This window comes from Cavia porcellus, unplaced genomic scaffold (genome assembly GCF_034190915.1).
Source record: "Cavia porcellus strain 051 isolate PalLab524CR breed Dunkin Hartley unplaced genomic scaffold, mCavPor4.1 scaffold_5, whole genome shotgun sequence".
NCBI classification, from domain to species: domain Eukaryota; kingdom Metazoa; phylum Chordata; class Mammalia; order Rodentia; family Caviidae; genus Cavia; species Cavia porcellus.
The window spans coordinates 15,413,784-15,538,161 of NW_026947488.1; the positions used below are offsets into that span (position 1 = coordinate 15,413,784).

The 124,378-nt window shown below is 48.5% G+C and overlaps 4 protein-coding genes and 1 long non-coding RNA gene across 12 annotated transcripts; 2 read left to right on the forward strand and 3 right to left on the reverse strand.

The window, feature by feature from the left end:
• Positions 1-10,730: 10,730 nt before the first annotated feature.
• On the reverse strand, positions 10,731-20,688 carry Cd40 (CD40 molecule). Its single transcript, XM_013150372.3, has 9 exons — positions 20,584-20,688; positions 17,417-17,495; positions 16,972-17,097; positions 16,589-16,735; positions 16,161-16,254; positions 13,685-13,746; positions 12,185-12,286; positions 12,041-12,069; positions 10,731-11,533 (listed from the first exon to the last, which is right to left on the reverse strand). Exons 1-9 carry the CDS (start codon positions 20,632-20,634, stop codon positions 11,366-11,368), a joined length of 858 nt encoding a protein of 285 aa, XP_013005826.2. The 5' UTR covers positions 20,635-20,688; the 3' UTR covers positions 10,731-11,365.
• Positions 20,689-36,952: 16,264 nt separating this feature from the next.
• On the forward strand, positions 36,953-70,748 carry Ncoa5 (nuclear receptor coactivator 5). Of its 4 annotated transcripts, none has more exons than XM_003467702.5 (8): positions 36,953-37,129; positions 49,673-49,742; positions 59,282-59,608; positions 60,775-60,905; positions 62,737-62,863; positions 66,561-66,760; positions 68,058-68,378; positions 68,861-70,748. In XM_003467702.5, exons 2-8 carry the CDS (start codon positions 49,702-49,704, stop codon positions 69,448-69,450), a joined length of 1,737 nt encoding a protein of 578 aa, XP_003467750.1. In that variant the 5' UTR covers positions 36,953-37,129; positions 49,673-49,701; the 3' UTR covers positions 69,451-70,748. The 4 variants fall into 4 exon arrangements, with proteins under 4 accessions (XP_003467750.1, XP_023420007.1, XP_063104326.1 ...); XM_023564239.2 differs by having other exon boundaries at positions 68,058-68,401; positions 68,861-69,100; XM_063248256.1 differs by lacking the exon at positions 49,673-49,742 and having other exon boundaries at positions 36,963-37,129.
• Positions 70,749-71,633: 885 nt separating this feature from the next.
• Slc12a5 (solute carrier family 12 member 5) lies at positions 71,634-107,681 on the reverse strand. Of its 3 annotated transcripts, none has more exons than XM_003467701.5 (26): positions 107,518-107,681; positions 94,930-95,024; positions 94,477-94,608; positions 94,006-94,152; positions 93,173-93,227; positions 92,563-92,693; positions 90,289-90,530; positions 89,371-89,582; positions 87,652-87,822; positions 87,261-87,359; positions 87,059-87,116; positions 85,198-85,372; positions 84,458-84,576; positions 83,983-84,081; positions 82,964-83,083; positions 82,516-82,620; positions 81,210-81,378; positions 79,304-79,499; positions 78,262-78,431; positions 77,726-77,857; positions 76,684-76,791; positions 75,450-75,572; positions 75,161-75,357; positions 74,826-74,840; positions 74,423-74,556; positions 71,634-74,237 (listed from the first exon to the last, which is right to left on the reverse strand). In XM_003467701.5, the coding sequence occupies exons 1-26, from the start codon at positions 107,636-107,638 to the stop codon at positions 74,146-74,148; spliced, it is 3,417 nt and encodes a 1,138-aa protein (XP_003467749.2). In that variant the 5' UTR covers positions 107,639-107,681; the 3' UTR covers positions 71,634-74,145. The 3 variants fall into 3 exon arrangements, with proteins under 3 accessions (XP_003467749.2, XP_063104325.1, XP_063104324.1); XM_063248255.1 differs by lacking the exon at positions 107,518-107,681 and adding an exon at positions 100,327-100,525; XM_063248254.1 differs by lacking the exon at positions 74,826-74,840.
• LOC111756178 (uncharacterized) lies at positions 100,670-110,773 on the forward strand. 3 transcript variants are annotated; one of them, XR_010047360.1, is made up of 5 exons: positions 100,670-101,339; positions 101,870-106,163; positions 106,980-108,198; positions 108,344-108,557; positions 110,478-110,773. It is a non-coding gene; the product is annotated as an uncharacterized LOC111756178 (long non-coding RNA). The 3 variants fall into 3 exon arrangements; XR_010047361.1 differs by lacking the exon at positions 108,344-108,557 and having other exon boundaries at positions 101,870-102,346; positions 106,074-106,163; XR_010047359.1 differs by lacking the exon at positions 108,344-108,557.
• Mmp9 (matrix metallopeptidase 9) lies at positions 110,223-117,787 on the reverse strand. Its single transcript, XM_003467793.4, has 13 exons — positions 117,621-117,787; positions 116,935-117,167; positions 116,475-116,623; positions 116,137-116,265; positions 115,860-116,033; positions 115,464-115,637; positions 114,973-115,149; positions 114,699-114,854; positions 113,614-113,917; positions 113,353-113,492; positions 112,901-113,051; positions 112,707-112,810; positions 110,223-110,523 (listed from the first exon to the last, which is right to left on the reverse strand). The coding sequence occupies exons 1-13, from the start codon at positions 117,759-117,761 to the stop codon at positions 110,408-110,410; spliced, it is 2,148 nt and encodes a 715-aa protein (XP_003467841.2). The 5' UTR covers positions 117,762-117,787; the 3' UTR covers positions 110,223-110,407.
• Positions 117,788-124,378: the final 6,591 nt, after the last annotated feature.

Consider the following 124,378-nt stretch of genomic DNA (forward strand, 5'->3'; position numbering starts at 1 on the left):
ACCCCAATAAAATCTGATTAAACAATAAAAGTATTTAATTAATTAATTAATTAATTAAGGGCACAGACCATAGCCTGGACAAGGGAAGACTGGGCAGAAAAGAAGCTGGAGGAATGGCCCGGGGGGAAGTGTGGGGGCTGGATGTCTTCCGGAGGTCACCTGAACCCCGTTCAACCCCGCCTGGCTCAGCCGCACAGCCAGACAGCTGCTTCTCCCTTGAGTGTGGCTCACCTGCACCACACCTGCCACACCTGTCCCCTGACTCCCTGGCCCTCCACTTTCCTGTCCTCTCAAAACCTGGCACTGGGTTTAGGGAATCTAGGCACCAGACATGGTTCTTAGGATTTCACATGTATTCCCCACACGATCTTTACCCTCCTCCATTTCAAAAATCCAAGCACAGAGAGGTCTAACAGGGTGCTAACAGGGGCGCTGGGTTTCAAACTTGGAGGCTCAGACTGAAATTCATACTACGAAGACAAAGCCTGGAACCCAGCCTTCCATCTAGTAAGGAATCCCTGCCGCCCCCCCCCCAGCTACTCTGTGTACCTCCAGTGGGGGGCATTTCCCCCTGCCAGGTCAATCTGTGGGACAGGGGGACTTGTAAATCCTTTTCTTCTGTACCAGCAACCCATCTTCTTGAAACCTCTGCCCACTGGCAATGCTGCAGAGGTCTGGGGGTGGCAAGGCAGTGTGACACTCAGGTGAGGCTGCCGAAGTCCAGCAGAGGGCCTGGGGGCAAAGACTGGTGTCAGAACAGTTGCTTAATATGTGCAAAGCCCCAAGCTCAATCCCCAGCACCAGAAAAACATTAAATAAAGGCAAGCAGATCTGGACTCTACCTAGCTCAATGCCTTTAAGCTGGGCTCTGAGCAGTGACTCCCTCATTTGTCAGCCTGGCCAGCGACAGAACCAGGCTCTGTGTTGAAGGATTATGTGGCAGGAGCTCAGCACACCACCCTGCCCGCAGCCTGGATGAGCATCAGGGGAGCAGCCACTTAGGATGGGACGATGCCTGCTCCACATGCTCTGTCACCTTCTGCAGGACCCCTGACTTTCATGCCCTAGCTTCTGGCTGCTCCTATCTGTCCCCGTCTCCTTCTCAGGCTTCCCCATCTGCCCCCAACCATCCCTGTCTACTGCCCACCCTCCCACGGCTCAGGTAAGCCCCTTGCACCTGCGCCCTCCTAATCACGGTGCCAGGGCCCCCCGTTGCCTGCCCACCGCCCCCTGCAGGGCCCCATGAGGCTCCTCACTAATTCCTCTTCCTCAATCAGCACTCTTGTGGCCTCTCAGCTGATTGCCCCTTTGTTCCCCGCCAGGCTGCTGCCTCCAGAAGATGTTCAGTCCCACCCAGCCCTGGGCCTAGTTTGACCCAACTGCCCCTGGGTGCCCGAAGCCCCCCTGCCTGACCCACCCAGTTCTGTCCATTAGGCCGTGTCTGGACCTGCAGGCTTCTACGTGGGCTGGGTGTGAACAGGGCATGCACTCACAGAACCATCTGGGGCATGTGAGTGTGCACAAACATGAATTCAAGTAACACACTCGTGCTAATGCCAACAACACACTCGACATTGAAGAAATAACACACACAAACACGAACTAAAGCAGGCCTACACACACTGTCCTGATGGACATCCACGCTGACCAGGAAAAACAGAACCCTCTGGAGCCCACACCCCACAAATACACACACACACACACACACACACACACACACACACACACGCACACTTGAACATATTCCAGCAGGTGCTCTGCCCCCAGCCTGTGGGAGGTTTTCCGCACACCCTCGCAGCCCCTCCTTAACTCGTTGCATGGGCTGCTCAGTGCCCAAGGCCCTAGGCCTGCGCCAGCACAGATAACAAGGCAAATCTCATTTCCAGAGCAGCTTGTGTCTGGCTCCCGCCCCGCCCCACCCACTGCAAGCCCGAGGCTGAACTCACACTCGGGCCTCCCGCCCAGCCTGCAACACCAGTAGTCTGGCCATCTGGCCCTTATCAATCCCCAAAGCCACTGTGCCCCTTCCTGGGGGAAGGGTCCTGGGCCAGGGCAAGATGGGGAGGGTCATTCTTACCCGTACTTTGATTGCCCAACGGACCTTATGGTTTCCCTGTGGCCAAGGCTGGCTGTGCTTTGGAAGCCCGGTGGGCGTGTCCTGGCCAGCTGGTTGTGTCCCTGTCCAGCTCAGAGCTGGAGTGGAGGAGCCCCTGGCATTCAGCAGAGTTGGGCGGGGAAGCAGGGTGCTTTATACTTGGTTTATGGAGTGCACATTGCCCTAGCCAAACAGGGGCCAAGGGGTAAGAGGGGGCCCAGGACTTCTGGGGTGGGGCGCATAGTTCCCTAACCCTTACCCTGCCCAGTGTGAACACTCAGCTGCTAAACGCCAGTCTAGCTGTAGCTTCCACTCCTAGTGACTTCCCACCTGGTTGGAAACCTGGCGCTGCCCCCTCACTCTGAGTAGCTGGAACCAGGCCCTTTCCCTTCAGCCCCCCAAATTAAAGAGTTATTGCCTGGCACAGTGGGGTGCCTCCCTTCAGGACCCCACTCCTTCTCGGCCCTTTGATTGGCTCTGATCTTGCTCACAGGTAGGTAGCTACAGGGCATCTGGCTGCAACCTCTCCCACCTCCGTCCCTCCCCTCATCTCCCCTCCCCTCCCCTAAGCCACCCCTCCAGCGCTGATGCTGGGGTCTGGAGGTCTGGGTGACTCAGGACCTACCAGCAGCTGGAGGGGCTCACCCCACCCTGTAGACAAGAGTCCTGTTGGTCAGGGGGCTTCAAGGAAATGTGGATGCAGAGCCAGAGCTCTGCCCCACCCTTGGGCCCAGACTCAGAGGGATCGAAGGCAACAGAGTCCCAAGAGGGGAGTGGGCAGCAGCCCTCCCACCTGAACTCACCCCCTGTTCCGCTCACACCCCGCTCCCCACCCCCTCCAGCATCCACACGGATTTATTTAGAAATAATTCCATTTCATCTCTGGCTCCAGAAAGATGGATTGGCAGGCAAGATGACTGGGAAATCACTGTTGGGCTCATAAATTTGCTGCCCCTCTGTGAAGCTCCCATGGAATCCTAGAACTTGGGGGACAGGGGAGCAGAGGGGGGATGGGAATGACAGGGTGCCCACCACTTCCTGCCACCTTGACCGGGGATGGAGGGCAGTTCAAAAGCCTGGAAAAGGGGAGCTTCTCTGCCAGAGAACTAGAAAGGTTCTGTGTCCCCCTGCTTTGTTATCAGTGAGGCTATTTGTCACCATCCTGGCAGGAGGACCAGCCTTCCTGCCCCTCCTCGGCCCCCACCCAAGCTGAGTGGGCACAGAGCTGGCTGGGGGCTGAGGGAGCAGGAAGCAGAGGTGGCCCCTCCTGCCTTGTCTGGCTGGTCAGCAGGAGGCATTGTGCTGGGCCTGAGTAGGTAACTTGTCAACAGCTAGCTCCTTACAGGAGGGTGAACACACACACACACACACACACACACACACACACATATCTAACAAGCATGCACGCACACAGAATAATAGCACACCCCCATTAACACATGCTAGGGAAGAGATCACAAACACAACAGCAGAATCAACGCCGCATAGGAGAAAGGAACATGGGACTGGGAATCAAGGAGAGCCAGAAATTGGATACTAGCTCTGCTGTGTGGCCTTGGGCCACTTATGCAATCTCTCTGAGCTGTCTTGTTTCACCGCAAGGATTAACAGTTCCCTCTGCTGCTAGGATCAAGTGAGATAACACAAGAGAAGCTCCTAACCTATGAATGGCACCTAGAACCATAATAACTATACCCATGAGACCAACCATGCCCACCACCCCACCTAATCTCTCCTCTCCACAGCCTGATTCATCCTTTGCCCCTAATTAATCTCTCTCTACTGACCTGCAGATGCTGCTCAGAATGGCGCAGCTTTGAGACCCCCCGCAGGCCCTCTACCCACCTCCCTGGACATCCAAGCCTCGGTACCCCAGCCTCCTCCTCAGGCGACTGCTCTGCAGTCACAGGGAGGCCAGCCCTGGAGGTCACTTGGGAGGAACTGAGTGAGAAGAGGAATGGACCCCACAAACGACAGGGACTAAAGTCAGAGCAGAGGCTCCAGTAGGATAATAAAGTCTTAAACCAACAGCTTACTGTTGGTTGAATGTTAGAATCATGGAGCAGGCTCTGACGGTCCTGCTGCCTAAGCGACAACCATCGCACATGCCCCGCAGAAACGGCATTTCATTGTTCTGGGGTGAAGCCTGGGCACACCTAGGGACTCCAGCTCTGCTGGCTCGGGCTCCCCATTTGGGAATGAATGGATTGCTTCCTCTCTCTGAGCCCCAGGTTTCCCCTAGGAGGTAATGGGGATCCAAAGGACGGTGGGCATCCAGGCTTTGGCACAGGGTCTGTCCCTTAGTAGTGCTTGGGACCGGAGGGGCTCTGTGCTCGGCTCAGCCGGGCCCCACAGTGGCTCTCGGTGGGATGCGCTGGCTTGCTGCCTCCCTCCCTCCCGTCCCCTAGCTCATTCCCTCTCTGCTCTGCAAGGGTCCTCCAGCCCCTGTCCATAATAAACACTAGCCGCAGCCTGCCTGAGGCCCAGGCCAGTATTTCACTCCCCCCAACCCCATATTAACCCTCTCCTGGATTCTCCAGCTCCAATCACACATTTCTCCTCCAGACCCCCACTTCCTGGATGAGGAAGGGGCAGAGAGGCGTCTGTGACCCTGGTTTCCTCCCATCCCTCCTGTCCTAATTAGTATTCCAAGCAGAGCCTTCTCTGCGGGCCCCGGGATTTGTTTGCCAGCCGGCCAGTTCCTGGTCTCCCCAGTTCAGAGTGAGTAATTCTGTCCCTCCCAGGCCCTTTTAAGGACTGAATAATTAGTTACATTCAATTAGGCTTCTCACTGCTGCTGCGACTCCTGCTTGCCTCACTTGGGGGCAGGGCCTCACTAACGAGACCACACATGTCTGATACAGGGGAGCTGGTGTTAAACACCTCAGGACCCCCCTCCACAGGTGCCGAGAGCTGGGCTGGAATGGCCGGCCCCGGAGATGTCCTTCCAGCCGGGAAGAGCCATGGGAGGGAGCAAAGGGAAACTGGGTAGGGACGCTGGAGATGGAGGCAGGAGAAGACGGGAGGGCAAGAGAGAAAGACAGACAACAGACGATGGGAGGGGAGAGACGCAGGGATGGAAGGATGGAGGGATGGAGGGATGGAGGGATGGAGGGATGGAGAGATGGAGGGATAGAGGGATGGAGGGATAGAGGGATGGAGGGATGGAGGGATGGAGGGATGGAGGGATGGAGAGATGGAGGGATAGAGGGATGGAGGGATAGAGGGATGGAGGGATGGAGGGATGGAAGGATGGAGGGATGGAGAGATGGAGGGATGGAGGGATAGAGGGATGGAGGGATAGAGGGATGGAGGGATAGAGGGATGGAGGGATGGAAGGATGGAGGGATGGAGGGATGGAGGGATGGAGGGATGGAGGGATGGAGAGATGGAGGGATGGAGGGATAGATGGATGGAGGGATGGAGGGATGGAGAGATGGAGGGATGGAAAGATGGGGGATGGAGGGATGGAGGGATGGAGGGATGGAGGGATGGAGAGATGGAGGGATGGAGAGATGGAGAGATGGAGGGATGGGTGATTGAGGGATGGAGAGATGGAGGGATGGAAGGATGGAGAGATGGAGGGATGGAGGAATGGAAGGATGGAGAGATGGAGGGATGGAGGGATGGAGGGATGGAGGGATGGAGAGATGGAGGGATGGAGAGATGGAGAGATGGAGGGATGGGTGATTGAGGGATGGAGAGATGGAGGGATGGAAGGATGGAGAGATGGAGGGATGGAGGAATGGAAGGATGGAGAGATGGAGGGATGGAGAGATGGAGGGATGGAGGGATGGGTGATTGAGGGATGGAAGGATGGAGGAATGGAAGGATGGAGAGATGGAGGGATGAAGGGATAGAGAGATGGGGGATGGAGGAATGGAGAGATGGAGGGATGGAGGGATGGAGGGATGGAGGGATGGAGGGATGGAGGGATGGAGGGATAGAGGGATGGAGGGATGGAGGGATGGAGGGATGGAAGGATGGAGGGATGGAGGGATGGAGGGATAGAGGGATGGAGGGATGGAGAGATGGAGGGATGGGTGATTGAGGGATGGAGGGATGGAGGGATGGAGGGATAGAGGGATGGAGGGATGGAGAGATGGAGGGATGGAGGGGTGGAGCGATGGAGGGATGGAGGGATGGAGGGATGGAGGGATGGAGGGATGGAGGGATAGAGGGATGGAGGGATGGAGGGATGGAGGGATGGAAGGATGGAGGGATGGAGGGATGGAGGGATGGAGGGATGGAGGGATAGAGGGATGGAGGGATGGAGAGATGGAGGGATGGGTGATTGAGGGATGGAGGGATGGAGGGATGGAGGGATAGAGGGATGGAGGGATGGAGAGATGGAGGGATGGAGGGGTGGAGCGATGGAGGGATGGAGGGATGGAGGGATGGAGGGATAGAGGGATGGAGGGATGGAGAGATGGAGGGATGGAGGGGTGGAGCGATGGAGGGATGGAGGGATGGAGAGATGGGGGTTGAGGGATGGAGGAAGAGCAAGCAGAGGACATCCCAGTGGGAGACTCAAGAGGAAAAGAGAGAACCCGCTAGGAAGGTCTAGCAGTCTGGGAGTCCTTACATCAATCACGCTCCTGCCCTACAGTGGAATCTATGTAGCGATTAAGAAACATGTTGTCGATCTATATTTATTGGCATGGAGAGATGTCAGCTGTATAACGCTAAGCAAAGGAGGCTGCTTACAAAACAGTACATATAATGACATCCCAAATTTTAGAAATATTTTTGGCACAAAAGCAAGTCCAGAAGCATGGTCCCTTGTGATTGGCAGGGATGACGCAAGGCTTACAGGTGGTCTCATTCTCCCACCCGTTTATTGCTGGGAGGGAGGGGGGATGGTGTACAAGTATAATTAGCCAAAATAATAACACGCGTTCCAAAGAGAATAGGGGTGAGGCGGAAGAGCTGAAGAGGAGAGAGGTGGGTAAAGAGAAGGCTGCAGGCAGGAGGAAGGGGGCAGGGGCCAGGCAGCCGCTGCAGAGTTGGGGGGAGGAGACTGCAGGCCAGTCGCGGGCGGCAAGGCCCAGCAGGGCGTGCCAGTGGGCAGAGAGAAAGACAGAGCCCCAGAGACAGGGAGGGGCAGAGGAACATGGTCTTCCTCCAGTCCTCACTCAGAGAGCAAAAGCTGCTCCTGTCCTCGCTGGCCCCTCTGGAAGTGCCACTCATCCCAGGAGGGCCCCCTCCACTTGAGCACCCCCACCCCCAGATTCACAGAGTGATTACATGGGATCCTCTCTCCTCCTCTCCCCCCACCCACCTGACTCTGTCTCTGTCTCTTTGTACAAATGAAAACTGCACACACGCCCCCAACCCCTTCAGGTAGGTTTGTAATTTTCTATACCAGAATTACTCTAGGGAACAGAGATCCTTGGCAGCAGAATCTTTAATAATTGCTGCTACTCAAGGAATGGACTGCAGAGCTTACAGGCCTGGGGAAGGCAGCACTTGTGCCCACAGCTGGGCCAGGGGCTTCGGGCAGTGGTCACAGTGTGAGGGCCATGCCTGCATCCATCTTGGCCCATCCCAAGGCAAATTCCTCAGCCCCAAGCTCTGATGCCTTGGGGAGCCCTGGTCACACTGCAGAAGGTACAGCCTAAGCTCCCCAAGGACTCTCTCTATCCCACCCTAATGGGTCCCCCAAAAAGGAGACCAGCCTGCTTAGGACATTCTGTGTAATCTGATGCAGATCTTCCCAGGGCCTCAGTTTCTCCATGCATTAAATCAAAGAATCAGACACAATGAAATTCCCAGTGTTTTAATCCCAACCTTCTGCAACATGCTTTCTTGGGCACTGAGTTTTTTAAATTGTGGAACTGGTTGCATTTAAGTATTTGGAGCTTTGCCATAAAAATCCGGGTCCCCAGCCACATATAGACCTCATTCCTTCCAGGGAGCCACCGGAAGGAGCCAGTAGACACCGACCCTCCTCTCCAGCCACAGAGTCAGTGCAAGTCTTGGCGCCCGCCTACTGTAGAGGTCAGCTACCCTGCTCTGGGGCCCTCTCCCCTGCAAGCTCATGCTGTCTTGATGATCTGTTAACATGTGGTTGTGTCCCTACTCATGGATCAGGCAAAAGCTTCAGGCCTCTAGGGGAAGCTAGTTAGACCCAAATCTCAGCTCTGACTCTTGAAACTTTAGCCAGTCATTTGACCTCTGAACCCCACCTGTAAAATGGGTATTCCAAGAGACCACCATCTGCGGGGTTGTCATATGGATCAGGGGGATGCATGCAGAGTTCTTAGCATCGTGCCTAACACGGAATGAGCACCCTATTTGGGTGCACTAGTGCTGGGACTGAGGCACACAATAGGGGCACAGTCCATGTTTTTTAAAAGAGCAGTTCGCAGGGAGGCTAACAAATGGGAATGGGTAGGGTCACAGAAGAGAGGCCACAGGAAGCTGGCGCAAAGGGAAAAAGGCCTCTGCTCTGCAGTATGGGTCGGTGCAGCCAGCATCAGCAAAGCCGACCTCGCAGTGCTCCAGTCTCCATCTGGGTCTTTGGACGTTACATTAGCGCCCCCTCCTGGTTGATACATGCCTCACAGCCACCCCCTCCATGGTCCCAGGTGGACACTACACCTCGAAGAGGCTGGTCCTCCGCACTATTTTCAGAACGGACAGGACGCTTAGAACTTGCCCTTCATCACACATCTGGAGACAAAAACTCAAACCAGAGAATAAGTTTCCCCAGGCTACAGAAAAGGTTCTTGAGAAAACCACATTAGAACGAGACCTTGCTAGAGTACCGTGTGGTTCTGATACTCACCCCACTCTGTCCGCTATCACAGACACTAAGATATTCACTGAGTCTCAGAGGAAACATTTTCCAGGACCAGGAATGAAAACAGGCTGGCGGGCTGAGCCCAGGAGTCAGTGGAAAAGTGACATTCGACAGGGTCAGAAACCAGTGCAGAATTCCACAGTGCACATGTGGGGTCAGTCCCTATGGGAGCCCAGGAGAATTGTAGAACATACCCCACATGTGTCCCTCCCAAAGGGAAGGATGCTTGGGACCTGGTTGGCTGGACAGATGTTTTCCAGGACAGTAACTGTCCCAGTGACAGCTTTGCCCAGCCTACATCTGCACCACACATGACTTCAAGACCAGGGAAGCCTGAGCAAGCAATCCCAGGGTCCAGGAGAGAAGCCAGCAGCTTACACAGCAAAGTGAATATCAAGGGCAAAGGTTCTCAAAGTGACTCCTGGACTAGAGGCATCAGTACCACCTAAGGAGTTGTTAGAAATGCACATTTCTGACCTCCATCGCAGACCTATTGAGTCAGAAAGATGTGCAGCAAGGAATCCCTCCCATAATGAGCCTCACAGGTGGTTCTGGTGCTGGTTGTGTGCTAAGATCTCTGACCTAGGACAGAACACAAGAGGCAGCAATAGCATCGGCTACATGCACTGCCAGCATTCACCATGAACTAGGGGAAAGAGGTGGCAGTGACTCACCCAAGAGCACACGGGTAGTAGACGGCAGACATGGGCTTTGTGTCTTCCCGTCACACCACCACGCAGAATGAGCAGCACGGGCGCCACGCAGGGGTTGAGGATTAGGGCCCAGTGCCCCCTTCCGGCCTCCGCCACTTTGCTCTGCTTTCTAAACCAAGGACCTCCACCTGGTGCCACCAAATGGCTCCAGGAAGTCTGCCAAGCCAGGTGCCTCTCTCTTGGCTCCCAGCTGCCCTCAGCGCCTCGGTCAGGACGAGCACTCTTCACCCCCACCCTCCAGCCAGCAGGACACACGGGGTGACCCAGAGCGGTTTCTTGCTGAGGAAGGAGGCAGTCCCTGGATTAAAACTGCACAGTCTCTGTGCCAGAGCTCTGCACTGCTCTTCCTTCTCCTTGTCCTCCAGTCTTCCTCCCGCCCCTCTGCTCCTATTCCATCTGCTGCTCCTCTTGGCTAGGCTCCCCCTCAGTTGGCACAGCAGGAAAAAAGAACCGGACGGTTTATTTTTATCCTGAGATACTGGGGGGGGGGGGGGCAGAGGCACCATCTGACCAAGAAGCAGCAGCTCCCAGAGCACTGAGGTCAGAAGGCAGTGAGAGACCCAGGACCTCCCTGGAAGGAGTGACAGACGTAGGCTCCAGAAAACAGACCTCGGAGAAGCCAGGATCAAGACGGGGAAGCTCCGAGCGTGACACCTTTGCACACTGCTGTGTGCCGACAGGCAAGCCACTTCAGCAATCTGGGCCTCCGTTTCCACCTGTGACCGAGGGAGGGATGCAGACCCTGCCTGCTCTAGAAGGCTGTTTTGTGAACGCGAATCAAACGGGAGATGCCTTGCACACTTGCTGTGAGCACACCGTGGAAACTAGCCGGAGGGGCAGCAGCCTGGGGACATGCTTATCATCCTCAGAAACTGCCCTAATTCCGGGAGCCTGACAGCAAATTAAACAGCCTGTGACATCCAGCATGTCCACCCCCGTTTTTCTTTTTGCATGTTTGATGATTTTAAAAAATTACATAAGTATTCATTTTGCTTTGGGAAAAAAACGAAGCACTGTGGAAAAGCTAAATGTCCCCCATCCAGACATTCCCACCCTTCGAGTTGGGGTTTTCTGTTTATCCTTCTAGAATCCTTGTTTTACCTACAAACACAACATGTTATTTTTATACATATACTCACAATTCCTCTATTTTTATATATCAATATGTACACAATATCGTATACACTATTGTTTTTATATATAGTGTATGCGGCATATTGCTTCGGAGTTTCCATATCTGTCACCCAGTCTTTTTTCTCCTGTGGCAGTGTTTCTGAGATCCTGTTGTATAAATGTATTACAATACTATCCAGCAAGTCCCCTGCAAATGGACTGCCAGGTGGTCACCAGTTTTTCACAATGACAAACAACACTGCAGTGGGCATCGGCGTCTGTGACTGGGCTGATGGAAATCACACGGTCCAGGCCCAGTCACCAAACTGCTCAGTCGGGTTGGCAGGGTGGGTGGGCGTTCCTGTATTTCCCCAACGCCAGAGTTCTTCCTCCATCTTTAAAAGCAAGCAGGGAAGTTGGCTGGGCTCCGGAACTGGCACGTGAGGTTCTCGGAGCTGAACTGTGTCCCGCGTCTCATGCTGAGCCTAGGGCTGCCCTCAGACTCCAGTGGTGCGGGCAGAGGGCCTGTGCCTGGTCAGAGCGAGCCTCTCCTCTTCACGCTCCCACCACCGCAGAAGCTCCAGGCTCTGCAGCCTGGTACTCTGTGCCCAGGCTGCCATGTCCTCGGTAGGCACCGTCTCACAGTCTCTCTTGCACTGAGATGCGACTCTCCTTGCCATCCTCCTGGGTAACTGGCTGGCATCCGTGCAAAGTCTCCTGCACTGGAGCAGCAGTGTTGTGGCCAAGAAAATCGTCCCCGTCGGGCCATTCCACAGGCAATTGCCTCTCAGGCTTATAACTGACGGCCTGGGAAGCCAAGGTATGAACTTACCCCAGGAACAGGGGCAGCTGAGCCCAGGAGAGGCCAGTCCCTGGGAAGCAGGGCTCCTTCCAAGCCCCTTCACCCCTGCCAGTGAGCCAGTGCGGATTCCTTGGGTGCGGCCTGCCCCCTGCTGGCCACACTGAGGGTGACAAGAATCCACTGGCTTCCAGAGTGACAGCCAGTGGATCCAAGACACTGTCTCTTTGACCCCCACCCACTGGACCCTTCCAAGGCCCAAAGGAGTGGATCCCCTCAAGTTGAATACTAGGGAAGGAGTAAATAACCACCATGATTTGCCAATCATGCCGGGGCTGCCCTGGGAGAAGTGAGCTCAAGGCTGAGGCGTAGGGTGGGCGGAGGTGAGAGGAGCCTGTGTTGCTGCCAGTCTGTCCTGACTGCAGACAGACTGAATCAGCTTTCCTGCCCCACAGACAACAATGAGTCAATCTTTCCAGCTTTCCAGAACTGTCCCAGTCCCAGGGGTGACCTACCTTAACCTCCGGCTTCCTGAACACCTTTCCTAAAGGAAGGAAGTTGCAGAGGCCAGATCAGGACCAGAAATGTTCTCCTGTACTTTTTCCTCCCTCCCCCCTTCCCGCCACCCTTTCCCCCTCTTTCCCTTTTTCTCTCCCCACCTGGGAACCCAGTGAAGTACACAGAAGACATCAAGAAGATGAAAATTAGGATCCCGATAATGATGGGGATCACCAGAAGGACTCGACTCCGATTCTGGAAACCTGGAGAAATTGAGACTTTAGCACGCACCTGCCCCATACAGTTCCTCCCACCTCCCAGCCCATGCCCAAAGCTGCTGCCCTTGAAAATCCTCCAGTCCCTGAGCTTGTCTACATCAGAGGTTTCAAATGAGTGGTTCTTAGGAAAATCTATCTGACAGACGTCCCTAGTGTGACCAGCACATTGTTTTTAATGCTTTGAGATATCTGCCAACATTTTAAAATTGGGAGGCTCCATATTTAAAATCTGAGCATTCAGTCTCACAAACTGGGAGGGTCAGGCCCTTGGGGGCAGGATCAGCTAGAACTGGACAGGGGTGGCTGGCTGGCCTGCCTGCTTCTCTAACATTCCTAATTGGCCAGATACTGAGGTCCAGTTACATTTGTCCGCACAGTGGCTTTTGCTACAGAAGAGTCATAAAGGAAAGTTCTCCTGTGCCCAAGTTTCTCTTCTAAGTGAGCAAATAAAAGAAAGATCAAGGGGCAGGTGGTCTCTAGCATGAGGTAAGGGATACAAACATATTGGACAAAATTGAAGAGGACACCAAAAAAAAAAAATCACAATCAAGCACTTCTTTAATGGCACATTTTGAAAATCAGCCAGCAGACACCAAGGAGTAAATGCTGGCCTAATGCCAGCCACCTATTCTTAAAATAAAGTTTTATTGGAACCAGGGCCAAAATTACAGTAGAGTGAGGCAGGGTCGTGCAAATACAAGGTTAGAACCTGTCTGGATTTAAAATTTTGCTATTCTATTCATCATGAGGTGTTTTTTGTTTCAAACTTTGATTTTTAAATATTGCATCAAAATGTTGTCCATCCTGATTACTGCATCTTAGGTCACCCTCTTAAATACTGGCCCAAGTGCCTCCCTTATCTCTTTCTAATCCAGCCCTGCCAAGAGGAAAGTCAGTTTTGAGAAAAAGCCAGGAGAACGTACTTTTCTTACCTCTGACCCTTTTTACTCATTAGTATGACCCACCTGGTCCCTGTAGCTGTCTGAGTTTATGGCCTGTGCTGTCGGCCAACCTCCTCATTCTAGCTGCTAAACCGAGGCCAACAGGGGACAGTGTTACAGCACACCAGTACTGAAATGTGCAGAGGCAGAACAGCTTTTATGGCCTGCCTCGGACGCCCCAGAAGCCATGTCTGGTGTCTACACTATCTTACTAGGGAAGTTGCTATTGTCGTTCCATTTTACAGATAAAGAAACTGATGCTCAGAAAGGGGAAGTAACTTGTCTAAGCTCCCAAGGTAAGTGGTAAAGCTGGATGCCGGGCTGCCTCCTCTCACTTCACCTCCCTCCCTCTCCCCTAACTCGGTGTCCCCTCTGTGCCTCAGTCTCTCCTTCTAGTTCCACTTTCCTAGACTGCTACCAGGGCTCGTGCTTCCACACTCACCACAGACAGCATCAGTTCTGTTAGTTCCTGCCCGTAGCTCCACCAGGTATTCGTTCTCACAGCTACGCACAGACACATGTGCACACACACACACAAAGACAGAAATAACGTTAGGTCTTCCCAACCATAAGGTTCCCAGCCCCAGGGGAGGCAGCCCACGCTCAGCAAGTCCGGGGTCACTGAGCCTGCGTTACGAGCAGCAGTCTATGCTGGCTTTTCTAGGGATGGCACCAACTCTGCTCTAATGGAACTCAAGTGCAGAGAAAACACGGCAGCATCTCTTGAAAGACTAATAAAGACAGGAGTTGATGATGAGGGCCAAGCTTTGTGACACACGCCAAAGTGAAACAAGCTGGATCATTGAACAGAACTGTTTGCAGTATCATTGTTGGAATGTCCACTCTATAAGCTTTAATTTTGTGACTTGAACAATTATTTCTAAGATGGCAATATGTAATCCATTAACTAGTGATTAAAAAAAAAAGAAAAGAAACAAGCAATGTCCAGAGTCAGACTGCACCATGGCTGGAATGCAGACCTGAGGGGTTCAGTTTAAGGCAGGGCTCCTCAGCACCGGTGACCTCTTGGCTGGATAATTTTGTGTTGTGGGCAGGGGGTGGGGAGTTTTCCTGAGCCTAGTGAGACGTTTAACAGCATCCCTGGCCTGTCCCCTTTAGGTGGCAGGAGCACCTCCCTCCCAAGTGGCGACCTGGAAGGGGTCCAGTCACGGCCAGTGTCCCACAGGGAGCAAAACTGCCCCCTGTTGAAAAGCTCTGATCGAAGGGTCATCAGTAAAGACTTCCCTGTGGAAGGAAGATATGAGAAAACCCTGAAGGGTACAAAACAGAGCAGCAGTGCATTCCAGTTACACGAACAGTGTGGTGGGAGGGAAATCAGCTGGCAAGCAGGACGATGTTAGGGGAATGTGGACAGCCAGATCGCCAGTAACCAGACATGAAGCTTTCAAGCAGATGCAGCTGGTGAGTCTCATCAGCATCCAATCAGATGACCTAACTAGGGGGAGGGTCAGCTGGCCAGTGAGTTCCAGAAGAGGGCAGCCAGGAGGCACGGAGGAGACTCTGCAGGAGACAAGGGACACTTGGTCCCAGGTGGCCTCCAGAAGAGCAGATACGAGTGAACAGAGAAGGACATTACAAAGGAAAACCCATCAAAAGTGGGAGAAAGGGAAAAGCCTCAGGAAAAGTACATAGTGTAGCCTTACATGAGAAAAACATCCAGGAGTTTACAAACACTGTTAAATGTCTTTTTCTCAAGCCTCACGAGAGGACAGCATCCTCATTTTCCAGATAAGGTCACCACGGTTCAGAGGCGAAAGCCACACATCTGCTGAGCTGCAGGCTAACTGGAGGGCAGTGAGCTGCTCTGATTATAGCCGAGGAGCCTCTAACCGTTGCCAATATTTGCTAGCAAAGACTGGGCACCTACTCCACAGCAGACTCTGTTCTAGGCCCCAGGGACAGCAAGATGGAAAGAAAAAAGGCCACCTGGGAAAGGCAGACAATAAACAAAGCACATGTGATGTGCTCCTACTGGTGTGGAACAAAGGAGGGAGACCATGAACGTGCGTGCGGGTGTGTGTGCGTGCTCAGATCTGTTCCTGCAGAGACTCTGCAGGACACACAAAACAGGGGCATCCCAGGAGGAGAACTTGGAGGCTGAGCAGCATGAATGGGAGGGACCCTTTTGTATTTTCCATCTAGTATGCCCATTTTACCCATTTTTTAAAATTCAATATAAAAAGTTAATGGGGCATATACCTAAGGATTCTTCCAGGCAGAAGAGTTTGAGGTAACAAGGAACAGTGTGCTCAGGAGATCACAAACAGTATGTCAGCAGTACTCAAGAGAAGAGGTCAGGACATACAGTTAGAGGCACGCTGCTGCCCAAGGAGTCTGGGATCCCTCCCCCTCAGCTAACACAGAGCCATGAAGCACTTTAAACCAGAGCATCGCAGGCCAAAAGGAACTATGGAAAGCTCACTTTGGGAAGAGCGGGGAGGACCAGCTGAAGGGGAGACACGAGATGTGGGGTATAGCTACATCACAGTGATGAAACCAAACTAAGAGACGAGACGGACTCACAAAACTCTCAGGCCAGATGGCCAGGACATGGCAGCTCGTGAGTGAATGTCCAGGGTCGTGATGCAACTTTCACCCAAGGAAAAGGCAAGGGCCGGAGAAGGGGCCCAAGAGGGTGTGGCAGAGGAACAGAACGAGGGGCAGAAGGGGAGTCCCAATATGCCCAAGATGAAGAGTTTTGAGAAAATTAGGAGATCAACAGTACCCATCACACTAAGAGACAGCAGGCAAGTGCCCACTAGGTTGGCTGCAAGATCACGCAATAGACGTTTCACAGGTGCACGAGTGTGTGGCCCTGGGGGAGCAGGGACTGAAAGATGGGTGGCTGGAAAGATCGAGGCAGGGTTCATGCCACTCTAGGGGGTGAGCGTTTATACCTTGTCCAAGGGTGACACTTTTCAAAAGCAGATGACACATTGGAGAAGAAGCCATTCGGGCAAGGTTCACAGATGGTATCAGAAGTAGCCGTACCTGGGAGTGAGTAGGGAGGGCACAATGACCATCGGATGGACCCCTGGCCCAGCTCTCAAGGGAGTGGACAGACACTCCTGTCCTGGTAGAGGGCTGCTCCTGGAGGCTGAGGCCCCGTGAGGCTTCTCCCGTGGCCCTTCCAAGGCACACACCCACAGCAGGAGGAAGACTAGAAGGCGCCCCATTTCCTGCTCACTCTAGCACTCAAGCTGACTAGATCAGAGTCTCCACGCCCACCACCTCCAGGGCTGAACGCCCCCTACCCAGCCCCTCACCTGTGACAGGCAGCTCTTCTCTCCTGCCTGCCCAGCTGATTCCCACACATGCCACTTACCCAGCTGCTTGACCCCAAACCCAGGGCCGCAGGAGGTGTGCAGATCACAGTGCTCGCAGGTGTCACTAGCGCAGTGTCGGCCTTCCTCACAGACACAAGTGGTGTCTGTTTCTGCGGTGCCCTCCTTCTGGACCCAGAGCCCTAGATCTGAGCAGAGATGAGCAGAGAGGACAGGAGAACTTGTTGGGCCATGCTGGGCACCCCACTCCTCACACTGCCCGCTGTTTTTCTTAGACCCTCTTCCAATTAAGTATGCAATCAACTGATTTAACAAGCAGTACAACCCAAATCCCAGCCAATCAGGACAGACCCTGGCTACTAAAATTAAATTGGTAGCCCTGCTAAGTATATCAAACAACTCCCTTTCCCAGCAGCCCACCCACTGGGGTCGCAGTGTCTGTGGACATAACAGCGTCTCTCTCTGTTCCAGGTGTCTAGGAATTCGCCTTTTTGACAGCTACGACATTCCGTGTTCTTGAACTCTGTGCATTCATCCACCAGCTTCTTTCCTGGAAAACAGGAAATGAGGTAGCTCTGGCCAAACCAATGCGTCAGACCCTAATCACAACATGATCTGGCTGGGCTTTAAGGGGAGGGGGTGTTCAAAAATGAAAGTGTCAGACCCTTCAGAGTCAGGGAGGGGAGAAGGGAGAGATAAGAACCCCATCTAGAATAGACAGAGGTCTGCCTGGCAGAGAAGGAACACAGAACTTTCTGAAAACAAAGCAGAGAGCAATGGGCCATGTCAGACTTGACTTTACAGTTAATACATGGGGTCTGGGTCTTGCAGCAAACCAAGAGGCGTCCCTGACAGGGGTAGCATCTCACCTGGTGGGCACAAATCACAGCACACATCGTTTAGCAGGAACTGATTTTCTGTGCATGCAAAAGATGCTTCCGGGTGGACCTATAAACAGAATTGCATAACTGGAAGGGATCTTGAAGACTACTGTCGCCTCCTTGGCAAGAAGGTTGAAAGGCAGCCAGGACACAAGCTGCAACTGACGTGGAAGGCAGAAAAAATGAGGCCCGCAGAGTAATGGGTGTGTTTGTTTAAAAAACAAAAACAAAAAGAAATGTTGTCTGATCTGATTATAACAGCACCCAGAGAATCATCCTGATATTTCACAAAAGGACAGCACTGGAAACCCATAATATTCGCTGAACTGAACAAATCTGTTTGATTCCTGCATCTTCACTCTTGCCAGTGACCCATCAAGGCATGAGGATTCCAGGCTCCCTGGAGCCCAGAGGCTGAGGCTGGCTGGCTTTGGCTGGTGCAGGCCTGGGTAAGGCTGTAATGAGCACATGGCTGCTTCCTCCTATTCTTCTGTTCCTCTTCCGTCCCTGCTCCCAGCCCCATCATGGTTTCTCCCTTGAACTCTGCATTACCTGTTCACCAAAGCCCCTCCTCATAAAATGCTAGCACTGTAGAGCTGGAAGGATAAAATCCGACTGTTTCATCTTACAGAGATGGACACTGACCACCAAAGAGGCTGAGCCGCTGGCCCAAGACCCTGAGAAACTAAATGAGAACTCAGGTTTCAACACACCTCTCTCCACTGACATGTGTTTTCTCACTCCGTCTCTTTGATGTTCAGATACCACCCATGCTATTACTTGTTCTGTGCTACTTAAATAATTTTCTCTTAAATGTAAACCTTATATCATTGCCGTGAGAACAGAACTAGTATCACTTCTCATAAGTAAAAGGAAACCCTAAAAATAAATTCAACAGAAGCAAAACAATGCTATTAAACCTCAGCTAGTTCTTTGCTTGCTAAATAAAGGCCCTTCACCCCAGACCCACTCTTGATTTAGTTTAAAAGGAGGATTAGCAAGCCTGTGAGAGGAATTACCTATATTCCAGCTCCAGAGACTTTCTCGAAAACATGAGGACCGTAAAAAAGAACCAGAAAATGAGTCCATCTTTAATTTTATATCCATGTGCTCCCTAAAATTATCCCACATCTTGAGAACAGCCAGCAAACAAGGGCACAGGTTTGAGAATGAGATAGTGTTAGGATCTACACTTTGTAATATATACAAGTTAGTCTGCTTTTCGAGCCTTTGCTTCTCTGTCTTTAAAATAGGAGTACTAACACCTGCCCTGCAGGTTGGGTTGTGAGAAGAAACACATGTGTATAGCCTAGCGTAATATCCAGACCAGCGATAAACTCCCTTTAGAGCTTCCAATGATGCAAACAGCCTGCTGAGGTACACGTGCCATAGGTTCCCCACCACTAGGCTCTAGGCCATGGTGAGTACTCATTAAGTGGCAGCTTTAATTATCACACATAAATGAGTATCTGGTTAAATGCCCAGCACACTGGCTAACTGGCTGGCTGTCCAGGATCCAGCTAATTCTCAGTTTTCATTCAACCTGGTATCCAAGAAGACTACTTACAGAAATACATCTTACCCAGAATGGGGAAGGAAATAGAAAAGGCCACCCCCCACGGCATATTACGAGGAACCACCCTGTGAACCTCCACACTCCCAGAGCAATGTGACGACTCCCTCATGCCATCTGCACCAATATGGGAAAAGCAGCCCTTGGTCTGAAAAATGTCAGCCTCAGTCTCCAGTCCCCATAGCTCCTGCACTTCTGCCAAAAAGATTTCAGGACCAGGACTTGGAGACTCACTATGTGAACAGCTTAGAAATCAACAGGTGCAGGCTCACATCCAGGTTCTCCCATTAGCTGGTCATGAAACCCTGTGCTTGCTGTACAAGCATAGGGGAGACTGTATGAGGTGTTGGTAGTGTTTTCAGAGCTGGAGGGATGCACGGGAAGATCTCAGTAAATAGCCCAGCCTCTACCTGGAGCCCAAACTGGAGTAATGAGACCATAAGGGCTACTCTTAAGAGGCCCAGGTGACCTTCCCCATCTTCTCCAGCTCTTCCTCCACTCCCTGAACAAGTCCTTCCTCCTGCCTGCCTTCTCCCTAGTAGCCATTCCCTAGAGTGAAAATGAAAGTTTGGAACCAAAGCCGCTTCTCCACTCACTCTCTTCCCTTGTGATGGATGCCCTCTACACACACACACACACACACACACACACACACACACACACGCTCCCCATCAGTCATTCCTGTCCTGGGTTCCTGCCAGACTCCCCAGTCCCTGTCCCCCTGTCCGGAGGGGGAGGCCCAGGGGCTGGGATGAGACGGCCAGGTACTTGGGGAGTTCCCAGCCTCCAGAATGAGGAACTACAGAAAAAATTTAAACCAAAAGTGAGTCAAGTGTGGGCTTCTGAGAAACCCAGTGATATGCTTGGTTGGATTTCAGCCCTTCTGGTACCTGGAGAAACCCCTGCTGGGTTTCATGAACTGTTCATCGCCCATAGGGGTCCCCTATGTCATCTTCAAGAGAGGGAGACATAACCTTGGGACCTCCTGCTAAACTGGCTCCCCAGGATTGGACTGAGGGTGGGAGGTGTGAGGTGAATCTCACCTCCCCAGCAAAAAATACATGGGCCTCTGCCCCAATCCCTTGTTCTCACAAGATGCTCCGGAAGAAAGCAGCCCCAGCTGGCAAGGAGAGGCTAAGCATGGAGGCTGACCTCCTTCCACAAGGGAAAGGCACAGGAAAAACGCAAAAAACAGGCTAGACCTACCGTCCCGTGGCCCCTTGGCCCACCTCCTCCCCGCCCTCTGAAACCCCTTCCGGTCTCCGTGACCCGCCGCAATCAAACCCAGACGCCACCCTTCTGCTCGGGCAGAGGCGCACGTTCCGCACCTTCCAGGCACAGTGTGCGTTAGTGCCTCCCCTAAGGTTTCTGTGGACTGCCCGGGGCCCCAGCAGTCTGGCAGAACAGGCAGCCCACCTTACATTTAGCCAGGATCTGGGGTGCCTAGCCTCGCTTCCACACACTCTCCTGTCCCCCCAGAAACAGCTAGGAAAGTCTCTTTCGTAAGTCTTCCTTCTCCTGCATTCCCATTTCCTCAGTCTGGAATCCCAAACCCCGTCGAGTCGAGACAGAAACTACTCACGGCTGTCAGCAAGCAGCCCCAGAGGACGCACAGCAGAGCCAAGCGAACCATGGCCGGGTGAAACCCGAGTGGCCTGAGCAAGGGGCGCGCGGGCGGGGCCTCTAGTAACTCCTCTGACCCGCCCAGAAAAGGGGCGGAGTCTTTGGGGACCAATCGCATCGGCCTGTGAGTTGGGGGCGGCACCCGTAACTGGACACAGCCCAGGGATTTCCCCAGGACATTCCCAGAGTTCTGATCCTTACCCCTCCCCAGTTTAGGGACGCGCTGCGCTCCGCAGGGTTAGCCAGAAGCAGCTTGGTGCCAGAAAGGGCCCTAATGTCTCTAAGCCAACCTGCTTCCAAGGGGATGGAGGTAGGAGAGAAGGATCCCCAGGGGTGCTAGGGGTTCCACAGGGACCCACCCCACCTTAGGGCTCGCTCCCACCCCTTAGCTGCCTCTGGGAACTCCAGCAGAACCGAAAGCGTCTCCACTGGGAATAGAGACCTCCTGAGGAAGTCCCCCCAACCACTACCACCCGAGAAAACGGGAAGGCAGCAACTGGAGCGTGGGGAGGCATTTCAAGGAAACGAGCGTCCCAATTTAGTTTCACTCTCTTTCAAAGGAAATTCCCTCTTGTGAGTGCAGTTTCTCAGCCTCCCCATCCACGCATCCTTGAGTCCCCTTCGAGTTCTATTCCATCCCAGCTCCCATCCAGCTCTTGCAGACAGGCATTTATTGGGTGGGACAGTCTTTCCCTTTTTTATGGGATCACAGAACCCATAAAAATGTTAGCTTCGAGGTCCTTCTTTGAGCCTGCCTCTCCTGTATTCTTCCCCCTTCTCCCAGCCACTCCTGAAGCAACGTTAGCCATGTGCTCTGCAGCGTGGATCACCTAGATTCTGGTCCAGAGTCTGCCACTGGTGACACTGAGTTCCCTTGAACCTCCTTTTTCTTCCAGGAAAACTGAAGCCCTTGAACTAGACAGTGCTTGAGGTGATGACCCTCGAAGCTCTGAACTTGGAGGCCAGGCCATGACGCTAGGCTGTAAAGTTCAGGGACGATGACTAGGAGGAGCTCGCTAGCCGCATCTTTTTGCTGCAAAGGATGCATTTGCAGGTCTCACGGATTCTACCACTGACATCCATTCCTTGTCTTCTATCACCTCTGCTACTGTCCTGATTCAGACGCTCATCATTGGCTCTTGTCTGGACCATGCCAGTAGCTTCGCTCACTCACTAAGTACCTGTTGAGCACCTGTAGCATGCCGAGTCTCTCTCCCTCTGTCTCTATCTCTCTCTATGCGCGCGCGCGCGCGCACACACACACACACACACACACACACACACACGTGTGGTGATTCCTTTGGTAAGCTCCAAATCTGATCTGATGGAGCCGTTTCCCGTTTAAACACCTCTTTGGGCCTCCTATATCCTCAGGATGATCCAAACTCCTTATGCTGGGGAACAAGCTGTTTCCCACCCAGCCCTGACCTCCCCAGCCTGGTTCACTTCTTGCTATGCCCTCCCATGCATCCTGGCTCCAACTATGTTCACATTCTTTCCAGTTCTCAAGCCCATAATTGATTTTCCTTACTGGTTTTCTCATTCTGAGTTGCCATTTCCTTCCTTTCCTTGTGCTTCCTGAAGACAATTTAGGTTTTTCCTCCTCTTAAGCCTTTCCCCCATCTCCCCAAGACAAAGGCAGTGCTCCACCCTGCCTCTCCTCCCCGCCCATATTTCTGCAGCATTTAGCATAAGAGGTCATCACTTCTGTCTACCTTGTCCCATTTCACTGTGAGCTCCTTAAGGGCAGGGCTGGGTCTATCCCAGTCCTGGGTACATAAAAGGACACCAATACACCATTTTTCAAGGAATAAATATACGAGCAATTGGGTTCAGTAACTTGTGATCCCAAGCACCGCCTTGATCACAAAGGTGGGCACAAGCTGGCAGCCTCAACACAGACTTCAAGCTTCAATGCCCCTATGGATAAAAGGCATGGTGGTCAGATACAAATAGGCCAGAAACACTCAAATCAGGATCCAAGAGTCTTCATTAAAGCCACCCAATCGTACCCAGGATGAAAAGGAGATTAAAGCATCATTTTTCTTTTTAACCCTCTTTGAAAATACAAGCACAGTTTTAATTCCTTTGGGAGGGGGGCGTTACTATAATATTTCCAGCCATTACTTATTCCTTATTTGCTTGATTCCAAAATTGGGTCTTTCACAAAACTGCCTGGGGAAGCAAGTACACAGAATTAAAACATTAATTATATTATATAAAACATATCATAGCAGCAATTAAAGCAGCTTAAATTAATGTGTAAAAGAACAAATAGTAGCCTTCGGGTTGCCCCATGGGGTGCAGACCAGACAAGATAAAGGGAAGATCTTTCAGCGCATGCACACCCCAAAGAGACATGTGGCAAGGCCCAGAGAAAGCGGAGAGCCTTACTGGGCTGAGAAGAGCGTGCTGGAGGAAGCGGCCGAGGAGATGATTTAAGGGGAGGCAGCAATACTCAGAGTCCCATCAAAGAGGGAAATGAGAAAGAGTTTAACAACAGAAATAGGGAAATCTATTGGAATCTAAGGAAATGGCTTTGGAGAAGGGTCACAGGACCAGGTGAATGAATGAAGCATACTCGGCAATCGAGTCCTTAGAGCACTGCCAGAATCTGGTGACCACAGCGACCTAGCTAATATGTGAACCTGGTTATGTTCTCCCAGTTGTGAACTGATCCCCAAGAACCCTCATTTCTTAAGGTCACAGGGCTGCAAGTCCTTGGATCCGCTGGCCTGCATCTCTAACTAGCCTTCCAGCCTTCCACCTAATGCTCCTGCCCTGCTCCATTCCCAGATGCTCTGTGCTTTCACCTCTGCCTGAAAAACTATTCTCCCTCTCTCCCTTTGTCTCTTCCTTCAAAGCTAGACTTGGACCCCTCCCCAAGAAGTTCCCCCAACAGCCAACCCAAGACGCGTACATCTACCTCCTCAGCTCTCTGGGAACCTAACAACTGCCTACCTGAAGGAGACTACAGCCCAACTGTAAGGCTGCACTGTACTTCAGTTATTCTGTTTATTTGTGGAACCAGTGTACAATGGTGAGTCGACTCTGTGGGACATAATAATAAAGTTTTTCCCCCTAATCTCTGCCTTCAGCCATGCTGTGTTAAATTTCCCTTTTCAATCCCTAATGACACCATGGGCAGACTGCATTACTTTCTGATCACATTCTGTTGTTAAGTGTCCAGCCATCAAAGCTTTGTTCTCGCCCAAGGGTTGACTTGAATCAGGACCCTGTCACTAAAGGTAAAAATCAGAGGAAAGGAGATGGCCTGGTTGAGAGATGTAGTCTAGCACCCTCCTTTTTGCTGAAATGGAGAGGAAGTAGTAGAAAGAGCAAATATCCCTTCAAATATGTTTGTCCCTGCAAAAGCCCCGTCTCTGTTGGTCAATTCTTGCCTGGAGTGGCAAGCGTCCATTTATGGTTTCTCATGGAGCACGTGGGTAAATTTCACGGGAACTACCCCACTGCACTGTTCCCTGCCAGCAGACATCCAGCTCAGGCATTGGCTCTCCTACCTTGCTGCCTTTTGCCAGGGTCCTGCCCAGCAATCAGCCTGCTTGTGTGGGACATCAGCAAGGTGCTCCAGTCTGGCTGATCACTGCAGTGTGCACCTGACCCACAGGAATGCATGCATCCTTGGCCAGCTACTCTACAGTGCCCTCTCTTTCCATCCCTATTCGTCCCTGCTCAGATAAGCACAGCCCACTGCCAAGTAGACCCCCATCTGGGAACACCATCCCTGTCTTCTAGTGACTCTCAAATTCCCTGAAGATTCCCAAACACACAATTGCCTCCCACTGCATGCACTGTCCTCAATAAAACCAAAGACCTCCCCAGGATTGTTATATGGGCAAGGAAGAGGAAATTGGGATTTTGGTTAGTAGATAAAAGAGAAGTTCTGATTCCTTTAATAAGTCTTGGAGGGAAACTATCTGTCTTCCTTGAATACAGGGTGCCTAGGGCTTTTTGCAATTGGCCGTGGACCACATTGCCAATTTTTAAGTAACAGAGATCAACAACCTTTGGACTGGGCCTTGCATCTAATTTGATTCCTAGAGGGGAGGGCAGTGTCACAGACACGTTTATAAACTGATGCCTAACAGATACTGATCAGGAGTTTGCTAAATGAATTCAGGGATGTAAAGTACTAAAAACTGAAAGGATCCATCAGGATTCACCCACCCCTTCCCCTATTGTCCTGAGCAGCTGCCCATCTCCACCAGATGACCACACTCTCTAGCTGGGATTCCTGGGTTTAAAGGTAAAAAAAAAAAAAAATCTTTCTCTTTAGCTCAGCAGATTTCGGTTGGAATTTATCATAAGGAACTAAGAAACTTAGAAAAGAATCCCAGCCAAAGCTTCAAAAAACCCAAGTGCTAACAAAACCTATAGTGGGGGGGGGGGGCTGGCAGGAGAGAGATCAGACTGTATTCAAAGTATAGAATTTCTTTTATGATCTGGTTATAGCTACTTGACTTGGCTAATTCTGATTCTCAGATAAAGAGGCCTTGGGTCTGGTCTTCAGCCTTCTTTTGTGCTAGCCAGCCTCCAAGACAGCCCCTGATGAGCACAGACTGCTGCTGTTCACATATCTGTGCCTTGTCCTCCCTCATCGTATCTGGATCAATCTGTGTGGCCAACAAAAACCAGGAAGAGTGACAGTAGGTTACGTCTGAGTTCAGGTTATAGAAGCCCTGAGGCTTCCACATCTTTCTCTGGCCTGTTAGGCCTTCTGGAGCAGTCAGCTTCTTGCCATGTTTTGGGGACACTTAGGTAGCTTATGCAGAATCCTGTGTGCAAAGAACCAAAGAGTCCAGCCATGGGCCACACAGGAGACCTTAGAAATGGATCCTTCAGCCCAAGGCAAGCTTCATTTCCCATCACCCCAACTGGCACTTGGATTATAAATGCTTTGGGGTTTTCAAAATACTTCCACAAAAACTTGGGAAACTCATACTAAATATTATTCTTCATTTTAATATTTGACAATTTGACAAGTAAATGATATCTTTTTGTTGCTTTAATTTACATGTCTTCATTTATTAGAGAAGTTGAACATCTGATCAAATGTTTATCAATCACTTGGGTTTCCTCTTCTACGAACTGTTCATATCCTTTGCCCAACTGTCTATTGAATTATCTTTTTCATTCAATCACGTATCCATTCAACTAACAGCTATTGAGCATCTACTATATGTGACATGGTGGAGTTATAGCATTGAACTAAGCAAATTCCCAGCACTAATGAAGAATACTTTTCCTCTGTCATCCATGTTGCAAACTGGCTCCAGGGTCTAATTGTTCCTTTAGGCTCTGCTATAGACATGTTGTGGCGGACTGTAATCACTATGGTTGCAGCTTTTACAAGGTAAAAATACTTGGCAGTAGTACTACACACTTGCATACCACTAATTACTTAGTACAAGTCACCAAATTGTTAAATCAGAAAGAGCACTTTGCTAAGCCTCTGTATAGCACCTTGCTGGTACCACACCCTCCCTCCCTCCGAGTTCACTGTTCCATTCCATACTTCAAGTACTTGTGACTTATTACCCCGAGCTTCTTATGACCACATCTATAGCATGTTTAGCCCTTGATGTGGGCAGGCCAGAAGTGCCAGAGGTAATGCCCCTGAGAGCAGCCTTCTACCAGTGACAGAGGAGGAGTGATAGGAAATACCCCAACTTTCTACCCCCATTAGATGAGATAGTGTGCCTCCTACGCTGGTCTCCACTTAGGATCAAGTCCCAGGTGCTCACAGCATGACATGTTCTTTACCCTGTAAGATCTTCCTCGGGCTTCCACCAGTGTTTCCTGGGTTTGCCACGCACAAAAATTACTTGTACTTGTCTCTGTTTCTGTTTCTGTTTCTGTTGTGTCTGGGAGGATTCGGCCAAGATGCATTGATTTGCAAATGAGGAACTAAGCAGTAGGAGGCAGTGTAGCTTGGTAGACTGGGAGCATGAACTCTGACACCAGAGATCTGGGTGCAAAACCTGCCACACTTCTGATGGTATATTCTTTAATACATTCTTAACTTGGGCTTTCTCCCCTACAATAAGGCCAAGAGCTCACATGGTTATTAGGAAGACTGAACTAATTATGTAATTTTTTCACCATAATGTGTAGTAAACCTGATATTATTAATATTAGAAAAATTGAGAAATAGAAACTACCAGTAGCTCAGGCAAGATTACGTGGGTACCCAGGGCTCATGTCCCTTTTCAGAAGTCTCAACTCTTCTGTATCCCCATGGCTAGGAACAATGATGGGTTCCTGGGTTTTTACTACTCCTAGACTATTGGTGGACTGGGGTACTTTATCAGTGCTACCTAATAAAACATTCTATATTTGCAACACCCAGTGTGGTAGCCACAAGCTACATATGTGACTGGTGAACACGTGGAATGTGCCATGCAGCCAAGAAAGTAGCCTTGTAATTATACTATATTTAAGAAATGTAAATAGTCATATATTGCTTGTGACCACCGTATTAGGCAGCTCAGATCCAGAGGAAGGGGGTTGGGCAATGGTAGAAAGAACCTGAGTTTTTTCTTCCCTCATGGTCTCTCTTATCTCCTGTTTCCTCTCTCAACCAGAGCTATTCATCTCTCATCACGGCTCTCTGCCTTTCCCTCCTTTGTATGTGCTAAGTTCCCTGGAAGGAAGCAGCAGGGACTGTGACAACCGGTGTATTTTCATATACCCGGCAAGGAGAGACGAGCTCCTTTGTGATCCTAGAGCTGAAAGACAAGACGAATACCTGCTATAAATACAGCTGAATAAAGATCTTTTTCCAGATGGCTTCCATTGTTCCCTCTTCCCTGATAGTATTCACACTGAGATAATTCCCAGCTTCTCCGCTCCTCCATTGGTATAAAACATAGCATTACCTCATTTTCATCTCATTAGATTCACAGGTCACAAGACTACTTTCATCCTTACCAAGTTCATCATTAATGGTTTCAAAAGAATAGCTCTTTCTGTTTCAGCATGAGCCCAACACAGAACTTCCTACTTGTCAATTCTTTGATCTCCTGCTTCCTCCTCTTGACTCTGTAGTCTAGACAGTGGGGGCTAATGGAGCTTTTCAAATGCTAGGGTGCATTTCACTCTGTGGAGACACTCCCCACACAGTTCTGTAACTCCACAGAACAAGCACTAGAAGTAGTGATTTCTTTCCAAACCATCTAATCCTGACGGATGGTGGGAAGTTTCACCGAGTCACGTGGATACCCAGTCATTGGCTCCCCAGGTTACATTTTAGTGGTATTTTAATTAACTCTGCAGGGTCCAGTAGAATACATGGGCTTTTGCATCTCACAGGCGTGGGTTTAAATCTGATCAAATCGCTTAACAATAAATAGGAAGAGGGAAACAGCCTTATCTGTTTAGGTCTCGATTTCCTCATCTGTAGAATGGAGGTAAAAGATATTTACCTTGCAGGTTTAAGAAAGGACTCAGAGGATTCATACGGGAAGCAGGATATTGAAGACATTAAGAACAGAAACTATACTACAAGTCTAGTGTGCTATGACCTTGGATAATTTACCTACTTGACTGAGCCTTAATTTTCTCATTATAAAATGAGAAAAATAACACCTACTGTTTAGGTGTTATTATTCAGTAGGATTAGCCAAGGATAGGTATAGATAAATATATAGATATGTAAAGACATTGATAGATATCAAAGTGTGATGAAAACATACAGTAAATACTTAACATTTAAAAAAAAATGATCTCAACCAGGCATGGTGGCACATTCCTATAATTCCAGCACTCAGGAGGTTGAGGTAGGAAGATTCCTCCAGGTTTGAGGCCAGACTGGGTTATGCAATGAATTCAAGGCCAGCCTGAACTATGTAGTGAGATCCTATCTCCAAAAACCAAAAAAAATCAATGATACACTGCCATTAATTCCCCTCAAAGTACTTCAAACAAACTTATCCTACCATTCTTGCTACTTTCTACAGCAATTCTGCATGTCCTCTTTTATAAGTGTCTTTTTGCACTGTCATGCTGCAATTCAAAAGATTCTGCCAAATAAAAATATGAAAGTGTATCCTCACCCACCTTATTCCTTGCACTCAGCATGGTGGGACTCCAGCTCTTTCCCGAAGTCAAAATGACCATGAAAGGTAAATGCTTCAAACTGATTAATTTTAACATTCACCATATTTATTGGATCACATCATGTGTGAGTGTGTGTGTGTGTGTGAATTCTTTCTCTCCAGTCATTGACAATTTTCTTTACAACAGAGTTCTTAAGTGTTTCATGTATTGTGGACTTCTCTCTAGCTGTCTGGAGAATTCTATGGCTCCTTTTCAAGAAAATACATATGAGTGCATAAAACATGATAGAGTCACAAAGAAAACCAATTATACTGAAGTATAGTCATCAAAATATTAAGACAACTGTGTGATATAGCACTACATAAGCGTCTTTACTAATGGATTAAATAAGAGGAAACAATGGCAAATCTAAAACCTCTATAGTCTCAAAGTGATGATGGCTGCAAACAGGAATTCAAGGCATCCGCAGTATCTGCACTGTGATATGAAATAGAAATATCTGTGATTTCTGTTAGTGGCACAGGTCCTGCCAGTCTTGCCATCTATATTGCCTTATATGTCTTAGCACCTATGTTCACAGCCAAAAGAAATACTTAATTTCAGTTCATTAAAATAAGGAAGAGGAGCTGGGCGTGGTGGCACACACCTGTAATCCCAGCTCTCTGGAAGCTGAGGCAGAAGGATCATCACAAGTTTGAGGCCAGCCTGGGTTACATGGCAAGTTCAAGGCCAGCCTGCACTATGTCTTGGGGGCAAGAACATAGTGGCCTAAAAGCAAGCTGGGTGGCAAAAAGGAGCAGACCTCACAAGGCCTGGAAATTGGCTTTATCTTTATCTTGAGGACAATGGGGGAGTGACAATCAGATTTGTTTTTCAAAAATATCACTTCAGCTGTAGAAGGAAAAGAATTGGAGGGAAGAAAACATGGAAGAAAGGAATCCAGCGCAGAGGGGATTGGACAGTCCAAGCTAGAATGACCATGGCTTGGACTAGGTAGTGGCCATGGGTACCCAGAAAAGTGCAGAGACTTGAGAAAGACTCGGAAGAAGGGATTTGGCACAGTGGAAGGGGGCAGGGGGATGACTCTACTATGGCAGATTATGCTTCCCAAGGATGGCCACAACCATGCCTATCATCCCCACACACTCTCTAGAGCACAGCCTTGACATTTCTTCCACTCAGAGACAAGGGTTCATGTGCTCTTCCCTTCAGTCTGACCAGGTGTATGTGATTCCTGGGGCTGTGTCCCAGAAAGCAATGCAAATCCAAGCTTATTCTTTTAGCTACTGTCTCAGATTACAGAGCCCTGAGATCCATGTAAGCATCACAATGCCTGAGCTACCATGAGGCCCACGCTAGCCTTGCAGAGAGACTGAAACTATGTGAGGAGACATGTCCAGCCAGCCTCCAGCCTCCCCAGGCCCCCACTGTCCCAGAGGCAATCAGTGCCTCACTAGCTCCAACCTAATGCTGCCCAGACAAGCCCTTCCAGACATGCTGGTTTCCAGAAACAAAAAGGAAGGAGAGAGAGAGAGAGAGAGAGAGAGAGAGAGAGAGAGAGAGAGAGAACAGAACAGAACAGAACAGAACAGAAGAAAAAGAAAAAGGAAATTAAAAAAAAGAATGGTTACATTATGCCAGTAAGCCTTGAATGTAGAACATCCATCCTGGCCTTCAGTCTCTACTGACTGCCCATTTGCCAGCTGTAACCTTCATAAGGGAGATTTAACATTCTCAGTTTGGGTTGTTTATGAAGGACCCTGGAAGTTGGTGACACATAGCAAATAGCTCTTCAGTATGTTATCTCTGCAATTTTAATTACCCAGCCCAGTGGTTTGCAAAGCTGAGAGGGCTTTCGGGGGAAAAAAAAAAAAAAAATACAGATCCTCAGATTGTACCCTGGACTCATAAAATCAGAATCTTCCAGTACTGGTAGACCACTGACCTGTCTTCTCTCTCATATTATCCTTTACCTTTTTATGTGATTATTATATTTATATTCTATTTATATTCCCCAACCCATGGAGACAGATTAGAGAATAGATCTTTTGAGAATTTCCAATTTCATTAATCAGACTGACTTGGTCATCTAAATAGTAAAAACAGTCATTAAGGATCATTCTCTTCAAATGTTCTCACAAGTATATTTCTCCTGGCTAGAAACAGAATAACAAAATATGATATTCCACCAATCATAACAATAATCAAAACAATATGACTCTCCTGAGACAGAGATGAGTAGCCCTGAATTTGATCCCCTCACAGAAAAAAACTGTCGGATGTGGTGGCTCACACCTGTAATCCCAGCACTTTGCAGGCTGAGGCAAGAGGATTGCTGTGAATTCAAATCCAGCCTGAATTGCACAGTGAAACCCTGTCCCAAAAGACCAAAAAAAAAAAAAAAAAAAAGGTTATATGATAAAGAAGAGATGCAAAATGGTTTGATGGTTTGGAGGGGTTATATAGTGTTGAGGTAGCTTAGGGAGAGAAGGGATCTAATTATACCTGCCTTGACATCATGTGTCAAAATCAATTTTAATTAGAGATTTAATTATTAAAAAGGGAAACTGTAAGTCATGCTGAAACTAGAAAATTAAAAACCATATTTATTAAGTTTCTGCAAAAAAGAAAGTACAAAGTTATTTTTAAAAGTGTCAGAAAGGCTATGATCCTTCTGAGGGGCCTAAGGAAATGTTTTCTTGCATTTTCTAGCTTTTTATTTTTCTTGTCTTTTTGAGGCAGGTTTCACTATGCAGTTCAGACTGGACTTGAACTCACTTTGTAGCTCAGGCTGGCCGCAAACTCACAGTGATCCTCTTGCCTCAGCCTCCTGAATGCTGGGATTACAGACATGCACCATCACAACTGGCCTGCATTTTATTTCTAGAACCCTAATGGTGAACCTTTTAGAGCTTTTAACATCCTGCTGTGGCACGGGCCATAGGTTCACCACCAGTGCTTTAGAAACTGCCTGCTTTCCTCAGTCTTCATCTTCAAAGCCAACCTCAATCTCTCCATCTCATCCTCTCCCTCCCCCGCCTTCCTCCACCCTCCCCCTCCCCCTCCTACTCCCTTCTCTCTCTCCTTCCCTCTCCTTTCACCCTCCCTCGCTCCCTTCCTCCAGCTCTCCACCTTTCCCTCCTCTGCTCCTGATCACATCTTCCTAGCTCCCTGTTATCTAAGGATATTTCCTAGATATGGGATATTTCCTAGGGATAGATCAATGATCCCATGCAAGATCAATGATATCTGCGAAGTCCTTGTTCCCATGTATGGTGAAGTATTCACAAGGTCCAGAGATGAGGACATGGACATCTTTGCGTGGTCATTATTCTCCCTACTACAACTGTACAGAGCTATACTGACATGGGTGAGTGTGGCCAAAGGCTGAGCTCCTAAGCAGCTGACCCTGCTGAAAGGGGTCCCTAATGCCTAGAAGGGAATTTAGGGTTGCTATTCAGCAGGTCCTCAAGCCACTCCTTTCAACGTACAATGCAGCTTGCCAAGTGAGAACAGTCCAGTGCTGACCCACTTTGTTTATATAACCCTGTTTCAAAGACCTATTAGCTCAACAAGAACTTCATATCATCACGTGAAAGTCCCTGCCATCATGATTCCAACATCCTTGTGAGACCAAGACCAAATGATCAACTTTCAGTGACATTTATTCCACCTGTAAACAGAGGAGCCCAGAAAGAACCACGGGGCTCTGCTTTCCTGGAATGATTAAAGAAAAATAACCCAAGCAAATCTACAGAAAGTCACCAACCATGATGTCGTTAAATGAACCTAGAGAAGATGAGATCTATAAGTTAATGAACCCACATGATGAGCCAGGTGATTCTAAGCTATTTCATCTGAAATACATGCTACCACATTTTATGTACCTGATTTCATACTAAACTTACAAGATGGGTACCAGTCTTACTCCTGTCTTTACTAATGAAGATGTTGAACAAGCCCAAGTTTGCTCAGCTATAAAGCGGTGGAGCAGAGAGCTAAATTGAAAACATTCTGATTCCTCAGCTAGTTTTCTGAGCCACCAAAGCTTTGTAAATGGTTAATTCCTAAACTTGAACCTAGAAATTTGGAGCCACGGAGATTCATTTGCTTGACTCACTAGTAAAATTCCCTGGGATAGTACAGGCAGGTCCCAGAGTGTTGTACAACCAGTAAGTTTAAGCATCCATCCTTCTGCCTTCTCTAGGCCTCTGTCTTCATGTCTTTCAGACAGCCCTTGTGGTCAAGCATTCCCACCAACACCAGCCAGAAGAAATAGGAAATGTCTTGATTCCTGTTAGGTCATGAGAATTGGATACAAGAAATATGAATCTCTTGCATTTATGCATATAACACTGCAGAGAGTCCTAGTCAAAAGGATTTTCAGGAAATAAAAAATACTAGCTGCAAATCAAAACCACAGTGAGATATCATCTCATCCAGGACACACCGGCTATTATCAAAAAGACAAAAAATAAATATTGGTGAGAATGCAGAGAAAAGGGAATTCTCAAATACTGTTGATGGGACTATAAATTAGTACAGCCAGGGGGTTTAGCTCAGCAGCATAAGCACCTGCCTTGCAAGCAGGCGGTCGTGAGTTTGATCCCTAATACCGATAAAAATGAAAAAGACAAAAAAAATTAGTACAGCCATTACAGAAAACAATATAGAGGTTCCTCAAAAACTAGAACTACCAGAAATCCCTCTACTGGCTGGGTGTACGTTCAAGAGCGCCGATATCAAAGCTCTGTCTAATAGCAATCAGGTAGCTTCCCCCATAGAAGACTCGTTTTTATTCACTGGTCAAAGTCTGGGGCCTACTAGTGAAGAATTAAAGGCTACATCAATCAGGACCTCCTAACTTGGAAGAAATTTTTTTTTGTCTTTTTCCTTTTTATCGGTACCAGGGATCGAACTCACGACCGCACACTTGCAAGGCAGGTGCTTATGCCGCTGAGCTAAACCCCCAGCCCCAAGAAAATTTTCTCCCACGTTTTTTATACATTTTTTTTGAGACAGGATCTCCCTTTGTAGTGAAAGCTGGCTTTAAACTCTCTATGTAGCCCAGGCTGGCTTTGAACTCTCTATGTAGCCCAGGCTGGCCTCAAACTTACAGTGATCCTCCTGCTTCAGCCTCCCGAGAGCTGGGCTTGTAGGCATGCACCACCAGGCCCAGCTCCAGATTTTTTACTAGTGTGTCTTGATTACACAGATTAATGGTTTCATTTCAGTGGGCTTGTATATTTCTATAACATTTTAATCATCCCCTTCATCATCCTCACTCTATATACTGAGTTCCGTGTTTTGTGGGGTACCAATGTGTAAAGTGTATTTTAATCATATCCATGCCCTATTACCTGCTCTTGCTTCTCATCCTCCTTCCCCTTTTGCCCTTCCTCTTGTCTAATAGTAGTCTTCATCTACTTTGTTATCTTTTTCAATATTAAGGAGAACATGTAATACTTATTTTTCTGAGTCTGGTTTATTTTGCTTGACATGAGAATATCCAGATCCATCCATTTTCCTTCAGATGACAAAATTTCAATCTTTTGGTGGCAGAGTAATACTCCATTATGTACACATTTTTTAAATCCATACCTCCTAGGTGCTAACGGACACCTACCGATATCTTGGCGCTTATATATTGTGCTAGAATAAATATGGGTATTCAAGCAACCCTACAGAATGCAGAGTTTAATTCTTCCAGATATATATTAAGGTATCCTGGGTCACTGGTAGTTCTATTTTTAGTTTTTTATTTTTTAAAGAAATTCTGTATTGATTTCCATGGTAACTATACTGATTTACATTCCCACCAGCAATGTAAAAGGATCCTTTTTTCCCTACATGTTTCACCAGCACTTATTACTTTCTGTTTTCTTGATAACAGCCATTCTGATAAGTAAGATGGAATTTCAATGTAGTCTTGAGTTGCATTTCCCTAATGGCTAAAGATGTTGAACATTTCTTCACACATTGTTGATCATCTGTACTTCTTTTTTAGAAATGTCTTTTGCCATTTTTATTGGTTGGGTAATTAATTTTTTGGTGTTGAGTTCTTTACATAATCTAGATCTTAATCCTCTGTTGAAAGAGTAACTGGCAAACATTTTCTCAGATTTTGTAGGCTGTCTCTTAATTCTGTTGATTGTTTTCCTTACTATGCAGAAACCTTAGTTTGATATAATTCCATTTGATTCTTGCTATTATCCCCAGTGCTAGTGAAGTTGGAAGGGAATTTCTTATCCCAGACAACAGATCCATCACCCATGGAGAAAAGAGCATTTTTTTAAAAAGAGCATTTTTGAGTGCAAGGCTGAAAGGTTTTGCTTGGAGATAGCACATATCCTCTCTAGGACTGCAATCAATTGACTAAACTGACCTCAGCTGCCACGTATGTAAAATGGGCACATAGTGCTGTATTTTAGGGCTGTTGTGAGAACTGAATGAGATTTGTAAAGGACTTAGCCCATGCTAGGCATAAAATAGATGACCCCTATTATGTAAGGCAAACATCTACATGGGAAGACAAAGTTTTGAGTACTTGCCTTTATGTAATACTCTCCTTATAGAATTAACTCCTCTATCAAAAAGTACTGATACATTGTATCATTATAATTTATCACTTCTCTTTACTAATTGGTTGTGCCTGCCCTGAGAACAAAGATCTTGCCTAACATTCTCCACCCCCCATAAAACCAACCACATAGGAAACTTCTTAAGTGTATGATAAATGGTTCAATGGATACATCCTTTGGTTTAACTTTCCTCAAGCGGAGGACTATTTTCTTGGAGACAGGGTCTCACTATAATTTAGGCTGGCCTTGAACTCACCATGTAGCCCACGCTGGCCTCACACTTGGGCTGACCCTCCTGTCTCAGGCTCCGAGTGCTGGGTTTAGAGGCCGGGGCCACCACGCTCAGCAAGTGTAGGATTAAGAAGCTTCCACATACCTTTAAACTATCAATTTTTTGCCTTTAACGTGACTATCTTAATAACCTCATTAGCACCATTTTTAAATTTTTCTATTTTTAGGGCCTATATTAGAAAGACTAAAAAAAATCTGTGGGATATCTATTATTCTGCAGACCTTTGTACCTTATCTCTAATTTCATACAATCTTACATAGCAGAAATTTTAATAACCATTCTGTCTGTGAATCAGCTAAGGTTCCAGTTACACTCTCTGAGAATCCTTATTTCTTTCCATTACAGCATTTATCTCAGTTTATAATTACAGATTGAAGTGTGATTTTTCACCTGAATTCTGTCTTTCTGCTACCTTATAATCTCCAAGTAGAGATGATTCATTCTCTCAGGACACTGGTAGCAAGTCAGTATGTAACAAGTGTTAGGGATACAAAGTAGGTGTACAATAAACACTTCCGTGAGTAAAGTGAGGAATGAACATAGCCGCAGAACTCAAAGAAACCGGGCTTTTCACGGCGTTTAAATTCCACAACTGCCATTTTTACTTAGCATGAACTGCACACATGGAGCAAAATTAGACCTCATGGAGTTTCATGGGCAATAAAAAAGCATACTTGATTCATATTACTGTGCCTGGATTAATAGGGCATTTACAATTGCGTGAACAAATCCCATTCCCTGTGACAAATACTGTCTGTAGATTAAACGGGGGAAAAATGTAACATTTTACAGGCTTCACGGTCTACAGTTACATTCTTGGAAATATGTTGTTGACATTGAATGAATATTCCAACAAGAAATAGTTCAAGAAGGACTTGTGATTGTAACTTCAGAAGTCTTTTTGCCTTCTGGCAGTGAACTGAATAGAGTACACAACCTATTTAAATGTAAATTTAAATAAATCATTTTCTCCACCTCTCTTATCTCTTTGTTCCTTGCGATGCAGAGGGTGCTGGCTTGTAAATACTGTTCTCCGACACATACATCTGTAGGTGCCTGGGAGTATTTTTGGGTTTTGTTTTTAGCTTTACACAATACTAAATTGAAATATTTGAGGACTTAAATGTTCTATTTCCACAGCTAAAGAGAGGATGCTGTTTGGAAACAAAATTTAAAAGGCTTGACTGAAGTCCTTGACTGAAGAAACAGGCAAGAGACCCATCCTGCACTGGGGACGCCGTTACTAGGCAACCCCTAGCGGTCTAAACCGCCGCCTAAGAGCCGCTTGGCCCCCTCGCCTCGTTGCCAAGGAGATGGACGCCAGAACTCAGCTCTACCGTAAACCTGCGCGCTCTTGCGACAGCGCCGCGCCTGGCGCTGCGTGCGCGCCCTCTACCCCTATCTCCACTTTCCGCCCCAGCCGCCATTGCCTCGTGCCCGCGCCGGTCGGTTGGTGGCGCCTTTGTCCTACGGCGGGCGGGTGGGCTGAGGCGGAGGCGGCAGCGACAGGCCCGAGGCGGAGGAGCGGCCAGGAACCCGCCGCGCTGGTAGCGGTGAGTGCCCAGAAGCGGTGGCTATCCACCGAGGCGTAGGGCTGACGGGCAGGCGTTTGAGGGGCGGCTGAGGCGGAGGGCCCACTCGACGCGCGGCCGCGGCCTCTCCGCGGGTGCGCGCGGGGCTGCGCATGCCCGGTGCGGGGCGCGGTCGCCCCTGGCTCTAGTCAGGCCCAGACTCGGCCCGGCGGGCGGCCGTTGGTAGGTAGGGGTCGGCAGCTCCCTCCGTCTGTGCAAACCGTCGAGCAGAGCTCCCGAGGCGTCTCTAGGTTAGAGCCGCGCACCCCGCGCCCCTTTCTCGAATCGGTGAAGTCGTTCACCTGCGGGTCCTCAGCGAGTCGGTGGCTAGCGGGACTGGGGTCGAACCCGGGTTGAGGCGGTCGGTCTCGCGGGCGTTCCTCCCCGGCTTGCTTGTACGGAGCGCTGTCCCCAGTCGCCGCTGCCTCGCAGCCCCTGACTGCGTCCTCGATGTGTACCCCTCCCCCGGTCGTGTGACATCCCGCCCCTGTAACTGACGCGGACCCCAGACCCAGAGAACGCGGGGAGAACCCGGGTGCGAGGTCGCCCGGAGAGGAGTGAGCCGGCCGGCGCTCGAACCAGCGGGCTCTCCGGGGTGCTGACGCGGGGCTCTCCGCCCCCCGGTAACGGGCGGGCCAGGGGCTTTCCTTGGGGCGGCGTTTGCTCGGTTTCAGTCTCTGGCGTTGCCTCTCCGTGTCCGTGGACCGTGTGTACCGTGTGCCAGGTTTCTATCCTTTATTTTCCCTCTCCTCAAAGACGTTTGTTTACAGCGGAAACCACAGTCACAGTCCTTACCATGGAAAGCTAATTACTCTTCTGATGCTCATAAAAAAATAAATACTTATCTATTAAAATAAACAGTGCGTCCTTGTTCCTCCTGAAGTTATTCTGCGTTCCACACTTTGGGAAACGCTGCCCGAGGAGTGTGGGGTCAAGTGTCCCTCTGGGTGTCACTCTCTGTACACAGTTTTTCTGCGGCATGGTAGATCCCATAAAATGCCCCGGGATCTTCAGGGATGAAAATTAATATGTGAGTTTTCTCGTTGTCAACTGTTCTCATTATTGATTTACAAGCTTTAGTCCTGGGAAACTGCAAAACTATCTACCCAAATGCGTTCGGTGTGCCCTGTTGGTTTGCTTATATTTCTGTAATGTGTTAACCAATTGCCAGTTCATTAAAAGATGTTTCTGGAAGCGCTGCTGAAGCCCTTTTTGGATTTTGACAACTGTTAATATTTTTTGGTATAAATCAGTCAGTGTGAAAACTACCTTTATGTCGACCTTTTGGAACCCAGTAAAGCCCAAACTTCGCCTGGTGGGAATTGACCATCATTTGGCTGTTAGCAATCGTCGATTTTCCCTTCATTCTAGTTTCTCTGCCCCTTCCTTCTCTGCCATCCTCCAGATAGTCTTTGAAACCTCTGACACATTCTCTTCATCTAAAACGTCGATTTTCCTTCTAGAGTGTGGTAGAGAAATCATATGGCAAGACTCAATGGAAAGAATTTTTCAAGGTTCATGATGCCCTTTGTTGCATGCCTGTGTGCACCACATGATTAAAGCAGACTCATTTATAATTTAATATTCTGTTCACAAGTTCTGTGAAGTGTGAGTAGATGTATTTATAATAATAATTTATGTTCTATCTTGTAGTATAACGGTATAGAACATAATATTTTCTTCAGATTTCTAAGCCTGTGTAGAGAAGGTAGGAAAAATTTGATTTCACTCAGGAGTCAGTTTCATAATTTCATCAAATGGAGCCTTATCTAATAATGCTCAAAGTTAAAAATAAAACCTTTTGGGAAGGTTTTAGATATCTCATGAGACTTTGATGGTTTGAAACTTCATTTTCAAATAACGGTTGCAGGCATTCCATGTCTGTGCCTGTAGATGGCAGTGCCTTTGTAAGCTTGTTGCTACTATGAGAGTTACTGGAGTTTAGTTGAATTTTTTAGAAATGGAAACCCTTAAGGTGGGGAGAATGGCCAGGCATGGCAATACACACCTATAATCCCAGCTACTCAGGATGCTAAAGCAGAAAGATCATAAATTTAGGGCTAGCCTAAACAATTTAACAAGACCCTGTCTCAAAACAACACCCCCCCCAAAGGAAAACTTTTAGAGGAAATACATTTAACCTGTTACTCCCCGTTTACATTATTCTCCTTTTGGAATCCTGATAGGAACAATGTAGTGTACTCCTAAACTCAGTATTACTTTTAGTAGTAATGTACACCTAGACTTGTCTATGATAAATACCAATTCATTTGCTCCTACCAGTCATCTTGTAGGATAGATAAACTAGTATTACTTGTTTTCTGCACATAAGGAACAACAGCTCAGAGGTTAGATTTCTTGCCCAATAACATGTATTTAGTATAACCCATTCAAGCTATTGTTAGAGATAAAAAGATTTTGTGATCAAGCAAAATTGGGAAATGAAGTACAGTGATGTTACTCTGCAGCTTCTGAGAGGCTTTCATGTGCTAAACATGTGCGGTGTAGACACCCAAGAGAGGACCAGTTCATTATGCTTTCTCACACTATCCTCCCATGAATGTCTTGAGACATGTCTTGAGAATGTCTTGAGTGTGGCCCCAAACTGATTATTCTTTCTCCTGCAGTTTTCCTTTTTTATCATGGGCTTTATTAGCAGAATTAACTGCTAATAAAGGAGTTAAAAGGCCAGTGCTCAACAGAAAATAATCCTCATTAATGAGAGGCATTGAGTAGAGGAACTAGGTAAAACTACTGTCGGAAGCAGCAAAACATTTCAGAATATACTGATAGCTAAATGTGTAATACCAGCATGCCTGCTGCTTTTGAAATGGTGGCTTTATTACCACTAGATATAAATATTTATAAGGATGGTCATTTTCATTCTTTATCCTATCACTAAAAAATAAGAGCTATTAGGCCAACTCTACCAATTTTATTTTATGAAAATAAATTTCCCTCATAAGAATCATAACTTTTTTAGACCACAGGCCTGGTCTGTTTTCCATTTATTTCATATTCAGAACACTGCTGACTGCTGGGTATGGTGGCACCTGCCTGTAATCTCAGCACCCAGGAAGGTGAGACAAGAGGATCCCTTCCTAGGCCAGGCTGTGCTACATAGTTGAGTTCAAGGCCAGCCTGAACATAATGAGACCCTGACTCAAAACAAAGAAAACAAAAACACTGTAGATTTATGTAAACACTAGATGCCTTTAGGCAAGAATTGTGCAGTTTAAGTTATATTAGAGAACTGAGGTCTTCAGTTTTAGTTTCGGTGATTTGGCTCTGGAATGATTGAACTAATGAAGATTAGATTAGTCCTGCAGATAGTGGGCAAAATACTGAGAATTTCGAACTATAAGTAGTTTGATTTTGAGTACACCTAATTATCCAATTGGAAAGGAAAGTAATATCTTTAGGGTAAAGTGATGTTTGTTTTTAATTTTTCTTTAAAAATTTTTTATAACCAAAAGGAAAAATTAGTAAAACAAGATTCTAATAAACCTTAAAACTAGCTATAAATGTTCACCTTACCTTTTGCAGCCTTTGGGAAATTAATCATTAAGACTACATTCATCAAAATGTGATCCCTGCATTGGACATAGAGCTCAATCATAGAACACTTGCCCAACGTGTGTAAAGCCCTGGATTCAATCTCATGACTGAAGAAAAGAAAGAAATAAAAATTCTAATCCTAAAAAAACTGAATCAGAATCACCAGAACAAGTTGAAGGTACAGAGTCTTGGATGCAGTTCCTTACCTCTCCCAACTGGCTAGTCACTGGAGGTGAGGTCCAGGGAATCTGCCTTTCAAAAGCCAAGGTTGAAGAGCAGCTGATACAGTACATTTTTGGAAAATGTGTTTACTCTGGAAATAGAGGTTAAAGCAGATTCTAGAACTAATCTAGTCATGTCCCAGATTAATTGTCACTGACAGCTGTGCTTTATTGTTGGATCTGTTTTAAGCAAGGCCTTAACTGTAAAGTGTTTTGGCTTCTTTGTTTAAACTAGATCACTTTTTGGCCTTTTAGCTAAGATCAAGTGCATAGTTTGAAGTAGAGATAATAGAAATACTTAGTATTGTAATTCCAAATATTGAGTACAGTTATCCAAGTATCGTAATCCTTTTTTCAGTTTTCCTCACAATCCAAAAAGTTGTATTTGTAATCCCATTGAGGTGTTATTGGAATCCCAGCAAGTTAATTCCAGTCTACCACCTCCAGTACAACCCAAGGCAAGAGTAAAGACACCAAGACATATTCCAAGTTAAGAGCAGCCAAGAGGTCCTAAGTCCAGTCCCTGAGATGGGGGATGTGCGGGCAAAGGCCCTGATCCTAGGCCTCTCCCAGAATATATTATCTTGTGAAGAGGTGAGGTGGCTCAAGGATGAGTGACAGTGAGGGTGGAGGGAATTGCCTGCGTAACTTAAGCTGGCTGGTCAGATAGAAAAGCATCTCTGCACAGTGCAGAGCTAAGGATATGCAGAAGGATCACTTTGCATAATTCAATTAAGGTAGCAACTGAATTGTTTTAGGAGGCTGCTGTTTCTTATATGTAAACTTTTGTGCCCTGGGGAGTCATAGCCTCTCTACCTTGAGACTCATAACCCAACTGACATTCCTGGAGCTGATGGCTCTACTATTCCTTCCATTCACATCATTAGAATGCTTTTACCTCTAAAGAGCAAAGAAAACATATCTACCAAGGTGCCATGATCTGCTTATTAACTTTAGATTTGTTCCACTTTGCTTTTAGTGTATAAATATAAAATTACGTGTGGTCCTTTTTCTCTTTTGGCAAAGATTTGCTTTTAGATAGGAAAACAAAGAAGTATTGCTTCAAAGAAGGAGCAATACTTTTACCCTTAGCAAGACATTGCTAACTTTGGCAGTTTGCCCTTCCTGAGCCAAAAATAGTGGATACTACGCTATCAAAACATAATAGTCTCAACTGGGTGTAGAGGCATACATTTATAATTCCAGCCACCTGAGAGGCTGAAGCAGGAGGACTGAGAAATTTGGTAGACTCCACTCTCAACACAAAAAAAGAACTAAGGATGTAGTTCAGTGGTAAAGTGCCCAGGTTTAATTCCTAATGCAAGAAAAGTCTCAGTAGTCTTTTTCTTGTGTTTCTATAAGTAGGTAATTAAAAGAAGCTTGAGTATTTAACTTTGGGGGAGGAGTCTCTTTGAGACAAGTTCTTGCTGTGCAGTTTTAACTGGCCTTGAGCTCACTTTATAACCCAGGCTAGTCTCAAACTTGCAAGGATCTTCTTGCCTCAGCCTCCCAAGTGCTAGGATTATAGGCCTGCACCACCATGCCTGGCAGCTGTTTAACTTTTTAAATGATCAAATGAAATTAAAGGGTAGACTGCACATACTTCGTGTAGAAAGAGAATAATGACAAAGTCGCATATTATTGCAGGACAAAGAGGTGCACATCTATAATCCCAGCACCCCAGAGGCTATGACAGGAGGATCACGGTAAATTCCAGGCCAGCTTGGGCTATATGGTGAACTCAAGGCCAGCCTGAGCTACACAGTCATATCCTGTTTCAAAAAATTAAATAAATATATATGCATATTATTATTAATCTCAGCAATCTGAAAACCTGGGTTGATGAATCCATTTGCTTTGGAGGTAACAGCATAGTTGTACTTTTTATACTGTTTTTGGGGATAATATTTTTACAGATTTTAGCCACTGTCATGGCATTTTTTTGTAATGGACTATTTCCTCTTAAACATGGGTATAGGAAGATTTCTAAAATGCAGATTCTAAGTGTATGATACGATGTATGTGCTAAAGGAATAGATTCAGTAGAGTAGTAGGTCCCAAACATCTGCAAGAAGTTTGTTAAAATACAGATTCCTAGACATAGTATTTATATTCTATGTGAGTTTGAGACAGACTGGAAATTTGATTTTTAACTGTTTACTGGGTGGTGCTGATAGATCTTCATTAAGGAAATGTGATATATATGCACACACAAATGGAAAGTTGTTTAATGGATATAGAGTTTCACTTTTGTAAAATGAAAAAGTTTGGAACACTTGCACAGTAGCATGGATGTACTTGACTACTGAACTGTACACCAAAAAAAGTTTAAGATATTCATTTTTTCTTGTCCCTTCTCACCCCCTTCTTTGTTCCCTTTCTTATTTGAACATTTTTTTCCCATGTCCCAATATCTGTTACATATTTTGGTCCTTGTTTACACTTAAAAATACGATATTTAAATACATGTGTCCAATTTATTTCACTTAAGAGTATGGTCTTCGGGGCTGGGCATAAGCACCTGACTTCGAAGCAGGCGGTCGTGAGTTCGATCCCCGGTACCAATTTAAAAAAAAAAAAGAGTATGGTCCTCAAAAAAGAGAGAGAAAATAAATGGAAAGAAATAGAAACAAACTTGTAAATAAGCAGGAGAAGAAAGGTTGGATGGGAGGAAGGGAATGGGGTAAAAAGAAGCAAGATATATCATGTACTGTACCAAATTCCCTGTACTGTTATCATTATATATATCTAAAATGTACCAATAATTTTTTTTAAATGCAGAAAAAGTAAAAGCAATTTAAGATATCTGAGAATGTATCTCAGTGGTAAGGTGCTTGGTAGCATTCTTGAAGCCTAGGATTCTATTCATAGAGAAGGAGGAAGGGAAGGAAGGAAGGAAAAGTGGTAAATTTTTGTTGGCTGCTTTTTACTACAATTTTTGACAGGATATTAAGAACATGAGTTTTGTCTTTATTTCTGAACAATGGAATGGATTAACAGATTATTGGCTATTAATTATTGACTCTTCTGGCCACCTGTCTGTCCATTTTATATCCCTTTATTGAAGGTAAAATTAAGACCTTTCTATAATTTCCTCCAGCCTGTTGCTTCAATGTCAAACCAATGATCTTCAAAGAACATTACTCTCATGGGTAATAGTTTCAATGTCTTAGGTTTAAATGCTTTCCCCTTTATGGGGGGGGGGCTTCATTTATTTGATTTTGTTTATGGGCAATTCAGTTCACAACCTTCTTCCAAGTCCTCTCACTACCAATTTCTTCCTTTTTCCTAGGAAAGTTTTGCAGTGCACGACTAGTCTTACTCTAATTTCATCTGTCATTCCTCTCTCTTCCTCCTATCTCCACATTCCCAGCACTAAATTTTCTGTGGTTTTCTAATTTACTGTGTCCTTCATCCCATTCTTTTACCTTTGCATGTACTAGAATGACTTTTCCTTTAAATGTTAGTTTTAGGCCTTCCCTGTCTTCTTCACCTCACCATAGCTGTAACATGCATGCATATTCTTCAGTCTCCTTTCCGCCCTGGTCCTCTCCTGTGCCACACACAAACATGAAATTGTGTCTCCATTATCACTGCCATAATCTCACTTTGCATTGTACATATTGCACTCTCTGTTATTAAACAGTGGACTGCTTTAAGTCTAGAGCTTAAGCTTTATCATTTCCATATATCTAAGACCTAATATAGGACATGATACATAGAAGACACAAAAGGCAAGTCTGTGAAATGTACTAATTATAAGCTTTTTCACTTTCATTAACTTAGTTTACTAAGGAACATTGTATTCTCTATTTATACAATTTAGTTGAAACTTTTAGCTCAGATTTTTACTAGTTTAGATTAGTTTAGCCTTTGTGAATCCAAATTAGTTTTTTCTCTTAGCTGGTTTTCTCCTTAAAGCAAAAAGATAACACAGGTATCTGTTTTATCCGGAAGAAAATTTAGCTTTCAGAGAAATTGTAAGATGTGACTAAACTCCCCAAAGTAGGCCTTTAGCTCAGATTTGCTAATCTCTAGCCAACTATTTCCTTAAAAAGAAAAAAAAGGACATTGCGTTAAGTGAAATAAGCTAGGCAGAAAGACAAAAACTGTAGGTCCTCACTTCTGTATGGACTCTAAAGCAATATAGTTCAATTGGAGAGTAGAATGGTGATTACCCTCTGAAAGTTGGGGAAATATTGGGCCAAGGGTAAAGTTGCGGTGAGACAGGAGGAATAAACGATACGCCTGTAAAATGATGCGTGGTAGTTAACTTGATTTAATTATTCCACTCCCAGTGTGTGTGTGTTTCTCATAACATCACTGGGTACCTCATATATGATCATAATATTGTCAAAATAAATTTAAAAATTGAACTTAAAAGGGGATGTGTGGGCTGGGAGTATATCTTGGGGTGGAGTGCTTGCTTAGCTTGCTCAAGACCCTGAATTCTACCCCCTGTACAACAAAAGAAAAAACAAGCAGAAGAAAAAAGGGCAGAAAATTAAAATTAATGTTGATAAAGAATTTTTTAAAAATAATTTTTATTTGAAGAGTTGAAGTGAATAGAATGTCAGTAGCCGAAACCACAAACATTGTCTTTTGAGGTGGTAGAAATTGAAGTAGTAATTGAATTAGTAGATCTGCCCTTACTGAGTGACTTGTGAACCATTTAACATTGAAGTGTCTAGCTTAAAGTGACTTTGTCCTACCAGCATTTGGTTAGGAAGTCCTAGCAAGAATGTTCTTAATGGAATCTGTGTGTTTGCATTCCTTGGTGGGTGCAATATAACATAATGAAGCACTTTATGTGAGAAGGACTGGATTTGAGTAACAGCTCTCCTTCCTGGTGATAGTGTGGCCTCACATAAGTTAGTCTACCTGTCAGATTTCCTCATTTACAGAATAGTCATAGTCATACTTAAATCCAAGAGTTACAAAGATTGGGTGAATAGGGGCTGGGGATTTAGCTCAGCAGCATAAGCACCTGCCTCCCAAACTCATGGTCATGAGTTTGATCCCCAGTAACCATTAAAAAAAAAGATTGAGTAAAATAACACACATAATGTTCATAGGCCCAACAACAGAGAAAACATTTTGTAAATGTAAGTTATCGCTTCCTCCATCCCTGTTCCCAGAAATATTATGTTAATACAGTTAGAGTTATAGAAAGCATTTTATTAGAGAATTAAAGAGATAATCAAATATGAGAATATGTAGTATTCAAAGAATTAAAGGTTGATTTAGAAACCAAGCAAGCATAATATTTTACCCCTGGCTTATTACAGTATAATTAATTGCAATATTCCTGATATTACAGTATGTCATCCAAGTCATTTTCATGAATGTAGTTTGAAAAGTCCTGTCAATACCTCTCATATGTTGGGGAATTAATGTGTGATAGCTGTTGTCTTGTCCATCGGATGGATATTCCAAGTGGCATTATCTTTATGAAATTTCAATTTAGTCATTCCTGGTTTTCAGCTCAAGCTTTTCGATAGTTTTATTTTATTTGGTTTTCAGCTAAGGCTTGGGGTGGTTTTATTTGTAAGCACTTATTGAAATTGTGTAGGCTTCTGGATTCTTTCAGCAGCCAATAGTGATACTGTCACTAAGTATTGTGGTTCATACTGTTTTTCTCATCCCATTGTTTTCTCTTGCAGTAGCCTGTGAAGTGTAAAATCTGGTTTTAAAATGAAAAGAATTGTTTATGATGGTACAGTTAAAAATAGGTAAAGCAAAGCAGTTCTTGGTACTACAAATGAAACATGTATATTTATTTATAGCATTATTCAAGGACCATTGTGTGAACCCTGTCTGGCATACTAAAATAAAATTGTAGTTTAGGTGCTGTGTCTGTTTGGGAGTTTTTCACCCCATTCTTTTAATGTTTAAAATGGCTCTGCCACTTTTTAACACCATACTTTCTAGATTATTGTATTTTCCCAGTCTTTCTCCTTTTATGTAAATCCCTTGAGCTGGCGCTATTTTACTTAATTTAAAATTCTTAATTAAAAGTGCTTTTAGAGCCTGACGTGGTGGCTCACGCCTGTAATTGTTGAGTTTGAGACCAACCTAGGCTACAAAGTGAGCTCAAGGCCAGCCTGAACTGCATTGAGAGACCCTGTCTCCAAAACAAAACAACAACAACAACAAAAGTGCTTTTAACTTGAAGTTTTCAGAAGATCACTTAGAAATTAAAGATTTTTCTGGCCATTTTTTAGCATCTCATGATGGTGATGATGGTTTTGAATGGCATTCACATTGCTATTACAATTATTGAAGTATAGAAATACCAACCAAACTAAAGTTGAGAAGATACTAAGACTGTCTTTGGGAATTAGAGGCAGTGAAGCCAGGATAAAGTATACCAGAAGAGAAAAAAAGTGCCATTTCCCTTTTATATGCAAAGGAGGTATTACATCTCTTCTTGGAAAGACTCCCAACTTGCCACTGACTTGTTGATTCTCTCCAGTTATAATTCTCTATCTGATGTTCAGAAAGATCTTCGCATTGCATTCTGAACATTTATTCCTGCCTCCGTTTAACAGGAACTTACAGGTTTTCCAAAAGTTCTGTGTATATATATTAGGATTTCTTTTGTGTATGAGGATTGGTGGGAATGTTGATGATTATGTGTTTACAGCTCTCACTGAAAACCTCCCAACCCTACTCTTTCCCCATGGATGTTGTCTTAGACAAAGATGAATATGTTAAAAATTTCCAAGTTTTGGGCTAGAGATGTAGCTGAGTTGTAGAGTGCTTATCTTGCACACACAGGCCTGGGTTTGATCCCTAACATTACCAAAAAAGGGGGAAAAAATCCAAGTCTCATTTTTTTCTATATCTCAGCTGGGTTTAGGAGCTCTTAAAGAAAAATAAATAGGTACTTACCATACTAAAAGTGTGCTGCTCTCTAAAATGAAGACAATGAAGAAAATTCTCGTTTGCAAAAGAAATATAAACCACACCATCCAAGTATATAATTACTTTAGGCTACCCAACGACAATAGGCAGTCAAGTTTAGGTTTAGTTTATGTTATCAAAGCCACCCTTCTATGCAAAATAAGGATGCATTATTTCAAATGGAATCAGTAAACAAGAACTCAAAAGTTAACAAAGCAGGGTAAACTATACCAGACTCTAAAGTCTCTTGTTGCTATGGTCTTTAACGTGATAGGAATTGATTTGTTTTAAAAATACATAATTACTATTTTCAAGCACTTTAATTATGTGCATGTTTAATACCATGTGAGTTAGTAAATATGCTTTTAGTTGCTTAATATGAAACAAGAGAAAACTACACTGCAGCAGGAAGCAGTTTATTTAAATATAAAGTTTTACTACACATATTTATAAGATGTATATAAACTATCAGGTATAACTGGGTATGATGGTACATACCTGTCATCTCAGCACTCTGGGAGTCTGGGACAGGCAGATTGCAAATTTGAGCCCAGCCTGGGCAACTAAGTTATGTCGTGAGATGCTGTATCTAAATAAGAAAAGGAAGGGTGGGACCTGGGCATGTAACTCAGTGCAGAGGCCCCTGGGATCAGATCCTGGTACTGAAAAAAAAGTAAGCTGGGTGTTATTTTGGGGCATAAATTGGTACTTTTAAAATATCTCATTTCTTCTTAAAATAAGGTATTTTTATTTACTTTCTGTAAACCTGGTATGTTTTATTTTTAGTAAATCAAGCTTTACCTGTGTAAATTAGCTTTTCTGTAAGCTTGTAAAATTCCACTGTGCCAGCCTTCTCTAATGAATATACATCTTTTGAAGAGTGTTTTTATACCTACTCCTATGATACCAAATGCCAATTCTTATTCCTAGGTACTTATCTGTGAAGATTGTAGGTACTAGGAGGTCATATTCTTTGTTGAGGACAACAAAAAATTAACATTCTTTCCTACATGTCATTCTGGAAGATTCTATACAATGGAACGCAACACAAGGCACACTAAAAGGAGGCCCAGTCTGAGCATTGTGGCAGACACTTGTTATTCTAGCTGCTTAGGATAATGAGGTAGGAGTATAACAAATTTGAGTTCAGAGAGACCCTAAGATAAATAAAAAGGCTGCAAATGTGGCTCAGTGGTAGAGTACCCCTCATTTATTCTTTAGTGCCCCCTGCCCCCCACAAAAAGAGGCTCTGCTTCATGGACTACTGGAATTTTAAGACAGTGGATTCTAGCTATTACTTCTTTGTGACATAAAATAGAATTAATTGCTTTTGCTCTCCCTCTACCACCTTTCCTTGTTTTTCCTCTACTTTCCTCCCCACCAAAGAGTGAAAGTCTTTTTTTTTTTTTTTTTTTTTTTTTTGGTACCAGGGATCGAACTCACAACCTTGTGCTCGGGTGCTTATGCTGCTGAGCTAAATCCCTGGCCCTAGAGTGGAAATCTTATAGCTGGCTCTTCACTGGTTTAGAAAATAATGTTGTTCTCTCTTTGGAGGCGGAATATTAGGTTTAGGGCTTGGCAGAGTGTTAGCATTAACAAAATCAGTTTTAAACTATGTGTTAGCTAGAAAACTGAGGGACGTTCTTACCAAGCAATGACAATGTATTGCCTTAACTTAATAATAAAAATTGCCCAAGTGACAGTGTGTCTCTGCTGAATGGATTTTCTTACACCATCTGGTTGTCATTGTAATTTTTTGTTGTTGCTTTCATTTAAAATGTGCTGATGATCTTGTTTTTATTCCATAGCATTGAACAGATGGGTTGATTATTCTTTACAGATATTAATAAGGCAGCGGAAAGAAGAAATATGAATACGGCTCCATCAAGACCCAGCCCCCCCACACGAAGGTAAAGTACCCTGAAGCAGTGAGTTACCTTGGGAGAGTTGGGCTCTGGGGAGTTAAGCCCAACTTCATGCATCAAGGGTCTTTTCTTCCCCCCAACAAGTCAGAAACGCTCAAGCAAACAATCAGAACATGAACCTTGTGTGAAGGGCCTTGCTGCTTTTTTTAAACATACATCAGGAGATGCAGAGGAAGCTTTGTGTTTTCGGTGACAAACCCAGCAAGTTCAGCTTGCAACATGAGTTGCAGGCAATTGAAGAGGATAAACCTCTGTCTTTCCCCAGCTCACGTGTCACTGGGAGCCTCTAGAGCAGAAGGAGCGCCCCAGGGTCGTTGGTGTGTGCCATACTGCATTGCAGCAGGCAGCAGAGATTCGACTCTTCATTCCAAATGGCTGCCGGTCCAGATGTTAACCCAGGTTTACGGAGAGAGCCGCTTGAGAGATTGCTGCTGTGTCTGTGCTGCAGACCCCCTGTTTGCTCGCATGCTTGGGTCTCTGTTTGAGGGGAAATAAAAAGGGCAAAACACTCCACCTCTCAAAAGTCTCCCTTTTTCTTAGCTTTCTTGGAAATAGGGGCATTTTCCCAGTATTTTTTCTTCTACTATGTACAAAAGAGCTAGTTTAGATGTGTACCCTCAAGATATGAATTAAATTGATCCATTCTCTCAATGAAGAGCTTTATTAGTGTTACCATTTACAATGAAGATGAGTATATTATATTCCAAAGTTTCTGGTTTTATAATAAGACACAGTGAATGTAGTGTGTCCAGTTTTGCCTGGAATGCAGCAGATTCAGCGCCTATCTGGTATCTCTTCAAGGCTCAAATGGATACTCAGTATGGATTTTGCCTTTGCCTCTAGGTAAAACCCCAATTTTTCACAAAAACTACCTACCTGAGCTACATCCACAGTAAACTACATTTCCTGCAGTGAACTGAACATTACGGTGATGTCTAATTTGTGTTGATAACTCTACAGGATCGGAGGATACACCCAAGTAACTGAACAGTTGCACATACCATCTAGTTATCCTGCTTTGGGGCAAAATTACAGGAAAGATGGGCTGCTGTGTGTTGGATTCTTTGTCCATTCTGCCTATACAGAGGAGATGAATCTAACACCACAGGTACAGCTGTTCCACAGGTGTCAGGCGGATGGAATGGCCATCCGTTAGTTTCATTACAGAAAGGCATATATACATTGTTATTCTAACACCATAAAGAATGCCTGCAGTTTCCAGGTAAATACCTTGTGGGTTGATTGTTGGCATCTGTATGTAGCCTGAACATAAGCAAATCCATAGAACTTCAGCGGTTTCGTGGAACAGCTGTTTCTGTTCATCTACATTTAACAATGCTGCAGATATTGGGTAGTCCCATTTGTGTTGTTTTCCTCGTTGTCCCTGTAAACATAGCATAGGAAAGACTGAGAGATCATAGCTAATGGTCAGAAATGTGGATCTCCCGTTGGAAGCTACAGTTGCTAAATAGCTTGAAAAGAGACATAGTGTTTATCTGATTTCTAGAGAGTACTAATGTGTATGTTTCTCAGCTAAGTAGCTCACGAGGCACATGAAATAACTGCAGACTGTCTCAGCTTCTAAAACCCTCCCCCTTTTCTGTTATCTTAGTGATGCTATCTTGTGATTTCTAGATAATATTATCTGTGGTTTTGTTGTTGTTGTTGTTGTTGTTGTTTTTATCATCGGTACTAAGATCAAACTCAGGCGCTTATGCTGCTGAGCTAAATCCCCAGCCCCTGTATCTGTGCTTTTGAAAGTTTAAAAACACAGGTACATATTGCAGAATACAAAGTAGTTCTTTTTTTCTTTTCACCCCATTCTATTCCATGGGATACAAAGTAGTACTTGTTTTATATATTGAGGGGTTTTTATGTCATCGTAATAATGATACTTAACCAGATGCTTTAACATTTCCAATTGATTACAAATACTGAACAAAGATTGCAGTTTTGTAGAAATCACCAGTGTCCCTGGTTAGAACCCAATATAGATATTGCCAGGGTATTAAAAGTTTAATTTCATCCCAACCCAAAATGCAGTTCCATAATTTCTATAAAGGAAAAAATAGCATTATGCCCCTCTGTAAACAGACAGACATATAAATTGCACTGGAGAGAGCTTTTTAAAATAAACTCCTTAGCAGATATATAAATGTACAAGTCACCTTCATATATCTCTTAAAATATCATCTTCCTTAGAACTAAGTTCTAAAATGATGTCATTTGAGTTTAGATAGGGTTGTGGCTTCTTACTTTATTTACAGTTGTTATGAGGGATATCTAGGCTAATTCAAAGTCTCTTTTAACAGTTTTCTCTTTGGTGATAGTGCCTAACTGGGTTCCTTTTCATGTTATTTACATGACTGTATCATGTAAATAACATGATATAGGGAGGAAGGATGGTAATATTTAATACGTTTGTCCTAAAGCCTACCTAAAATCTGAAGAGAGTCCAGATTTTTACTTTTAAAAATAGGGGAGGGAGTAGGACATGTAGCTGAATATTAGAGCACTTGCCCAGCATGTGTGAGGGCCTGAGTTCAATCTCTGATACCACCAAAAAAAAAGAGAAAACACCGAACATAAAATTAAATATGAGTGCTAACATTTTGGTCATTGACCTGATCATGTCTTATCTCTTAAGGTACAACAATAAAACAGATGTAAAGTACAAAGAGTGGACATTAACCTGGAAGGGACTAATGATTTCTCTCAAGGTGAACAGTGGATTTCTCTTTGGGTGCATGTTCATGCAGTCAAAGCCTTGAGGTATTCCAAAGGTACCACTATGTTGACAGCTTTATATCCCCAGTCAGGGGATACATCGTTCATCAGGATGATACTACGACAAGTATTTCCTTAAGATAATGCCTTTATGTCTTCAGTGCTACCTTTCAATAAGAAAATTGTTTTTAAGCATGCTGACAAGACCTTCACAACACTGTGTTTTGCTGGATATTAGCCTTGAGTGTCAAAACACCTCAGTATCTTTGGGAGTTGTCATGGGATTATCACCTCTTCAAATGTCTGTGTAAACCCTGGTTTTGCTGGCTTTACTCTGTGTTCAGTAATGTGTCTCCCCAATGACTCTGTCAATGTATAATTCTGACAATGCTGGTTCAGCCAAGCACAGAATTCTACATGAGGGAGCCCTGCTCCAGATCACATTTCAGCCTTCACTTACCCCTTGGGCCACTTCATTGGGCCCTTTTGAGTGCATTGCATATTTGCCATATAAATTGTCATTGATATTAGACAGTATTCCTTCTTCAAAGACGATCATGATTCTGGATGTGCCTTATTTCTCAGTTCAGTACCCCATGTTGGTGAACCAAGCCTTAGAGCATACCCCTACACAGAAGACTATAGAAGACTGTATTTTCTAGTCTTATCTCTTAAGACTTAAAGAACACCTATAATCAACTAGTCCGTGTCAGATCCCTTCAGAGAACTTTCCTCATATATTTGTGAAGTCTGTTAAGCTTAGTACAACTTTGGTGAAAGTCACTGGGCATTGGGTCATCAGAAATAACCTGGCTTGGGGAATTAGCTTAACATAATATAACCTGGCTGTGGACAAGTTACCTGTATGACCTACCATGCTTCCTACTTGTCCACAAGACCTTAATTCTTTTGATAACTGCTTGCTTCTTGGGTATGAAACAGCCTCAACTTTTGATGGACCTCGCAATTAAAAAGATACCAAGCTATGATTACCTCTGCACTAACGCTTGAAGAGGAATCATCAGTTCTCAGCAAATGTCTCCTCTCCCCACAGAAGAATCATCTTTGTGCTTGAGAAAATCATCAGCTTGCTTCATTGGGAGAAGCATGGACACTTAAAAATTTGGATCTGTGAAGTATGAATCTCATTGCATCCCATATTCTACCTATATCTTATGGCAAAATTCTGCACAAGTCTTTTATCTCTATTTCTGACAATAGCCTGGAGCCATCATGATGGGGAATCAACACAGCAGCAAGCCATTTAGATAATTTTTGTGGACAGTATCTGTGACTAAAGTTTGAAGAGCAGATGAAGAATTTTCTTAGGGTCAAAAAAAAAAGGCTGCCTTCCCAAGAACAATTACAGCAAGCAGAAGGAAGAAAGGAGTTACTACTGACCTCTTCAGAAAAGAAAAAGTCAGGGTTGTTTTCTCACACACCTTCTCTACAGCTAAGGCCAAAGAACATCATCCTGGACCTGAGGTTTCATTTTGTTGCCAAAGAACAGCTAAAGGTCCATCACAGTCTACTAGGATGATCATCATTTATCAGTTCTTGTTCTTTAGGCTTTCAGATGCCTGGTGCCCTAAAGCTTCTTACAGCTTGGCAAGAAAAGCACTTCTACCAGAAGCATATCACTTGGCATTTGTGCCATGGTTTCTCCCTTCACCTGTTCCTCCCTTACCACCTAAATGTTTCCAGTGTTGATAATCTTATTTCTGTCAAGGCAGAGAGTATTTGACCTCCTTCCCTCATACCCTGGCAGAATAGATCAAAAGCTTACTGTAGAATTTTAGTTGTGTTTGCCACATGCTTCAGTTTGTGTACTCTAGTGCTAAAATTTAACCACTGTTAATTTCTTTTTAGCCTCTAGCGCCATGGTACATGAGGGTGTGATGCATTGATTTTCCTTAGTAAAACATCTGTGGTACCATGCAGTGATATTGTGAATCTTATTATGCTCCAGAAATCTCTGCTTGTAACCTGCTATCCTAAGGTCAAGCTTCTCATGCAAGAGGCTTTGTCCTCTTGATATTCTAGATCTTGTACCCTGTACCACCCATTTGTTAACTGTATTCTGCTCTGAGAAAACTGGTGGAGCCAGCAATAGGAGACCTTTTGTTTGGAGGAGTTCTTTGTTTGGCTCTTAAAATGACCTTAAAAGGTTTTTTATTTTGTTTCTGTCTCCAGAAGAGGAGCAGTACACCATAGTGTTCATCTTCTAAAGAAAAAAAAAAGGGGGGGAAAGAGATGCGTTACTTTTCATTTTGGAGAATTAATCTTTTCTCTCACTGCTTCCACTGCTCCTTTGGTTCTGTTATCCCTCTACATTTTTATCCAAAGGCAAGTGAGAAGAGATAGTTTTCTCATAGATGGAATTTAGGTTCTTTAATAAGGAAGAGGAAGGGTTTGCTGACTCAAACTAGAAGCACAGACCCAGACTTTGCTAAAAAGAGGATTATAGTCAGCCTAGAAGGATTGACTTTGACAGGTCAGATTTTTCAGTAGAGTCAGAAGAATGAGACATGGGGTTGGGAATGTAGCTAAGTGGTAGAATGCTTGCTTAGCATGCATGAAGCTCTGGGTTCAGTCCCTGACACAAAATGAGAACCAGATATGACATTTGTAATTGCCCTAAGGCTATGAATAATATACTGTGACATGGTGTTCTTATCTGCATTCCCTACCCCATTTCTACCAGCCCAAGGCTTTGTGTGTAGTCTGTGGTCTGTCAGGTTCATGATATTTCAGTCCTGTTTTAAAAAATACTTGAAATCTGACTCCCATCTCTAACAACTACTTTTGACTGCTCCCCAATGCAGCTTTATTCACTGATCATTAATAATCCAAAAGTATTTTGCAGTTGTTGTTTCTTATAGGTCCTGAATGTTTGCCCACGTTTTTACCACATCAAATATTACACGTTAGGAGGATTGTATGACATGATAGAAAAAATTGACACAATCATGGTTAATCTGTACCTTTTTCCGACAAGAACTAATACCTCTTTATTGAAATTCCCTGATCTACCATGTATTTGCTCCCACAAATCAAGAATACTAGTGAACCTTGAAATATATGACAGTGCTGTGTGGCTGTGGTCCCAGCTACTCAAGAGAATGAGGCAGGAAAATCACTTGAGTCCAGGAATGTGTGATTCTTAACCTTTAAAAAAAAATAAAAGTGTATGGGGGAGGGAAGCTTTATCATAAAAGGAAAATTGACATTTATTTTTACTGTGTCCATGAGGATGAAATGGAATTGAGGTTTGCTATTTTCTACCAAGCTGATGGCATAAGGATTAACACCTGTATATATAATCAAGGTAAATGACCAAAGTATAAACAAAACATGGTGCCTGTTTTGAGAAGGCTGGCGGTTTGGTAGGGTTACTCAACTCATTAAACATTTACTGAACTCAGTGTTAATGGTCTGAGAATATAAAGCCTTTAACAGAGCTGTTTGGAATAATTTTTTTTAATTATGTGAAGCCAAGCATGGTGGTGAATGCCTATAATCCCAGCACTCAGGAGTAGGAGGATCCTTGCGAGTTTGAGGCCATCCTGGGCTACAAATTGAGCTTAAGGTCAGCCTGAACTGCATAGTAAGACCCTGTCTCAAGAAGTCAAAAAAAATTTTTAAAAGTTGATAGGAAGCCATGTAGACAAATATGTCAGTCATGTTGCATGACAAAGAGGATATATCCTAAGATGCATTATTAGGCAGCTTTGTGAACATCATAAAGTGTATTCATCTAAGATACTTCACTAGCCAATATAATCGTATAGGACCACTGTTGTATATGTAGTCCATCACTGAACTGTTATTATGTAACATCACTCTAATCACATAAGTGAAGTAATAAAAGTATGTGTGAAAGCAAGACTCATTCAGCATATTTATAGAGCATCTGCTACATGCCAGATATTTTACACAGTGGATTTACAATGCAGAATCAAACTGACATAGTCCTTGTCCTTGTGGAACTTGCAACCTATTAAGACAAATATTAAATAAGTACTGTCAATTTGTGATAAATAACATAAGTAAAAACCATACATGAGACTGGATGTGGCAGCACCTGCCTGTAATCCCAGCACTTGGGACACTGAGGCAAGAGGATCCACTGTAAATTCAAGGCCAGCCTCGGCTACAAAGTGGGTTCTTCAAGAGTTCATGAAGGCCAGAGGCAGTAGCCCACACTTCTGATCCCAGCACTAAGGAGTCTGGAGTCAGGAGGATCATCATGAGTTCAAGGCCAACCTGGACTACAAAATGAGACCCTGTCTCAGAAAACCAAATGAATGAATGAACGTGAGGAAATGAGGTAGCTCAGTGGTGGACCATCTGCTTACCACGTTTGAGGCGTTAGGTCAGTGACGGCAAACCTTTTACAGCTTTTAATGTTAACAAACAGCCACTGCAGCAAACGTGTCATAGGTTCACTACCACTGTCTTAGGTCCAGTACCCAGCACTATAAAATCAGACTGAGAATTAGGGGCAAAAGATACAAACTTAAACTAACAGAATCAGGGAATAAGAGCTACTTCCATGCTGAGCCCTAGAAACAAGCATGAAGAGATGATGAAAAGCCTGGGCTAGCCGCAGTTAAAAGATCAGTGTGCCAAAGAAGTAATGAAGTAGGGAGAAAGTGGAATAAGACTGGAGAGAATAAGAGCCAGCTAAGATCATGCAGGACATTTCTCACCTTGAGACGGTAAAGATTTTGTATGTGGATTGAATTCTAAATACTGTGAGAAATAGGTGAAGGTTTTATATAAATGATTACTTAGAGCAGTAGTGGTGAACTTTTTAGAGCTTTCAATGATACAGACATCCTGCCAGGCACGTGCCACGGGTGGCCACCACTGCTCTAGAGTAATATTTCTGGATGAAGAAAAACATACATGGGCCGGGGATTTAGCTCAGTGGCTTAAGCACCTGCTTAGCAAGCACAAGGTCATGAGTTTGATCCCCAGTACCAAAAAAAAGAAAAGAAAATTAAACATACATACACACAACCAGAAATGGAGAGGTTACTTTACAAGGTTCTTGCTATGGCTTAGCGATGCAGTGGTTATTGAGTAGCCTTCAGTACTATAAGAGGAGATAAAGCGGGCAGAAACAATACCAGGTTCAGGGATAGAATGAACAGAACTTGGGTAGATGAGGCCGTGAAGGAAGAGTGACATCCAGTTTCCTGGGTGGAACCACTATAGATATGCTATTTACCAAGGTGGAAGGGGCTACAGGAGGGGTCTGTTGGGGAAGTTCAGGAGTTCAGTATATGTTTTATAGAGGATATGACCCTTAAAACAGGTCAAACATGAGAAAGCTAAGTATCAAGACAAGTAATAGTGCTCTGAGAGTTAAGAGGAGAGGATCTGCAGTTCCTGAAGGATTGGGAAGGTTTCTTATATGACGTGATACATGAACTTGCCTGTGAGGATTTGGTGACAAGCAGAGAAACAGTATGAGCAGAAATACCGAGACAGAGATGTCATGTGAATTAAGGCATAAGAGAGTAGCTTAAATAGAGCTGAGGAGGTTGAACCAGGAAACAGGGAAGAGATGATAAGAAAGGACCTGATTAGAGAGGGATGCTGGGGGCATGAGAGCCAGTCTTAGACTGGTAATAGTGAAAATTGGTATCTTAGGATAGTATTTACATGTTGAATCAATTGAAATGTAAAAGATTGATTTGGTTTTGATTTTTGGGAATTCTTACTGGTGCCAGTATAGAAATAAGAATTTACAAATCTAGAGAGAATGGAAAGAAAAATGCGTATGACAAGTGACTTAATGGAGCTGGGGAAGAGGAATTAGAGTTAACATTCAAGAACTTAAACTTTGGTAACTACAAAGGTGGTTTTTTACAAAAATGAAAAAGAATGATACTGATTGGATTAAAATAGGAAGTTTTTTTATTTTAAATATGTTAAAGATAAGTTTCCAGTGGGGCACAATGTCTCATGTAAGAACTTTGAGCCAGGAGCCTGGGGATTTAGCTCAGAAGCATAAGCACCTGCCTTGTAAGCATTCAGTCATGAGTTCGATCCCCAGTAGCAAAAAAAAAAAAAAAAAAAAAGGAAAAGAAAAGAATGTTTAGCCAGTATAAATCAAGCATATCTGTGATTCCACTACTGAGAAAGCAAAATCTTGAGCAAAATCAATCCGATTATTCAGATTATTCATAAATCCCTAGATTAAAAGGGACAACTACTCAGATAGCTCTGCAAGACAGAAAGTGTTCTTGATGTTTTATTGTGTATATCATGTTTGTTTTCCTTTTTTTAACTTAATTTGATTATCTTCCCAGATACTTCAGTGATGTTTTCTGCACTTTAAATATAGCTCCTTTGATTACTATATGAAATTATGCTCTTTGCTCATTTTTGCTTCCTGAGTCTTGATCTTTACTGTGTTCCCATTACTTTCTACCCCTTGTAAAGTTTCAGACAAGTCTAATGGGAAAAAATATGTTTTAAGAGAAACACATTGCGATGTTGAAAACTTGTGGAAATTGAGGTGATAGTTTGGCATACCCAAGGAATACTGAATTACTGCCTGAAGCCTGATGTGTTTTGTTACCCAATTCCGAACTTTGGTCATGATGTCCTAAGCTCTTGAGATTCTAGAACCTCTAGACTTGTATTTAATTGTCCTTAAAATCTTAGTCATGTTCTCACTGTTAATTTTAGAGAAAAATAATTGGAGGCTTTCGCCTGTAAAAAGCTGAAGGTTGGCTACTTTCAGTTTCTTTGTCTTAGAATCTTCTTGCTACCTCCCACAGGGATCCATATGGCTTTGGAGACAGTCGAGATACAAGGCGTGATCGATCTCCAATTCGAGGAAGTCCAAGGAGAGAATCCAGGGATGGCAGAAATGGTCGGGATGCCCGGGATAGCAGAGATATTCGAGACCCCCGAGACTTGCGGGACCACAGAGACAGCAGAGACATGCGGGATCACAGAGACAGCAGAAATATTCGAGATTCTCGAGACCTAAGGGATCTTAGAGACTTTCGTGACCTAAGAGACTCTAGGGATTTTCGAGATCACCGGGACCCCATGTATGACAGATACAGAGACATAAGAGACTCCCGAGACCATATGTACAGGTATGTACCTAGCCATCCTGCTTCCTTTTTTGCTAACCTTTCTTATGCTAAACTAATTGAGAGTTCAATAAGGGCAGTGATTTGATTAGCCTTGTATATCCAATGTCAAGTAGTAGATGTGATGCTCAATGCATTTTGCCAAAAGTGTGAATGATTAAACTATGCTAAGCAAATGAATCTGGATCAGTCTTCCCTCCCCCATGAAAAACAGCAGTGTCCAAACAAAAACATAATGGGAGTACAAATTTTCTTGGCAATGCAAAAACTCAGGAAGACTAATAACCCGTTAATAAATGAATAGATATTCAACTTCGTTAGTCATCAGGGAAACGCAAATGTGTTCATAAGATACACAATAAGATACCACATCACACCTAGAAGTGTGGTTATTTTAAAAAACAAAATAAGTTGTATTAACAAGGTATGGAAAACTTGGAGCTCTTCTACATTGCTAGTGCAAAATGATACATAACCAATATGGAAAACAGTTTTGCAGTTCCTTAGAAAGTTAAACATAAAATTACTATCTGACTCATCAGTTCTACTCCTGAGTGTATACCCATAAGAATTGAAAAGCATTTAGAGAATTATACGTGAACGTGCATAGCAACATTCTGTACATGTGAAAAGGTAAGAACAATGTCCATCAGTAATGGAATGGGTTAAAAAATGTTATAATTTAATATTATTCAGTCATAAAATTAAATGTAATTTTGATACATGTTAAAACCTTAATGGACCTTGAAAGCATGATGCTAAGTGAAATAAGCCACACATAAAAAATAATATTTATTTTATGATTCTGCTTATATGAAATACCTGGAATAGGCAAATTCATAAAGACAGAAAATAGAGATACCAGGAGGGAATAGCAAGTTACTGTTTCATGAGTATAATTTCTGTTTGAGGTGATGAAGTTTTTTTGGAAATTGTTCACTGGCTTCTGAAATGAAATGTAGTTATTTTACACGTACTATATGGCAAGGACTTTCTATACATCATCTCTGTTCACACACACTCCATGTGGTTTTTGCTGCATAAGACAAACTGACAGTCAGAGATGAGAAGCTGTGAGTGACAAGTACACTCCCAAGCAAAAGAATTCTCTTCATATGTTTTCTGAAGAACAGAACAGAGTTTTAACATTGTGGAAATGTCCTTTTCAGGAGAGAAGGCTCTTATGACCGATACCTGCGGATGGATGACTATTGCAGGAGAAAGGATGACTCTTACTTTGACCGTTACAGAGATAGCTTTGATGGGCGAGGTCCTCATGGCCCAGAAAGTCGTGCAAAAGGTAAAATGCAGAATCAGCCTATTCCTATCACTGGTAGAATATTTTAAGAAAAATGGGGCTGGGGATTTAGCTCAGCAGCATAAGCGCCTGCCTTGGAAGTAGGCAGTCGTGAGTTCGATCCCTGGTACTGATAAAAAGACAAAAAAAAAATTTTTTTTTTTTAAAGAAAAAAGAGGTGTATATGGTGGCACATGCATATAATCATAGCTACTCAAGAAACTGACACAGGAGAATTGCAAGTTGGAGGCCAGCCTGGGCAGCGTCTCAAAAATTAAAGAGCTGAGGATGTAGCTCAAGGTAGAAGATCCCTAGGTTTCCATCCCTCCTACTGCAAAAAAAAAAAGAAAAGGACAACTGTACCTAATGCTTCCATTGAAAAGGAGCTAATGACTTATCCAAGCAGCTTACAAAAAAAAAAAAAAATACAAGGCCACTAACGTTTAGAGAACAGTGAGCTTGAAAATGGTTGGGGTTTTTGGTTTTTTGTTTTTTTGTTTTTGTTTTGTTTTTTTGGTACCAGGGATTGAACTCATGACCTGGCACTTGCCTGGCAGGTGCTTACACTGCTGAGCCAAATCCTCAGCCCTTGAAAATGTTTTTAAAGTACAAATGAGCATCATCATCTGGTTTAGTCATCCAATAAGAAATATGAAATTCCAACAAGAAAAGATTGAAGCTGAAGACACTAAGTGGTGTTTTGTTTTGTTGAGGGTTTTTTTGTTTGGTTGGTTGGTTTTTTGTTTTTTTGTTTTTTTTTTTTTTTTGGTCTTTTTGAAACAGGGTCTTGCTGTGCAGTTTAGGCTGGCCTTGAGCTCACTTTGTAGCCCAGGCTGGTCTCAAACTTTCAACGATCCTCCCACCTCAACCTCCTGAGTGCTGGGATTAGAAGCCTGAGCCACTATGCCTGGCTCATTGCGGAAGAGAGAGAGAGAAAGAGAGAGAGAGAGAGAGAGAGAGAGAGAGAGAGAGAGAGAGAGAGAGAGTGTGTGTGTGTGTATGTTTGTGGGGGGGGTATCTTTTTGAGACAGAGTTTCACTCTGCAGTTCAGGCTCACCTTGAACTCACTTTGTAGCCCCGGCTGGCCTCAAACTCACAGTGATCTTCCTGCCTCAGCCTCCCGAGTGCTAGGATAATAGATGTTTGCCACCATTCCCAGCTGGCATCTCTTTTTTAGGTAAAGACAAACAGTTTACTTTAAAGCCTGATTTTTTTCTCAGTACATCTTGTTCGTTTGTTTGGTTTTTTGTTTTTGTGTTTTTGAGACAGGATCTCTATGTAGTCCAAGCTGGCCTTGAAATCATAATGTGATCAACTTACGGTGATCCTCCTGCCTCAGGCTTCCAAGTGCTAAAATTATAGGCATGTGCACCACATCTGACTCTCAGTATATGTTTAAAGATTTTTCTAATTGTTTCATACCTAGCAATAATGTCTTGACTTTTTCTAAGATCAAGTAGATAATATAAAACCTTCCTACCTGATTTTTTTTTTCAAAAAAAGTTTCCAAATTAGACCAATAATGAAGTATCATCTGTCCATTATTAAGAAAATAATAATACCCAATGTTGACTAAGGTGCAGAGGAATGAGCCCTGGAGGTTCTATCTTTATAGAGGTATAAATTATCATCAGCCTTCTAGAAGACAGTTTGGTACTGGGTATCAGGTAAAGGATTAACCTGTACCCTTTAAATGTTTCACTTGGATGATTTATAATAGTAAAAAATAATAATAATGGTTATTTTAGGGGTAGATTTGAGGATTGATTCAGAGTTCTAGAGCTTGCTTTTATAAGGCAGCCCTTATTTCTGTTTTCCCTGGTGGCTTTTGCAGAGCGTTTGAAGCGTGAGGAACGGCGTAGAGAAGAGCTGTATCGTCAGTATTTTGAGGAAATCCAGAGACGCTTTGAAGCTGAAAGACCTGTGGATTGTTCTGTGATTGTGGTCAACAAACAGACAAAGTGAGACTGTGCGACATCTCCCTAACCTAAACAGGCCCCAAGCCTTGGTTGGGGCTGAGTGTTCTTTTTGTTGTTTTTTAGGCAGTGGCCAAGTTTATTCAAGAAAGTAAAAGTGTGGAGAGTAAGGGAGAAACTGGCTCTGTAGAGTGAGCTTGGGCCAAGTAAAAGGAGAAAAAGAAAGAAAAGGATACCGGAAGAAACTGGGTGGGCTGCTGTGCAGAAAGTCACAATAGCAAGTTCTTGGTAGCTGTGTCTTTTATGCAGTCCAAATCTCCGGGCAACCCACAAGAACGTCTGCATATGAGTCCTGAGAGGCAGTGCTGGAATCTCATGCCTCAAGCTGACATAGGTCTAAGCCATCCTGTTGCATACATTCAGGTTCTCCTGAGGGGTTCACATGCAGGCTTTGGCAACTGTTCCAACTGTTGTGGTATTTTATATCAGAACACATGTATCTTACCAGGTCACATCTGCTTCCCCAGCCAGCTTTGCCACACCCTGATCTCCTATCTCAGTTCTTTATGGGGTGCTGAGGAAGTGGAGGTCTCTGTCTTCTGTATCTTCTTTAATCTGGAAGGGACTGTAAACCCTATCTATTGGGAATTGTGTGCTTTTTACCTGCCTTGGGGTCCTGTGGCTGACTGACTAGGTTGAAGAAAGGAAAACCTGTCAGGAAACAAGTTAGTGACCTATTAGCCTAAATATGAAGGGCAGGTCAGATTTCCACGCTTCCTGTAGCAGCACTGGAGTTTTCCTTTTGAAGAGAAGATTCAAGTCTTCAGTGGCTCACAGGGAAGCTTTCTCCTTTGGGTGACCTTGTTCTTCACATAGTTCAGATGGGACTAACTTTAGTCTAGAAAGGTGAATCGAGTTATCTGTATCTGCCACCTTTACTGCAGCAGGTAGGGCAAAAATCCTGATCAAAAAGGTGAGGCCTGGATCAAAACCCCTGTGGGAGAACTAAATATATTGCTGTTTTTCTGTTGGAAAGGGATTTTTCTATTCAAAGACAAACAAATTGGGAGTCTGGATGTAGAGGGGATAGAGAAAAATGCATCTTTTAAATCTTAAGACTGAGAACCAATTGCACTCTCTGAAATTTTAGGAGAGAATTATGTATGAATCTGCAAATGGATTGGAATGACAGCCTCATTAATGAGGCAGAGGTCTGGTATCACCATGTGTTCTCCTGAGGGCTTTACCACAGGGAAAAGGGGAGTCTTGTGAGGGGACTGGTCAGGCTTGAGAAGACCACATTTGAGAAACTTGTCAAGAGAGGCTGGAGGTCTTTACTCGCCTTCTTGATTGGATACTGTTTTTAGTTAGGACATCAGCTGGAATCTTTTAGTCTGATACTATTGGCATAGCAGAATCTGCCCTACCAGGTATTCCATTATACCAAGCAGCAGGATCCATTTATTGGCTCATTTGTTCAGGGAGACCCGGTATGTTCCCAACAGGTAAAATCTATTTTGGCCTTAGCCAGAATTCAGGAATTGCCCCCAAATTTTGCTAGTAAAGCTCTCCCAGCAAGGGAGCAGGATGCTGTGGGATAATTAGAAACTCATGGTTAAACATTTGGCCTTCATAGTGACATATCAGAGCAGGATTAAAGAATCTGCCTAAAGATCCCCTTGATCCCAACTAATAGGGCTATAGACCTAGAGGAGAATTTTCCAAAGAAGGAAGTCAAAACAATGAGTTGTCCCTATGTCAGTAATTTGAATTGGCTCACCCATAACATCTGAATTTAGGCAGGGTTCCTCAGAGAAGATGGGGATGTCTGTGGACAGGGGCATTATACATTCCCCTAGGCCTCTTCAGCCATCTTCAGGCCTCTGCAGAGCAGGAAATGAAGGTTCTGGCTGACCTAGCACCTCTCTGGAAGTCAAGCCTCCAGTGTGACTGTGTATTCTGATATTGCTATAAGTATAGGTAGGTGATCAAAAAACCTGTCACACTGGCGTAAGCCACAAAGAGAAATTCTCATTTAGCTTCCCTGAGAGCTGAGACATAGTCACATCCAGGTTCAGACTTGCCATCAACGTATGGTCTCTGTTGGTTTCTCAGCACTGTTTTCTTCGATGTTGTCCTCACATTCATACAGATTTTCTCCTTAAAAAGACAGATGACACTGACCCTAAATGCATCTCCTTGGTAAGCCCACTGGAAAGAGAGCTTATCTTTCCCCATACTTCCACTTAATACCCTAAAGTATTTTCTGACCTGGCTCACTTTCCTGGCCTTGATCCTTTGACCAGTAATGCTAGAACATTCTAATTGCCAGAACTGTAAAATGTGCCCAGCCCTAGAGCTAGAAAGGTATAGGGATGTGATTAGCTCTGTGCAGCTGTGTAGCCTGAAAGTAGAAAAGGGGATAGATGCTAGTCAAGCAAAGCAGACAGCCCTGAATGCCTAGTGCTTTGAGAGGCACACGTCTCTGCACTTGTCAGCCAGAAACCAAGACTGCTTTGTGAAGGGTCCTGGCCTTGCAGAACTGTTAGATGACCATATTCAGCCGGAGTTCATAGCACTGTTCTCTCCTACCCCTTTACATTTGTGCTTGAAGAGGCAGAGCACAGAAGCACAAGGGAGAGTAACAGCCTGAAGGCTTGGAAGTAGCTGTTTTCACTTTCCCCAGGTAGTTAGTAAGTAACTTCATGTTGTTTTCTAGCAGTTTGGGGTTAAAGAGCTAATTTCAAGACAGGGACTAGGGAAATAGGTGTTGAGACACCAAGCAGCAGGCAGAGTTCACAGAGTCTAAGCTGTCTTGTTCGGAGATGGACAGTACTTTACCTGTAGATGGCTTTTTTAATAGCTTACATTTTAATCTTTACAGTGACCATATTACATGTTTATTCATTGAGCAAGTTCTCTGTGGGTATGATAGATACTAAGTACTGCACCTCTAATAAGCCCTTTCTCTTATAGATCTCACAACCTAGTTGAAATGATGAGCAAAATAACTATGTAGGTGATGAGTCCTGTGAGAAGAGTGTCAGGAATCTAATTTGGATTGGAGGGAAAGTCCAGGCAGTGACATAGGACCTGAACCACATTTGTAGGAACTAAGCCCTATGATTACTCTTATCAGTTAAAAAAAAAAAACTAATAAAATAAATGGATGTTGGTAAGAAGTAAGTAGATCAGGGGCTGGGGATTTAGCTCAGCGGCATAAGCACCTGCCTTGCAAACAGGCAGTCGTGAGTTCGATCCCCGGTACCGATAAAAATGAAAAAGACAAAAAAAAAAAAAAAAAAAAAAAAAAGAAGTAAGTAGATCTGCTTAAAAAGCTTCACAACTTGGCAGTCAGATGTTGGGGCTAGGATCCAAACCCATTTTTCTAGTATCAAAGCCTTTACTTTTCCCACTGTGTAATGCAGCCTCCCCAAAGACATAAATGCCACAAGTCTTAGGCAACAGAATAGTATTAAGGACCACTGAACTGGAGAAAAAAGAGAAAGATGTCACATACTGTGCTACTGGTAACTTCCTGAATGACCTCAGGCAAGTCACGGTCATTCTAGAAAAGCCAGTGTAAAAGGAGGGAATGGCTCTAGATTCTTGGAGCCTAATGGCACTAAGGTGGGCTAGATTCTGAGTTCTCTGTAGGAGCACACAGCTGGCTGAGGCACAGTAGTGTGCTCACTGAGGCTTGATCTGGGGGTGCTCAGCTGAATCCTACTTGTTCTTACAGAGATTATGCTGAATCTGTGGGTCGGAAGGTCCGGGACCTAGGCATGGTTGTGGATTTGATCTTCCTCAACACAGAGGTGTCACTGTCACAAGCCTTGGAGGATGTTAGCAGAGGAGGGTCTCCTTTTGCTATTGTCATCACCCAGCAACACCAGATTCACCGTTCCTGTACAGTCAACATCATGTTTGGAACTCCACAAGGTATGATGACCCAAGTAGACCACAGCCTCAGCGATAGTCAGTAGCATATTCTTCTATGCCTTACCATAAGAAGTGGGTTCTGCGCAGATGTCTCATGCATCTCAGGTCAAATATGGTAGAGCCCTTCTAGGTTTAGTGCACTGGAGATTTGCATAGTCATTTATTTGTGTTTATATTCTCTTAGTATACAATTCTGCACCTGCTATATACTCATTAGGTGTACACAGTAAGTGCTGGCAGATAGCAACTAGTTGTGGAGGTGGGGGTAGGGATTAGCATGTGCAGATTCTTGATTACATACATAGTCCCACAGTGTCTCCTTTCAATCTGCCAGTACAAAGTCACTGATGAGAGAGTTGGAATGAAATACACACCTCATCTCAGTAGTGAGATCTAGCTCTGTCCAGCAGACCGTTAGCACATACTGCACTGACTACCATAGTATGGTTGCTTTTACTCAGCTACCTAAATGGGGAACAGATAATATCACAGGCATTTAGGATGCTGTTCATCAGTGTGCTGAGAAGCAAGCAGATGGACTATGAAAATAGGAAGTTCAAACCCTCTAGAGGGCCAAGCTATGTTCCTTTAAATAGCTTTTTTTTTTTTTAATCTGAAATAGCTTTTAGAGTTTTGAGCCCTGAGTGTTGAGACTCAACTAGCTGATGACCTGCCTTCTGACACCCATAGTCAGCATATGTAAGGATCGCCAGTGAATTATTTGCCTCTGAAGAACAGTCTGCAACATATGTGAAGACATTTATATAAAATTCTGAGAATTCTTCTTATCACCCTGTAAGACCCTGTTGCCTACCAGTGAATACAGATTATTTAGGGTCATGGTTTGTTCTTAATCCATGGCTTTTGAACTAATAAATTCAAAATCAGTAAGCCAGCTCTGTCCTGATGAGCACAGGAGAGAGTCAGGCTTTACAGAGGGCTGCTTGGCCTCCTGCTGCTGGTCTAGAGGCTGCTGGGCTTGCCTCCCGTGGTTATTCCCCACGTACTCTCTTTGAATCTGTGGGAGGCTGTCATGTTTCTTTGGTTTTTACTACAAGCCTGTGATCTAGGAATTCCCCCAAATAAATAGCTCTATACAATGTACGTGTTCCCCACCAAACATACTCATTCGCCTCTTATCTCCCATCCTGCCTCTCCCCATTCCCAATCTTAAGGCTTTTTGTCACCAAAATTGTTTTCTTGCTGGTTTGAGGTTAGAAAAGGCTTGGTAGAATACAGCAGGCGGGCACTCAAGTCTGCCATGGGAGAAAATAACTCATGTCATTTCCTCCTCCAGAGCATCGCAACATGCCCCAGGCAGATGCCATGGTGCTGGTGGCCAGAAATTATGAGCGTTACAAGAACGAGTGCCGGGAGAAGGAACGTGAGGAGATTGCCCGACAGGCGGCCAAGATGGCTGATGAAGCCATCCTACAGGAAAGAGAGCGAGGAGGCCCCGAGGAAGGAGTGCGTGGGGGTCACCCTCCAGCCATACAGAGCCTCATCAACCTGCTGGCAGATAACAGGTATCTCACCGCCGAAGAGACAGACAAGATCATCAACTACCTTCGAGAGCGAAAGGAGCGGCTGATGAGGAGCAGCACCGACTCTCTGCCTGGTGAGCTACGTGGCAGGGCCGAGGTGAAGTTCTGACTCTGCATTTCTCTAATCCCCAGCCTCTGTTGGGAGGGTGGCAGGCCCAGGGCTCGTTGGGGTGGGTAAGGGAAATGAGCCCGTATCTTGGGTTCTCCCGTGGGCCATCCATACTGTAATTAATGATAATGATAACTTTCAATTCAAGTACTGACTTCTAATGCTTGAACTGTGTTAGTGGGTCTAGTGTTGTCTAGTGTTGCTGGCTTCCTGCTGGCCAAGATGGGTGCACACACACATGCACCTTTTGTTTAGCAGTTCTCTTGGGACTCAGGCTGTTTTCTATAAACAGCACACACCATACAGTGGCCCCTTTGGGAAGTTAATGTTGTTGTCAGTGTACTGTGAGATTGATGTGATTCAGTGATTGTTGTGCTTCCCTGGCCTACTAGGCCTTCTGCCCTTGGGGGTACTCTGAACCAGATGCCTCTGGCTTCTGTCTTCCAGGCCCGATTTCCCGCCAACCACTCGGGGCGACCTCGGGTACTTCACTGAAGACACAGCCAAGCTCCCAACCGCTCCAGAGTGGCCAAGTGCTCCCTTCTGCTACATCCGCTCCAGCCGCACCCCCCACCTCCCAGCAAGAGCTTCAGGCCAAAATCCTTAGCCTCTTCAACAGTGGCACTGTCGTGGCCAACAGCAGCTCTGCATCACCCTCAGTTGCTGCTGGAAGCACCCAGAACCAGAATTTTTCCACAGCAGCAAACAGCCAGCCTCAGCAAAGATCACAGGCCTCTGGCAATCAGCCTCCAAATATTTTGGGACAGGCAGGATCTGCTCGGAACCTGGGCCCCAGGCCTGGGGCTCCTTCCCAAGGGCTCTTTGGCCAGCCTTCCACTTGCCTAACACCTGCTAGCAACATGGCTACCCAAAGGCCCGTGTCTTCCACAGGTATTAACTTTGACAATCCAAGTGTGCAGAAGGCTCTGGACACCCTCATCCAGAGTGGCCCTGCTCTCTCCCACCTGGTTAGCCAAACCACAGCACAAGTAGGACGGCCCCAGGCCCCAATGGGATCTTACCAGAGGCATTACTGAGGCTAACTCATTCAACTGTTCCCAGTGCCCTCATCCCTGGCCTCCTTCCACTTCATTCTAAATAGAGTTGTTTGGAGGATGTTCTTTGCGCTCTCCAGGTCTACATCAAATATCATAAGTTTCTACCACCTGCTCTCCTCCTTGCCCAAGGCTGTATTGCTTGTTCCTTACAGAATCAGTTTATACTGCATTTGGGGGAGTCTTGTTTTCTTTTTTGGTAGAAAATATCTCTTGGGTTGCTCAGGCAGTTATACATGTCTGGGCTCAGTTTATATTTGATGAGGTTTCTCTGGTCCCTCTGCTGGATTTGGGGGAGAAAAGAAAGAAGCCATATCCCAGTTGGCTGAGTTTGAATGGCATTTTACATGTAAGTAGGTACCACCTGTGTTCATTGTGGGCCTACCTTTTCCCGTTCACGCACATCTACCAGAGCTTGAGCTCCTGACTAGTTCAGTAGAGGAGCGGCTGAGTATGGCAGGCAGTGTCACCATGTCCCCTTCCCATGAGCATGGGTCTCTGCTCAAGGATGCAGATCAGCTTTGATGGGTTGGTGAAGAATGACCATGGTGGCCACAGAGAGAGGAACTCTTGCCTGCATCAGGGGGTAGTTTGTTGGAGTTTTTTTTTTTCTTCTTCCGTTTCATTGGAAGATCTCCAGGAGACTGAACAGCTCCAGTCACCAGCAGTTAGAAACAAACTGTGAATCTGGGCGCCACCACTCTCCCCTCATAACACTGTCAGCACCTCCCTCTAGCGAGCAGCACTTAGGGAGGCTGCTCTTGAGAAAGCAGCCCTAGGCTCTTGACCATGGACACCCATTTTTTCAATGGCTTGAATTTTTGACTCAAAATCCCAGGCTTTTGTTTTCATCTAGATTCTTGTTCTGTTTTTTGAGCAGCAGGAAGTAGGGAATATTTGATGTCAGACTTTTGATAGCTGAACGTGTTCTCGAGAGTGGGTGTTCATAACTTTGGAGCCAGAGTAAGATTGTTGGAGGGCTTCTGGCTGCTGCTTTGAATGGAGCCAAAGGAATCTGCCCTCTCCCTAGGGACTGTGTGTGTCAGAGCCCCGTGGATCAAATCAAAAGGGGCCTCTGGCAAGGCACGAGGGAGAGCAGTAACTTCAGCTGAGTCCCTGCCATGGCTGAGCAAACAGTGGTTTGAAAACTGAAGGTCCCCAAATGGCAGCAGTTTATGTTCTGAGCTGTTTGTGTTATATATTGGGTTTTTCCCCTCTTTGGAACTCTTGTGTTGTTAAAACAAAATGGTTACTTTTTAATTAAAATGAAAAAGTCAGAACTGTGTTCATCTTCTTAGCTATGAATATGTGCAACTCCTGTTTGCAGGACACTTTCCAAGGATCATAGGGATCCCTGCCTTGAGAACCAGAGCCGGCCCTTTCTTGTCCTCAGCTGGGGATCAGGCCTCACACTCTGAAGCCTATCTTGTGTAGCTGACCTAGGGAGAAGCATTAGCCAGGCATGGTAATGCACCCCCATAACCTCCGTAGTCTGGCAGGAAGAGCACAAGTTCAAGCCTGCCTGGGCAACTTGCTGGACCCTGTGTCAAAATAAAAAATGGACTGAGGAGGTTCCTTGGTCATAGGCCCAGGTTCAGTCCCCAGTATGAAAGCAGTGAAAGCCTGCTGGCTGGTTACAGTGCACCCTACTTCTTTCAGACCACAGTGTGTCAGCAGGTGTGTCCTCTTGTTCTAGAAATGGAGGAACCATCATAAAGGCCTCTTCTGGCTGATTGGGGAGGGGGTTTCTTTTCTTTCTTTCTTTTTTTTTTTTTTTTTGGTCTCAGTTGTTACCCTTTGTTCCATCCATTGTGTGGGTGGTTGGCAGAATCTAAGTACAAATCTGAAAAAAGCCTTAGAGATTAGAGAGCCTTTAATAAACTTGGGTGAGTGGCATAAGCTTCCTGTGGGTGAGTGCAGAGTGTCCGCAGGGCTGAGTTTCCCCTAGGAAAGGCTGACAGGCTCGCAGGGGATGTGAGTGCAGCCTGACACCCAGGAAGTGCTTCCCAGTCTCAGGAGCTGGTCTCGGGGCAGTGCTGTCTGCACACAAACTGGACCGGAGGCATCCGCTCCGCTTTTCTGTCAGCAAAGTTTAATGCTTCTGACTGAGATTCTGGGTTCCTCCTGGAGGGCCCCCCAGAGTATCCAAACAGCACACCTCAGGCTTTGAAGGGTATAATAAAATTATTTTTATTGCATTTTGTGCAGACGGGAGTCTAAAAAATACAGTAAAAGCCTTAAAGCATTAAATGGGAGCATTCAACAATAAAGGAAAGAACCAACCCTCTCCTTTTCATATTGGCACAAAGAACACAAGATCAATACTGAGGCAGGATGCGGAATACTGAAACACTGAAAATTAAAGGCAGGCCTAATAATAGTAATAATAGTAATAAATACTCTTGATTTGGTTTGCAACCTTTCCTATTTACAAGAGTTTTCAACTTCATTGCATTGCCCTGCACAGAGATCATCTAAAACAAAAGCAACACTAGTTATCACTACAAGGCTATTGAAATATTGCACTCAGAATAAAAGTCACTTGAATGGACGTGAAACAGCTACAGTGATTATAAAGATAATTTGATGAATGACATGACATTCATAACAAATATTGCACATGTAGCACAGAAAACTTGGGTTTTTGTTGTGGGATGTTTGTATCATCAACGGAAACTTTGCTCTTGCCAACCAGACAGTCTGGGCCCAGATAGTGCAGCTTTGGTTCCCTAATTGGTGTTGGTGCAGCCCCTTTCCCCTTCTGCCAGTGCACCACTCCAGCCCAGAACAGCTAAGTCCCCAGCAGGGAAGACCCATGGTTCTCTGAGGTCTTTGGAAGGGTGCAGGGGGCTGGTGTCTTCTACTTTGCTATTACCTGAAAAAAATCAGGCCCGTCCCCTGATCAAACCTCAGAGTCCTTGGCCTAACCTGCAGATCTCCAGACCTGCCCCTGGCCACCCCTGACCCGCGTAGATGGCACCAGCTGCATCTCTGCCTTGAGCTCAAAGGAAAGGAGTTGATGAGGTCAGGTGTACCCAGTGGCCCAGTTCTGTGATGTGGGCAGGAGGTCTAACTAGGTGCAAGGTCAGGGCCCTGGGGCTGGAGGTACTGTACCCAATCCCAGAGGACGCTGGAAATGAGCATGCAGTGCCTGCGTCGTGCCCCTGCCCCGCGTTAGAAACGTGCCCTGGGGGAAGGGACCCTGCCAAACGCCTTTTCTAAGGGGCAGGGGGCACCTCCGACCAGGCTAGTGGAGCGGAAGCGCCGAAGACTGGAGTTGGGGAAAGCTGGAGGCCTTGGGTTCTAGCTAGAGGAGGGCAGAGAGGCGCTGAGAACAAAGTGCTTGTAACTCCAGCCCTCCCCCGGGCCACGATGCCTGGGAGACAAGCTAGAGGCCGCTGCCTAGCAGCGGGACCTGGCCTCAGAGCTCCGGGTAGGCAGCTGGTCTCCGAAGCCAAGGCCGCAAGTTGCGGAGTGACCAGGGGAGGGAACTTCAGGGGCGGTGCTAGGGCCTCCCGGTGGGTCTGGCCCCTGAACCAGAATTGCCCCTTCTTCCTCACCTGTCCCAGGGAGGGAACGCTGGGGAGGGGGGCCCTCCAGCTCCAAGATTCAGTCTTTGGCGAGGAGCCATGGGATAGGGGGCATGGGATAGGCGACAAACCAACTGAGGAGAGCTGCCTGCTCCCCAGCGAAGGCACCGGGGCGGGGCTTCCTCGGTGGGGCGCGGACCTCTCTGGGTTTCTCCCCTTAAGGAGCGCCCCTCCCCTATCCTGGCCCCAACTTGCATAAGAGCCGACGAGCAGAGGTTGTGCGCGTCTCTGCAGCCGCAGTGGAAACTCATATCCGCTGAGAGGCAAAGCCAGGAAAAGCTGGACACTTGTCTCACCTGTCTCTGATACGAACTGGAGGGAAGGGAGGGAGGCCAAGGGTGCGCGGGAAGAGCGCCGAGACGAGCGGGGAGGGGGTGTCGAGGGGCCGGGACCGCGCCCCCGCCTGGGCCTGAAGCACTTTGGCTCTCGGACTCTTGGACTTCAGGAAAACCCAGCTTCTCGAGGGCTCCGCTCTCCGGGCCCCCCAGCGGGAGAGCTCGGCTGTGGCGAGAAGTCCGTTGCGCTTCTAGTCACGTAAGTATGGGACGTTAAAAATACACGCGATGTCTCCTGTACACTATGTATAGGCTCAGCCGCACCCCGCGGCTCGGCGAGAAGGGCTGCGGGGCCGCGGGCGCGATCTTCGCCCCGCGCCCTCCCGGCCGTGGCCGGGACGGGCAGCAGCGCAGAGGGACGCAGGGCGAGGGCCGAGGAGGGACGGGGGAAGGGCCTCGTGGGCTACCTGGGGGTCCTCGGGCCCGGCTCCCCTCCTCTTCACGCCTGCTCCCGGCGTTTATTGCAGCGTCTCCTCCGGCGGGACAAGGCCGGATTTAGAAAAACGGCAGGCAGCGCCACCGCAGCCATGGACCCGCGGGACGGCGGGCGCCCGGCGCTTGGGCTCCGCACTCCTGGCGGCCTCTGCGAGTCACCCCCGACGGGCGTGGCCTCCAGCTTCAGGCAGCGGGGGAAGGGGCCAGGGTTCGGGCACAGGGTCTGTATGTAAACGGTGACAGCGGCGGGGGGCGCGGCGGGGTCTCCGGGGCCGCGGGCCGGGCGCGCTCGGGCCCGGGTGGGCAGGTCCTGGCCCTCAGGAGTAGATGGTGATGACTTCGCGGCCGCCGCCGCGGACCAGCATCACCCTGTCCAGGTGCTCCGTGAGGACCTCCAGGAACTCCATGTCTGAGCGCCAGTCAAGGCGAAAGTCCGCGCCCCTTCCCTCCCGACGTAACTGGGGCTCGCGCCCGCGTCCCTATTCGGAGTGCTGATGCTGCCGCAGGACCGGCTCAGCCTTTTTCATCCCAAAGCCTCGACCCAGGTCCCCTGAAGTCCACCTCCCCCTTCCCCCAACCGTGCATCCAGGATACAGTTTTCGTCACCATTGCGGTTGCGGGGAGGCCCGGGCATGTTGAGCAAAACAAGTTTGGCGTCCCGGGATTTATTCACGATGACCTCGTTCAGCCGCACGGCCGTGTGCATGCGCCGCACGTTGGACTGGTTCCTGCCGGAGGGAGGCGGGGAGACAAGCGAGCGCGTGAGGCTGGGGTAGCGAGAGCCGGATTCAGCCGCCCTTACAGCCAGAACGAGGCTGTTGGAGCCTGGTCCTCGCAAACCAGGAACCAGCAAACCCTCTGACCTCTGCAAAGTGGGCTATTCCACACCCGGGAGGTCAGGGCCATGGGCGGGGGGGGGGGGGGGCACGAAAGAGTGAGGTGAGTAGAGACCCTGGCCAACCTAGGAGAAAAGATGAAAAAATGCAGAAGCACTTACAAGTTCTCCCACTCCCTTCAGGAAAAACAACAGAAGCAAAGGGAGAAAGAAAGAGAGAAGGGTCAGGAAAAGGAAGAGACTGAGTTGTAAATCACCACCATCTTCCCAGGGCAGACAGGGTCCCTCCTCTCCCGGGCCCACACCTTCAGCCAGAACCCAGGAGTCCCGGGCTTAGCAATCAGGCCCAGCCCCTGCATCCTCCAGGAAAAGACCAAAGACAGCACCTGCCAGGCCAGGACCCCTCCCTCGCATTCTTTCTGCTATGGTGAATGAGATCTTCCTGGCTTGCCAGCCCAGCCCCGCCCAAGCCCCAGGCCCAGGCCCCAGGCCCATACGGCTTCATGCTGAAGAAGTCCTTGATGCCCTCTGAGGAGACGGGACTGGGCCCCTTATTCTTTTCTGCTGCCGACTTGTCCTTGGTCCAGGTCAGATGCACCTTCTCGGGGTCTGTCTCGCCCTCCCCAGGTTCTTCCCCTGGGGATGGTGAGCTGCTGGGGCAGCTGGGAGCACTCTGGTCATGGATCAGCTGCACCTGAGAGATGAACGAAGGGTGACCTGGTGACTCCTTGGGTGGCCAAATGTTCTCTTCTCATTGGCTGGAACCAAACCACCCCAGCTGCACACCTCCTCCTCTGGTTTCTCCTCGCCATCACCAGCTGTCTCTTCTGGGACGTTGAGGCGGAGCCGAGTGTTGGCTGGGTTCTTTCTCCTGATCGAGCCTCGAGACTCATCTGTGATACTCTGGATCTAAGGAACGACACAGGTTTCTGGGAGTCATCTAAGGAATGACACAGGTTGCCTGCTGTGCTGGGAGTCACCACCCAACCCTGCCAAGAGCTATCACACAGCCCATGTTCAGCCAGGCTGTGCACTCTCTGGAAATGTACCCGTTGTTAAAAAGGTACAGTGTTTCAGGATCAAATAGCTGCTGTACCATTCATCTGCCCACCTCCCCTTCCCTGCCACCTGACAACCACAGGGTTAGCACCTGGAACAGCCAGGCCCTGGCCTAGTTCCCTGGTCCACATCAGTTCTGGGCAGTCAGTGCACACGGCATGTCTCATAGTTACTATCACACCCCCTGGGTGACACCCCCATCCTTGTGTGATCCATCCTTCCCAGCTCAGAGAGGCACCCACCATCCATTTCCCTAATTTCCCATCAACCACATTCTGAGAAATATATTACCACTCCTGGGAAACTCATAAGCCATGATTCTATCACCATTCCCTATCGGATCTGCCACCTGTACCCCAAATGACCTAGCGCCCATCTCCAGGAGCTATTCTGTGTTCAGCCCTGAGGGATCATCACTCATTTCTCCAAGAACTCCACTCCCTGGTGTGGATCTTTCATCCATACTCTAGAGGACCAGTGTTCCACACAGAGATCTTACATCTATACCATATGGGGGCCCATCATCATTACCCCCGAGAATCCATCAACCACACCCTGGGAAGTTTGCCCCTAACTCCTACTCATCAGCCAGATCTCTAAATAGCCATCTGTTACCCACTTTCTGAAAGCCTATTCCATGAACACTTGTCTCCCACACTGACAGCCCACACCCCTCAGAAATTGTCATCCTTGCATATTTAGCATCCACTATTCTCCCAGAAATCTCACAAAGAACGGGGGATCTACCCCACATGCTGAGTTGGCTGGGGACCTGGGCAGGTACAACAGCAGTGTGCACCCCAACTGCTGAGGAGCCCAGGGCTGGAAGTTGGTGGGGGGAATAGGGGTGACTGAGGCGAAGGCAGCGGTGCCAATCCCAGACCTGGCCCGTCCTAGATCTGAGCAGACCTAGAGCTGGCAGCAGCTTAAGGCTCTGAGAATCCCACTGAGGTGACCTCACCTCCCGCTCGCGCTCGTTCTTGGTCAAATGCATCTGTTTGAGGATCTGGGAGCGCTGCTCCATCACCAGTGTCTTCTCGTAAGTGTAAGCTGAGATGTCACTCTCGTGCTGTTGGCAGGCAGGGGAGGAAAGCAGGAGCTCTGAGCTCAGGTGCAAGGCCAAGGGGTGAGGGGCAGACCCTTTTCCGCTTGCCAGCCTAGGGTGTCCCTATCCCATGCCCTAACTTCACCAATTGTTCCAGGAGACAAAGATGGAACAGAGGGAAATGACCTGGGACAGCAGGCAGCTCATTCTGCTTAACCCAGGATGGGACCAGGCATGTGAATGGATGAACTAATGGGTGCATGTATGAATTAATTACCTTGTGAGTGAAGAAGTAAGAAAAAGAACAAAGGGATGAATGGAGAGGTGCGAGAATGGATACATCAGTGAATACAGGGGTAGCTTAGAGAGTACACAGAGGGGATGGGTAGGTGGATGAGTCATTTGGAGAGGTGAATGGGCAAGAGGTTGCAGAGTGTAACCACTACACACAGACTCCAAAGCCAGCCTGCCTGGGTTTGAATTCTGGTCCACCACTTACTGTATGATAAGAGGTAAATTACTTACCCTCAACATTCTAATCTGCACTTGGAAATTTTTTTTTTTTTTTTTTTTTTTTTGGTACGGGGCATCTAACTCATGACCTCATACTTAACCGAACAAGTGCTTGAGCTGCTGAGCTAAATCCCTGGCCCTAATATTCTAATCTGTAAGATGGAAATTCTGGAAATTATATCTATCCTATTTGTTATTGAGAGAATTACTATAGATGAACAGTGCCTGGCATAGAAGGAGTACTACTAGACATGTCCATTCTTCTGAGACAAATGGGTGGATAAATGACCTCTTGGATGTGAGAAGCCGAGAGGTGGGTGGGGGGTGGGATACAGCATCGTCTGTGGGTGGGTATTGGGGTTGCCATTATGTGTGCTGGCACCAAGAGGAAAGAATGGCAGGTGCGGGGGACTCCGGAACTTCAGAGGGGCTTCTGCAGACTCACCATCTCCACCACCTCCACCTCCGCGGTGATCCGCAAGTGATACAGAAATGTAGTCAGGTCCTTCTTCATCTGAATGCTGTTGTCGTCCATCTGAGCCACAGTGAAGATTCGCATCTTGCACTTGCGCCAGACCTGCAAAGAGTGAAGCGGATCCAAGAACGTCCAACCCCTGTGCAGCCAGAAGACGCGTGGCCAGAGGCTCAGGTCCACTCGCCGGTCCCACCCACTCCTCACACACACACGCAGATCTGACATCCTTTACCTCAAGGATCACTCGCTGCCAGGCCTCCCTTGCTTAAGTCTAAGGTTCCCCCCAGGAAAGCATTGCTTACCTTTAGAACAATCTCCCTGTAAGCAGACACAATCAATTCCTAACACCCTGGAACACCGGAAGTGACTAGATCCCCGTCCCAGGAGCTCACGAGGGCAGATGTGAAGGCTGACCTTGGCCAGGACGCAGGGGCGTGCCCTTAGGTGTGCTCATGAGCACACGCATGCGCACACACGGAGGCCTGCGCTCGCGTACAGGCGCTCACCTTGTGGTGCCGCAGCAGGAAGGGCAGCAGCATGAGCATGCCTCCGTCGTGCACGATCCACCAGACGTCAATGCTGCCCTCGGAGAAGCGCTCAGGATTCCCGGGAAACATGGCAACGTTCTTGGTGACCAGCAGGGCCAGGTGTCCAGCTGTAGTTTCCCGGACCAGTTCTGGAGAGACCAAGGAGTGGACCAAAAGGGGAAAGGTGATTCTGGTCTCTGCGATGCCCAGCAGAGCTCCCAAAGGCCCCTGGGACCTAGCACCCTACCCACCGCACCCCTCCTGGACTTGGCCTTGGGTCAAAAAACTAGCATCTTTCTGAGCCTGGGCCTCATACAGCATATGTTGTTTGGATCTGAGAAAGACCCTCAACCTCACTGGACCTTAGTTTTCCCACCTGTCAAATGGCAATAACATCATTTGGTCTTTCTGTTCATTACAAATCCATCCTGCATGGCTTTGCAGAGTCCTCACAGGAGGTGGAATCAGTTGGAGTTAACAGTGCGACCTCCGGGCTGGTTCAAACTTAGCTTCCTAGCTGTGTGACCTGTGTGACCTGCTTAATCTCTCTGCGCCTCTGGCTCGCACCAGTAAAATGAAGATAACAGTAGCAGCCCTCATAGGACTGATGAAAGAAACAGACAAAGACTGAGCTTGTCAGGTACACAGAACACATTCTATAAATGTTAGTTTTTATATTTCTATTCCTGGCTATTCCCAAGGAGTCTGATGCTCAGAGATTGGGAGTCACGTGGCCACAGTCACATGGATCGGAGGGACAGAGTGGAGCTGGAGACCCAGCCACCATGGTTTCCAGGCTCTGACGCTTCCCTCTGTCTTGCCCTCTGTACCGTCCAGGTGCTTTGAGCCATGAAGAGCCATGAGTGTCCCACTCACAGCTCAGTCCCCAGCACCTCACACAGTGGCTGGCACAAGGCCAGCTGTGAGCAAGTCCGGCCCTTGTGTGTTCTCTCCCAGGGAAAACCATGAGGCCCGACGAAGCCTGCCACCACCCTCCTCTGCGTGCAAACCGCGGCATTACCGATGAAGTTCCTCCAGGTCTGGTGATCCTCCTTCTGCCGCCAGTTACGGGGCCAGCCAACAAGCACGGTGTTGTGCTGCAGCCCGCCGAGGCCTCCGGACTGGATCAGGTGGGACACGCCGTCTCGCAGGTTGGAGGAGATCACCACCTGACAGAAGCCCTTCACCTTCTCTGCCTCCATCAGGCGCCGAATAGACTGGGGGCGGGTGCAGGTAAGAACCAGCCTCAGGCCTCCTTCCCTCCCGGCTGCCCTGCCTGAGGACTTACATCACCACCCCAACACACCCCTGCCTACTGCACTTAATCCTGCCTCACCCAGCTCAAATGCCACCCTCTCCAGACAGTCCCTCCACCCAGACCGGCATTATCTGCTGGGCCAATTTGTTTTAACACTTTTTAAGTAGCATAGTAACAGGGGGTAGACAGAATCTCACTGTGTGGTTCAGGGTGGCCTGGAACTCATAATGTAGCTCAAGCTGGCCTCAAAGTTGTGGGAATCCTCCTGCCTCAGCTTCGTAAGTGCTGAGATTGGAGGGTACAGCCCCACACTGGGCTCTCATGAGCATTTTAAATGCACACTTAACTTGCATTGAGGGAAATGTTCTTAATACTCGTACTTTATCAGTGAGGAAACTGAGGCTTGAGAAAACAGACTTGCTCAAGGATACACAGCCAGTGGGAAGGAGATTCAGATTCTAAGAATCTCACGCCAGCCACCACCCCCAGTCACTGCCCTGATGTCAAACAGTCGGGTTAATTTCCGTCTCTGCCACCTCTTGGCCGTGACCTTGAGCAAGTCCTCTAACTTCTGTGCCTTTCTGTCAAACAGGGCTCACATCAGCCACCTGACTTAGGAGTAGGGAAGGTGACAGAACCCGGCACCTGGGAGGGCTGTGTGCACTGCGTAACATACGTGATACACAAACCCACTGTGTTGTCCTGCTGCCCCGACCCCAGCCCAGCATTCAGCAGCAGCCAAGGCTTCGCAGCCTTCTTCGTAGATGGGTTCTGTCTGCCCCACCAGCCTGTGGCCCCCGTGCAAACTGGCTCCTGACCATCTCCATCACCCTGTGCCTAGCCCAGTGCCTGGTCCACAGCACCTCCTCAGCCATGGCGCCTGCTGCACTGTGCTGACCTGAGTCCAGGCCTGCAGCTCCGGGTCCTGACAGATTGGTGTGAACGGCTCAGTGGGGCAGAAACAGCAACTGTCACAAGCCATTAGGGGTGCCCCCCCTGGCCCCTCGACTTCCTCAGGCCCTGCTCTCGGACTCCATCCCAGCCAGAGGAGGAAGGCCTGGCTTCCAAGCTCCTTCTCCTTCCCCTACTGCCCATGGGTTTCAAACTCCTCTTAGGGCTCCGTGCAGGCATAGGCCACCCCGGGCCGCAGGAGCTCAGTGTGCTGCTCTGTGGGTGTAGACCAGGGAGCCAAAAGCAGGGGACAGAGAGCCAGGGACCTGACTAGGTTTCCAGCCAGCTCTGTGACTTTCCACAAGCTGCTTCCCCTGTCTGTGCTTCGGTTTCTTCCTCAGTCAGCTGTGGGTACTCACCCTGCCAACGTCATGCAGTGTATAATGAAAGAGGCCACGAATGTGAAAACACTTTGAAATGTTTATACTTTGGCAGGAAGAAGTCTGGAGTGGGTGTCAAGCAGTCCTAATTTGAGTCTCAGTTTTTGTCCTTAGCTGACCTGACTTCTCTAAGCCTCAGTTTCCTTATCCATAAAATGGGCCCTTTGGCTCTGATGCTCTCGGGTTCTGTAGATTGAATTTTAAGCAACTCTGGGCCCTAGGGTGCCTCTTCTAAGAAAGAAGACAGAAACTGAGCCCCCTTGGATCCAAAAGTATAAGGAGGAAAAGTACAGAGGGGCCGAGCCTGACTTCCTGAGTATCCCCAACCCTCTGCTCACCTCTTCTGCCCGCTGGGCCTGGGGGTGGTTATCCAGAAAGGTACCCTCGAGGACAGAGCCCACAATGGTCAGGCCCTTCCCTGCCTTGAGCTGGGAGGTCAGTGAGAGCAGCTGTGGGTGCACCACATTCTGGTCCTGGTCCACGCGCACTAGCACCAGCAGCTGGGGTCTGAAGGGGGTGCAGAGTCATGTGACCCATCTACCTCCTCCCCAACCAGCCACCCACCATCCACCCATCATCCCTCACCAAGCCATTGTCCTCTGTACCGCACCCACCTGTTCCCATCACCCACACATCTGGCTTAACATCCACCAGTCACACACTGCCTTGGATAACAAGGCCTTCATCCATCCCTCCATGTATGCACCCCCACCCACCCCTCCATCTACCTACAGCATGCATCTGTCTGTCCACGCCCTCATTCGGTTTATCCTTCAGTCATCCACTCATATCCTTATTGGTTTACCTACATGTGCCTTGTTCACTATTACCCACACATTCACCTACCTGTTACCCATTCATCCATCTATTAACCAACTTCCGTCCTGTACAGATACACATCTACCCATCCTACCAGCTAGTTATGGGTTCATCTCCTTCCTCACTCAGCCACCTCAATTCATTCACCTAACCCTAACCCAGTCCTTCAGGCACCTACTTTGGGCTAGACTCTGTGCTGATCATTTGTAATGCAAAGCTCTAGTGTCTGAAGTCCTGGTTTAGTCAACATCAGTGGACACAAGGTGACAGTTCCTACGCACAGTTCAGAGCTGCAGCCTTACTCATGGCAAAGTGGGACCTGGGGCGTGGGTAAGGTTTGGGCAGGCAGGGCAGCCAGTGAGAAGGCACCGAGGCTGACAGGCAGGGGCGGAGGGTGCTGACCACCCCTTCCTGGGACTCCTGAGACCTTCTCTAAGCTCCTGACTTCACAGGAATAAAATCTGAGATTCCTAAGAGATGCTATTGCTGCTCTCAAAGTGAAAGATAAATTCTATGAGATATGATGTTTATCTGGTTCTGGGTGACATCGCCACAGAACCGTGACCTCATTACATCGCCACAGAGTGGGCGGCAGCCTGCTGCATATCATGTGTTCCCAAGCTTTTTGGGTAAATAGATGAGTAGATGGTCAGGTGGATGGCATGGTGGGTAGGCTTTGGAGGACACAGGTCTAAGACACGGGTCAGCCTTGGTGTCGGGCAAGGCCAGGCCTGCCTGGTGCCACTCAGCAAGTGGATGAGTCTGGCCCCTGCTCTGTTCCTGTCCTGACCCTGCGCCCCTTGCTCTGTGCCCCTCGCCACTCACCTCCAGTTCTTGGTATGCGGCGGCCCTTCCTCTAGGCGCAAGAGCGCATAGCGGGCGGCGCTGAGAGACAGGCCTCGGATCCCATCGCCCCACTCCTTCTCTGCCCTGGGGGTCAGGACGGGGATCACATGAGGCCAGAGAGGGACAGAGAGAACCATCAGCACAGAACTGGCTGCCCCAGGGCACGACCGTCTATCTCGGCTCAGAAGCAACAGACCTGTCACTCCTGCTCCCTGGCTCCATCAAGCCTGAGCTGGTTCCTTGGAAACTCACTCCTGAATCCATTCCCCCATCTTTTCTGAGTGTTTCTCAAAGCCCCAGTGCCCATCTCCCAACCCCATCCTGCATCGCCTGTCCCTCCACCCAGCGCTGTCCTCCCCACTCCCTGTCTCCTCCCCACACCCACCACCACCCCTGCCCCTCAGCCTCTCCCATTTCCCACACTCACCCACGGTACTCGATGTACTTGTAGATGAGTCCGGCAATAAGCATGGCCACCAGCGCGTAATACCAGGAGCAGATGAACATGAGGGCCAGGCACAGGCTCATGCCCAGGAAGGAGAGGGTCCTGGACAATGGAGAGAGACCCGACCTCTCAGCCCTGGCAGGGATATCACCGGAGCCTGGGCTTCCAGCAAGAGGTGGGCAGAGCCTGAGCAGGACCTGGGCAGCAAGGGTCAGGTCTAAGGGTGCTCACACTACTGGCACTGTTAAGAGAACTTGCAGATGAATGAGCAGCTGGACAGGGCACTATGCCCCACCCACCCCCTGAGTCACACACCACCCTGTCTCTGTGCCCTTGAGCCTGCCAGACAGTCCTAGCTGGGTGGTTCCAGGCAGGGGTCTCTAGAAGTTGGACGCAGAAGGTCTAAGAAGAGACTCCCAGCAAAGCAAGTGCAAGTCCACTACACCATCGCCCTCCTGGGTGGCCTTGGCCAGTCCCTTGCCCTGTGTGAGCTCATATTCCTCGTGTTATTCCTGCGGTTCCAGGGTGGACATGAAAAGCTGCCCAGTGTTATGATAGGAAGAACCCAGCCTCCTTGGAATGACCATCTTCCCTGCACCAGCCCTAGGATGCTTACGAGAGCCCCAGAAGGGGGGGGGGTGAAGCTAACAGGCCCATCTCACAGATGGGTAAACTAAGTGCTGAGAGGCTGTCATCAGCCCAAAGCCTGACAGGGAATACAGTCATATTTTCACTTCAGGTAGGGCTGACTCTAACCTCCATGCTGTACTGTAAGATGCTGAGGGTCACAGCGGGCCGTTTCAAGTTGTGTTACATTATTAGTCAGGGCTATGAGCAGACCTTCTCCAGGACTTTTCTCATCCTAGTTGGGCTACAAAGCTAGATAAAAATGGGGTGTCTTCTTCACATGTGGGGTCTGCAGACCCGGAGGGAGTGGGCTGGGCTGGGGGCTGGGAGGAAGTCATGGTGTAGTGGGGTGGGTGGCAGGACAGGGCACCCACCAATGGTAATAGCGAAAGCGTGGCCTCCAGTTGGGCGTCCTCAGCAGCGTCTGCACGGCACAGGCCAGGTTCACAAACATGTAGCACATCAGGAAGAACCTGGAACACAGAAAGACCCCCGAGAAACAGAGATGCCCAAGGGGAGCAGAAACAGAAACAAGGCACAGGGACAGGGAGGGAAATGGTGCTCTGGTGTTTCGGGAGCTGTTCAAAGGCCACATCCTCCACAACTCATCCAGACCTAGGGCTGGGGATTTAGCTCAGTGGCATAAGTGCCTGCCTGGCAATTGCGAGGCCGTGAGTTCAATCCTCAGAACTCATCCAGACATAAATGGGGTAAAGCTCTGTATAACAGAGGACGGGCTTTCCCAGCGAGGGAGAAACTTCTCAGAGTTGAAGTGTTTGGGCAGGTTGTCAGGGTCCCAGGTGGAGAAGCACACAAGCTCACGGGGAGGGCACAAAGCCAGACACGCACATGGACAGGATGGGGGCAACCTCGTCGAGGGAGGCGATGAGAATGCCGATCTCACAGATGCCAGCTGTCAACAGCAGGGCCCAGGTTGGTTCTCCATTGGCTTTGCCGTGGCCAAAGACCTGGGGACAGAGCCACCATAGTGAGGGGACTGAACCCGTAAGGACTTCTTGCCTCTCTCCCTGGTCTTGGGAACCAGTGGAGGACAGACAGGAATGCTACGACCAGGAAGGGTTGTAGAGAGAGGAGGCTGCATCCTCACCCGCTGGGAAGCCCAAGGGGATAGCAGGCTTTTGCCACCTGATATTGACACCCAAGTGCTATGAAGCTCAAATGACCTCTGAAGGGACAAGATGGCCCAGAAGTGCAGATGAGAAAGGAGCCATCGAGAGGCCAGCGAGCAGCCATGGCTGTGCACCATAAATCTTTTTTCTCAAGCATCATGGAGAGAACCACCCGTTCCTGTGCTCCAAGTCCCCTTCTAAGTCCCTGACCACCCTCCAGGGCCTGAATAAGGACACTTTTATTTCCCCCCCCCCCGAGAGCAGAGGATGCTGGAAGAGATGGGCTGACCATGGGTCAAATCCCAAATAAAGCCCACCCATTATCCTCAGTGCAGTCCTGAGCAGAGGTGCCCAAGGGCAGCTCAGGCCTGACAGTGGCCCTCATTCACTGTGTGACCTCCTGGCAGGGCCCTGGCCAGCTGAGCTACTGGGAGAGGCTGCCCGCCTGCCCGCACTGACCTGCAGGAAGGGCACTATGCCATCCCGGGAGATGGCCTGCAGCAGACGCGGGGCCCCCGTGAGGCTCTGCAGCCCAGCCCCACAGGTGGAGAAGAAGGATCCGATGACAATGACCCAGGGTGATGGCCAGGCGAGCGTGCCCACCACCAGGTTGCCATTCACAGCTTCGCCAAACCTGGAGTAAAGCAGTAAGCAGACGGGAGATGCCGGGTGAGCATTGCTACCTGGATTTAATGAGACACACTCCAAATATCCTGAGCACTTTCTGCTGTGTGACCTTGAGCAAGTCATTGAACCCCTCTGAGCTGTTTTCTTAGCTGCAAAACAAGACTCACTATAAGCCTATCTCATACAGTTGCTGAGGGGGGGGGAGGAAAAGGAGGTTCAATATATAACACATTTAGCCCCAGAACGTGGTACCAACGTGATTCTAGTAAACGGCCAAGTGTTAGTATTACATTATCCTGAGAGTGTCAGCATCTGGGTCTCCCTGTGGAAAATGGGACTCTGGTTCCTGTAGTGATGTCATAAGAACCAAAAAAAAAAATCCAAGGAAGAGCTGCAGTGCATGATCTGCTGTGCAATGTTGTGTGACGTCTGCGATTAAATGAAGTAGAAGTCAACCTGCCCTAGAACTAACAGGTGTAATATATGCGCACAGTCCACTCGCCTGGGTCATTACCCTGTCTGAAACCTCTCAGGGTTTCCTCCATTTAAATACTAAAAGGAAGCTGTCATGTGGCCAGTGTGCTGACTCTAGCCTAGATCTCCAGCTCATGCTCCCCTTTCGTTACCTAACTCCTGCCAGGAGTACCCTGGAATGTGATTCTGTGATGACACCTCCTCGCTTACCCTGCTCATAGCCAGCACATGTGGCCTCCAGAGGGGAGGGTGTTGAGGCGCTGAAACTGTTCATAGCCACATACATACACACAAGCACACACACACATGCACACACACACTCTGCCAACCCCACTGCCTGGTGTACTGTTCCCCATCCTAGCTGCCTAATCTCTGTTCAGCCCTGAAATGGAAAGGATGAATGGACTACAACTGTCCCTCGGTATTCAGAGGGGCTGTTCCAGGGCCCTCCTGGTGGATGCCAAATCTGTGATGCTCAGGTGGCCTATATAAAATTTGGTACGATTTTTGCACATAACCTATGCACTTCCTCTCATATACTTTAAGTCATCCAGGGATTACTTACAGTATCTAACATAATGTAAGTGCTCTAGAAATAACTGTTCTGCTATATTGTTTAGGGAATAATAGCATAGAAGAAAGTCTGTACATTACAGGTGTAATTATCTTTTCAAATATTTCCAATTCGTGGTGGGTTGAAGACCAACTTTAAGACACATAAGACACTTGCAACCCCACCCCATCAGGAAAGCCTTTCTCAGTCTCCTGAGGACAGGACTGCGGTCCTCTGTGAACTCCCAGAGCCCCTGTGGTCCTATTCATGGTCACTCTTACTGCTCTGCATTTCAAGTTTTTCAGCAAGTGGGGTCACCATCCCCAAAGAACTCCTTGGGGCAAGAAGTGTGTGTCATTTATCTTTGCTCCCCCTCCAGCCCTAGACAGTGACCAGTCTATAAACATCCAGTCAATGTTAATGAGTTAATGAGATTTTAAACAAAAGAGAAGGAAAGTATCATTATCCTAAAGGAAATGAGACATCATTTAAGCTGCCTGACCTGGCAGAAAGATAAAATGTAATAACAAGGTGTGTTTGCAAATGACCCTAGCAGCCTCCCTCCCACAAGCTCCTTGAACTGGTCCCAGCACCCCCTGTTTCCCAGAACCCAGCCTCATGTGTCCTCTCCTCCAGGACAGGATCAACCCGAATTCTCTGACTTACTTGTCCCGTAAGACGACCCCCTCAATGCAGGCCCCAAACAGAACAACTGAGCTGATATCTGCAGCACTGAATGAAGGAGAAACCCCAAAGTAGAGAACGGCCCCCTGCAACTTCTCCTGAACCAGCCAGGAAAGGCAGCAACCTCAGCGTGGCCCTTCCAGCATTCCCCACCAGGTGTTCCCAGCCCAGCAGCACAGGATACAGACAGCAGAGGTGGTGGCAATAGCCAGGATGGTGCCCGTGGGAATGGACTTCTGAGCATCCCTCAGGTCGCCAGAGCGGTTAGAGCCGGCCATGATCCCTGTGAACAGAGGAGCAGCTCAGACAGGAGCCAGACCACAGGAGAACAGAGAGAGAGAGAAAAAAGGACAGATCTCGGAGGCAAGGGGCCTGGACCTAGTCCTGGATGCTGACTCATGTGAGCTCTTAGGCATATTCCGGCCTTCATTTCCTCATCTGTCCAGTGGGGACTGAACTGCTGGCTCCTGCTTACTTGAGGGGACCACTGGCCTAAGAATTCCCAACCTCATCATTGTCTCTCTCTGACCCACCCAGTCCCAGGCAGAGTCCTCCCTCTGTGAGCTCCCCTTCACCTGTGACTGAGGGAAAGTAGATGCCAACCAGCAGGGTAAAGTAGGAGGTCATATCGCTGAAGACATAGGGGTGGTCCATGTCGATGGGGGTGCCATCAGGCAGGCCCACCGAGGGCATCCCGCGTCTCTCCACAATCACCCCCTTGGTCAAGTAGGAGCTCCACAGGTTCTCTGTGGGGAGACAGAATGCTCAGGAGGAAGGCTGGAAGTCAGAGGACCAGAGGTGCAATGGGCAAAAATAAGAGTGAAGCAATCACATCTCACTCCTCCTGGCTGCATTTCATACCACCAACATTTTGTAAGCCCCTGCTTTGGGCCAGAGATTTCACAGATACATCCAACTCAGAGCTTGCCCACCAATAGTTTAATCTAGCCAGGCAGACACATAAAGACCCACCTCAGAATGACTCAGTATATCCCAAAGTGATCGAATCATTCCCTCCAACCTTTTCTGCATCTCTTATCTCAGTAAAAGTACTCTCATCCATTCAGATACCTTAGCATTGCTCTCAACTGCTCCCACCTCTTCCCCAAACTCCAAATTCCACCCAGGAGCCCTCCTTAACATTTCAAGGATGCCTCCAGTGTGCCTCCCGCCTTGGCACTGGTGACATGTGAGGCCAGATGATTCTTCGCTCCAAAGCTGTCTTGTAGCACTGTAGGCATAGACTGCTCCACAGCATCTTGGCCTAAAGGCAGCATCTTTCCACTAAAGGCACTAACACCCTTCCAATTTTCCAAAGTCCTGTGCAGTCATGGCCAAATCCCTCCAAAGAGGTAAAACAGCCATGAACAAAACTTCTGTTCCATCATTCTAGTGAAGGAAACTCTCATCTCTCTCCTGGGCTCACAGCAGCCTCCTCTTGGACTCTGATGGTCTTCACCATGCAGTCTAAACCCCTCCGCATGCCTTCCGAGGCCTACCCCAATCTGGTGCACGCCGGCTCGCCAACATCATTTCTTGGCCTCTTTCTTTTGCACTTCATCCACCCCAATCATACCAAATTACTTATGGTCAGGAGCACACAATATGCTGCTCTCTGCATGCATTAAACCAGCTGTTCTTTGATTTGTGACTCCCTTATTTCCTGATATAACTGACAATCTTATTTGTCCTTCAAAACTCTCCTCAAGTGAGTACGGGAAGCCTAGTCTTGTCACCTGATACACAAAAGCACTCTCTCCCCCGAGAATTCTCTGTTCATTGAGTACACATCTACTTGTGTCATAATTTATTTGCTAATACATCTGTCTCTGTCACTAGATTCCTTGAGGCCAAAGACTTGACTTATTTTATTATGTATTCCTACTACTAATCTTAGTGCTAGGTAGTTAGTAGATGCTTAGTGAATACTTGTTAAATTGGTGAGTTTCTTTCCTACCAGTGATAAACTATTCTTCCCTTCTTTTTTCTTTTCTGTCTTTTTTTTAAGACAGAGGCTCACTATGTAGCCCAGGCTGGCCTTGAATTTGCAGCCATCCTCTAGTCTCTGCCTCCTGAGTGCTGGAATTACAGGCATGTACTACCATGCTTGGTTCACCTCCTTTTAAATCTCTACCCCTCTGTGATGCCCAGGGCAAGACATAGCCCAAAGCAGATGATCAGTTAAAGGGGATTGAGTTCATCTGTTGTCCCAAGGAGGGCCTCCTAATACTGACCACTTAACCTAGGATCCCTGAGGTTCTCTCTGGATACCAGCCCCCTTCCCTTCCCCAGACCTTTGATGAGGCCACTGGCAGCACCAGGGATCCCCTGGATCTCCGTGACATTGTTTCGGGTGAAGTACTCATCACAGGTGGCATTGAGGAAGCGGGAGGAGCAGAAAAGGCCCCAGAGCCGCGTGGTCACTGTCTCATTTCCTTCCCAAGCCAGCTTGGCACAGACATCAAAGCCATGACGAGAGAGTGTGCGGTTCCCCAGGAGGCAGATCCTAGGGAGAAACACAAGCAAGGAAGATGGGGAGGGACGTGACCTCGTCCCGGCTTCAAAACAAGAAACCTCTGGAGACCTTTAAAACACAGATACCAGGGACCCACATCCAGAGATTCTGTTTTAATTTGGATGGAGCCCAGCAAAGATCCTCAAACGATTCTGATGTAGCACCAAGGCAGAGGAGAATCACTACGTTAGCAAGATGCTCTTTCAGCACCATGGACAACAGCCTCCGGTGCTGTTCCCTGCGCCCATGGAATAGAGGGCCTCTGCCCTAGAAGAGCCACAGAACTGACCGGGATCTGAGCCCTGAATCCTCTCTTCTAGGTCTTTTTCCACCCAGAAGCATTCCAAAACTAAGTTTGTCTTACTCCAGGAGATGATCCCATCCAGGAAGTTTTTGGCCACCACAGTGTTCATCCTTTCAGAAGTCATTTTCATGAAATTCTTAAGGCCACCCCACAGGCAAGCATTGATTCTCACAAGGAAATTGTTCCCATCTCCAGAAAAGTTATTCCACCCTGAAGAAATTGCCCTCAATCCAGGAGAGACTTTCCCTCCCAAGGCAGGTGGCTCCCCCAACCCACATCCCACAGATTCCAAGAGGTGGGGAGAGGGGGCTTGGCAGAGACTGGTGTACACACCCCAAAATGAGGCTGGGAGAGGAGAGGATAACACCTTAGCCTCACAGAGGCAGCACTCACGGGAAGTTGGGTGGGTCAAAGGCAGACTTGATGACCCCAGCATAGATGGCCAGGATGGAGAGGATGACACAACCCAGGAAGACCAGGGCAAACTTGTTGACATACTTGACACCCACAAATACCACAGTGGCCATACAGGTGAGCACACAGGTGCCATACACACGCATGTTGTTCAACATGGCGGCTGCCTCCCCACTGGCATCCTCTGCCTTGAAGATGGCCATAGCTGGGAAGAGATAAGCCTGCAAGAAGTGGACAACAAGGTCAGGCGGGTGACCCACTGAGGACCAGCTGAGAATCACCCCAGGGACATCATTTAAAGTCTGGGTGGGGCATCGTGGAAAAAGGATTCCTGTCTCAGCACCTGGCATAGTGTAGTACGGGAAGTGACACCGGGTGACGGGGGAGGGGCTGTCCTTAAGGACTATGATGTAATACCTTAACAGCAGTGCAAAGATGGTAGGGATAATTGTTTATTTGCATTGCTTTGTCATTAATGATTACTTACTGCTTTATTATTTCTAACAGAAAGAGGAAAAGAAGTCACATGTTCATTCTTAGAGGTTAGGTACAGAAATCACAACATCCTCACACAAACTATGAAGCTGTCAAAGATGGCACAGGACTGGGGCATATCTTAATGGTAGACCTGGTACTTAGCAAGCACACAAGACCTGGCTTCAGCCCCCAGCACCAAGAACAAATAAATCTACTTGTAGTAGGTGGACACAATCAAGTTCTCTTAAAATGTCTCCTTTTCTCATTTTTATAAGTTTAGTTATGAAAATATTTATGGATGTGTGTGTCTGGGTGTGTGTTTGTAGGGCACTGAAATGTTAATGGTGCTTTTGCCTGAATAACTAAACTGTGAATAATATTCATTTTTGTGCACAACTGTATTTTCTAAAATTCTATACTAAATCTTATGCTTAAGCAGATATGAAAGTTGTTTCACTTATGAATGATATTCATAAAGAGAATTTCCAGTTATTTAGGGAAGTGTTTGTGGTATAAGTGTATATTTTACAAAGACAGAATGCCATGTCATGTAGAAAAATAAAAACTAGAAGAAAATATGCCAAAATGTTAGATGGTGATTTTCTTTTCGGTGATTATTTTTCTCCTTTATTTTGTCTTTACTTTGATATGTTCCCAGCTGTATGCAATGGTAAGACTGCTATTTATTTATTTACAGTGCTGGGTACCAAACTCAGGGCCTTGAGCATACTAAGCAAGTATGCTATCACTCAGCTATGTACACAATCCAGAATTTCATTTATAATACATTTTAAAATATTCAGTTTTCTCTCACCATCTGCTCCCTCAGGCCTCTAGCTTCCCATTCACCCTCTCCACCTTGGTTCCTTCTGTCTTCTGTCTTGCCCTAAAACCAGCAGCTATGACACCTCCCTCCTACTTCTCCAAGGCAGTGTGGTGCTCAGGACAGGCTTTGGCATCAGAAGACACGCATTCGTGTCCTTCACACGTCCCTTAAGTTCCGCAATCCTTGCTCTCCTCATCTGTAAAATGGCTACTTTCTAACTCATGAGAGAGTTATCCAGGCAAAACTACGTGATACACTACTTCCAGAGGGCTTTCAGGAGGGTGAGGGGTGAGGAAATGTCACCTCCACTTCCTATGACCCAGGGAACCCTCATCAGCACCCACCCTGCAGAAAAGCAGAAAGAACAGAGACCTGCGGGAGCATGTCCGTCCTTGGAGCACAGCCCATCAGTCACTGCTGCTAACTGATCACTCTGCGCAGGGTTTTTCTTATTTGCGGTCATCAGTGCTCTACAGTCAACATGCTTAGAGTACTTAGCACAGCCCCGTCCTGGGGCAGGCGACCACCAAACGGCAGCTACTGGGTGGCATTACCAGTGTTCCTTCCATTATTTTTACTCATGTCAACCCACCTTCTGCCACCTCCCGGATAGCTGAGTGACCTTCAGCAAATTGTCCCACCTCTCCGAGCCTGTCATTTGTAAAACGGGCATCATAATACTCAAACCTTGGAAGGATTCAAGATAATGACTGGAAAGCACTTGGAACTATGCTGAGAGCTCAGTGGGTGCCTGATAAACGGCAGCTGTTTGTGTTACATAATTATTGTATCTTGTCTCCCCAACTAGATTGGGAACTCTTTCAAGACAGAACCACATCTGATTTCTCTTTGGCCTTCCTGAGTGGCCTGACCTACAGGAGGTGTCCCGAGAGTGTTGGTTAATTGGCTGACAGCCTGGGACCCCACACCTCCTCCTTAGCCCCTCTCACCAGCAGGATTTCGATGGTACCCAGGATGTACATGGCCCCAGCAAAGGTGGTACCCAGGTAGAAGCAGAGGCCCACGGCGCCCCCAAACTCTGGGCCCAGAGACCTGGAAATCATGTAGTAGGAGCCACCAGCTGCAGAGAAAGCCTAGTGTCAGCAAGAGGGATGTGGGATCCTGGGATGCTCTGGGGGAGGGGGGACGGGGGACTCAGTGACAGAGGACAGAAGAGGGCTGCTGTGTGCTTCAGGCTGCAGCCCCCAGAAAGGAGACTGTTGGGAGACCCAGCCAAGCTCTCTGCATGGATTTTGCAGTGCTAATTACCATGTTGCTAATTACCCCTATAAGGAGGTCATAGCTCAGAAAACAGAGTGGTGGAGAGGAGGGGCCCAGGCTAAGGGTGGGGGGCTGCCAGTGCTCTATTCAACACCAGCAACTGCCTCCCTCTCCTACCCCAATGAGCTCCTGCTACCAACCCAGGAGCAGCCCCACCCCCACTCCCTGCTCTGCAGTGTTGCTTCTCTTGGTCTCTTTGATGACCCTCAAAGCCCAGAGCACTGTCCCGTCTTCCAACCACCAGGCCCCTTCCTCTCCCCAGAGACCCCAGTCACATACCAGGGACAACACCATTGGTTGCAATCGCACTCATCGAAATGGCCGTGAGCATCGTCTGTGAGGAAAGAGATCATGAGAGAGGCAGCTGCTGGGGGCCACAGTGGCCTGGGCGGAGGCCAAGCCATATACCCCATAAACACTAGCCAAACCCACAAGTTCTCTTCTGCTGGGCTTCTTCCTGGGCCCGCTCCAACTTTGACTCATGCCAAGCCAAGTCCTTCTCACAAAAACCTCTTGTTCACCATGAGAAGGGGAGGAGCAGAATCTACAGCACTAGAGAGCTCTGGAAACCCCAGCCTGGCCCATGACCAGCCACAAGACCCAAGGCTTCATTTCTCTAGTTCCTGTCTCCTCATCTACAGAACAGCTTCGGTGCTGTCTGCCTCACATGCAGAGCTGTCTCAGGGTTGTGTGCCAGGACACCTAAAAGTATCAGGAATGTCTGGTGAATATTTGATATTTTCTAGAGGATGGGAAGGATCTGATCACTGTGTGATCTGTGGTATATATGTCATTCTTTTTGTGCATTGGAGCCTACCAAAAGGTAGCTATTATGGATTACAGGAGCACTGTATTTTTTTCTCTACACGTATCGTTTTCATCCATGAATCTGCACTATGTGTATGATTACATGCACCTACAGACCCAGGTGGAGCCTGGTTAGCAGCCACCAGGACCAAGCCTCTGCGAGGCAGGAAGGGCCAGTCAGAACTAATTTACTCTCAAAGATCATGAGCAGTGGTTCCTATAAAAAGCACAGGTCTCACGCTTGCACCCTCCCACCTCCCACCCCCAGGCCTCTGCCAAGCCCCAGCTCTTGGGGCGTCACTCACACAGGAGCAGCAGATGAAGACCATGCAGAAGGACTCCATGATGCCTGCGATGCCCACCACCCAGGTGAGCCGCAGGAAGAGGATGACGCCAAAGATGTTCTGCAGGCACGGGAGGTACACACCCATAAAGGTGCCCATGCGTGGGGCCTGCCAGAAAAGCCAGTGTCAGTCCCTGCAGTCCCTGTCCATTATGGACGCCCCACCCACTCCTCCTCCATGCTCCTCCCCCTTCCCTCTGATTTTAATACCTTTCCCTCCTCTCCTCCAGAGTCCAGCTCCCATCCCTCTGCCTCCACCATCCATCCTTCCAGCCATTTCCTCCCTGCACCCCTCCATCTCCACCCTTCAGCTCTCACGCCTTCCCCACCCCAGCCTCCAAATCCCACCCCTTTGCCTCCATCATCCAGCCCTCCACTTGAGTATTTTCCTCTCCCATCTCTCCTCCCCCAGCCCTTCTCCCCAAGGCCCCACCTGCACCGGCTTCTTTTTTCCACCCTCATTGTTTTCCGCCTCTTCGTGCTCCCTACTTCCCTGGGGCAGGTTGGTGTAGTTGGCCAGGCCACTGAGCAGGGAGGACACCATGGGGCTGGTGTCCATCTCCTCCTACAGAGGAAGGGTGTCAGTGTGTTAGGGAAGCTGGTGGTCTCAGAGAGGGAGTGGGGTGAGCTGGATGGTAGAGGGCAGAGGACAGGGACAGGATGGGTAAAACCACCAAAGTTAGGAGAAGGAACAGGCAGTGGGAACAGGACAGAGGAAATGATGCAGGAGGAGGGGGGTGGGGAGGAGAGGGGCTAAAGCTGGAGGTTAGGGAGGCCCGGGAAAAGAGATGCACGTAAGGGAGTGGTGGAGAGGAGGATACGCTTCCCAGGGAGGATGAGCCAGGTGGCAATTGTAAGTAGGGGGCCGACAGCCCTTGCAGCCCACCTCGAACAGGGCCATGTTCTTGCCATCGTACTCCTTTCCCTTCTCTGTGTCCGTGCTGTTGATGAAGGGACTGCTTTCCTTAGGGTTGCCATCACCTGAGAAGGCAGAGGAGTCAGGGGACTGCCACAAACTCTTTGTCCTTCGTCCACGCTGGCACACGGCTGTGCAGCCACTCCAACTCTCAGAACCTTGTTTTGCAAGTTAGGAAACATGGGGCTTATACTGCCTGCCTTGCAGGACCTTAGCAGACCGCATGTGCAGAGAGCCAGGTACACTGCCTGGCTTGTACTGCATGTTTAATGGACATGTGAGCCCTTCCTTGCTCTGGAAAGAATCCCGTTTCATTCACTGGGGTAGCCCAAGACTCTCCAGAGTGCCACCGTTGAACTTGACTAGGTCTGTCCTGAAGGTGCAGGGCAGGCACACATTCTTTCCCAAGGAGGAAGACAGGAACACTGAGACTCCATCTGAGGACAGTCCACCTTCAGAAAAGTGCCCCTTGTGGCATATCCTACACCTCTCAATCAACTGGATGTCTACCAAGTGCCAATATTGGCATGGCCAGAACGAGAACAAAACAACCTAAGATGCCACTCTTGCCCTTAAGGAATCAACCAAGGCCAGAGGAGACAAAGCAGCAACCAGGAATTTCCAAACCAGGTGGAGAAAGTCTAGGAGAGAGATGAACACAGCACCATGGGAACACAGGAGGGCACTCAGCCCAGCCGGAGGTCACAGAAGGCTTCCCAGAGGAAGTGACGTGTCAGCTGGGAGCCCAAGGATGAGTAAGAGCTGGACGGGAGGGAGGCAGGGAGGGCGTTCCAGGCAGACAGAACAGCAGAACAGCGTGTTCGATGGCCCAGAGATGAGATTGTACAGAGCGGATTAAAGAAGCCGAAGTCTGATACAGCTGGGGTCTGAAGAGGACACATTGTGAGGCTGAAGAATAAGTTGTGTGTAGGAAAAGGTGAACCTTGGAAGGTAAGTGTGGACTGGGTCCTTCAGCCATTAGCAGGACATCCTAAGAGTCTGGCCCTCATTCAGAGGATGACGGACGGTCACTGAAGTTTCAGGCAAAGAAGTGCCATGAGCAGACTTGTGTTTTAGAACAATCATTCTGGCAGGGAATTCCAGAGCTAGAAATTTTCAATAATGCAGGCAAGGGCTAGTAATTACCCAGCCCAGGGTATTATGGGTGCATTTCTATGTCAGGCATTTGGGGAGGAGGGCAAGAACCCAGCATTATGCTTGGGGCTTCTAGCATGGGTGACTAAGTGGGTAATGGTGCTGCTTAATAAGTTCAGAGAGTAGATTAGCAGCAGTCTGGGGATAGGACAGGCACCTACCCCCATCTAGTTGAGATGAGGCACTGGAAGGCACTCACGTTCAAACATGAGGATCAGGACTGAGACTGGGCAGGAAAAAGGGAACCTCATGTAAACGTATGTGATGTGTCAAGCAAGGTGCCCCAGTGAGATCACACAAGGAGAAAATCTGTTGACATCAAGGGAAGGGTCCTTTCAGAAAGACGTAAAAAGCCTCCATAGAGATCCACCTGTGGTGGCACACACCTGTATCCCAGCTCATGAGAGGCTGAGGCAGGAGGACCAGCCTGGGCATCTCAGCAAGATATTGTCATAAAATAAATAGAGGCCTCCACAAGCACTTTCCTTGTGTCCAGTGATCAGCCTTCTGCAGTTCCAAGGCCAAATCCCAGAAGCAGGCATTTCCAGAGACCCTGGAGAGGCTCCCACTGACCAAATCCGAGGTGAGGCTGCCTCTGCTGCCCCCTCATCTCCCAGCAGTCCTCTCCCCTACCCCACACATTCAACTCTGCTGCACCTTCTTCTCCCTGCCTCCTGGGAAATGTCTCCAGCCACCCAGCCAGCGCCCATCTCCAAAGCATGACCTGTCCCTGTCTTAAACACAACCCCATCCTAAAAATTGAGGCAGGGAAAGTAATGCCTAAAATCCACCACCACCCAGTCTCCTGCCACCACCTCCACCTCAAATGTGAGTTCCTGGGAATAACAGACCCATCCTTGCCATGTAATAGATGCTCAGGGAACAGTCTTCGAGATAAATCCCGCAGGGTTTCCCTTTCTGACCCCCAGGGTTTCAAAACAGCTGTCTGGGGCAGAGAATGGGAAAATGTTGGAAGATGTTAAAATGTTGGAAGATGCTTCCTGCTCTCATCATAGCGTTGTGGGAACTACCGGAGGCTGATGATAACAGTTAAGGAACAGAGCAGGGGTAAGGGAGATCGAGGTCCCAGTCCCAACTGTGTCCTCCCATTTAGCAAATCACTCTCTAAGCTGGCTTTCTCCTTTCTAACCGTGCTTAATTTACAGAGTGGTGGTGGGAATTGCCTGGGATAATACATATTGTGAGCCATGCACACAAGCACAGCTTTTGCTGCTGCTATCACAGTTCCGATGATTAGCATATCTGATGCCCACCCAGCCCAGGCTGCTCGTCCCACACCCCACACTCCTCCCTCAGCTGCAAGATTTAGGTGCTGCTCCGGCTCCCGTAGGGCCCGGTGGCTCTCCCAGAAGGGTCCCTGTTAGAACCAAGACCACCAGACAAAACAGTCCGTCTGCTCTGCTTTTCTTGTCCCTCCTAAATCCTTCCTCCTTTGCGGGGACAGGAACCCAGCCATCGGCCCGAGACCCCGAGTAACGAGCAGCCCTGCGCCGGTCTCCATGGTGATCGCGCGGGCCTTGAGCGCAGCGCAGAGCCCAGCCGAGCCGGCCACGCGCCCGCAGTCGCTTATGTAACGCAGCTCGGAGGCAGACGACAGGCCGGATTCCGGCCAGGAGCTGAGGGCAGGGGAGGGGGCGGCCCGGAGGCGTGTCGCGGGTCCAGTCTTTCCACCCGCCGCCTAGGCTGGACGCCAGTCTCCTGGCCTTTCAGCCGAGGGTTGATTCCGTCCCCTCCTGGAACGCGGTGCACACTAGTTGAGGGGGATGGGAAGGGAGCTGCTGAGTTCTCAAAGGAACAGGACAGATCTGGGGGAACTCGTCCTGATTCCCCAGAGCCAGGAGTCAGGGCGATGGGGAGCGGGGAGCCCAGCCGCCCGGGCCGAGAGAGGCAGGGCCAGACCGAGGCTGAGCCCTCCCCGCCCCCGCCCCCGCCCCCTGGGAGCTCTCAGCCCGAATCGGCTTTCAATTAAGCTGCGGCGGCCAGAGCTCCCGGGGAGGGAACAGGCTAGCTAGGCAGGCTAAGGAGCCTCCCCTGAGGCCTGGGCCTGGGCCTGGGGGAATCCCTAGGCCAGCTTGGGAAGGGAGAAGGGGCGTCAGACTCCCGGAGGAAAGGAGATCGACATGCCAGGAATAACATCTTTGGATTCTTGGAGCCCTCTTATTAGGCCGCCTCCTGGAGGTCAGTACCCAGGTCTTTTCCTACAGCCCCCAAGAATCTAGAGTCAGAGATGCTAGGAGGTCTCAGTCTCTCTTTCCTCAAACCCACAAAGTCCTTGCCATCTTCAACCACCTCCTCCAGGCGCCCTTGGGAGGCCTTCTCCCTCTGGGACCCAGACCACCTGAACAGAGCCTCGTCCCTAACCCCACGTCCTGGACCCTATATATAGAAAGGCTCCAGATGGGCCTGTTACACTCAATGTCTGGAAGCTAATCTGGAGGGGCAAAAAGAGTTCCTAGTTCAACTACCGTTTAAAACACATAGATGTCTCTGTACTAGGCCTCCAGAGACCCCGTGGAAAGCCTGAGGCCCAGTGAAGTGTTGGTAAAGAAGCGAGTTCTGGGTTCTTCCTCTCTGGAAGAACAGAGAGATTACATCTCAGGCTGAGCCCCTGTCTTGTAGAGGTATCTAAAGGACAGAAGGGAATCCCAGATGGAAATGCCCCCCTCCCTAATTTACTCCTTGGGCACCGAATTGCCTGGCACTGCCGCAGACTCCACTTTGCCAAACCTCTTCCCCCTGCAGTCAAAGCACGTGGTGGAGGGGGCAGCTGCCCTATGAGTGACCCGAGAGATGGGTGAGCTGGCCAGCCGATAGCTCTGGCTCCTGTATGCCACTCAGTCCCAGAGACAAATGGAGAAGAGAATGTTTCAGTCAAAGGATTAGGGACCCTGGTGTCCCCAGACTCCCCAGTGGCACCCTGGCTCTGACCAGGATCTGGGCTGAAGACCTCAGAGCCAAAGCTGCCAGTGTCTAGAAGAGAAAGCTCTTTCAGCCCCTGTGACCCCTTGGCCATCCTCTGGAGAGGTCTGCGGGAGTCTCAGCCCAGAGGGTCAAGCAATGCCCAGGGGAGCGTTTGAAGGCGCTGAGCGCAGACAGCAGGCGCGGGAGGCGCGCTAGTGCGCAAGGGACGCAGCGCCGCTGGAGGGTGGGGGGTGGAGGCGGCTGACATCGGTGATGGATGGCTGAGACCGCTGGGGGGCGGCGGGGGGCCTGGGAGCTGGAGGGGGTGGCTGGCCCCAAGACCTTGGAGCAGAGAAGCCGCGGAGGAGGGCGGGGGAGAGCAAGAGCAGGAAAAGGACTTGCTCCGAGCCCCTCGGCTCTTGGAGAGTCTCCGCACCCACCGCAGCGCGTCCGCAGTGCCCGCGCTGAGACGCCGGGAATTCAGTGGCTGGGACCCCATTTCTGAGGCCTCACTAGGAAAGCTAGCAGAGCTAACTAGGAAGATCCCCCCCTGCCCCGCCCTGGAAACCACACCACCGCCTAGAGGACCAAGAGGAAGGGGAAAGAGGGAAGAAAGGAGGGTGATCTTGCTTCCAGTCCTGAATGGGAACCCACAGGAAAGCTACAGGGAGACAGGGTGATCCCACAAAGTACAGCAGAAAACCTATGGAGGAGGTGGCTGCTGTCTGAGGTCGGACCTCGAGAAGCCTTGGGGGAGGGGGCCCGGGCTGCACCAAGGGGACGCCGCAGTTCATATGAGGGCTGTCATATGCCCCCTAAGCCCTGTAGCCACCTGTCCTCCCACCTTCCAGCTGGCAGTCTCAAAGCAAGGGACTGCAGCAGACTGCGCCTCCCGGTGCCGCTGGTCCCCGCTCTGCGCCAGGACGCCCAGGTCCCCTCTCGGTGGCAGGAGCCCTCCTCCCGCCCGTCGAGCTGCACGTCAGCCCAGGCCAGCTCTTGCATCCCCTTCCCACCTCTTCCGCGGCACAGCTAACTCAAGTCTGCCCCCGGGCCGCGGGGAACCACAACCCCTCGGCCTCAGCTCTGCCTGCGGGCGCAGCGCATTCCAGCACCTCGGACAGCGCCTGGCGCATTCCAATGGAGCCCTCGCCAGGCCGCCGCCGGCGCCCGCGCCCGCTCCGTGCTAGGTTCTGCTCCGAACCGGCGGCCCCCACTCCGCCCCCGACCCCAGAGCCGCTCCCGCCTCCCCCGGACCGCCCCCTCCCCCGCCGCCCCCGGACCGCCGCTTACCAGGGTTGGCGCCCCCATCGCCGTCCTCGCAGTCCGTCAGGTTGTTGAGCATGGTGGCGGCGCGGCGCGGGGCTGGGGTGGCTGCGCCGCTTGCCCGCGCCCCTCTGCCCGCCTTCGCCGCTCTCTGGCTCGCTCGAGCTCTCTCGCTCGCTCTCCGCTCCACAGAGGAAGAAGCTGCAGTGCCCGCCCGCCCGCCCGGCGCACACACACTCGCACACGGACACACGCTCACACCCGCGCGCGCCCCCTCTCAGCAGCGGCGCTGCTCACCTCATCCCGTATGCAGGAGGCGTGAGCCACTGGCGGGGATTTTGGGGGGGAAGCTGGAGGGAGGGAGGAGAGTGGACGAGGGGCGGGCACAGCGCGCCTGGTGGCCCCCTCCCAGGAAAACAGGGGGCTTGCGCGGGCGGGATGGAGGGGGTGCTGTTGGGGACAGGGCCCTCGCCTCCCCCGAGCAGACGCAGCTCCCCCCACCACCACTCTCGGGCGCAGGCGGGGCCCGGCACGTGGGCAGGTGCCATCCCGCGCCCTAAAAATAACGGCAGGGAACTAGGTCGCGGCCGCAGGGAGGCGGCCCCGCAGCGGCTGTCTGACTGGGGGTCTGGGGTGACCCCCAGTGGGAAGATGAGGGGGCTAAGGCGGCGCAGGGGGGGAAGGGCGCCATGGAATACGGGCCCTGGGGAGTCCGTCTGCAAAGCTAGAGAGGCCGGCCCTGAAGGGTTGGAGGAGAAGCAGACCTTCGCCCGCCAGTATCTCTGAGGCTCAGGAGGTCGGAGCTGAAGACACGGACAGCCCAGGGCCCGCGAGTGAAGCCCGGCCCCACTCCCCGAGGGGCTCAGGCCGCCGGGCCGCCTGTCGGGCCCATCGCGTCCTGAAATGAGTGGAGTGGAACCTGATGAGTTACAGCCAGCTCTCATTATGTGAGACGGTCAGGAGTCTCAGCACCCCACCCCACGACCAGTCCCTGGAGTCCACAGACAGGGACTTTCCGACACATCCGTGGATGAGATGCGGTAAGAAGGACACGAGGCAGCACCGAGGCTCCGGGGAGCGCTGGCTTCCCACTGGAGATGGTGCAGCCTCTAGGGAGGGCGAGCTGGCCTGGCCGGAGGGTGGTCAGGGACAGGGTGGGGGAGGGGAAATGAGGCCGCTCATCGGTTGGGAAGCAGATTTTCTCCCGGGGCGGGAGTGTCTAATCCCCTAATCCAGGATTGCTTTCTGAGGCTTCCAGAACTGACATGCTCTCTGTGTCCCTCCCCCACCTCTCCTGACATTGGTTCCCCCAGAAGCTTGATGATACTGGGACACCTCAGCACCCCTAGAATCCAGGCTGGCTCCAGAGTGGGGGACATTTTAGGCAGTGGCATCAGAGGCTTGGGCTTTTTGAATCTCTGGAAGAGCTAAAGATTGGAGGGTAGGAGTACATTAGGAAAATGTCCTCAGACTCATCCTGGCTCCTAATGCCAGTGCTCTAAATTCCAGGGGAGTCACAGGACTGGAAAGAGGTCTGTTATTTTGTCTAATTTGAGCCTTTATTTTCCAGATGAAAAACTAAGGACCAGAGGAAAATGAGTGCATATGGACTCGATGCCAGTGAACCGCAGAATCCAATTCAGAAGTGTTCTCTTTACTCCAACGTAGGGCTCCCCTAAAAAGAGGTTTTAAACTAGCTTTGCCTCCAGCAGATGAAGCAAAGATACAGTCATATTCTTGGCTCAAAGAAAGAAAGAAAGAAAAGACAAAGGAGGAAAGAAAGAAAAGCAATTGGGTCTGAAATGGGCTTTCTCCTTTTTATGCTCTTGTTTTCGGGGTGCGAGGCTGAACTGACCAGTCAGTTGGCTTGGATCTGAAGGGAAACCCATAAGACCTTCCAGAGTTCTAAAGAGCCAGCCATATGCTTGGAAACTCCGCTTTAAAACATGGGTTTCAGAACCGTGGACAGGACCCACCACTCCGATTCCCTTGTACACTTTTGTGGTACTCCATGGATCAACCATGGAGACTGTCAGCTGACTCAAAGGTATTTTTGAGAAATCCACAAAAGTATCAGTCATTCGGTGATGAGGAGTCCCAGCTGACCCTTGGGGATAAAGAGTTAGCTATTCAAACAAGGGCATGAGCATTAGTATTCTTGACTTCCAGAGAGAAAACCATAAAAAAATAAAAAATAAAAAAATAGTATTCTGATTGGGGAAAAGGTTTAAAGTGATAGCTGGTAAGAAGGTCACTTTTCAAGACTTTCTCCCCATCCCACTACACATATACACTGCCGTCATCACCACCAGCAGCAGTACTGTAGTTTTCTACTGCTCTGTACACACATAGTAAAATATGCCAGTCTGTCTGAGAGTGTTTTTCCCCATCTAAAGTTTATCAGCAATCCAAAGTGTAGGTACCAGAGCTACTGTAACTCTGACCACTCAGGGAATGAGCTCAACCATGGGGAAACTTATACCCATAGGGATATGGGTGGAGCAGGAATGGTTCCTTTCTATCAGTCCATATTTATCAGAGTTCTGACCTCAAGAGTCACCTGTGCCAGTGGTTCTATCCTCTAGCAGAATTCTGTGTATTTCTGGGCAAATCCAAGTTCCTGTCTCTGGGCCTCAGTATACTGTTTATCAAATGAAAGCATTAGGCTGCGTAGCCCTATTTCTTCCGGTCCCTATTATCCTTATATTAAAGCCATAGAGCACTTCCTGAGAAGCCCAGACTAAGTTAGGAGACAATTCAAAAAGGAGATCTCAGCCCTTTCAGTTATTTCTCACCTGAAGGAGGGTGGGCCCTACTCTGGCCTCGGGCCAACCTTCTGTCAAAGAACAAAGCCCACTGCAAGCACCTCCTACACTGCCATTGGTCTGTAAGAGATGGCCTTCAGCTCTGAGTTCCAAGGACCCAGATACCTGCTCAGCACCCCATCCCCAGCCAGAGCCCTAGGAAGATCAAGGCTAGAGGATCAAAAATCAACACAAGATGCAGAGCTGGACAGGGCCGTATGTTTGAACTCTGAGTTTCTTAAACTCTTACCCCCTCCCACCTTGTATTTCTAAGAAAAAAGTTCAGAGGAGCTGCCTCCAGGGTATCAGGATTTAAGAACTGAAAGAGACTTTATAAATTCTTTCCCACTAATCATGTATGATGAAATTAGAGTCTAGAAATGGAAATAGAAAGAATTTTCTTCATGGGGTGAATTTGTGACACTGTGGACTAGAACCCAGCTCCTTAATTCCTATCCCAGGCCTCCCCTGAACCAGGTTAGGGGGCTTTCTGAAGGACACTGGGTCCACCTGATGGAATCTCCTTCCCCAGGTAGCAGGTACACTGCTTGCTGTTATGGATCAGCCCTTTTCCATCCTTACCTCTGCGGCCTACCCTACAACCTACCCATCTAGCCTCAGCTATGGCCTCACAAGGCCAAGGCCCTGAGTCCTTGTCCTCACCCTTCTCCTCTTCCCCCACATCCCACTGTCCGGACCCAAAACCCTCGCCATGGATTGATTAAGTCCAGCATATAGCACACCCCACACATACAGGGCTCGCCGCAGAGCACGTCAACCACCACTGTCTCCGTGGCAACCGGGGGCTTAATTAACAAGCTGCAGTCCTGTCACCATGGCAACAGCACCCCAACAGCCCCCCATTTCCCTGCAGATTCAGCCCATCATCCCTCTTTCCCAATCCAGACTCCCTTCTCACTGCACCCACCCCCACCCCCACCCCACCTGGAGAGCTGAGGCCAGCAGATCGCCCTGGTTCATTGAGAAGAGAGGAAAGGAGAGGAGGGGGATGAGAGAGAGACAGAGGGAGGCCTGTCACCATGGCAACTGCAGCCCCGTTCATAACCAGTTTGTTGCCATGGAGATTCCTAGGGCTCACCTTGGGCTGAGGTACTGGGCAGTGAGGTTCTGAGTCCTGGCTGGAGAATGGAACAACTAGAAAACTCCTTGGAAGAGATCTCCAGATAAGATAGATATATACCAATAGCAGCAGCATTCTTCCCAATTTATAGGTGGAGAGACAGAAATATGAGATTTGGTCTGGGTGAGGCAGATAGCTCTGCCCTTCTATGTCTTAAAAAAAGCCCGCATTTTTATGGCTGAAAGGACCCTCACATAGCTTCCTGTCAACTCATCAATGTTAAGTGTGAGTAAACTGACCCTAGAAAGGGGAAGCAGTGAGCCCAAAGCCACACTATAGCACCTGAGCTAGAGCATGGATGGACTATATCACAGCCTGGCTTCATCCCCGAACATAAGTTAGCTCCCTGTCCCACTATGGGGACACATCCCAACTCCTTACCAGGCCCAGAGCTCTGTCCAGTGTCCTGGGGAACAGTGAAGGTGGGTAAAAATGCGGAATAGCTCAGAGTTGTAACAACCAGTGCTAAGTCCAGTTCTATCCAACCAGGTCACCAGCAACCTTCCCATGGTACAGGGGTGGGCTGTAGGCAAGGGCTGATGGCAGAGTTGAGGCTCCATTTCTGGCTTGTTTCTTTTGCCCCCTGTAGATTGTGTTCCCAGGGATGTCTGATCTCCTGGCAGCAGGAAACACCCCAAGGGAAAACAGCATTCCCTTGATCCAGAGTAAAAGATCATGCTCCCACATGTGTGCCCTGAAAATCTCCCCTAACCCTTCCCCGTCTTACATAGGTCCCCTGCTTCCCTTCGGACCCCAAGAAAAGAGGTGGGGAGAACACCTTTTGGGGGCCAAAATGCTGACAGGAGAACAGCTATGGAAAAGACACCAGCAGACACCGAGTTATCCCCGAGAGATTTTGTCTAGTTCACCAAGCAATGATCTCCAAGGAGGAGATGCTTAAGACTATCTCAGGCCTTAAGAGGTTAAAAGCCACCCAACTCCTTCTTAAGATGGGATTTAAATGCATGCATGCCCATGGGTGCCCACTCCACAGATAAACACAGAAATGTACGCACCAGCATGTCCACCGACACAAAGGCGGTACGGTGACACACGTAAGTTCTGACTCACTGAGCACCCCACAGGTCAGCAGAGTTAGTGTGGGATGCTCTCTCCTCAAGAATCATACACACACATCCTCTGCCACCAGCACACAGCATTCTAGACTCACATTCATTATGTATGCACACCTGCACGCCCAAAATCTGGGGGCCATATGTTACTCTGACTATGAAAAAGAATGGCAGTGTGGATGGGGAGACTGAGTGTTACTGGGACATGGAGGAGGCCATCTTAGAACCAGGCCAGGGTTTAAGAAGTTGGAGGAGAGAAGGCAGGGAAGGAGAAGCGGGAACACAGAGCCACATACTTTTTTACCTGATGACCATTAAGAACTCACTAGATGTCATGCTTTGGGCCTGGAATCAGGCACCAAGATAAAAGGACATGGTTCCTACATTTGAGATGCTCCAAAGGAGAAGACATACAAGTAAATAACTGCTACCCATCAGGACCTGTGCTTCGATGGGTGGGCCAAAGAGAGAAAGAAAAAGGGATTTTCATTTTTTGGATTTTTTGTTTGTTTTGCTTTTGTTGCTGAAGATCGAACTCATGACCTAGTGCTTGCCAGGCAGGCCCTTATGCTGCTGAGCTAAACCCCTGGCCCGGGAAAGGGATTTTCAGAAGAGGTGAGATGAGCTATAACTTACAGCATGAGGAGGTATTTTCTTGATTTACAGCAGTAAGGAATGAACATGGATAGGCAGAGACCAGGAGCAGTTAAGCAAGGGTTCAAATGGTGAGCTAAAAGGTTTGGCCTTTATCTGCAGTGATGGTCTTTATCTGCAAAGTTGTGAGTGAGATGCTTAGAGCAAGACTGGGAAGACGGAGACCAAGGAGGACGATGTGGTCGTGGCTGGGTAAGACAAATCTTGGGTTTGGACCAAAATGATAGTGATGGATGGGAACAGATGTAACAGGACTCAAACCCAGTTTTGGAGAACAGAGTCCAAGACAAGGCCAATTGTATCTGGTGACAAAGAGGGGGAAGAAAGCAAGTGTTGAGAATGGGTCCAGATTTCTGATGTTTAAATCTGGAAGTTTGGTTAACACCGTTGGTGAAAATGACAAAAAGGGCAGACAAATTACGGGAAAGATGGAGAGTGAAAGAAAGTGGAAAAATCCGAAAGGCCACACCCAGGAGGTCATGGGGCTGGGTCCTGGAGGAAGTCCAGGCCCAGATTTGATTTGTTGATCTGTACCATGAGAAGATTCGTCAAAAATACCCCTAAGAACCACTCTAGGGTTTTTGGCATTCAGGTTTGCTCTGGTAAAGGCGAGCTCACCTGCGGCTCAGCAGCGACCCCTGGCGTCCCGGGGGGCTACTTCTCCTCCCCTCGCTGAGGCCGCTCCAAACTGCCACCTCGCTCCTTCCAGACCTGAGGGGCACAAAGCTAGGGAGACAAGTGCCCCCTGCGGGGAGATCCCGCACACAATCAGGACGCCAATACTTTTCTGAAGGCCAGAGCAACTTGCCCCTGCAGATAACTTCAATTACAAGAGCACAGCAAGAAAGACCCCCCCTAATCCTCCCGGAGCTGGCTCCTCTCACCCCTTCAGGAGCGAGAACAGAATCAGAGAGGGAGCAAAGTGGGCCCCGAGAGTCGGACTGAATTCCTCTTGGGATCGTCCCTGGATCTAGCTGCCCAGGATCAAACTAACTTTCCCGTTTCCAGCCTCCTTCTAGGGGTCCCCAGGAGACCTCAGCGCCTGCAGGGAGGCTGAGGATTGGAGGATCGACCAGACACTAAGGACCCGCTGACGCAGCACCGGACTCAGCGACTCTGACTTAGGCTCCCTGCCGCCCCCCACACCCCCTCACCCCGACTCTGACCCGATCCCATCTTCCTGGCCCAACCCGCCGTTCCTTCTCTTTCCTAGCCCCCAAATCGACGTAGTCCCGCCCCTTCCCCTCGGCTCTGGTCCACCCCTTAACCACACAGCCTCCTCTCCCCTCGGTCCTCCGCCCCGCTGGTCCCCCGGCTGCTCCCGGCTTCCCCTCGCCCCATCCCGGGGTCAGCGCCCTGGGCCTCTGGCCCCGCCTTCCTCCCTGTGACCCGCCCACCTCGAGTCTGGCCCCGCCCCTTCACGCTCGCAGTGCAGGGTCCCCCACACCCCGCCCTCCCTGGGGACCCCGCACCCTCGCAAGGCCCCGCCCCGCCCCCCCGCAGGGCCTGGCCCCGCCCTCTCGGCCCCGCCCCCTGCGGCCTCTACCTTTGCCGTCCTCCCCCGGGAGGTAGCGGGGGTCCGCGACAGAATGCCGGCGGGACTCGGGGTCAGGGGTTGCTGCGGGCGCCGCCGGGGTCAGCGAGGTGACGGTGAACCTGCGGCTCATGGCGCGGAGAGGGCCCGGCGGCCCGGATCGCACAAGTGGCCGCTGCCGGGCTCCGGGCGGGAGGAACAGCGGATCCCCTCACCCCCGCCCGCCGCGCAGCACCGCGCAGGGTCCTAGTGCCCGCTGTGCCCTGCCACCCTGGACGTGTCCACGTTGCTCCCAGACCCTGGGCTCCCACTTTCCCCCCAAGCTCCCGAAAAGCTCACCCAGCTTAGAGTCATCCTTCACACGGGCCTAGTGTGTAGCTCCTGCAGACCGCGCCCACCTTTGCTGGGGCCCCCTAAACCTTAACACCTAGTGGCTCTCACGTGTTTTAGGCCATGGGACCCAACTGGTGAACGGGATAGACTAGTTTCTTACCCTCTTATGATATTATAGTTCAGACCCACTGATGAGAAGAGCCAGCTATCCAAGGACCTGGGGAGGGGAATTCTCTGTTAGAAGAAAGAGCAGATGCGAAGGCCTGGGAGTGAGAGGGAACCTGGACTATTCAAGAACCCACAAGATGGCCACTGCGTCTGGGAAACAGTGCGAGTGCCTGGGGACCAGAGTGAAAGCAGGTAAGGGGGGACAGCAGGAGATGGATCAAATGTTCTTTTGAAATCTCTGGGGATTCTTTTCACCTGGCTTTTTTTAATCCACAAGGAAAACCTTTGGAAGTTTTTGAACAAGGGAATGATGTGATCTGCTTTGTATTTTAACCAGATCAACCAGACTGGCTGCTGCTCTTAGGTGAAAACTCAGCTAAAGAGCAGGCCTGGAACCTGGAAATCGGATTAGGAGCCCCCTGCAAACCCCCAGGTGGGAGGGGTGATGACCACCAGAGTGGTGGCAGTCATGTGATTCCAGACAAGTTATGGAGCTGGACCCAGCAGGACCTGCTGCTGCACTGGATATGGCATCTGATGGAAGGAGGAGGGTAGGAGGAGTCCTAGTGGGTGTATAGACAGGCAAAACTACGCCAGGTCACATCCACTAAAGCTGGGTGTACACATGCATGTTTTGGTACAGCAATTTTACTCCTAGACATACCCACCAAAGCAGTGGCTGCCTGTGTGCACTAAAAGACATTTATTAGAGACTTCATAGTGGCTGGGGGTGTGGCTCCATGGTAGAGCACTTACCTAGCATGTTCCAGGCCCTGGGTTCCATCCTCTGTGACACACACACACACACACACACACACACACACACTTTCACAGGTGTGGCATACACCAAAATCCCAGCACCTGAAAAGTTGAGGCAGGAGGATCATGAGTTCAAAGCCAACCTGGGCTACGTGGTGAGCTCAAGTTCATGCTGAACTGCATAGCAAGACCTTGTATCAAAAATATATTTTTTTCATAGTGACATTATTCATAGGAGTCCAAATTGGAGACCACCCAATATCAATAATAAACTACATAAATTGTAGTACATTCACACAAGGGAACACTGTGGCACTGAGAATAAACAATCCATAATTTACAGAACAACATGGATGAATCTCACAAATATAACATTGCACAAAAAAATGACACGAAAGGGTATATTCCTTACAATACTTGTAAATAACTTTAAAAATAGCCAAAGTCTATGTGAATTTCAGAAGTAATGATAGTAATGGCTCATGGGAAGGAGCAGTAATTGCGAGGAGGATTAAAGGGTTTTCTAAGGTGTTGATAATGTTTTGCTGCTGGTCTAGGTGCTGGTTGCACTGTTTGTGAAATATATATTACAGTGTACCCTTGCAGTAGGTGCACTGTCCGTGTGCTTATTATATTAAGATAATGTTTCTCTACTCGTGGGATGCTGTCCATCAGGGGACATTTGGCAATGTTCAGAAAGGTTTCCAACTGTCACAACTGGAGAGGCACACTTCTCACACCTCAGGGTCACTAGTAGCATCTTGCTTGAACCCACGATGCCCTGCCATGAGTCACAAGTTCACCATCACTTCACTGCGCCGTACCCCTACGGTGAGACTTGTGGCAGCACCCTGAATGAGCCTGGCACCTGGGCTTGGTTTCTGCTGCTTCATAGAGAAAGACATGAAACATCCTACTATACAACAAAGAATTATCCAGCCTCAAATGTCAGTAATGCTGAAGATGAAAAATCCTATACTAGAATAACAAGTTTAAATAATTAGTTCCTGGATGTTTAGACTTGACTGAAGATATACGATACAGGTTTGGAAAGTGTTACCCAAAAGTGGGTTTGAACGTGTTAGGGTGAGATGCTTATTAATGACTGAAGGAGTCATGTGTAGTTGGCAGATGAGCATATAAATCTGGAGTTCAGAGAGAGGGCAAAGATGGCATTATAGATGTGGGGGTCTTTTGAGAGATGCAATTCACTGCTCTCCCCAGTGCCCAGCACACAGCCTGGTTCTATAGAGAGGCTCTATAAATGGTTGATGGATGAATAAATAGGTTGGTCATTTCTTCACCTGTAAAATAGAAATAGTCACGCAATACCTTCCTAGGGACAGAATACGCTAATATTTACAAAGAACCCAAAACATTGCCTGACATATAAAAGTACTCCGCCAGTTACATACATTCGTATGAATACGTATACCTCAATAAAAGCTACTTAAAAGTTAGAGAATTCACATTTATTAGAAATATTCTGACAAAAGAGGAAGATGTGAAGAGAGGACCCAGTCCTTCTCCATCCTCCTTACCCTCCAGAAGAGACAGGTTTGTATCCAGCAAACTGGCTCCTTCTCGGCTAGAATGGTCCCCTGGGGAACCTGCCCTGCTCTGTGGAAGCAGGATGGAAGCCCTAATTAGGGCACCGCAGGATGTCATAGGTCACGTAGCCCACTTCGTCCACCTGGTTCACTTCATTCCAGAAACTCACTCGCCAGTAGAAGCGGTCCTGGCAGAAGTAGACTTTCCCTGCGGGGGACAAGAAGGCGTGAGAGGGGTGATTTCTGCCCTCCCACATACATCTTCAGAGACAGGAGCAAAACTTTTTGCAGTCATCTCTCCTGGCTTTTCTGGATCTTTCCAAGGTTTTTCACATGACCCTCCATCTCCATCATCTGCCTGGGAGATGCAAGAGGGCACAGAACCTGGCACACAGTAGGTGCTATGCATACATTTTATGAATGAATCAGCAAATAAATGAATGAATGGCCCATCTTAATGCTCAGAATAATTCATTGAATATCCATTCATTGAGCAAATCTGTGCATTCATTCAAAAAAATTTTACTGTGTCTAGAAGTGTAGCTAAGAGATAGCGTGTTTTACCCTATATGCACAAGGCCCTGGGTTTGATCTCCAGAAAACCACACAAAAAAAATTTTCTGAGTGCCTACTGTGTGTCAAACACATTAGAGGCACTAGAAATACAGCAGAGAAAAATGCAGGCATGACCTCAATTCTTTTGTTGCTAAAACTCTAGTGAGGCAAGAGAGACAATTAGCCAAGCAAACATGAACATAAATGAGATTGATTCTGACCATGTGTACAGAGGTGGAGGAAATATAAACAAGTGAATAGAAGATGATGGTCAGCAAAGACCTTTCTGGTTTGGTGGCCTTTGAAGGATGAGAGAGAGGCAGCCTGGTGACAGTTTAAGGGAAAAGCCTTCCAGAGAGCGGGAACAACTGGCACAAAGGCCCCAAGCTATGGATGACCTTGATCTACCCAAACAGCAGGCAATGTAGGTGGAGCCCAGTGAATGACAGGAGCAGCTGGGCAGATGAGAACAGCGAGGTGGTAAAGCAGGAAGGGGACCGTGTCTGGTGGCACAGGCCTGTAATCCCAGCACTGGAGAGACTGAGGCAGGAGGATCGCTGCAAATTCAAGGCCAATCTAGGCTACATAGTGAGTTCAAGGCCAGCCTGAACTGCATAGGGAAACCCTGCCTCAAAAGGACAAAAAAAAGGGGGGGGGCACCTGGGGATTTAGCTCAGCGATATAAGCACCTGCTTTGCAAGCAGGCAGTCGTGAGTTTGAACTCCCATACCGATAAAAAAAGGGTGGAGTGGGGGGGCCAAATTGTTAGTTTCTTTGGCCTTGGAATGGATTTGGAGTCACTCCCCAGGAGCACAACTCTGTGTTCCTGCTTCTACTCTCTCCTTACTCTCAGGGAATATTTAAATGTGTTGGAGCTGGTTATAGCGGCACACACCTGTAACGCTAGCATTCTGGGAAGCTGAGGCAGGATCACAATTTCAAACCCAGCCTGGGCTACTTAGTGACTTAGCAAGATCATATCTCAAAAAAATATCATGAAAGGGCAGAGGATGCAGCTCTGTGCAAAGACTCTGGGTTCAGTCCCCAGTACCACACACACAAAAAAATAAAAATAAAGAATACAGTTGACCTTGGTGGTACACATCTGTAATCCCAGAACTCTGGGCAACAGAGGAATGCAAGTTTAAGCCCAGGCTTACCAGTTTATTGAGACCTGTCTCCAAAAAGCAACCAACCAAACAAAACAAATGGACTGGGAATGGAGGTCAGTGTGATGGCCCTGGGTTCAATTCCCAATACCGTAAGCAAACAAACAAATGTATTAGATAATCACTACAGAGTGGACCGAGGTGTCTGCAAGAGAGGTAGTGAAAAATTATAGACTTTGGTGGTAGAGAGTCAAAGACCTTGTCTACTAATGGGATATAAGCAGTGAAAAAGAGAAAGCAAACATAGCTGTCCTCTCCAGTTTACAGTTGGGGAAACTGAGGCTGTGAGTGTAGCAGGACTTGCGTCAGGAAACACAGCTTTGCAGTGTTGTAGCCCTCACTTGTATTCCCAGGGGCAGCACAGTGCTTGGGCACAGTATAAAAACTTGACAAAGACTGTCTAATAAAAGGTGAGCTTCCTTGCAAACCACATGCCCTGAGGCAGCCTCTAGCTGGGGAGGCAAGAAATCTGGGTCCCAGCCCTGGTTGTGGCCCTGAGTCCCTATTGGTGAGGAAGGTCTCTGTTTCTGTCCGTGCTGGGACTTTTGCTTCGTCTCCAAGGGCTTTTTCTTGTTTGCATGGAATTTGGCCAATCACGGAGGCAAGGCAGCCTGGCGTGGGAGGTATCGCACAGAGACCCTCCCCCGCCCGTATCTGCAGCCCTCACCTCGGTACTGGAAGACATCGTGCATGTTCAAGGGCACCCCGGAGAACACATGGTCCACCGGCGTGACGCTCTGGGGATCCACCGTCTGCGTCTTCACGTCAAACCTGCAGGAAGCGGCGAGCAGACAGGTGCTGAGCCGGCGGCGGACGGGCGGCCCCCGGGCTCCCCCTGGCGGCGGCCACCGTGGCTCTCACCTCCAGAAGCGCTCGGTGCTGAAGAGCAGCGCCTTTCCTGCGCTGCGGGACAGCAGCCCGGTGACCTGGGACACCTCTGGGCCCAGGCCCAGTTTGTCCAGACGCCTTGGACCCAGCAACGACGTGCCTGTGTACACCCACACTTGGCGCCCTGCAGGGGAAAAGGGGTCAAGGTCATGACGACCTGGGGGAGCTGCAGAGCCTTTTCTTGGTCCAGCGTGCCCCAGTCTCTGTGATCAAGGGGCAGGGCCACTGGGTACGATTGTGCAAAGGCGCCGCGCACACCAGGACAGAAATTCAGCCCCGTAAACGTGTTAAATTGCGTCTGCCAGAAGGGGGCGCGCTTCTCTGGTAGTGGTCTCATTCTCGGGTTATCTTGGTTGGATCCTCCAACCAAGGAAGTCGACTGGTGAAGGCTGAGCGGCCGTGAAGGCAGAGAGGAGGAAACTAACCCGAGAAGAAGAAAATCTTCTTGGAAAGGGGATCCTCAAAGGCAGAGTCCAGTCTGGTGGGCAGCGCGGGCCACGTGTCAGAGATACGGAACGGGCCCTGCAGCCGTCGCCTTCGGCCCTCAGAAAACTTCCAGTACCACCTGGGAATCGAACAAAGGCAGGGCGCTGACCCTTGAGCCGAGGGCCAGTGGGCGGGGAGGGAGGGACAGGCCGGGCCTCCTCCAGCCCCTTCCCCCATCCCCGCATATCCTGGCCGCTCACCCGTCCTTGAAGAAATGCAGATAGTTCTGGATCTCCGCAATGGCGTCGAACATGTGCACACTGCAGGGATTGACCGGCTTCAAAGACTTTGTAGGGGCTGGAGGGGGCCCTGCTGTGGGGGGACCTGTAGGGCCAGCTGAGGTGGGGGCTGTGGGGCCAGGCGCAGGAGGGCCTGTGGGGCCGGCTGTGGGGCGAACATCAGGGGGGAAGGTGGGGCAGACAGTCGAGGGAGCGGTGGGCTGCGGTTCATGCGTGGTGGTGGTGGTGGTAGTTGGAGGTCTTGGTTTCGGTCCAGGGCCAGGACCTAGAAGGAGATCCTGGATAAGCACTTCTAGGGTGCACCTCTCTGTTCCCCTAGATTACCAGCGAACCTTGTATCGGTGCACACTGTCCCCACTTAGACACTGAAATCATCCCCCAAACCTGAGCTGGCAGCTTCCCCCACATTTGGCATTTATTCAAGCCACATTCGTCCATCCCTGGGCTGTTCAGCCCTGGGTCGAGCTCTGTGGATAAAAAACAGGCAGCACCTGCCCCCTTTCCAGCCAGTGGGAGTCTTTTGAATGTCACCATGACAAACTTAGTGCCGAGAGCATTATAAACTCTCATTATAATTGGCTGGTTTGATCTTCAGAAAAACATACTCTCTCCCTTACTCTTTCTGTCTCTCTCTGCTAGAGATGAAATCCAGGTCCTTCCCACAGCACACACCAGGCTACTGCTAAGCTACACACCTCAATATCTTCCCTAACACCCTGCACCAGGGATTGAACCCAAGGGCTTTGCACTGAGCTATGTCCCCAGTGTTGTTTGGTTTTCGTTTTTGTGTTTTGTTTTGTTTTGTTTTGTTTTGTTTTGTTTTGTTTTGTTTTGTTTTTTGGAGACAAGGTCTCACCAAGTTGTTAAATTGCCCAGGCTGGGTTTGAATTTGCCCATCCTACTCAGAGTCTAGATTCTTTAGCATCATCTCCAAGCACTAACAGGTAGCAACTGCAACCAGGTCCTGTCCAGAGGGATGTTGAGGTCCCAGCCCATTCTCTGTTCCTGTGGCTAAGCTACACCCCGTCCCTATCCCATGACCTCACCATAGAGATGTTGGATGCCCTTCACATCATCCTCGTGCAGTGGGGAGCCCTCGAGGAAACGGTACATGGGGTACATGAGCGCCTCTGGCACAGAGGAGTGATCTAAGCCCAGTGCGTGGCCAAACTCGTGTGCTGCCACAAGGAACAGGCTGTATCCTGGGAACGAAGGAGAGCCTGAGACGGGAGCACCAGGCCAAGCCCCCGCCCTGGCCACTCCATCACCCTCACTGTGGGGACCACAGCCACAGCCCACCAGCCTCGGAACCCCACCCACCTTGGTCTGGGCAGAAGCCCCACTTCTTGTCTGCGTCGAAGTTGGAGGTGGTGGCGCACCAGAGGCGCCCGTCCTGGCGACCCTCGGTGGTACAGGACGAGTACTCCTTGCCCAGGAAGACAAAGGGGAAGACACACAGCTCCCCGGCCGAATTGCCGCCGATCACCGTGGAGTCAGCTGGGGAAACCCAGGGCGTTGGGTGAGCCGGGTGTATGGGTCCCATAAAGTGAGGGGGGGGGGAGGGTAGAGTCCTGGCAGCTCCTTTTTAAGGCCTAGGGGGCGCTGTGGGGCCATTGAGACCCGGAGACTTGCAAGCAGAGCCTGAAGCCAGAAAGCCTCGGAGGTGCAGGCGCAGCGCTGGGAAGCAGGATGTGACCATGGGGGGCGTATGAAGATGGGGAGACGAAATGATGAGTGTGGGACAGTCTGGTTTCGGGGACCAGTGTGAGGCAGCATGGCGGGGCTGACACTCGCAGGCGGGGCGGCGGTACCTCGAGTGGGACAGAAGCCGAAGAGCTTGTCCTGATCGTAGTTGGCGGTGGTGGCGCACCAGCGGAAGCCGTCCGAGCGACCGTCGGTGGTGCAGGCAGAGTAGGAGCGGCCCTCGAAGATGAAGGGAAACGCGCAGGGCTTGCCATCCCCGTTGCCGTGCTGGGTGTAGAGTCCTGGGGAGGCCACACCGTTACTCGCAAGAGCCACTCGCTGTTCACCCACGGACCGGCCGCAGCCCATCCTCTCGCGGATAAAGGAGGCCCAGAGCGCGGGGGAGTGACTTGCAGGCCACACGGCAAGCACGAGTGGCAGCGGGGTTCAGAAGCAAAGCCACACACACCCCCCCCCGCAGGCGGCGGCCCCCTACCCGCTTCTCGCCCCAAGCCCATACTCACTCTCGCTGGGGCAGAACCCGAACTTGCGGTCCGTGTCGTAGTGGGCCGTGGTGCTGCACCAAGGCTTGCCGTCCGTGCGACCGTCGGTGGTGCAGGCGGAGTAGGAGCGGCCGTTGAAGGTGAAGGGGAAGTGACAGGGCGCGCCGTTCGCGTTTCCATAGTAGGTGGGGACCACTGTGGGAAGAGGGGACTCGAGTTGGGGTGGCTGCTGACGGATTCAAGAGGACAGGGGACGTGGAGAGGAGGAGAGCAGCTCTGGGGTGGCCTAAGATCTCACCGACGCCCTTGCCCAAAGACCACAGCTCTTCATCGTCGAAGTGGGCATCTCCTTGAATACCGGGACCAGGGGGAAAGGCGTGGGCCAGCAGCCCGTCCTTCCCGTCGAAGGGATACCCGTCTCCATGCTCTGTAAAAGGATGGAGAGGAAGGGGCTCAGCTGGGTGCTGCTGCTGCTGTCCAGGGGCGTGGAGTCCCCTGCTGGCTGGAGGCCCCCGCGCGGCTCTCCAAGCCTCGCGCCCCAGCTGCGGTGCAGGCGGGAGAGAGCTGGTCAGCTGCCCCCTCCCCGCTCTCCACGCTCCTCCCTCGCATCCCTCCTCCCGGCTTCCCGGTTCTTACCCGCGACACCAAACTGGATGACGATGTCTGCTTCGCGGCCGTACACGCGAGTGAAGGTCAGCGGCGTCACCTCGCTCCACACCGCGAAGGCGCGCGCGAAGGCGTCGTCGATCACGTCGCGCGGCAGGTCTTCCGAGTAGTTTTGGATCCTGCAGGGGAAAAGGCAGGGGACTGAGGTCAGAGTGACAAACGGGCGGGGCGGCAGCGGACACAACGCTCCTTGGCCATCCCTGCTTTCGTCCATAAGGTGCACCCCTACGCCCCATATGCGTTCTCAGCCCTGATAGGAGGACTTGGATTACAACCACTTCCCCAAAGGGGAAACTGAGGCCCGGAGGCGGAGCCATATATTAAGTAGTGAAACCCCCGACCATCTGCGGATATTTCATTCGTCCAACACCGGCAGGGCCAGCCCTTCGAGCCCCGTGCCGGCCCGTTGCCCCTCAGCACAGCCGCTCACCAGTATGTGATGTTGCGATGGTGCCACTGGAGGTCGCCCTCGAAGGTTTGGAATTTGCCCACGTCTGGGACACCGCAGCGCGGGGTACGGATGGCCTGCAGCGTGGCGCTGTCCAGCTCTCCGGTCTCAGGCAGAGACAGCCGCTTCTGAAGGCGCAGCAGCGCAGGCGCCAGCGACTTATTATTCCCGTGCATCTCAGCCACAGGAGTGTAGCCGTAGCGGAACAGGTATTCCTGTGGATGGAGCGCGGAGTAGGTCGCAGAGCCCCGATCCCCTTTCTCTGGCCTTCTAGATCAGGACTCTCTCTCTAGGCACTCAGAGATGGCCAATAAGATGTGAACCCCAGAGCACCCTGCAGACACCCTCAGCCCCTTCTCATCCCTGATGCCTCCAGTGCAAGCCTACTAGAGGCCCCTCTGGAGTTTACCCATTCCCATTCCCAACCTGTGCCCACCCAGAACCTTCAGGTGCCCTCCTCCTCACTACTTCCCATTGCCCACCTAGGAAGCCCACATTGCCCATCCTGGTTCTCACTGCCCAGTGCCTTACCCTGGACACCCCTGCTCCCCAGACATGCCCACCACTCCACGCATCCCTAATGCATCTCTGAGGTCCCATGCACTCCCTGGCATATGGACAGCCTTTTGGCCAGCCCTCCTCAGCTCTTGACTGCGGCCTTTGCCTACCTCTGCCAGCTGGGTATCAGTGAGAGTGGAGCTTCTCAAATCTCTGGGGAAGACCACACGGGTAGGCTGGCGCCTTTGAGGGGCAGTGGAACACCTGCCCAGCACCAGGAGCACCAGGACCAAAGGCTGCCAGGGACTCATGGTGAGGGTAGCAGTGACTGGCTGCAGTGGCCCTTGCAGGGGCTTTAAGAAGACACCAGTACTGAATCAGTGACCCCGCCCCCTCCTGTCGGTGCTGACTCAGGGTATGGGTGTGTGTGTGTGTGTGTGTGTGTGTGTGTGTGTGTGTGTGTGTGTGGTGTTGGACAGCCTCAGCATTAAAAGGCAAAGAAACAGCTTACACCATCTCCTCCTCTCCCCACTGCTCATAGTGACCGCTGCCTAGTCAGGCAGGACCCCAGACCCACAGGAAACCACAGGTGCCCAGAGGAGGGGCTGGTTTTGCAAACTGCAGAGCTTGTAGAAGAGGGAGGAAGGGAAGAGAAAGAGCCTAGAAGATGCCTTCAGTCCTCAATCTGCAGGCCCCAAGTAGTCAGCCAAGGAAAGGCTGGAAAACCCCCTGAGGCCTCTTTCCAGAAACTCCCTGAGATCCCCAGGCCCACCCTTGTCCTTCTGTGACACCCTGTCCCTGGCCAGAGCCCACCCTCACCTCTGTCCACCATCCAGGCTCATCCTTGCTCTCCTCCTTGGCAGCCTTCTTGACTCAGCTTCCTTCCCATTCCCCCTCGGGTGGCAGGAGTGCGCTCTCCAAGGCAGGAAGTGGGGAGCTCCACCAGAGCAGACCCCTGACTTGGTGCAGTGAAGGAAAGCGCCTGTAGCATCTGCAAACCAGCAGAGGCAGCTCCATGCTCAGCCAACTGTCCTCATTGCTCTGGGTTTGTTTCTCAGCAGTAATAAACAGGCCTTTCCCCCCTAAATTAATGTGGAGATAAAGAGAGATCAGGCACACAAATCTCTCAATGTCAGGTAAGCTGCAAGTCCCCAGTAGATGGTGGTGATTTGCTTTTACTTCCTGAGGCGGAGATGAGGATGGCCACCTGGACTCCGACTGGGATCTGGGGCTCTAAGCTGCCGTATGACCTGGAGGAAATGCCTGCTTTGGGGGCTCTGCATTTTTTAGCCCTTCCCCTCCTCCAGCCCTGCTCCACCCAGTGTGAGCTTCGATGCCAATTGTTACCACTTCTGCCAGGGACCAGCAGCCTCCTTCTCTCCCTCCCTTCCGGCCAGCTTGCCGGTGAGTGACGGGACTGATATTTGCCTTCCTCAAGGCCTTATTTGGGAAGATGGTAATAACAGTTCAACCTGTATTTAAAGGGCCTACTGTGTGCCGGACACTTTCCACACTTCCGTAATACATGAGTATGAGATGGAGATAAGTATTTCCCTTGCAGGAAAATCGATGCTCTAAAGTTTCGTGGTTAATGAGCATCTGCTTTGCAGTCACTCAGTCCTGAATTTCAGAGCCAGCACCACTCCATCCCCCCATTCAACGGTGAATGTTTAGCTACAAATTTTAAAATGCTTTACAGTAAAAGACACACGGACATTAACCTCCCTCAAAATACACCCCACACACGCTTATCCTGTAATTCTTGCCTTTCCCTGAAGCAGTTCTAGAAGCTCTCTTTCAAGAGTATCATTAGTTGAGGGCTGGGGACTTAGCTCAGTGGCATAAGCACCTGCCTTGCAAGTGTGTGGTCGTGAGTTTGATCCCTAGTACCGATAAAACAAAACAAAAAAAGTATGTTAGTTGAGCTGTCATAGATGCCTTGATGGATTCAAAATATTTATGTCAATTTCGGTCAAGGAGGTATGTCCTCATCTACCTTATTTACTGTGTGATCTGTTACCATGTGACTTCTGGATCTTCCCCAAAGTGAAAATGACCATTAAAGCTAAATATTTTTAATTGATTCCAAGCATTTAAAAATTTAAACATTCACTCTGTATCTTGATCATTATACATGAACTTAGGCAAGTTACTTCACTCCTACGACAGAGTTTTGTTGTTGTTGTTATTATGTTGCTTTGTATCAGGAATCGAACTCAGGACCTTACATTTGACAGACAGGCACTGTGCCACTGAGCTAAATCCCCGGCCCCCATCACTCTACTTCTGAACCATAATAATGATGCAGTTTTTGAGATTTGCTATGTTGAACACTGTTGTGATCGGTATGCAAAGAAAAAAAAAGTTCACTGAGTGGGAGTCTTGGTTGCTGGTTGCTACAGACTTTGTAAACTGAATGGATCAATCCACTGATGAGATCATAATTTGATGGCATTATTGGGAGGCAATGAAAACAGGAAGAGGGTCTAGCTGAAGGAAACGGGTCACAAGACAGTAAGCCTGAGGACTGTCTGGTTCCCAGCCCCTGCCACCCTGGCTCTTTCTCCTTCTCTGCGTCCTGGCTGCGATGAGGTGAGCAGTTTTTCCCTACTGTGCCTTTCCACCATGATGATGCTTCTGCCTTGGTACTAGCCAATCACAGACTGAATCCTCTGATACCAGGAGCCAAAATAAATCTTTCCTCTTTTAGAAGTTGTTTTTCTTAACTGACCAATACAAGCACTGTAACAAAAAAAAATTTTTTTTTGGTACCAGGGATCGAGCTCATGACCTCATGCTTGCCAGGCGAGCACTTACGCCACTGAGCTCAACCCTCGGCTGGGACAAACTTTTTGTGAGCCTCTCGTTTCACCCTCGCCATCTATAAGGTAGATTTGATGAGTAACTCTTCCTTTTCAGAAGAGGCAACTGAGTCTCAGAGCAGTGAAGGTACTGGCCTCTCATCACGTAGTGGGTCAATGCATAGAACTAGAATTCAAGCCTCCTGATGCCCGGTTTTTTTTATCTTTATTATTATTTACAGGCATCTGAGAGGAAGATCTGTGTGCAGAGGGTAAAGGGGAAGGCTGGGGGGTTTCCTGGACCCTTTTCCTCTGATCCCTTACTACTCACCAAATATAAGAGAGGAAGCTCAGGGTTTTGGAGAATGATATCCAAAGACAGGGAACCCCGTGGGACTCTACTTCAGATTTAGGAGTACCAGGTCAAAGAACAGTATGATTTTAGAGATGGAAACACCATAAGAGATCCTGCAATTCTGGAGATCTTCATCTGCATGGCAGATTGGGTGAATCCATGGACTATACCACCTTGCCCCCAATTATCTAGAATATGTCATACCTATGCACATGTCACAGTTCTCAAACTTGAGAGCCAAGGGTATAACTCAGTGGCATAGTACCTACCTGGCACACATGAGATTGTGAGTTTGATTCCCCACATCAAAAAAAAAAAAAAAGAATCAAACTTGACACTTTGGATGCTCGAAGCTGAATCACCCTTTGTTTTGAGGAACCATCCCGCACTTAGCAGTGTATCTAGCAGCATCTTCAACCATTCTTAGCACGAGATGCCAGTAACACCTCCCCCTGCCAGTTGTGACAGCCAGAAATGTTGCCAAACATTGCCAAATGTCCCCTGGGTGAGTGGGAAGGAAAAACCCACTGGTAGTGTCGATTTTCTGTATAAAGGCTCTAAAACTTTCATCAGAGATTGATAATCATCCTCAGACCTTTAAAGATGATTTACTCCACAGATACTTGTTGAGTTTTATGAGCCAGGCATTGTGCTAAAAAGTGTGACTGTAGTAGTGACCAACACAACCTTTGCCTCTTGTGCTTGCTTGCTGCTACTGATGGTGACTGCCTTGGGACAGCTGGTTGTTCTGAACACTGGCTATGCGCAGCCACCATCCAGCCGGGACCCCCAAGGCTTGATTCCTAGAGTAAGAACCCTCCTTTCCCCGCCCTCCAGCTTCCTTCTTTAACCACCTTGCTTCCCAACCCCCATCAAGGGGAACTTGGAGGAAGGTTGACTTTCAACAGGGCAATGGCAGGAAGTGGTTGTGTTTAACCACATCCCCTTCCCCACTTCCCCAGCCCCTCCTTCCAATGCCACAGCAGAGTTTAGTCAAGGTCCAAGGAGAGGAGGCAGAGATCAGGATGCACCCCCCCCCGCAAGCCCCCCAATAACCATGGCCCCCTCCCAGGACTCTAAGCCCTTGGCGCAGGTGAAGTTCCATCAGGATGGGGAGAGGGAGCTGGCTCTAGAGTCTTGAGTCACCAGCTGGATGACACAGCCTTGCAGGCTGCTATTAATAGCTCTGGGCCTTCAGACAGGCTGGGGTCAGCCTCATGAGATGAGGAACCTCATCCTCTGTGCAGGATGGGGGAACTCCAAGCCTGTCTCTCCCAAACCTGCCAGAGAGGGGAAGCCTGTGAGGCCCTGGCAGGATGTGGGGGAGACACTCCCACTGTCTGGGATGAAGCAGAAGGATGTGTATATATAAGACATTGCCTCAGGAGGTAGCATCACTCAGTTTTGGGCCCTTCCCCAGCCACAAACACATCTGCCATCCCTAGCCCCAGGTGGTGGTAATTCCCACGGTGACTCTTAGGGTCCCTATGATACTAAGTCATGTCTCCTATTTATGTGTGTTGAGTATCTTCAAGAAAAAGCCAGAACATAGCCTTCGGAATTGAACATTTTGGGTTCAAATTCGTTTCTAGCATTTACTGGCTATGTAACCTTAGGCAAATCAGTTTCCCTCTCGGCACCTCCATTTCCTCTTCTGTAAAGTGAGGAAAGGCTGGATGCACACCTCCGTGGTGGAACGTGTGCTTAGCATGCACACACCCCTGAGTTCAATCCTGGGGCCAGAAGATGACCCCAACAAAGTAAAATAGGGAAGAAAAACTGTCCTCATTTCAAAGAGTTGTAGTGGGAATTGAGATTGTGCCTTACAAGCCGGTTTTGTTATTATTTGTTGTAGTTTTTTTTTTGTCTTTATCGATATCAGGGATTGATACTCATGACCGCACACTTGCGAGGCAGGTGCTTAAACCACTGAGCTAAATCCTCAGCCCCTCTAGGCTACCTTTGAAGTCACTATTTATGGCCCAGACTTGCCCCTCCCTCCTGCCTCAGGCTCCCAAATGCTGGGATTACAGGTGCCTGCCACCATACATGCTGCATTGCAAGTTTTTAGCATAATATCTGGCACATAGTAAGTATGCAAAAAAAAATAAAAGAAAGATAGTTAACTATGATGATTCCATTGCTTAGTATTCTCATTTCACCTGTACAAGTTAGCATTCATGGTTCCATTTCCCTAGTGGGGTAACTACGATCACAGTGATTTGCCCTACTGTGTGTACGCAGCACAGGACACACCTAGGATTCAACCCAGATTTGTCACCAGTCCCCTGATCTTTCTAACAAAGCTATCTCAGTCTGCAATAATCTTAGATCAGTGCAGGGCAGAGCAGGAGTGAGGGGGGACAATCTACTTCAGAGTTTCCCAGTACTAGACCTTATTATACCTGATCAGGACTAGATGGTGAAACCTCATAGGGTCCTGTTTGAATCTGAGCTTTCCTGTTCAAACCCTATGCACGGAAAGCAAAGATTATAAACCACTTTCAGGGTGACAGTCCCAGGGCTAGACTGCTGTAAGCTGTTCACTCTTACACAGCTGGCAAATGACAGGGCTCTTCCTAGGACTTCTGACTCCAAACCCCATGATAAGATCAGGTCACGGCTGTGGCAGAAGGAAGTCAAAGGGGGAGGCAGTCTAGGGGTGGGGAGGGTGCTCAGAAGGCAGGCTGGAGGGGGCTACGCCCAGAAACCAATAGTGGGAACCAAGGGGGGCATTTGGTCAGGCTCTGTAGGAAAGAAAAGGGGGCTGAGGGTTGGAAAGAAAGAAAGACAGACAAAGAGTAAGGTAGCTGGAAGGGTCAGAGAACAGTCTAGTGGACTTTCCTCTAAGGTGTTGTGTCCAGGAAGCAGGAGCAATGCTGAGGGACAGACGTGGGAATGGAAGGGGTGTGGGACCCGTCCCTTCATCACCCAATTGCCCACTGGCAGGTAAGAATGTGCTTGGGGTCCCAGCCAAACAGGCGCAGTCCCAAAATACACATTTAAAAGGTTGTTTTCAGCCTGCAATGGTGGTGCATGCCTGAAATCCCATCACTTTGGAGGCTGAGGCAGGAGGGTTACTGTGAGGCCAGCCTGAGCTATGTAGCAAGACCCCCATCTCCAAAAAAAAAGAAAAAAAACCTGAAGTGGCTATTAGGAAAGAAGAAGAAAAACAAAGGTATGATCTAAACCGGACAGGTTTATCTCAGAACAAACTTGAGAGGGAACAGGTTGGCACTTAAAGCAGACTGGTGACTCTCATACAGGGTCTGGGGTCTTTTATAGGGTGACAGGCATAAAGGGGTGCTGTGGAAGGAAAGGTCAGAAGGACTTTAGAGGGAGTGAGTTCAGTGGAAAGGAGTTGAGGCCCCCTGCCAGGGACAAGGCTAGAGAAAATACAGGGAGTGGGGGTTGCTTATCTAGGGCAGTGCTGCACAATGGTGGGGGATTATTGCAGCTATGTTTATTGGGCCTTCTTAACCTATGATTATGCGTCTTTGGCAAGCATAAAAGCATAGCAGGGTGAAGAGACTTAAAGGAGTCTCTGGCCAGCCCAGGGTGACCATGGCTGCGCTCCTTCAGTGGCCAGGCTACAAACAGATCAGCCCTCAGCTGGACTTCCTTATATGGTCATCTCAGAGTTTAAAGTTGTTTTACTCTAGGAGACCCTTAAAGAAGGCACTGCCAAGCACGGTGGCACATGCCTGTAATCCCAGCACACAAGAGGCTGAGGCGAGAAGATTGCACCAAATTTAAGCACAGCTTGGGCTAC

Excerpts from the sequence above, each read along its gene's own strand:
- Cd40 (XM_013150372.3), bottom strand. The coding sequence starts at position 20,634 with ATGGTTCGCTTGGCTCTGCTGTGCGTCCTCTGGGGCTGCTTGCTGACA. Across the intron at positions 12,070-12,184 it reads GTACTTCACTGGGTTCCCAG|GAAAGGTGTTCAGGAAGCCG; the intron begins GTGGGGAGAGAA and ends TCCTTCCTTTAG. Across the intron at positions 11,534-12,040 it reads TCAGGAAGCCGGAGGTTAAG|GCCGTCAGTTATAAGCCTGA; the intron begins GTAGGTCACCCC and ends TTGGCTTCCCAG.
- Ncoa5 (XM_003467702.5), top strand. The coding sequence starts at position 49,702 with ATGAATACGGCTCCATCAAGACCCAGCCCCCCCACACGAAG. Across the intron at positions 49,743-59,281 it reads CCCAGCCCCCCCACACGAAG|GGATCCATATGGCTTTGGAG; the intron begins GTAAAGTACCCT and ends TACCTCCCACAG. Across the intron at positions 62,864-66,560 it reads GTGGTCAACAAACAGACAAA|AGATTATGCTGAATCTGTGG; the intron begins GTGAGACTGTGC and ends TTGTTCTTACAG.
- Slc12a5 (XM_003467701.5), bottom strand. The coding sequence starts at position 107,638 with ATGAGCCGCAGGTTCACCGTCACCTCGCTGACCCCGGCGGCGCCCGCA. Across the intron at positions 75,573-76,683 it reads AGAACGAGCGCGAGCGGGAG|ATCCAGAGTATCACAGATGA; the intron begins GTGAGGTCACCT and ends GTCGTTCCTTAG. Across the intron at positions 74,238-74,422 it reads CCGCAATGGTGACGAAAACT|ACATGGAGTTCCTGGAGGTC; the intron begins GTATCCTGGATG and ends ACTGGCGCTCAG.
- Mmp9 (XM_003467793.4), bottom strand. The coding sequence starts at position 117,761 with ATGAGTCCCTGGCAGCCTTTGGTCCTGGTGCTCCTGGTGCTGGGCAGG. Across the intron at positions 115,638-115,859 it reads CGGGTTCTGCCCCAGCGAGA|GACTCTACACCCAGCACGGC; the intron begins GTGAGTATGGGC and ends TGGCCTCCCCAG. Across the intron at positions 110,524-112,706 it reads CGATGTCTTCCAGTACCGAG|GGAAAGTCTACTTCTGCCAG; the intron begins GTGAGGGCTGCA and ends TGTCCCCCGCAG.